Source organism: Balearica regulorum, chromosome 4, assembly GCF_011004875.1.
Source record: "Balearica regulorum gibbericeps isolate bBalReg1 chromosome 4, bBalReg1.pri, whole genome shotgun sequence".
NCBI lineage: Eukaryota > Metazoa > Chordata > Aves > Gruiformes > Gruidae > Balearica > Balearica regulorum.
In genome coordinates, this window is record NC_046187.1 from 79,548,555 (window position 1) to 79,692,733 (window position 144,179).

Below are 144,179 nucleotides of genomic sequence, written 5' to 3' on the forward strand. Positions count from 1 at the left end.
AAGCATAAATCAAGGGGTTGATGAGGGAGTTGGTGTATCCCAGCCAGAGCAGAGTCCTCTCCAGCCGTAGGGGCATGCAGCTGCAGCGGATGCCACAGATGAAAGGCCGAGCCGTTGACATCAGGAAGAATGGAAGCCAGCAAAATGTGAATGCTCCCACGATAATGCCGAGGGTCCTGGCTGCTTTCTGCTCCCGTTTGAAGATGGAAATATTCTTTCGGTCTTGCCGGAGCAGTTTGGAGAGCGTGGCGCATTCCTCCACTGCTTTGGTACGCTTGGAGCTGTGGTGGCTCCGGCTGGAGGCCTCCAGGCAGTAGACGCCCTCCTCTTCATAGTGCTTGGGGAAGTTCATGAAGCGGTGCTTCTCGGCGCTGACCTTGGCGGCTTTGTAGATCCGGCTGTACATGACGAGCATGACCGCCATGGGGATGTAGAAGGCAACCCCCGTAGAGTAGACTGTGTACCCAAAGTCCTGGCTGATGAGACAGACTCTTTCCACAGTGACGTTCTTGGCCCAGCCAAAAAGAGGAGGAAGGGTGATGGAGGCAGACAGGAGCCAAACGATGAAGACCATCTTGGCCATCAGCTTCCCATTTTGTCTCACGGGGTATGTCAGTGGCCGAGTGATCCCCAGATACCTGGAAAAAAGAAGAGTCGCAAAGGGTTAGGAGGGCTGCAAGGTGTGAAAGCTGTTGGGTGGTTTTCATTCCTAATCAGCTGTTAATGCTCTGTCATGCGAGGGTTTTGGCCCTGGAGGGGGACACAAGAAATGAATTCCCCAAATGGAAAATGCAGCTGCACTATCCTCTGTGAAATGCATTTCACACCCCTTCAGCCCTCTTGCCTAAACACCCTGTTTCGACTATTCCCCACTGCTTTCTTGCAACCGCCCCATGCATGACACGAGATGTCATTTAACAGCTGAGCTCAGTCTGAGCTCCACACGGTTTCCTTGGGAATAAAAATGCTTAAAAAAGCTCAGTTTTCCTCCAGAACTAGTTTGTACAGAGAACGTGCAACAACTCCCAGCCATGGCATGTAACTCATTCCAGACTGTTGTCCTCCCAGGGAAACACCCAGGAGCGGGATGGGTGAGCCACAGAGATACTTGCACCAGGATACATCAGGACTGACTGCAGACGAAATGAATACTCATACCAATGTTTAATGGGATGTGCGAAGGACAACACCCTTCTCTTATTTGTCCAGGCAGCTCGGGAACTCGGGGAAGAAATTCAACCTGTCCCTGAGGCAGCATGTGAGCAAGGGGAAATCTTGCCGTTGGGAAGACTTAAGGATCATAGGATCATAGAATCTTTAAGGTTGGAAAAGACCTCTAAGATCATCAAGTCCAACTGCCAAACCGTTTGTGTCTGGATGGTCACAGAAAGCAAAAGCTAGTGATCAGGCGATGGGCTGTGGTGCAAGATTGAGCTGTTGACTCACACCTTCCTTCAGCTGATGGACTGTGTGTTTCCATCTTGCAGCACTGGCACTCATGGAAGACACCACTGTCAGCAGCACACCCTATCACTCCCCTCTCCATCCAGCCTGCATTATTAGGTCGAAGCTACAGGTTCCTGCAACATCTACTGGAGATGACCTCTAGAAACTGACAGGAGCGAGTGCCACTTGCAAACAGCTGGAGCAGTCTGCTCCCTTGCATGGCCCATAGCCATTAAAGCGATGGTGTCCATCCCTCCCCGGGGAGAAAAACGAGAGGAGTGCCGAGTCGGAGATCCCAAAGCATGGGGTGACCCACAGATTCACAAATCTTGACGCCTGGAGTTAGGAGTTACCTTGCTAGCTTGACCGAAAGGAGCTGGAGACTGCATCACCCATCAGCTCCTGGTTAGACTATGGGGGGGTAATTTTGAACCACCCTGAGCCTTAATTGAGGGGGTTCATGTGACTAAGAAGTTGTGTCAACTGTCAGTTGGTAAATTATAGCTGTAAACTAATAAATCAGTAGGGGGGAGCTGGTCACTGTCAGCCAATATTCCCACTGAAAAACTTCTGCCTCCTGTTCAGTCTCCATCAGCCCAGCAAAAGCCTCCAGCTGTCATATGGATTTCTTTCATGTTACAGCCTTTTTGATTCACACCTGCCTGTTGTCCGGAATTTCTAGGCATTTTTAGACAGGATCACATCACCTCTTAATTGTTTTGGATAAACTGTGTTAGTCCAGAGGGGCAGTGAGAACAGTAGCTGTATGGATACTTTTTGCTGAAAGCTTTTCCAGGGAAGAATGGGCTTTTCCGCCAAGAGAAAAAATTCTGCAGAGAATTTTACCTCTGTTGTATCATTTTTTTTTTTTCCAACAATCAGTCTCATTGTAGGCGTAAAGAGATTTTTTTTTTCTTCCCTGATTATTTCCCTTTTCCAGATCCTCCTCCAAGATTGGAAGAAGATGGAAATAAAATTAAAAAAAAAAAAAAATCCAATTCCTCCTCCCCTCCTGACTGCTAAACAAATTCGAAGCCCGAAGAATTCTCCTCTGACTCCCCGATAAAATGAATTTGATTTATCCTTTTCCTATTTTCCTCTGCATTTTCTTCAGCTGGCCTTACAAAAACCAAGCCGCACTCTTGATGACCACCTATGCTGCTTGAACACCCGGCAGTGGTACAGGCTGAAGGACGACACTCACAGACGCGAAGGCAACACAACCTCTCAGGAAAAGGGTTTTAACCCCATCACCCCATGGGGCCCTGTCTACGAAGGAGGAGACCTGATGAGATGGACAACAGAGCTGGTTTTGGTGCTGTCCTTCCAAAACATACCATTGACTCCTTCCTACCTGGGCTGAGCACAGCGAGAAGTGATGAACCTGACTGGAAGATCGGGACTCAGAGCGACGGGTGGGAGCAGGTTGGAGGGATGCTGCCGAATATCCCTCCGGCTGAGGGAGGAGCTTTGGAGGGAAAGCAGACTTGGTGTCCCCTAGGCTGGCAGAAAACCATGCCCTGCTGTTGCATCTCCAAATTCAGAACCCAAAAATCCCTTCTCTGTATAGCCAAGCCAAGAACTTTGCAAACTAATATATGCTGTGTTGTGTGATATCCTTTATTATGTTATTACTGGTGTTTCTTTAGAAGACGATCCACTCGGGATTTGCTGAAACTTCAAGGAATTTACACGCTAGCCAAGCAAAATGCACAGTGACAAGATTTAAAAAGCAAGCAAAGCTGACACATTTCATCTGCGGGTGCCTTGTGCAATCGCTGCTGGAGGAAATGGGGCCGTTTTGAGGTCTTTGCTTATAATCTTGATGAGAGCGGGAAAACCTCAAAATAGGCCAGTGTTTGCAGCAGTGCGGGAGGCGACATTGCACAGACACGCAATGAAATTCAAATCAAATTCTCTGGCAACATTGCACAGACATGCAATGAAATTCAAATCAAATTCTCTGGCTTTGATATTTATTTATTTTTTTTCTTTGTGTGTGTGTGTGTCTTGTTATTAATCAAGTTTCGTGGTAATCAGATAACAAAAGCCACTTCCCGGAGCAGCGATTTACCGGTGGTTTTTGCAGCTTTGGAGGACCCCCACCGTGCATTGCTGATTGTGTAGCTACTCGTTCCTTCTGCAATAAACTCTTCCCACGTCCTGATTCCTACGGATGCCTGGGCAGACCGAGCCCTGGCCGTGGGGTAGGAGACCTGCCCCAGGCTGGGCTCCACCATCAACCCCATGGATAAGCCGATTCAGTTCATTCATTCTACGCTCAATGGTAATCATTGAATCCTTATGCCGGGGATTAAGTAATAAAGAAAAGCAAAACCTCTCCAAGGTGCCCCTATCTCCATTCTGCAGCTGGCAAACTCGGAAAGGATGAAACTCTGCTCACGTAGGTTGGCTGAGCCCAAATAAGCCCAGAACTGGGGTTTCCCGGACCCCACTTTTTTACCGCAATCCCATACCTCCTCTGGGCCAAATTTAAGCTCCGTGCCAGGTTTCCAAGCTGCTGCCATGCCTGCCTCATCCTGCTGAAGGAGAGGGAACCTTCAGGTGGAGGATGCAAAGGGCAGCTGGAGGCTGCAGCTACCTGTGGCTTCATCTGCCCAAGCCTTGAGCCAGGGCTGGTGGGAGCACCCCAGGGACGCATTCCAGCTCGCCGGAGATTCAGCACAGGGACCTCCCTGGCCTGGGACTTGTTGGGATGAAGGACGTATGAAAGGCAATCCAGCAAAATGCCGTGCAGGTTTTATCCCACCGACTCTTTCTAGAGGCATGATTTTTACTGAGGATGATGTAGATTTGGAACATATCATCTGATTTCAGGTAAAAACCACTTATTTTTAGGGAGAACCCCAGCAGAGCTGCCTGGGAAATGGATGGAGACTTTTTTCAGGAAAAACCTGAAGTGATATGTGGGATTTGGGGAGCTTCTTTTGTCAGCTGCTTGGCAGTTTTACGGAGAGCTTCATCAAAAGCTGAACAGCCAAAAGGGTTTTTTTTGTTGTTTTGTTTTTGGTTTGTGGCAATAAAGAATCTATAACATTGGCAGGCTTTTATTTAAGAAAAATGTAAGAGAAAGACGGATGTTTCTAGCATTTTTCTTTTCTGATTTAAAAGAAAATCAATCAAACCCCGCTCACGAAAAATTAGTTCTACCAGCTCCAATCAAGAGGCTTTTAGAAAGCGCTCTGCATTAATAATCAATAATAGCAGCCTACATTTTAATAGTACTCAGCATCTCAGGCAAACCAAGCATCTTTTATATCTAAGCTAACCTAAATATGAGGACACTTTAGCCATCAATAAAAATGCAACCTCGTCTTTGGCAGAGACAGGCAGCTGTCTAACAGTGCTGACCAAGTTGGCATTCAGGACAGAGCTAGAGAAAGGGTTTACGTTTCCAAGAAGCACCAGTGCTGTTCCTCTTCTTGCTTGCAGGACAGGAGGAACAGCTTGCCACCATCGCTGGTGGAAATTTCAGTTAACGCCTCACTGAGATGAACAACCATTTCATCTTTTTTGGAGCAGCTGTTTCAGGCTCTCTGCAAACTCAGTGATCCTTTTGCTTTAGCTTCATGGACGGTTTTGCTTTGCGTCAGCACAGAAGCTGAAAAGTGTGCTTTTGGAGATGCTTCCATCAGGAGCTAAACAAAAAAAATCTACCCATCCCAAGGCTGGGGGGATGTGGTGATTCAGGCATGGTCCTGGATCCGTGCTCTCCCTCAACCCACCTCCATCAACTGCCTTGTTGGAACAGCGAGAATGATGGGTTGATGTGGAGCAATGATGACTTACAGGATGCTCACGGTACTGCCCCAGGGCAATCCACAGAGCCCAGGGCCTGTTCCTGGGGACCCTCAGGGCAGAAAGCAGCAGCACAGTGTCCCAGTCGCCTTCGTGCATCAGAGGACGTCCCAATTATTCCTGCCCCCCCCCTCCAAGCCCTGGTATGGACTGAGCCTGCCAGCCCCCCGGCACTCGCTGCATGCCTTTCGTCCCACCCAGAGCCGAGGTGGGCACAGCCAGGAGGACTGTCCACCCCTTTCCTTCTGCTCTGCCCGTCTTCCTTCCACTCAAATCACAACCTTTGCTCTTTTTCTCTTTTCCCTGCCTTGAAATGCATCTCAGGCAATTGCCCTCTCACCACGCAGGCTCTGTGGCAGCCTCTTGTATCCCAAGTTTTTCCTCCATCACCCTGCTGAGCGGTCTGAAGCATAGAAAGGTCAAGCTGTTGTATAAAGCACCCGGCAACCTGCTCCCTCTGTCATTTATTTTGCTGCAGCTCCTCTTTCCTCTCCAACATCCAAGAAGGATGGTGGGGTTTGCTCGGCAGGCACCTGGAGATGTTGCAGCAGAACTAAGTAGGTGCTTGAGAGCTGCGTGAGACAGGACACGGGAGCGTGTCCCTCTGGTTTGGGATGGCTTTCCCACTCTGCAGCTCAGCGTTGGCAGCATAAGTTTTGCAATAAGGGCCTAAAGTTCTGGGTGACCTGGGCAGAGATGCTCCCCAGAGAAGTGGGGGGTTACTGGAGGCAGAAGAAGCGTACCCACAAGTGCCTCCAGCATCGCCCAGTTAAGATCCTCCTTGGCTGTGTGACCAGTGGGCGCAACTTAGAGCAGCCTGGGGGGTTCCCAGTTCAGCCAGGGGTTTCACTTACACAGATGCAACTCCTGTCCGTCCTACATTGAGAGTTTCCTCCCCACTGCCTTCCCTGAGGCACTCAGCCTCAGGGATTCGGCCTCGGCATGTGTGCACCCCCTCGGTGCTGGTGTCCACACATCTCCAGAAACCTCCAGAAACCAGCAGGGAAAGACAGCCCAACGTCAACCCGAGGCACCTGCCTGCACGGTGTCCTTGGATTTTGGTCTGCTCATGGGAGCAGTGACATGGGGCGAGAGAGACGTGATGAACAAGTGGAATAAATTGCCATGATTTTTGTGAAAGGTCTGTCCTATTTGTGTGCATGGCTGGAAGAGCGATTCTCCAAGGGAAAGGAAAATAAAGGAAAGGGTAAGGGAAAGGGCAAAGGAAAAAGGAAATTTTTTAAAGCAAAGCCAATGTGATTAGTGTGTAGCTGCTTCCCTGCTCCTCATTGAGAGGAAGCATTGACATATTTCATTACTGCATTTAATCTCTTCCCTCTAACAGAGGCAGACTTCTGTCAGCTCTGAATACACCTGCTTTTTTTTTTACAAACAGGCTTTTTATTAAAACCGAGCAAGTTCAGAGCAGAGCTGGACCTTGCCGTGTGGCCTGGAAGTGATTTCACTTCCAACCTGCAGCGCCGAGCTGATCGGGGCCGTGGAGCAAAGGGCAGCTCCTCGGGGAGCGGGGTGCGAGGGCTTCGGAGCAGGAGTTGCTGTTTGCTTGCTGGGGGGATAAATCAATCATCAGCAGCAGGTTTTTCTCTGTGCTTTCTGCTTTGTCACCAGGTTTCACATCTGGGGTGGGTGACCAGGGAGGTGGTATAGCTGAAGGCACGCATCTCCTCGGCTGTCTCCCTTCCCTGAGCTGCTTATCACCAACTAGCCCGGCTCAGCAGTGCCGGCATAAACCCAAACCAACCCCTCGAGAAAGCCAGCGTGCGAGCGTCAGATCTGGATCCGGCCCACCGGCTCATCAGCGCAATGTCCCTAATGACGCCGGCTGCTATAATTAGACCCACGGGAATGCTGACTTGCCCAAGTCTTGCCAGTTTGCCAGATAGGCTTAGCCTTTCCCTTCTGACCCCAGGTGTGGGAGCTGCAACCAGCAAATCCTCACAAATGCATGCGCTGGGCTAAACCAGGGGGTTCAGGGATTTGGGATGGGGTGGGGGGAGATGCCGACATCCTTAGCCAAGGCACAGGTCCAGGGAGCAGCTGAGCGTCCCATAGAACTGGGCTCCAGGAACTCCATAACACATATTTTTGAAGTGCATGTAGCGGGGTTTTTGTTTTCTTGCATAATTCTATGGTCCAGCCTCCTCCCATGGAGAAGGTCAGGTCACAGGTCTATCCTCTAGGCTCTGTTCCTCAGGCCAAGGAAGAACAATGTGAAGCAGCTGCCTAGAGGGGAAGGACTAAGCAAGTAACTTCTCTAAGTTACTGGAGAAAGCACCTTAAGACCAGCTCTTCCAAAGGGCCAGAGGCACCTAATTCATGCAGAAAGCCGTCAATCACCCCGTGCACCTGGAAAACACATGCAGAAGCACTGATCCAACCAGGAACACGATTCTAGTGGTCCTCAACCTTCAGAAACACCCTTATATTTGACCCCACCTGAATACATGGAAGTGCCTTGTCCTTCCTTACCTGTCCACGCTGATGATGCACAAGGTCATGATGGAGGCGGTGCAACACATAACGTCCATGGCGATAAACACATTGCAAAAAACCTTCCCAAAGAGCCATTCTCCCCCCACCAGGTCTGTGATGGTCACGAAGGGCATGACAGCAAAGGCCACCGAGAGGTCGGCGGCTGCGAGGGACACCACCAAGTAGTTGGAGGGCTGCCGGAGCTTCTTGACGATGCACACGGAGATGATGACCAGCCCGTTGCCAGCGATGGTCATGAGGATGATGATGGAGAGCACTGCTCCGATGATGATCTTCTCGGTGTCCCCATAGAGCAGGATCTCCTCGCCGCAGTCCGTCACGTTGGTGAGGTTGGAGGATGGCAGGTCTGGCTCGGCTGGGACGGAAGGTTCCTCAGTCATGAATGGATTCGGGAGCGACTTCTGAGCCGGGTGCTGCTGCTCTGCGTTCTCCACAAAGAGAAGATGTTGCTCCAGAAACCGCCTGGGGCTGGCCCTTAGCAACATGCTCTGAGCTCACCACAGTGGGCAATGGCACGAGTTTTCTCCCAGCAATGACACCTCCAGTGACAAACCAGAACATTTTATCATAAACAGGCTAAGCAAATAAAATATTCCACCACCCCACCCCCCAACCTCATCTCTTGCCTCCCAAAGCTGCGGCTGGATCTCACGTGCTCAGCCAGAAGCTGCTTCCCAGCTCTGCTTGAAGACACACAGTTTGCAGGAGGATGCTCGGAGAAAGCTCGTCTCCACTTTTAAAGGAGCACAAGCTGCCCAGTCTGCCTGCAAAGGCTGCCTGATCCTCTGCGTGCTTTTCCAGAAGGACAGATAACGGCAGCCGATCGTAACTGCTCATGTTATTATGCGTTACTGCTGTGCTTCTGGTCTTGCACTTCTCCTGTGCATCCGGACATTTAAATCCCATGCAACCACATGCATATTGTCATACGTGGGTAGCGAAGAATATGTGACAGCACGAGTCACAGCCACAAACGTGTACACACACATCACCGGCTCTATCTCCTGCACGCGTTAACACATAAACTTCAAAGCTGTGACTGTCAATCCATGCACACGGCATGTAACGGCCACACGCCACCGTACATACCCGCAGGAGCACGGTGCAGAGCTGCGGATGGCAGTGGGAGCACATCCATCACATGCAGCACCCCCAGGGTACCACGCACAGTCAGGGCATCCCAGCCTGCGCCCGGAGCCGTGAGCATCACCACCACGCACGCAGCAGAGCTACACGGAGACCAGCTACCGCGCTCCCACCCCCGGGTGTTCGCCCCTGTAAGTATTGCCCTGCCATCAACAGGGAAACTTTAGGGCAGGGCTGGCCCCTAGGCAGGACTCCAAGCATCACGCACAACCCGCATCCTCCTCTTTTTGTTTCAAAGCCCCTTTTCTTCTTGAAGGCAGTTTTGTTCAAATCAAAACGGGATTGCAACACCCCCCCACCCCCAGGCTGGGGTGATGGGGGTCCCAGAGTTACCTGTGCCGACGGGGTGAGACATCCTCCAGGCGAGCCCCTGCGAGCTCCGGGCAGGCGAGAAAGCAAAGAGCCACCCCCGGAGCATCCTTCTCCCCTCCCCGCCTCGCCGGTCCCTCCTACCGCCCTCCCCTCGCCTCTCCCCGGGCAGGGACCCAGATGGTCCCTGGCTCCCTCTGAGCCCCAGGGAGGAGCAGAGACCTGGTGTGGGGGGGTCCAGGCCCCTGTAGCCCCCCCCCCCACACCCCCCCACACCCCTGCAACGATGGGTGAGGGGGAACGAGCGAGGACCTGAAGGGAAAGGCTGGAAGTTGAGAAGATGCCTCTGAACGCCGTGGTGCAGCGCAGCGAGGCAGGCGCTGGAGGAGCAGCCTGAAACCCAGCAAGCAGGGTACAGAACAGGGGTGCAGACAAAGGCTATTTCCAGAGCACCCTTCCCCATTATTATTTTTTTATTTCATTTTACAGGAGAGGGTTTCTTTCCCTGCTCCATGCATTTTTACACCCCCCCTGCTTGTAGGAGGTCCCGAATTCATTCCGCTCCGCACTAAAGAGCAGCAAACAGCCAGGGAGTGGCAGATCCCTAAAGATGAGCCTTTCCCTCATCCGAGTAAAATCGAAACAGACACAATAAACAAATCAGGCAAGAGCATGCAGAGATCCACATCCATTTCCCCCTCCACCCAATTTTTCAGGGGTGTTTTGGTGATGCTTGCTCCGGCAATTCAACCTGGGGCATCAGACAGCTGCCGTTCGCTCCTCCCGGGGCAAAAGCAGCTGAGCAGAGTCATCTCCTGCAGTGGTTCCTCCTAAAGGCAGCTCCCTGGGAGCTCAGCCCGTCTGCTGCCTCCCTGGGGGGGTGTGTGTGGACAGTACGGGGCTTCTCCCCTTGCACAGGTGCCATCCTGCACCCCTCGGGGTGCTGGGTGTCCAGCCAGGAGAGGTGCAGACTTCCGAACTGTTTGCAGCTTCTTGCTGCCCTGCCTCATGCTAAGCACTTTGGGAGCTAGATGGGCACCTCCACCCCTGGTGCCACCAGCTGCTTTGCCCATCCTGGGGCTGCGCAAGCACCCCGGCACCCTCCAGCCCTCCCGGGGACGACACAGAGGGATGATTATGGGGAAAAAAAAAAAACCCTTTAAATCTCTGAGATGCAGAGCACCGCATTACTTCGGGTCAGAGTCGGCACCAACCCCAAGAGATTTTTGGGGCAGATGTTCCCTGCAAAAGTACATGTGCAAGGAGAGCTCTGGTGAGCTAAAACGGGGCTGTTAAGGCTGTACTTAACACTCGGGTTTCTCCTTTGCTGCTCGAGCATCACAGCGTGCGTGGGAGGCTGGCTAAAATAGCTTTTTCGCCAGGGCTCTGGCTTTCTTGCTCTTTGCATTACGTGTGGGTTATTTTTTTTTTTTTTTCCAACCTCTTGAGAGTGGTGACACGCCAAGATGGGACGGGGCCGATACAGGAACACAACCTGCCGAGCCAAGTCCCCGCCTGCCCTGGGGAGCAAGGGCTGCTGCAGTGGCCGCTCTGAACTCACCAATATTTGGCAGAGAAATACACCCTAAATTTCCAAAGGGAAAGGAAGATCTGCAGAACTCCCTGCTGCAGGACCAAACCATTTTGCAGTCTCAAACCCCAAATTCACCCAAGAGGAAAACCATCCCCTAAGGACCAGCTGTTACACGCCAAGGCAGTCTATCGCCAGATGCCCGGAGAGTTCCAGGAAAACCATCTGTGCACGAGCTCTGAACTCCTGCTCTCCTTTCCCCCCCCCGGCACCGGGGTTTGGCAGGAAGGATACGGGGCGAGGGATGGGCACGAGGGGTTTTTCCAGCTTCCCTGGGGGTTGCCTTCGGGAGAGCAGCGCAGCAAGCGGCTCCTGTGCATCAGCAAGGAGAGACAGGGAGGGATTTTTATTTTTTTTTTTCTTCCCTCTTGATGCGCTGCTAGGAAGCAGCCAGCTTCTGCACAGCGGTCAGGTTCATGTCCTGGCAGAGGAGGGAAGGAGAGAAGGTGCTTATAAAGGTGATGAACTTCAGGGGCCCTTTGCTTTAGCTGACCCTTTACCTGCCCCAAAATCCTGCAATAACTTCAGGGAGCAGAATTAACCTCCCTCTCACATCACAGCTCCATTTCTTTAGGATACAACCTATATCTTCTCCCTTCTGGAACCACTGCAGGTCTGGGGATTCCAGAGGAGGGTTCCCCCCCACACACACACACCCACTTTCTAGGGGAAATGAGCTGCTCTGATAATTTGGGGAACACCAAAATCCCTGGAAAACGAAGGGCAGCGAGCTGCCTGCCATCTCATGGGACACACACTGAGCGGCCAGAGGGTGCGTTCTCTGCAGGGGCTGATTTTTCAGAGGGCAGAAGGGAAAATGCCAATTTTTGTGTGAAGGAAAGATTAATAATAATAATTATTATTACTCTCCCTAAAACATGTAGTGCAGCATTTTTCCAGCTGCAGTCCATGATGACCTTGTTAAGACACTTGTTCCTGGGGCACACTGGGAAGCGCTAATTGCATTTAATGGCAATTAGGGGAGGAAATGGCCAGTGTGCCTTAGCTTAGCCACTAGCTGTAGCTTTCCATCTTGGGCTGAGAAGAGAGCACAGGTTTGGAGGAGCAGGGCTGGTGCCGGAGCAAGATGGATGAACCTCAGAGAAAATTGTCCTTGCAAAATAAAGCTGAGAAGTTGAAGACCCAAAATAGTTTTCCCCCTCTATCTTCAGGCAGACAAGAGAGGAACAAAGACCTCCTGCCATGTCACGAAGGCAGTACGCAGATACCTTCTTCCATCTTCATGTACAAATGACCGTTAAAGTGGCTATTTTATTAACTATTAATTGTTAATATTACACCCTATTAACTCCAATGGCAAGGAAATAGGCACAGTTATTAATATGCAAATTCTGAGAAATCTCATTAACTCCAAGGTCCTCAACCTCCCAGCGTTTGCAGGACTAGTGCCCCAAAGCAATCTTCCCTGTACTGCAGGTGTTGATGTTTCCTCCTCTGAGCAAACAGAGCCTGCCCAGATGGGGAAAATTAATCACTCAATGCTATCAGCTTTCAGGGAGAATCGCTAAGGACTGCTCCTGCCTCCAGAGATGTTCCTGGTGAACCAGTCTGGGGTATCTAAACCCTCTCTGATTTGGAAACAGAGGGGCTTAACCCACTTTCAGAGCAGAGAGGCCACTAACCCAACCACCTGCAGGTACCACGGTGCTTCTCCAGTGGTTGTAATCAGGAATAATGATGATGAGGCTTCAAGGACCCACATTGCTCCAAGTATCACCTCCTCTCTGTGGGCATGTGTCCCACTTTCCCTCTGAGGGTTCCCTCTCCCAACAACTGCCCCATCTCCTCCTGATGAACACCTCCAGAGGTGTTCACCCAGCAAACACCATCTCAGTGTGGTGGGAATGTAGTACCCAAGAGATGGTTGGGTCTCCCAGAATGGACCTCCAGACTGGGGGTCCAGCCCAGGGCGGCCGGGCTCTGCCCCTCAGTGCCTGCTCAAACGGGGCTGGCAGAGGCCTGTGGCAAATGAACGGGAGCTTAGGGGGAAACTGAGGCACTTCAAAGGCCTAAGAAGGCAGCAAAGCTCTGCATTTAACCTTTCAAACCACACACGTCCTTTAAAAATCAACCCACAAATTTAAAAAGGAGAAAAGGTGTTCAAAGAAGAGTCCCTAAATAAGCCACGATAGCATTGAAGTGTAACAGTTTTGGCTGGACCAGGACAAGCTCTCCTCCCTGTCCCTCTTCCATGACATGAAGCCTTCAGCCCACCCGAGCGTCCCTGCATCCTCCCAGCTCCCTGGCTTCCCTCTGCGCCCCAGCAGCAATCCAGAGATCTGCCTCCTTGCAGAAACCCATCCTCCAGGACAGAGGCAAACAGCAGGAGCACTGCGAGGGGACATTTCTCAGAGTGTCCCGTGGGGACCAGGGGACCGGTCCCATAGCGGTAACATCGGTAGCCGAAAGATTTTAGCAAGGGGATCCAACCAGCAAGGGCTTTTCTGCCTGAAGGGAAAAGCCAATGCAGCACTGATACGTTAACAACATACCTGTGACTTAAATATCTCAGAGTAGAGTCTTTGTTTTTCTTACTGTATTTCCCAAAAATAGACCAAAAAAAAAAAGGAAACTTTTCATCTGTTTATAAAGGCACCCCATGCATTCTGCTGTTTGACTAGATGGGAACCTCGTGGGAAAACGCCATCCAAAGGAGACATCCAACTAGCTCATCTCAAAAAAAGGTGCGTTTGCTGAGGAGCAGCAGGCATGAACACCGTCAGACGCAGCCACACTCCCTCTGCTGGGGTCTGCACAGACAGCAAGCAGCTTTTAGTGTTTAAATCTGCCATGATTTGCAATTTTTGGTTAACTGGGAGGGCTCTCAAAGAATTATCTCTGTGCCCCATCACAGCTAAAGCAACGCACGTGCTGGCAGCACCGGTGCCTCATCCCAATGTCCCACAAAGGTGGGACAGCCCCAGGGAAGGATGAGGATGAGCTGGAGGAATATTTGCCACAGGATGGGGATGAGGGGGAGGGAGAGTAGCCCCTGACAGCAAACTTTTGGCCTGCAGACCCTCCTGTCCACCCTGAAGCTGCCTATGGTGGGTGCTAAAGGGACTTCCTGATGAAGCTGGCAGAGAAAAATCAAAAAGCCTGAAATAAAAAAGAGGAAAAGGTGAAAAATGAGTGATTTAGCTGAAGTTTCCAACATAAACCCTTCAGCTCTAGCTCACAGCCATATTCACCCATCTGCCAGATTTTTATTAGCAAGGTGGTATCATTAACACTCATTATTTATTCAAAGTGATGGACGTGCAGCATTTCCACCTACTGCACTCCCATCCACCATCTCCAAGGGTTTGGGCAGAGCCTGATTTTAAGTATATGCAGTGAGGGAGGTGCTGATTTAGGTTTTTGGGCTCAGATAAAGAGTCATGCAGCACCAAACCAGCCCCCCCCTTGATGCATGGTACTGGTGTTACACCTCCGGACCATCCAAATTTGTGAGAGAGAGAAGCAGATGATGCAGAGCAAGCACTCCTGGCCAAACCTTTCCTAAAATCCAGCAAGATAAGGCCCTCTGGAGAGCAGCAGGAAGAGGGAAGGTTGTTTCAGGACATTATGGCAAACCTAGATGGAAAGGTGAACCGTGCCTACAGAGAGATGAGCTTGCAGTGCTCTGACTTGCTTGTGGTTCCTCCATGTGCTCAGAACAAATCGAAAAAGAAAAACCTTGGTGCAGGCTTCTCCGGTCCATGGCTTTGGGCACAGGTGCTGTGTGAAAGCAGATGCTTTCCGCTCCAGATTCAGGGCTGCCTAAACTTGCATCAAGCCATGAACCCACCAGCTCCCCGTTTTGAGCCCGGCGTTCTCCACACTCACTGCTGATGTGACCAGGAAAGCGTTGCAGAGGTGGGCTAAGGCCCTTCGGAGGTCGTAGGTGGGTTGGGGTGGTGGAGCAAATATTGCAGGTTTGGAAATGAAACCCCTCCTTGTCTTCTTTTCTCTGTCCCCTAGATGGCACCTGCTCTCAGCAGATTAAATCCCTGATGAAAAACAGCAGGTTTTAGTGCCCGGGAAAGCTCAAGGCTGCAAAGTGCTTGCCAGAAAACAAAAAAAACCCACCCAAAACACAAAAACAAAGCTACAATTAATGGCTTTTTTGGCTTCTACACCCAGAACTTGAGATACCTGACCCCTTGCTGGCTGCAACATTTCTACCGCTTGCTCTTCTGGTCCATCTGGGTCCTCAATCCCCCTGAAATCTAGTGAACAGGGACTAACGGGCCCTCGCCCACCGGCTTTGCTGCAGTGGCAAGTGCACATCTGGGGGCAACGATGGAGCCTGTCAGACCCGGATCTCCCCATGAAGGTACTTCGGTCCTTTATAGGGCTGGGAAGCGCAGACAAGGGAGGAATATGCCATCTTCCTTTCCAGTTTACATCAAAGCAGGACATCAAGATATACTGACAAACTCATGTCAGTTTGAGGAAAGCCCAGGTGCAGCCACCCTAAACAATCCCCTGTACGCCCTTCGTACCAAGACATGGCGCAGCACAAAACCACAGGTCACACTGCTGGGGCCTGGCTCCTCTTTGAAGAGTTTATCCATGTAACTTAGATATTTAAACTCCTCCTGGAGAGCTCCTGGCAGTGCATTGCACATACGCCCTGGTGAGAAAGGAAAGACATGATGGAGGGAAACATGTCAAGGAGGCCTCCAGGAAAGCTGGAGAGGGACTGGTGACAAGGGCAGGGAGTGACAGGCCAAGGGGAATGGCCTGAAGCTGCAGGAGGGGAGATGGAGATGGGATGGGAGGCAGAAATCCTTCCCTGTGAGGGTGCTGAGGCCCTGGCCCAGGTTGCCCAGAGAAGCTGTGGCTGCCCCTGGCTCCCTGGCAGTGTTCAAGGCCAGGTTGGATGGGGCTTTGGGCAACCTGGGCTAGTGGAGGGTGTCCCTGCCCATGGCAGGGGGGTGGAACTGGATGGGCTGTGAGGTCCCTGCCCACCCAAACCAGTCTGGGATCCTATGATCCCACCTGATCCTTTCCTTTCCAAGCTCAGATCTACACCAAATGCAGCTGGCATTTAAACTGTTATTAGACATCTGCTTTGAAGGGGGACACTTCACACCTCACAGGGTTATGGCCTTGCCAGGCTGCCTGCAGCTGCAGGCAGATGCCCTCCAGCTAAAACTCCATGCAGTGCCATCCAGAAGGCGACAACCATGGCCTGCCCACCCCACCTCTGCTCCCCAGCACCCATCCCAAGAGGCTCGCTGCATCGCTGTGTGTAGCGCTGAGCCCTTTGTTACACCTCACTTCAGCCCAAAGGTGCTGTACAGCCTTCCCGGCTTTCCAAGGCTCCTCCTGGGGAATGATCCTCATGGAATGGAGAGAGTTGCCACAGAGAGACCATGGGCCCAGGTGACCCCATAACTCCCAGGAGACATTCTTTGATGGGCACACAACCACTTGTTACCCATTCTGTGCTTGTTCCTGGGACCTCCTGTGGCTCCAGGAGGGAGCAGTCTTGGCAAGGAACACACTCTCACTCTCCAGTCATCTTGCAAGAGGATTTCCAGGTGTTCAGGACAGTGACCCCATGCATGCAATCCTTCATCACAGACCAAGACCTGAACAGGGAGCAACATTTACCATACACCCCACTCCCACCCCAACCATCATCTTGCTGCCAAGACCTTAGTCCTTGCACCAGTTTGAGGATCTCTGACTCCTTTTGTAGGTCCCTTTATGGACCTTGCTGTGAAGGGAGATGCAAACTACATGCCCGAGGGCAACACAGAGCTGTGAGAAAGGGCTCCCCAGACCCTGCTCCTGCTTCATCCTTCCGCAGAAGAGGATGGTATGAGACTGGTGCAGCAAACAGCCTGAGCACTCCTTCCCTGCCCCAGGGACTGTCACATCTCAAAGGTCCCTGTGCCAGAGCACAGAGCAGCTCAGGTCCCAAAAATCTGAGGCTTCCCCCATGTTCAACAGCCCTCTGAAGTTAACACTGCAAGGACTGCTTCTTCCCCCTTTTCCCCATAGCCTATCCGCATGTATTTTTATATGTACATATACAATATATACAAAGAGGGTCACCAGCATTACTTCTAGGGCAGCTCACGCTGATGGAGGCCAGAACTGTGTCTCTGCTTGGAGGGTGAATCCCACAGGACACTGAGAAATGCAGTGGCTGGAGGCAAGGAGGCTCTGGCTCCTCTCAGGTGATGCTACCAGACCCACACAGCCTGTGTTAACATGCAAAAAGCCCCTGTCTTCTGCAAAGTGAGCTCCTCAAAGATCCTGATGGGCTAGAGGGAGCTGGAGGGCAGCTATCCAAGCCTGGATCCCTTGGTAGGTAACTAGTGAATTTACTCAAATTGGCTCATTCTCAGGCTCCCATACGACACAAGAGTCTCTAGACTTTGGGCTCCTCTGTGGTTTGGATGATGCCAAAGAAGTCAGAGCCACAAGGGCAATGCTAGCCAGGTCAAGATGCTCTCAAGTGCACCACATCAGATAAAAGGTGCAGTTATTTCTTAGACTTCCCCATTAAAGCATGAAGGAATCCCATTTTTGACTCCCTAGACTCCCACGGGTAAGACAACATCCTCATATTCACAGTTGAGATGCTCACATGCTACAAGTGTTGGGGGTTACAGAAGTATCTCAGCTACAGGGATCCCCACCAGTCACCAGAGAAATACGTACATCAGCACTAGGAGGGAAGTCCAAGCTACGCTGGGAGCTAAAGGTTAAATAAAGGACACTGATTAGGCACAAAGTAGAAATATATAAACAGTATATTTCTTTTTTATTTTGTTTTTAAATACACAGTTTCCTTACACAATAAAGGAATTCCCTCTCCCTCCCCCCACGCAGCTCTTATCAAAAGAAATCATTCACTGTAAAATCAACACTAGAGGCATGCGCTTTAAGAGCATATTTAGCAAGTGCAATATCTATAGGCCATATCTCCCTAAAGAGGAACATGTGCTTTCCCTCACTTAAAATAGTTCCCCAGCAATCTGTGACAGAAACCTCCTGGTCACTAAATCCAGAAATATTTAACCAGTTACGTGCCATGTTGGAAAATAAACCCACCGCTGGTCGTCTCCTGGTACGCTGCAGACTGCCCCAGCAAAGCGGCTCCGCTAATGTTCGCCTGCACGGAAACGGGATGCAGGATTTGCAATGAGCCGGCTCTGCCTCAGGAAGGTTTCTCCTCTTAAATCACCTCCTCAGAGCTTACCCTGCATTTACACTCCCTCCGAGGAAAGCGGGGCAGGAGGGAGGGGGAAGTGAGGGAGTATTTAAGATACAGCCCCTTTCTCAGGTCAGAACAAGGGGAAGGGGGTTTGGTTTACACTAAGGGTCAGGAGCACATCCTTTGGAGAAGTAAGAGTTTTTTTCTTTAGTAAGACAATTCCCATTTTATGGGGTAACATCTGTGTGGGATCGAGGTACATCTTCACATCAACAAAAAGGACACGGAGAACAGAGGGGCTATGCACTTCCAAAAAAAAAAAAACAAACCAAAAAAACAGAGCACTGAGCCACCTTACTTATTAAATCAGAGCAGCTCCACCAAACACAAAAGGCTAAAATCCTCAAAGGGTCAACAGTGCAAAAAGCTTCTCGCTTTGCACCAGCTGCCATGCTTTGCAGCTGAATCATGCCTTCTCCCACAGGAATAGACCCACCTGGACCTGCTGGGCACTTCAGACCACAGCCCTGCACCTGCCAGGGGTGGACACATCCAACACACATCCCAGCAGCCGCAGCTTCCAGACATGGGCACTTAACACCAGGGTCCTAATTATACCTTGGCATCAGAAGTCTCGGAGATGGGAGGTAGCTGCTAACACCCGGGCAGGAGAAGGAAGCTGCACAATGAAGATGTGAATCACTTAAAAGCCTGTTTATGCAGGCTGGGACTCTGCTGGGGATGCAGAGTGGCACTGGTCCCAAATTTGAGAAGTTCAGAAATACGTGATGCTTTAAATAATAGAAAGGTGGCTGACACAGCTCCCAAGGTAAGCAGTTCATGGAGAGAAGGGTACACCGCATAAGCTCAGTTGTGTCAGATGTCCATCAACCACCTCCCAAAAAGAGATTGCCTGCAAAACTGGAGGTGCCATTGCTCACAGCACCAAGGGCTTCGCTCTCTGCTCCAGACACATCTGGCAGTGACCGGCATGGCCACAGTACCCTGCCATCGCTCATATGGACACTTGCAGAAACCATCTAAGTCATCTAATCATGTGAAACTTACCGAAACTCAACAAAAAGCACACCAAGACACCCATTGTTGCTGACAGGCAGAGAGACAACTGATCTCAGCCCTTCAACGAGCCTCTCAAGCACTGAAACTGATACTCCAGCTGTTGAATTTGATACACTGATTTTCTGCAAAACCCTGATCACATAACAAATACTTTACTCCTAGAGAGTTTTGGGGTGGGTTTTTTTGCATGTTAAGAGCAAAAAGCCAGCATAGCTCAAGTAAAGAGGGAGAGAATTTAATTGCAACTTTTTGCCATTTTATTCATCTTTTGGACTCCCACCTGCAGCTAAGTAAGGGATACTGATAGCTTTTGCAGCAGCAAGAATTTGTCACACAGATGACCAACCAAGATACCATGTGCATCCCCTCTTCTGCTCCAAAAGCAGACTTCAGCTCTCTGCTCTTTGCAGCAGAGATGCAGATGGGGAGCACAGAAGGCAGCATTCCCCCAGGACAGGCTCTTCATATTTAATGTGACATCAGAACAACGCCAAGTGATCCAAGCTCATGCAGAGTTTTCTACAAGGGAGACACAGCCAAGGATTGTCTTCATTTGAAAGGAAAACACACAAAAGCTGAAGAGAAAAGTGCTAATTTGTATTTCTAAAGCATGTACTCCAGCAACTACCTCATCTGTCTGCTCTTTACACAATATTGATGGTTTGCTCTTTGCAACCAGTTCTGCAGCCAGTAGTGTAATGGACAGGGTTTGGTACTTAAATGCCTTAATTAGATATGAAAACAATTAGAGAAAACTATTCTCTTCTAACATTCACAGGCCTCAGCACAGACAGAAAATTGGGCAAACCCATCCCATTATGTCTATTTAAGTCATTCTGGAAGCTTGACAGATGAAAGGAGGACAGCACAACTGGAACACTGTGCCATAAAGCAATCATCTAAAGAGATGCAGAAGACAGTGCAACTGTAGGACAATTATGAAGGATTCTTAATTGCTTATTATGGCAAAGCAAGCCCCAAGGGAGCAGCTGCTGCCATGCTGCTGCTCAGACACAGGCTCAAGGTCTCTGGAGAAAAATTCCCACTCTGGCACTTCAGCACCATTTCCACAGTGGGGATGCCAGAGCCAAGTTCCAGAGAAGGGCTGGGGAAGATGGGAGCTGGGTCAGGAGATGACAGAAAATGGTTTGCACTGGAGTTTTGGGAGGACAGATACAAGAGATAAGCTTGAGCCAGCCCCAGTTCTGCCTGTTAACCTTTCTAGGCAGGTAAAAATACTACAAAGGGCAGGTACAGAGTACAACAAACAAGAAAAGCTTGATCAAGAGTAACACAAACATGTGTCAGAGTGTAGATACATGCTTAGCAGGACACAGACTAGAAAATGGTAGGTGCTTTTGGAGACATGGCATGTCTCAGGTTCCTTTTTCATTGCTGAGAACTCCACAAAAATACCCCCTCCCCCCCACCCCCAAGCATTCTCCAGCTATATCCAACTTTGACCAACTTCATGTTTCTTCAACAAATGTGTCCACAGAACACAGTTCAGCAGCAGTTTCCAAAGCAGCCAAATACAATATGCAAAAGTTTACAAACAGTTTCAGTCTTTTGGTACAGCTGGGGACATGGACCTTTTGGGGAGAATTGTTTGACCTACAGTACGTGGAAACATGACCATCTACCACATTTGTTTTCAGAGCATCCCAGTTCACACAGGTCATCAGGAAGTGCATATTGCGTCCCACAGTCATTGGGCTCATCTTGAAACGTTTCACCAGATGGCAGCTCTGAAGCAAACCAGTTGAATTCATTTACTCCATCCCCATTCCTTTCGCAGCAATGCACTGATGCATACCCAAGTAGAGCTTGACATTTATTAATAGCTTCAAGTGTTGACGCTAGAGAATTTGGGGATTGTTGCTAGTGAAGTTGTCAGATGTGCTTCCTAAGCAATCTAGAAAGCGCTACACTGCCTGTTCAGCAGTCCACGTTTTCACCAACTTTCCTTAATTTACATGGAGAAACACATCTATCTCCATACATAGCATGTCAACAGTATTTTTGAAGGCAACAAAATAAGTCTCAGACCAACAAAACTATTCAGGTATAACTCCAATTTTAATTGTCAAGCTAACTTCTAACTCCTACATTCAATGCAAGGATCAAAAACTACAAGGTTGAGAGTAGAAGTTTATTCTATCTCCAGTTTCTGATCACTTTGGCAGCTGTCAAAAGGTAACTTCCAAAATCCACTCATTTTCAGAAGCTTTTACTACCTTGCAGTTCCAGGTGAACATCACGGACTCTTAATAGCTATCAACACCTTTCAAACTCAGTTCTTTGGCAACAGTTATACATAGCATTGTGCGTATATAAAAAGCTTATAATAAAACTTTTACATTCTAATTGTCTTAACCTTCACAGAAGTATTAAAGTGCTCAATCAACTCTGAACAAACTCTCCTTCCCTAGTTAGCCTACTTCCTGGAAACGTCTGCACTTAAGTCAGCTAAACCAGAAGCAAACAAGAAGAGAAAAGGTACTTGTATGAAAAAAATCCTCTGTGGGATCATTACAACCCCTTAGGAGCCAAGAGGCCTTGAGTCTCACATCTCCCTTGTACTCATATGTTGAGACATGGGTCCAAACGTTCAGTCTAAGCCAGCACAGTTTCTTTTCCTGATTTGTGCTGATTTCCCATCAGTTGATTCTTTGGCCCCGACTTTGTCAAAAGAAAAACCTGCGGAATAGAATCCTATTGATACTACAAAGAAAATACGAACCCTGAAGTCATACTGGTAAAGCAACAGCAATAAAAGATAAACAAGAGTTGTGGTGGATATTTAACTCCTCCCCCCTCCCCAAGCTACCTGGATTTTAAGTGATCTCAGTTAGCAACGTTTGACACTATCTGAAATCAACACTTTCAAAGAGGCTTTAAATGGGGACATTTTTGGTCCTAAGTGAGAGGATGGAGGGTACATCTCAAAACTATTTCCTCTGGCAAGACCTGCGTGCCAGTTCACCCCACCATGCTCTGTGCTGGAGGAAATTTCACCCAGGGCCTCTGCTCTTCCTCAAAGACGACCAGAGCCACGTTCCCTTCTGCACATCCTCTCCCTTCCTCCAGCCACAGCATTCACAATATGATTTAAACCAGCCCACAGGGTAGCTTCTTCCTGCCAAGAGCTGAGACACCAGAAACGCAACCCCAGGACACGTGCATTTAATAGCTTACTCAACCACATGATGATGCTTTTCATTCTACCTTTGGTCAAATCTTTTGACGTTTGTGGGAAAAGCATGTTAATTAAGCATCATCAGGCCTCTGTACTCCCTGTCTTATAACAGGTACTGAACTGTTTGCTGTCACCTGCTCTTTTTTTGTTGACTGAAGATCATACTTTTACCACCTCCACCTTTGCACTGCCCCAAAATCCTGTTTGCTGACTGTTTGCCCCCATTTCTACTTGTAGACCTTAGTAACAGCTATTAGCCATCTCACCACAGAAATGACTCAAAAGCCAGGAAATATTGACGAAGGTGGTCAGAAACCACGCATGGATTTATACCTGCTGTCACATGACTTATCAGACTTGGCATGAGTTACCTGTGCTGCCTCCAAGACTGACTGAAAGCTAAATGCTTGGCATTAACCTGCTTGGATGTACCACGGTGGTCATCCTGACCCTGAGACTTCTCAGCAGTCCCACAAGAGTTGGTTGATGCAACATGAAGGTCGTACTTTCAAGATCACATGATGTTGTTTTGCTTGCTAAGCTGAGGGCTTTCTCCCCTGTGATTGCTCGGGATATATAAACCACGGCCACCTTCTTGGGAATACTCTTACTGCTCTCCTCCATCAAATATCAATGCAAAGACGAAGGGTTCCATAAGAAAAAGTAAAATTTTGGTTTTTCATACATGTTTTAAAGCCATTGGCAGCTACATTAAGATGAAATACCACCTGATATTTAGTGCAAATACACCAAATCATCAGTGGCTTGAGTGGTTTCAGCAATAAGAACTTTTCTACCCAATGCCTTCCTCCCTCATTAGACTTGGTCTTCCTCATCATTCAGAGGAACACCCAACCAGTAGGGCATGTGCTGATAAAAACTCTGCATCGTTTACTAGGCAAGCAATTGGTAAGAAACACTTCTCTGTACTAATAATACATTTGCATTTCATTTTATATTACTCTTCTTCCCTCATTTCTACTGTTTTGAAACTTCATTATCTTCATAGGTCCACATTTTTCTTAACACTTTACCTGTGATCTGTAGTGTGCAGCAAAGGGCAAGCACTGAACTAAAGGGCAGCTTGTTTCACAGTACTCCAAATAAGAAAACTGACCACAGTACAAGCAAAATTAAATAAACTGAAATATAAAAGACAGCAGAAGTTAAATTCATCCAGAAATATAATATAATGTCTGGGAGTGGGGAAAACTGGAGATTAGCTACAAAACAGAAACAATGAAGTGACCAACAAATATTGATTAGGCGAAAGAGGAGAACTTTCATTGCATGCTGTACATTAAAATTAAATGCAAAATTCACATGTTGGAGCATCAAGACAGAATGATGAAGGTCTCAAGCCATGGGAAGAAGAAAGCAAAGGAACACCTTGAATAAAGCAACACATGAACAAAACCAATAACTGAGCAGCTTCAAAAGGAAAAAAAGTGACCATATCTCAAATGAGAAAAAGCAGCACTGAAGCAGAGAACAAGTATATGGCCAAGACATCACGGGTAACACTGACTGCACAAAACACTTCGATATTTTGAAAGAATCAGGCCTATTTGTATATCTATGCAAAATATATATACACAAATCCATATGTATATATGTACACCTAGGCACTACTGTACATATGTATATGCAATCGTTAACACAACTGCCCTTTGACAAGTTTTAGCATCTGACTCTGGGTGCAAGCAAGAATGTTGCAGTCGTGCAAAACTACGCTTCTGTGTTTGATTACCAAGAAGTAATAGCAGAAGGATCCAAAACAATTCCCAAATAGCTCAGACCCAGATGTGGTTTCATCAACATCGCCATGCGAGCCCAACCTCTGAACATTTCCAGCTCATTTGTAGGAATTAAATATTCATCCAAAGCTGTGGATTGTATCAGTACAAATTATATCTGTTTCTAACTCTGCTAATCTGAAGAGATGGCCAGACATCTCTCCTGACATCAGTGGTTTAGCATGAGGCCAATCCACCCAGAATACCAATTTGTGAATACTGGATGCACAGGAAATTGAATTCAAAGGCCAGATCAGGACTGTCATTCTCTAAAAGAAGGTCAGTTGCCGTCCTTATAGTGTTTTGGAAGAAAGGGACATGGTGCATAAAAAAAGCGACTCCCCCCACCCATCAAATGAGGGAACACATGACAACTCTGAGAACACATGCTCCAACTGTACAGACATGCTGATCTTTGGGGTTTCCAGTTGTAGGATGTGGAAAGTAGCATTTCCATAAAGCTTGCTTGCCTCACAGCTCCAAAGAGCATCGGCCTCCCAAGTCCAAGGCTGTTTTGGTCTGACACTTCAACGCTCAATTGGTCTTTGATATGTGTGCATTACCGATGCCATATTAGAGCAGAAAGACAGTGGTGAAAGAAAGAACTGCAGATAGATTGTTCTATGCCTCGGCAAAGCCGCCTTCCAACTCCAAAAGAGCTGTCCTCACTGCTGTGTGTGTGGAGGACCCCATTTAATGCTCTGCATCCATAGCATCCAAGTACTTGGCTTCGATGATCCTCGGGAGCAGGTTATACCTAAGATTGAACCAGAGAGATAGCATTAGTGCCTGCTTATCATCGTGCAACATTTCATTTGTCTGTCCTGAGACCATCAGTTGAGTTTCTCCATGGCTACGCATATAATAGATTCACCTGGCTAAAGGGGAGATTGGGGGAAGAGTAAAAACAAACGATCCTGCAAGCAAATATAGCATTTATAGGAATAACAGTGCAGAGGTCCTCCTGGAAGAAGTCTCCTTGTTTAAGTTGAAGAGGAAAGATCATCCTCATCCTCAAGGAGAAAAAAAAAAAAATCCCTTTCCTAGAGCACTCTGTCACCACAAAGTCTTAAAGGTGACCAAAATGTACCATCTCACCTGGCCCAACGCTATGCTCCTGAGTTTTGTGCTGGGGAGATAGGCAATAGCTTCCTGCTGCGTCCGCTTTGCTAGTGGATGAGTTACTTTGCCAAGAATCACCATTTACTTGTAGTTTCTACTTTCTTCACAACTTCCCCCATAGTTTCCCAACACATAAACCCCACCTGATATAGCCTTACACTCATTACACCACCATCAACATCAGGCACTGAGACCTCACAGGAGAGGCCCTCCTCTAAATTTACAGGGCTGGCTCAAAGAGCTGCATATGAGGGTTATTTGTCTTGCACTTCCTCAGTTCAAGTAGCCCAGCTCACTCGTTTCAGCTCTCCCGCAAAGAAGCTTTAATAGACAACCTAGAAGCTTTGGCCTTTAGAGAAGCACTAAGTCTATTAGCAAGACTAGAGACCATGGCAAGAGGCTAAGAAGGGCTGTGACATTCATTTCTCCAGCTGCTGGTAAGACTCCATCCCCACCTGGTGTCTGGATTCCACTGATTCCCCTACTTTTGGGGTTTAGGGTTTTTTATTTGTTTGCAAGAACATCCTCATGAATTAACATATTTGGGTGAGAAAGGCAAGGCGTTGTAACAATATGCTATGAAGTCGCTCTCGTTAAGTTCTACTGCATATTTAGTTTGATACTTTCCTTGCTTAACAAGGAAGCTATTCTTCAGCTGTTAAAAAAGGGCACAAAACACTAGAAAGCCAGTTTAAGACTTGGAATTGCCTTTTCAATAGCTATGCAAGAGACCCCAAACAGCACTTACTACTGAGAAGTACCAGGATCTGCTTAAAATAGATCTGTCACAAAATAAAATACTCAAGAGCCATGGGAGCACAGATAAGCATCACAGAGAACTTGGAAAGAAGATTCTTCCTCTCTGAGCAACCTTAACCTCAGTACTCCTCAGAGCAGGGATTAGAGTGTAACCAAAACCTAGTCATCCCAAAGTTTTGAATCCAAGCCAGGAACTGGGGATACCCAAAGAGATCACATTTTCTCCCAACAGGCTGTTCTCCACTGCAATAACGAGAAGCCATTGAAATCCATTATCTTTCACATTAACACTACACCAGGGGAAAAAGACAGTCCCTCGCCACTGACAATGCAAATCATGTGTCTAATGCTGTCGGACAGATGGAAATGTAGCTTTGAGACAGACAAATAACATGGTTGGTTTTCCGGATGGGACACTGAGCCTGACTCATTCATCTGGGTTTGATTCTTGACTTTGACCCCTGGCTACTCTCCCATCTCCTCTTCCTTCTGTCACTTAAAAAATAGAGAAAAGTTATTTCATCTCTTCTACTCTGTCTCATCTATTTAGAGTGCCAAACCTTTGTGAAAAAGTCATTGTTAACTACAGAGCTCATGCATCATAGTGCTGCCTTCTCAGCTGGAGCCCACAGAAACGACATGAAGGCAAAAGATATCAGAGAAAGGAAAGTCAAGGGCAAATATCTACACATTGTGCCTGATAGCACCACTTTCCCCTCAGCAGCAGGGCTGATTATCCAGCTACTAGAAAAAGCTACACTGGAAAGAGAAACAAGTTAGCAACAGAGCTAGTATAAGATGACAGTATCTTATTACTCAAAAGAAGATATATTTGCACCACTAAATTATCTAGCTCTTATTACAAAATCAAGTTCTTTGACACAGCGCTCTCCATGCTAATTTAACTTATTGTACTACGTCCGATACTCGGATGTTTAGCAGCGTCTCCCATGTTTTCTTTTCTGTACTGAGCTGCTCTGCGCTGAGATTTGCAATTCCCACAAGAGTCAATCATCCAGCACTGCACACAGTTGAAGTATTTACCAGCCACTTAACCAGTCATGCAAAGTGATGCCTATGTGAAGGGTAGGTGAGAGACTCTTACCACAAGAACAATAATTTCAGTGTTTTCCAAGATTTTGTTTATCTTAAAGTCCAGCCCAAATAGCTCTAACCTGATCCTGTTGAAAGCCATGGTAGCTTTGACATTTGCTTTTGTTTTAGAAAGAACTGGACCCATCTTTATCATCCAAGGAAAAGACCGCAATAGCTGCTTTGTCAGAGTATCACCTTGGTAGCCCTGAACTTTGAGATCAGACAGAAAATCTCCAAGACTGCAAGCTCAAAGACAACCAGATATCACTGGATGCCATGCTGGCCTAAAAATAATCAAATGGACTGGAAACAGATCTGTTCCTTCCAAGATCTTATTATGGCTTCTCATTATATCTAAAGGATGGAGAGTATGAATGATTTAACTGGAGAATGATGGGACAGTCACTGTTAATGAACATCAAGGAAGAAATTAGTTAAATTTCTCATTGATTCTCTCAGGACTGCAAGATGTTGTAGGGTCCTCCCAGTTTTAAAAATACATTTTAAGACTAAATGTGCCCAGTTAGGTCAAACTGATCATTGGCAATGGCATTCAGCAGTGCAGGAGGTCTGTAAGGTCACCACTGCACTGGATAAGAGATAAGGATTCCTCTTAGGAAAAGTTTCTAGCTCTGCTCTGAGCACACGCCTTAGGAAATCAAATTGCAAAGCAATAAGGAACATTATCAAATGACTAGAAGGAAGGCTCAGACTACAGCTTCTCAGGAAGATCAGGCATCTCACAAACTGCAAAAGGAGACTTATTTGCCTCTGCTAGCTGTAAGAAAAGTACCTGCCAGCCCAGAATCCTCTACACAACCCCTAGCATCAGGGAAGTCACAGGCTCTCTGCACTATTCCCCCTCAAGCTGAGCAGCTGGTGAAGAACTCACTATCACCCAGGAAAACTCAGGAAAGTACTGGCTGCCCTCCTAGACTGCTCAGACTTCCTGCAGTCCAAGCCTGAAGACAAGAAGCATGGGAGACAGGAAAAAAGGTAGCCAAAGCTTTGTACCTGATTGGGATCATCCCTATCATGATGAGCGGGAAGATCATCTTCATGTAGGGCAACGGTGACATGCCAAAACCACAGAGGATGAGGAGCTGCAGGACCTGCAAGCCTGTGAAATAGTGGATCTTCCTCTGGGGCACTCTGCGGATGTAATGTGTTGGAGGATAAGCGGTCTGGGAAGAAAAGAATTATGTGTTAGACATGCACCAACCCGGACTTGTGACTGCAGAATGTGGCACGTGCTTTTGAACACAAGGGTTTTAAGGAGGTTAGTTTACACAGAGTGCATCAACATTAGAGTCCTTAACAGGTTCAACAGCTGAACGCAGGATTTGTAGGGTTAAAGCAAGTGCCTTAAACCACAGCATTGGCAGCAACACACAGAAGATGACTGGGCACTAGAACCCTGGAGAAGAAAAGACACATCACACAGCTAAGATTGCCTTTAGGAGCATCTGGAGTGCAATAAAATATCTTGATAAGTACAGTAATGAGATTCCCCTGAGTAGGATTATCAGGGCTTTGCAGCAACATGTGAAGTGCCTGTGAGGGTGTGGAGGGGGGGTGATGGTAAACAGATACATTTGGGTGTTGTTACTGCTGGATGGTTTCTCCACCTGAAACCCAGCTACTCATTATTTCATAGCCCTCTGCTCATCAGACTCCACACTTGCCCCTGGTGGTCCCATTTCTTGGCTGAACCCTGGGAGGGGAAGACCAGGAGATAAGACTGGGAAGGTGCAGGAATACACTGTACTCAGACTGCAGTGATTTTTCTCAACTCATGTAAGCTATTCATTTTTAAGAAATAAGGGAAAAAGTGACATTAATAGGCTAAATATTGCTCGTGGGGTTTTTTTGACAGTTACTTGCTCATGTCTGAGCACAGCTTTGACTCACTGTCTATACATCAATGAAGGGTATGAGCGACTGTCTGCTGGCACCGATACAAACTCAATGCATTTCAAGTTGTGCCATGACTCATTAAAAGGTTTCCAGAAAAGGGAGATCTCCATATTTGAAATTACTTTTTAATTTTCCCAAACCAAAGCTTGGAAAATTCCACACATGATTTGTACTAAAACCAGAAGTAATATTCCACCTACATCAGTAACTATTCAATCTTCATTCAAAAACTGACATGACAAATGTAATCTTTACTCAGATTTCTCAGTTTTAACCTCTGGGATGTAATATTAGAGATCAAGATAGATTAACAGAGATACAGAGCCAAATGTTGGGCTTATTAAGCCCTTGACCCTTTGTTACATAAGAAAAGGTGAGCTGGAGACTTGCTATTGCTCCCAGGTACTGCCTACACTGCAAGCTAACACCTCTTGGCACCTGTAATAGAGACGGCTTGAAAACAGATCTTCCAGATTTGTTTTCATTCAACATCAGAAGGGTTTCAATAATGCAAGTAATTCCATTTTGAGCTTAAAAATCCTATCACGTGGTATTTCACACAACTCAAAATGAAAGTGTAAAATTTAGCAAAAAAACTACCTGTTCTGAAGCTTTGTTGGGGAAATCAAAGATCACCATTTATTGACATTATGCATGTGCTTTTTAATTTTTTTCAATTTTTTTAAAAATACATGCACCCTGCAGCTGACACAACATCACAGTGGGTTTTTCAAACTTACAAGCCCCCTACCTACAGTGAGCAACAGCTTGTACAATTTTATTTTTTTTTAAAGGCATTGTTTGAATGTCTTTTTGGTTTGCACTTGATACAGTTTAGGGGTGTCTTCACTGGTAGCAGCTATCCTGCCTCCATCCATGCACTCATCTTTGTGCCTCTAGAGACCAGTTCTCCAGAGCAATTTTTAGCAGACTGAAAAGAGAAGGATTATATTTGAGACATTGCTCTGAACGAGAAAGCTAAAACACTTTTGTGACAGGGAAATGCAGAAAGCAATTTATGCAGAATTTGAAAGACAGATGAGATGCAATGCAATTCTATGAACAATTCAGCTACCACTTTTTTTAACCCAACAATAACCATGTCACTTGTTGTTCGACACTGCATTATTCTCCAACTCATTTGTCCACTTTAATGGAAAAGACTTCTCTTACTCATGTCTCAGTGGCAGCCAGGCTAAACTAGAGATGTCAAGTTTCACTCCCTCTCACAGAGAAAGGCGAAAGGGATATGCAAAGTACAGGTTGGAGCTGGAAATCAACCTCCTGAGAACATGAGTTTTGGAGGTAACCTCATTCCCAACACCAGCAGCTCCTGGTTATTCTGTGTTAGCTCCTGGCGCAGTTTGGTACCAAGGTTGTAAATACAATTTCCTTCTGTGCTCCACCAGGCTGGTGCCCAGTCTGTGTACCTGTTCTTTGAGCAGGAGAGCCACCCTTTCAAAGAGCTGGTTCCCATCAATGGAGGTCAATGCAATGTAGAGGAAGAGGCCATAGAGGACCGGCTTTGGGATCCACTGGAGAGGGAAAGGGAGGAGCAGGAGCGAAAGGCCAACCAAGAAGTTTGCCACTAGGCTTGTCAGCCGGGTCTCCTTCACACTCACAATCCTGGAAGCAAGAAAACAAGGATTAGGGGAGTAGGATAATATCCCAGTGCCCACGTAAGCTTATCACTGGGACTCACTACTCTGCATAGGTACAGGACACGTGCCGCTCGGTAAACTCATCTCCACTGCACCGAGATCAGCACTTCTGGCCCCGTGCTGACACTGAGAAGGCAGAGCCCTGCTGGATCCAGGCCAGGCACTTAATCCATAGCTCACACAGAGCAGCTGGAAGAATGCCAAATTCCCCTTCTGCAGAGCTCCACAGATCCCATCCTGAACTAAATTGCCCTCGAAAATAATTCTGTTTAGCACACTGGAAAAAAAAAGCCAAGAATCCTCTTTCTGGGCAGTAATCCTTTCCTCGATTTACCCAGTGAATATACAATTGGCTTTTATCCAAAAGAAAACTCATTGACTTCTATGGGAACTAATGAACCTCTTGTAAAAAAAAAAAGCCTGCACTCTTGACTGCGAGTCAGCATTTTTGATGTATGTGAGGATCTCCTTGTTTACACGGAAGGGAATGCTGAGAGCACTACCACAGGGAGCTAGAAATTTAATTCTGCTGTGGATAATAGCAGCTGCACTACAAATTACCTATTACCATGCAAAACATGTAATGAATTAATGCAAATTTTCCAGAGCTGACAGATCACAGATTGATTTATTTTTTTTTTTTATGGAGGAAAAAAGACTGACAGGAAAGCATGCAGCAACTTTCAGAACCTATTTGGGGGGTGAGGGGAGGTTGCATTGTTTTCTTTTCAACTAAACCTGTGAGCATCTCCTAGCTTGAAAACAAAAGTTACCAGAAACAATAGGAAGAAAGAAAACCCTCATCTTTCAAGACTACTTATAAATAGAGAAGAGGGGGATTCTTAACCTTTTTTTTTTTTTGAGAAGATAAATCCACCAATTCAGTGGATAAGATAGTGAGTAAATCCCCCTATTATCAGGAGAAATTCTTGACCATAGGCTGTTTTGGTGTCATCTAGTGGCCTCATTCCCTGGATGCAAGATCTCGTATTCTGAATTTACAATGTACACAAAATACTCTGAGGATTGACACAAGCACCAGCCATAAGATCTATCAAAACACATTTCCCTCTTTTACATATGCACTGCTGGAGCTTTATAATCCCTTCTGTCCTAAAGAAGATTGCTTCCCAGTGAATTCTTTCACTATTTAAAGTTTTTGTGAATCTTGCTTATAAGTAAGGTCAGGTTGAACTTCAAATCTGTTCATACATTTAAGAGCATAATGAAGCTGTGGGGATGAAGGAGCCTTTAACCTCTGTATTTGGAGAGAGAGGGAAAGAGTAACAGCTTAAGGCTTGCTCTCAGGATTTGGGTATTGTGGCAGAATTAACACAAACAGTCACAAGACCTAAGGAACCACAGATATCACAAACAGTACACAAAGTCCTGAGGACAACACTTGAATTCCTTGGTGAGTAATGGGGCACATCATACATATTATCTAGGATTACCAAGAGAGAATGCACAGAAGAGCCACAGAAGGTGTTAACCTCTAAGTGACCTCCCTCCTCCCTGGCTAGACTTAAACAGAAACCACAGCTTTCCTCTTCCCAGATTTTGTTCAGAATCTCTTGCAACTCTGTGTCAAAAGGTCCCTGCCACTGCCTAAAATTGCCACAGCAGAGTAAAGCACTTCACCTTGTTATCTACAGACTGCTCTTGCCAGCTCTGGAAGAACTGGGGCATCACCTAGGTGGATATAGTTTGGCACCCTTTTCACTGCCTCTAGGTAGGGATCGCTGCAGAAGTCTCAGAGATGACAGAGCCACGTAGCTTTAAGTGCAACTGCAAATGCTAATTCAGAGCGGTTTGATAGTCCAATAAGGAGCGGTCAGATCACTTAGAGCTACCAGAACCACTACGAGCCTCTCAAGTGGCGCAGTAAAGCAGGAATGAAAGGATGCACTAACTGATTTAGCCCCATCCAGGTACAGCAAGAGCTACCCTGGTTTCCTCATTGGGCAAGGTACAGAAAAAGCATTTCTGTTATTTCAGGCAAAAACCGCACTGCTGGGGATGCTCGTGACCTTCAAGCACCAGTCCAAACACGCACAAGTCCACTAGGTTCCTTGTAAGTGAAGTCATGTAAACCAAAGAGCTCAGGATCAAAATTAGATATGAAGCCACCACATTTCAATCAGAGGCAAGTCCGTAAGTACAAGAACAGCTCAGAGTAGTAGCACTTTGGTAATGGATTTTTGAAGTTCATGAAATTTTCTGGCTGTCATCTCTTGGGAATACAGCAATCGTGGCACTGGAGAGTGTTTGATCACATACAAGATGTGCTGAAACTACTGCTGCCAGCTCCTTCTAATGCCACTTAAAGTGGTTTGGAATTTCTTATCAGAACTTAGTTAAAATTGCTCATAATTGACCAAACTTCACCTCTTTAAAGCTAAAGTTGCCAGCCTTAGCTTGCCACAAGACCAGCCCTGGTCTTCTGCCAATTCTAGCACCTTTCTTATTTCCAAGGCAAGGATATCAAGAACAGTTACATTAAGTCAATAGAAGAAACCCTGTAATTCGCTTGTGTTCAAAAACTAGTTTGGCCCTTGAGGAAACAGATCCAGAAAGCCTGTGCTGCAATGAAGTAATTAATGGAGATTAAAGAGCATAATCCAGGCTCATTTCCCTAGAATCCTTTAAAGACAGCTAGTATGGGATTAGCCATTCCCAAGCTCCTCCATATGAGTAATGAGAGCTTATTTGCAGATTGCCATATGAAACTCAAGTGGTTACTCTACAGGGGAGAAGAAAATTTTCCTTTCATTGTGACAGATCTTTATTCTTGTTTATATCATCATCCTCACTGAGAGCTTTGATTTGAGTGCAGGAGAGGAGCCTGCCAAGGGAGCCAGCACTGAAAGAACTCCTGATTTTCTAATTGAGCTTCAGTATGTTTCTTTTTCAGCAGAGCTGGCTAAGAGAAAGAAAAAAACCAAGATGACAACATTGCTCAGAGCCTCCTGTTTATACCTCAAGGCTTTTCAGAGAGCTTTGGTCTCAAAGGGAGTTCAAATAACCAAGAAAATCCTCTTTCCCTTCTTCACTCCCAATATCTAGTTCACAGCACTCATTTACACACCAATTTGCCCCCAGCAGAGGAAGAGCTGTGTCGTGAGACGACATGCTTAGGGAGACCAGGGCACCCTCAGTCCTTTTTAGGGTACTCACTGGAGCCACGTCTAGGTTAGCATGGCCACAGAGGGCTCTCCAGTGCTCTTTTAGGGCAGCTGGGTAAAGGAGCAGAGGATGCAGGCAGAAGGTAGTCCCTTAATTCAGGCAGGGAACTGGACTTTGTCAGGGAGAAGCCAGAGCACAGACTAAACACAGTAGGTGACAAAACAGGAAAAAAGCCACCAGGTATTAAAATTGACAACAGAAGACCCAATAGGGAGACTTGGCAGATGCCTTTCAAAGTGTAAATTCTGCATCTCACAAAGAAACGGAGAGTAGAGGTATACCAGAGCATATCATGGGCACCAGGAGCAATAGCGTTGGTTAAAACCCTACAGAACTCAAATTGCAAAGTTGCTTTTTTCGAAAAGGGTTTAGCATTTATTCAAGACAGATATAGTAGTGGGAACAATGAATACTACCACATACTAATGGGAATATGAGCCCAAAGGACTGATTTCCCAGGAAGGGGCTGTAAAAGCATTGCAGGGAGCAGCAGAACTCGGCAATTTCCAGATGTGGCAGGTGAAATCTGTCCATCACCAACCCAAAAAGCAGCTGTGCCAAGTTGGGATGGGCCAGCTGGCTCCAAGAATGGTGTGAAGGTGAGACTGAAATTAAAAGAAAAACCTGCTCCATCCCCCAAAGTAAATGACCACTTAGCCTCACTTTTGATAAGTGGCAACTCTGAAATGGAAACCAAGACAGAATAATTAAAACTAATGGCATGCAAGTAGAAATTACCACTTCTGAGGTAAAAGCACTCAACTGTAACATACTGAGATCAAACAGACCAGATAATCTCTATTCTGGAGCAGGTTTCATGAGAAATTAGGTTTTCCATTTTTTTTTAAATAGCTATCTAGATAAGAGTGTGCTGGACAACTCAGATCAGCAAAAAAGCTGCTCTTAAATAGAAAGCTGTGACCCAGGCATGGCTTCACAGTTGCTTTTGCTTAAAAACAAAAGTATTTAGTAAGCTTCTTGCCTTCCCGTGGTAGAAGATGCTATGGGAGCTGAAATAATGCTGCATTTTTCCTACCCTTTGTAATAACCACCAGCCAGGTTTCAGGCAATGAATCAGACTGGATTTTTTCTGGTGAAGACATCTGGAAAGATCTGGCCAAAGCATCTGCTCGGATTTCCACAAGGATAAATCTGAGAGGCCTTGGCCGACTCTGGAAGAGGACGGTTTGCACCAGAGTGGGTGGAATCCCTGCAGACTGCCACCAGCCACTGACAAGAGCATAAATTTGTGTCTGTCATAAAACAAGTGCTTTGGTGAAGGGGGATGAAGCAGGGCGTCATAGGCCATGCTGGCTGAGGTAGCTTCATTTGGTGCATCCCCCCCTCCACCTTCATATTCTGCAGATCTTTGAGAAGACAGCTAACTGCCCAAGCATATCGCCTACTGTACCCAAAGGATTAGGAAACCACAAATAAGACAGAAGAGATCCAAAACAGCTCTGCAGTTCCTACTTACGTCTCGTAGATGTGTCCATTTTCAACCCTCTCCTCCACGTAGGCCAGGGCACGGACATGCATTGGGGAGTGAGGGAAGGCAGCGTGGATCCACGGGAGGCCAAAGACTGACAGCCCCGTGTTAATCAGTGCCACAAGAAGGAGGTCCCAGTGATAGGCTGTTCCCTTCACCAACCTGAAATGAATTTTACATTGACAGTTACACCATGTGCAAACTAACAGGCTGCTCTTGCTGAACCTGAGCTCAAATGCTAAACACTAAAGTGCACTTCCGTGCACAGAGCGATTTCACACTCCTGCTTTACAGCCTGTGTTAGAGGAATGTGAAAGGTAATGAAATTTGATAGTTCACTCCCAAAGCAGTCATCTCCTGGAAAGAACAACTCTGAGCAGAAAGGCAACTCACTAAAAAAACAGCCCATGAAAATTTCATCTATGTTTTGCCATTACATTTATAAATAAATGTATACCTGCTAGCAGAGTCCACGTGGGGAGTGGTTAGAAACCTGGGCATGGGTTACCACACTACCAGCACTAAAGTTTCCCACCTGTCTCGTTTTTAACCCTGATCTCCCTCCTTCCCCACAGCAGAACACGTGCTCAGTGTGCTGCAGTAATCCCCTAATTATGTAATTGCTACTGCATGATAAAAAAATAGGACATGAATTCATTAAGCTTCAGCTCCTCCTTCATAGTCAACCAAGGAGATACACTCCTAACTTGGGCAAATGCAGGGTAGCCTCCCCATTTTGTTAGGGGAGAGGGGAAACTGGCAGCCTTTGCCAAGGAAGCTGACCACTTCACATTCCCACTGCTCTGACTGAACTGGCATCTAGCTTAACCATACTATTTTTTGCAAGGTCTGCCCCTTTCCTGAATACACCCATCTGGTACCAACTGCTCAGATGCCATGAGTAAAGTTTAGAAAAAGGCTGGGGAAGGATTCAGCGCTCAGACTTTGGTCCCTAACTTGAAGGTCTATAGCCATGTTTCTGTCTGGGCATCAGAGCAGATGGCAGCGTTCACCCTGACACAACGCAAGGGATCAGCTGAATTGCTTGCCGGGCACCATCAACTTGAAACACCATTACCTGTTTTAAAGCCACCCAAGTAAGCTCTGTTCCATACTTAAGCAGACACTTGGAGCCATCCAAAGTGCTCTAGGACATGAGGCACATGGAGCTAGTAGACATGACCCAGCACATGAAGATCTATGCCTGTGTATCTCAAAAAGCAGCAGATGCCATTGTCTGGGCAGCAATCTTGGGTGGGGTTCAGTGTTTGGAACAAAAAGACTCGTCAACTGGAAGTGCTCACTTCCATTGACTGAGCAGGCCACAGGGTGACTAGGTCAGGTAGATGTCTGCATTGCAATGCCTCTGAAGCTGGAAGGTGCTGGCAGGAAGGGAGGTATTGTAAACACACTTCCTGTGTTGGCTCACACTTTGAAAGCACGACCCCTGCTCACATGCCGCTTTCAGAGCAAAGGCATCTCCAGCATCCCCAGGGTTATTATTTGATTGTCTTGTCTGCCCTTTTCAGAGGGTTTTCTATGTACAAAGGCCACACATCTAACAGTGGCATCATTTTAATCCCCTTGGGACACTGGCAGTCTTGCAGCACTGGTATACACCTGCTTTGAGCAATGGATAGGCTCTAATGAGCTTGTCTAGCTCAACACAAAGATCTAGATACCTTATCCTGAGTTATCTTCACACTGCCCCATATGCATGCTTTGATTATTCTTTACTAAAGCACACCAGTGCACTTTCAGGCAAGCATCCTCTTTTCCCTGTTTTTTTCTACACAAGGAAATCACTACATTTGTTAAGACACCAAACAGAACATTCTCCGCTTGCCTGATACAGATGACAGTATTTTTATTCTGTGATGGTGCCACAAACAGAAGGTGTCAAGTCCTAGTTTCTCTGTCTCTAAAAACCCATGCTCTGATACCTGATCTGCATAAGCTCAGCCCTAGTAACACTCTGAAGAACTCCAAAGACTATTTTGCATTCCTTAACGACATCCTAGTGGAAAACACCAAAATTATAGAATAAACTCATATTAGGAAAGAGATGACCCACTTTAAGTAAAGTGTTTGCATAAATCTGTAAAGGGATACAATAAGAGGAAAAATCAAGTGGTTAAAGAAAACTAAATTAGTGTAACTGAATTGGAACTCGTCTCCTCTCTCCTAATTCAGCATCACTCCAGCTACAACACGGAGAATGCTAATGTATGTTATGCAAAGAGAGAACCCTCCCACGCGTTACATTAGCAAAAAATCCCCTGAAACATGGTGGTTTCCCTGGAAAAGAGTCATACACATTCATTCTTAATATCATATCTGATTGCAGTTGGCACAAAAACATCAGAGAGAATATTTTAATAGTGCAACATCTCAAGTTTGCACATAAATCAGACCTATCAGACATTAGACATTCTGTTTTACTTCACTTCCAACTTTTCAGTTGGAGACTAACAGCTCCAAAAACTTCTTTTCTGATGCTCAAGTGCAGCATATCATGCTGGGACATTTGTGTAGGTCACTGAATTTACATTTTGAAAAAGTTCTCTGTACTAAAAAGCAGTGCAAGTGTCTACATGAGTCAGACACTCCCTAAATATCTGGAGGTATATCCAGACCTGAAACCATACAAAATATATACGTAACATTCACACATGGGCAAACAAGAAACAGGCTGAGGTGATGCGCTCGTTGCTGCTTTGCATTTTTGACTCACTGGCACAACATTGGGTTTTGGGAGATGATGAGGAGTTAAGCAGTAGAGTTTCTTTCATCTGTGACAACATAAGTTCTGAAGAACATGTCCAGAATATCTTTTCTGATATTCTGACAAGCTTTGAAGAAGCAGTGATGGGAAGAGACTTGAGAACATCCCTCCACAGAGGAAAAGGAGTACCAAAAGCATTACCTGTTCTCCGGGGCATTTGTGAGCGATGCCACGATGTTCTGCTCTATGAAGAAGAGCATTGACAGGAGGAACCCCAGCCCCATGGCACTCATCACTGACCCGATGGAGAGAGACTGGACTGGGGCCAGCACAAACAAGCTCTCAGATGGGTTGTAGTTAAATTTAGACACTGAAAAGAGGAGGGGAACAGTGTTAGGAGGCACCTTCTTGTCCAGCCATCCACATGGACTCAAGTAATGTTTTACCCACATCATGAACTACATGAATCAGCACAACAAACCAGGCATGATGCCCTGGTATGTGGGAGCCAGAAGGCCATAGAGGATGCCTTGTTTAGTTTATTTTTTCCTCCATCCTCTTAGAATTTGGCTGCCATCCTGATTTGACAGATTACTACTAGTTCTGGTAAGGCATTACACATAATTGAGTCAAACCAAAGATAGAAACTTGTTTTCTATAGATGAGGGCATTTTTAGATTGCAAGAAAATCTTATTTCTAACTAGCAGTACATTCCTCCTGTTCAGCTAATCAGCTGACTGAGGCTGTTTAAAACTTCCTCATATCCAACAAGCCATACAAGGCATTTTAGTACAAAATGCTCCTGCTTTCCTGCCATTGGAAGAAATCCATGACTAGAGATAAATCACACATGGCTACGCATCATTTTACAGTCCAACTGGATGGAACGGCCATCACAGAAAAAAGCCATTTCTTATTTGTTTCCATACATTTCCTCACATCACCCACTCACGTCATCACAGGACAATGCAATTCCTGTCCCCATTATCGCTTCCTGATATGGAAAAGCTGATCTATTTGGCCAATGAATGGTGTCTCATTTTTAGATTTCCTTGTGTAACTTAGAACTACCCCGATGCTCCGCACCGTTTCACCTAAATTAGGAAAACGTGGAGACAAAAAGGACCATCAACTCTACGTCTGTATGACTGGCAACAACCCTTCCTGCCTGCTAATTACTCTGCCCTTTGTTCTTTGCCAGAAATTGTTGATTCTCTTTATTGTAAGAGATAAATAAAGTTACACTGAAATCAAAAGACACACTGGAATAATTTATCTAGAGAAAAACACTTCACTCAACCTCATTCGATTAGGGCTTTGAATGGATTAAATCTAACATTGAGAAAAAATCTGAGCTCTTGGGGTGGTAGGACATACATTGCAGTATTTGTGAAATTATGAGAGAACTTTGCTATTTTTTTTAGCAAAACAGTCACAGGATTTCATTTCTTTTTCCTACACCCTAAAATAGCTTCCTCCAGTATTCCAGAGGAAAAAAAAACAAAACAAAAACCAACTTACTTTCGATTTCCTTGAAGATATAGGAACCCACAACAGAGAAAGTCAGAACTGAAATTGGTAAGGCACAGTCGGACAGAATTTCACGTACTCTCGCATGTAAATAGGGGCTGCAATTTAGACAAAAAATTGCCATCAACACCACATTGACTGTAGGGAGAATCGCTCAGTCCAGATAGCATTAATGCTTTAACAAGTGACAATTCAGTCCAATCTTCCAATTCTAAAGAGATATTTGGAGTGAAGAACTAGTCTTTAATTCAACCCTAAATCCTCTGGAATTTATAGCCTTTGAAGGTTGATGAATGCATAAGCAAAACCCATACAGAAACAAGAAACTAAGATGCAAGCTAGAAAAAAGTCCTCCAAGCACCAGTTTGTCTCATTTCCACTTTAGTTGAATTGCTTACTCAAGCATTTCAAATGAAGAGTTTTAAGGACAATGTGAGCAAAACAAGTTAGAGATGGACATTTGATTCCCAAGAGCACACTGAAGGTACATTCCCAGTAGACTTTCAGGGACTAGACCATCAGTGGGTTTTGTTGTGTATGTCCCTCCAAATGGTTCAATACCTATCTGGGGGGAGTTACATGAGTTCTTTATGAACTACGTGGTTCACCCAAAGCTTTCTAAAAAGTCACCTGCCATGCCAAACCAAATACGGAAGGGCATCATCCAGTGACTGAACATTTTGTTCTGCTGCTAACATTTTCCAGGTGGCCAGCCAAGTTCATCTCTGGCTTTGGCTTCCACTGCCACTAATGGAAGAGTTCCACCTGATTTTTCTGGGTTACAAAATTAAGATGTAAACCATTAGCGATTCCTCACAGGTAATATGAGATAATCAGTAGTCTGAGCTCCAAGACTAAAGTAACTCACCTTTTCTTAAACTGATAGAGCGTATGACCAAGCCAAAGGGTACCCAACATCAACATGAGACTAAGGACGGCAGTTTCACGTCCATAATGCACATCATGCATGCCTGTTTGATTCTCTAGGGACATGGATCTGCTCACTGATGAATTCATCAAGAAGGTGGTATTGATGCCGAGGCTTGGAATAGCATCAGTTCGTGCTTTTTCCAAGTAACTGTCTCCTGTGCGCCCATGGTAGTAATATTTCTTAAAAACTGTACAAACAACCAACAGGCAAGCATTAGGATAGGTTTGTGACAATCAAAGCAAGTAAAATAAATTGGTTCTTTTCTGCTTGACCATGCAGTATTAACATTACTCTTCACCAGGTTTATAGCTCTACCCCTCAAACAAGTGAAAAGAAATCAGGAGAGCTGCTTCTGTTACGAAGCCAGTGCTTTACAAATTTATTTTTCACTTATTTCAACAGGCAAAAGTTAAAATTGATCTGAAGAAGCACATTTGAACTGTAAGGACTTCCAGTGCTAATTATTTACGTGGGTTTTCTTCCTAGCCCTGGAATCGCTGCTCCTAAGTGTTTGTAAATAAATATATTAAAAAGAGACAAGACACCCACTTTCAGCAGCCTAGTAAACAAATTCCATCAGGATCTCTGAAAAAGTTAAGAGCAGCCAGGCTGCACAGATCCTTAAGTGGACTACATAATGTACAATAATTACTTTTCCTCCAAGGCTGATCCAAGACTTTAAAGATAAGTATTGATGATATGCAAAACCTGGCAAAACATTTAAATTTACACTGCAAATTGAAATACAGTTACAAAGCACCTGAAGTAAACCTGTACAAGTGAAACACCCAGTAATGCCTCTGGAACTGTCCATAAACATATATAAATGCCTCTGAGCTAATCTAATAAGTAATTAGCAGTTGTAAATACATTCTTGCTCTTGAGCATTTAGACAGCTGTGTTCTGTTTCTATGGCATTAGCTGGCTCCAAGCATATAATCATGTTGGGATGATTTCACATCTTTTGGGAAAAAGAGCCTGAGGTGCCCAAGGAGAAATAAAACCAGAAGATGGTTGGGCTTTGCAGCCTTGATACTCCCACGTTATGTGACTGGATGGCAGCAGTGCAGCACCCGCTCTCCCCCCATACCAATGGGGAGATACAGGAGGATGGAAACCTTCCTGTCACAGCTTCGCAGTCTCTCTACCTTTCTTTGCTTTAGTCAAAATATCCCTTCAAAGTTTGCATAGGGTAACTCAAAAGTTTAGGGCAAGACCATCCTCTGTAGGCAAAAATAGGACAATCTGAGGCTTAGACTACAATGCTTCTCAGAACGTTTTCTCCCACCCCCAAGTAATAATCAAGTTTCTGAAAACCCCAAGCACCTCAGCTTTTCCATCTGCAGCAGCTACAGGAAAAGCAGGCAAAACAAACTGTAATTCTAAATATTTGAAAACAAGCAAGACAAACTTTAAACATTCCTGTAAAGCACAATTGGTATTTGTAACCACCTTGAATTTGGCTGAAGCATAGTTTGTATTACTGCTGGTTTGGAGCTCACCCCACATTTAGCCATGCTGCTGTTTTAACAGCAGTAATCATCTTTATTGTACCACATTTATGTTTTAAAAGGAGTCTGGACATTTGACAAGTGGATGGGGTCAATAGGGCATGTAGGTCACAAGAGAAAAGATTGGTTACTTCACATTCAATACTTCTGTATATATATTTAAGATCATAGAAGGTTTACAGTTCAAGATTTAACCTTTCAATTTGCTCTCAGCAGCAGCCAGAAACAAGGAGATCGCTGCACATTTAAAGCACAAGAAACATTCCCCCAGTAAGGAGCAATCTCATTACGACCTCTATTAACACACGATGCAGAAATACACAGTGCTACGGAAGAGGCTCTGCTATTATTTCCTCCCTCCATCCTCACAGCTGTGTCCAGCCCAGGCAGGACACCCACACCTGCTTTACAAACAGGTAAACTGAGGCACAGAGCACTGCCATGACCCACACATCAGCACAGAACAGGTTGTTGGAGGATTTGCAGTTTCCGGCTCTGAACATTAAAGGACACTTTTGTCATAACAACAATGATTATTGCAGTATTTCCTGGGGACTAGCAGCTGGCCAGGGCTAAAAGCCTGTTCACCATCTCAGCTGACCCTACACATTACTAAGTCCTAGAGACACACACAATTACTGAGCATATGATAAACTGACAGCACACGCAACCTGGCAACTACGCAGAATGTATTTGCATGCCTCTGTATTTAGATTTGGACTGGAACAAGTAAGAAACAAGTTACTTTGGTGGATTTTCTCAATTTCCCATGCTTGGCTATATTGCAATAATACATTTAGAGCTGAGCACATCTTTGGTGCCATGCGTTCAGCCTGACTACGTCTACGTACACGACCTCTCAGGCTGCAATTCAGTTTGCACCCGCTTCAAAACTAGGTAGGATTACCTCACTCAATCCTGGATATAGGGGAAGAAACTTTGACTTTGGTATTTCAGTTAAAGCAATGAGAACATGCCAAGATAGCTAGTGCAGGACTTCATCCCACACCATGGATTTGCTATAAAATATTTAATTCCTGCAGATTTAGGGTTAGTTTGTTTTTATAACAGAGCTAAGGGAATCTTGCTGCCCATGTTGAGAGAGAGCAGCAAAGCAGGTGGTGCCCTCGCTGAAACAGAGCTCTTCAAGCCTAGTGTGCACTCAAGTTCCCTCCAACAACATTAACTCACTTTGTTTGCTTCAGCTGGTTCACCAGTGTTTCCTGCAGAGTGCAGATGTCAAGATCAAACACACACAGCTACAGTGGCTGGGCCACATGGCAAAAACAAAGTGTCACCAGGAAAACACAAATTCACATGGCTTGATTCCTCTGTACAGTATCACATCCCTCCCCCCTTCTTTCCTGCACAACTACGAGTACCTTGCAAAAAAAATCAAGGCTGTGAACAGACTGAGGAAAACACATCCAAGCAAGAGCAGCATGTCCCCTGACACTCAGGAAGCCTAAAGTCACTGTCAGCTGGCTACCCATTACCAGGACACATTTACCAGCACAGAGAAGGTACCAGCTTTCTCTCCCTGCTTAATTGCTCAAGCAGAGTTTTGAGTGGGAGGGGAGGATGGCAGCAGCAACCATCACCACCTGCTACAAAACAGGAGCAGAGGACAACAGATGAGCATGCAGCTGTGAGCTGCACTGGTGTCATGTGTTTAAATATGAACACTGAGAGGGTTAAGGATAAGTCTGTGCCTGCCAGCATTGGTGCCCTTCTGCATCTGGGAACATGGCTGGACCTGGGGTCCCATCTGTTGATGCACTGAACACTTTGATGCAGCTCAAGCCAACAGGAGCTGGCAAGTGAGCAGTGTGTTGGTTTGGTTTTATTACCATTGTTCCTATAAACTCAGCCCTTCCCAAGTACAAGGGAGAATGACACTAATTCACCAATCACACTAACTTCCAGGATCCTCTCCCATCTACACTACAATACTGTGAGGTATTACTTGCATATTCCTGGAAGTCTGGCAGCCAAGATGAATGGATGCTTTTTGTACCTTTAACCTGCACATCAGTCCCCTGCTATGGGAAATCAGCTCTCTACTACAGAAGCTCTGTGAACATTTGCATTTGCTAATTTTTAACAGAGCAGGTGACTAACCTGTTGAGGAACACCTTAGTGCCACAGGGAGACTGTCTTATGTCTCCAGAGCAAGGCACTAACAGCACACACACATAGCGAGCAAGGAGAAACCAAGGTATCCCACAACAGCTTCTCCTTCACCAAGCTTTGTCTAAACAGGGTATCTGAAAGATGCAGGTGTTCTGCAGAGAAAAAACCCTCTGATTGCACAATCAAAGCCTATGCCCAAGGAGCCAAATTAAGGATTCCCAATGAAGCAGGGAAGTATCTCACTTGAAATTGCTTTGCAGTGTCAAACCTGCTCTTTAAAGGTGTTCTCCTTGCATGCAAGATACCATAATGAGCCATGACTGAGAACCTTGAAAACAAAGGGATGTGCTCAGGGTGCTTAGGTATGTCCTGAAGGATTTCAAAGGATAGCCCGAACTTGGGGATGTTGCACAGCAGGTCATAAAAACCAAAGAATGCAGACTTAGTCAACTCCTCACTGGGATAAGCAGAAAAGGTTGCCATTCTTGTGGCATTTCTGCTGACATATTTCACCTTCACATATACCTCATGCCAATCCTGATCAGGAGGAAGAGAGCTGCCAGAGAAATTTGTTAAATCCCAAAGCTGCTCACAGATACTCACCCAGAGCTTAACCCAGAAATGGGGACCATGTGGCTGGAAAGGGCAGAATAACTGTAGGAGCACGCTGGAAGGCACTGCAGTCCTTATGTTGCCATTAAAGAAGGGTCTCGGAGCTCACGTAAGAACAGGCAATCTCAACCCATCTTTCAAATCCCCTGCGTGTAGTTTTAATAATGTTGCAAGGAAAGAGGTCTAGATTCATTGCACTTAAATTGGATTCCCCCCCCGCCAGGACCAAAGAGACTGGTATCAGGGGAAGACTTTCACAGCGACATTAATATGGTTTCTCCATTTCTTAAGAGACTAATTCTACCTCAGCTAACTGAAATCTGAGCTGACAGAAATTTTGCATATCCAGGTGAACTGCTGACACAGGGCTGCTTCAATCTCACACTTTTTTTTTTTGTGAAGACTCTGAAGGAATATGGAACAAGCAAACATCATGCATGTTTGCAGCCTTGTATTTCCCTTTGACAAGGAAGCAGAGATCCGCACTGAAAAATATTGTTGCAAGACTTACCTTTAATAATGCCTTTGAAGGCATCAAGCACAAACGTGATGGATATAAAAAGTGCAATTATTTCTTCTGTTGATCTGTGGAAAAATCCCAGGAATTAATATAGCCATTAGCAGAGTCTGCATGCAACTCCATTCAAAGTAAAGTAAGCATATACGTGCATTTACATGAAAATATACCAATTTTAGTTAGACTCCAAGCAGGAAACAAAACCCAGTGAATCTTTAAAAGCTTTTTTCAAGCTGGAACAATAAGCTGAAATGATACTAGCCTCATCTCACAAAATACATTTTGCAGCAAGTTTGTAATTAAGGAACTTGTGGAATGTATAATTTTTCCATTTGCTGAATAATCCAATCAAAATATGACTTCTTCAAAATAGCTACCTTTTAAAGAGCTTCATCAAAAGACTGAAATTAAAGAGGGAGTACATCACAAGGAAAAAGCTGTTCCACAGTCCAATCCAGGCATAGAAAGCACTGAAATCCAAGTTGTAGTCATCACAGATTCCTCGGATGACTGCAAAAATGAAGCATTCACGTGTCAGATTAAACTTTTGTCATTACCACCCTGTGATTCCCACCTGCTTGATGGCAAAGACAACCAATTTCAAGACCTTCCTGCAACCACTTATGGCAGATACCATTAAACCCCTGTTCTTACTCATGGATGAACACTGGATCAACCTAAACTGTTCTCCCCTTCTCTGTCCCCTTCCTTCACTAGAAACAGAGGCTCTTATCTAGTTGGTTTAATGCAGCCACATGAGAAAACCATCAGATGAAAAACATTTCCTCCTTGAAGCAGAAAAAAACCACTTATTCTCACAAAATGTTTTTTCCTGTGCAAGATGATTCCTTCAGAAATCAACTTTAACTAAACCTGAATCAAATTCTTCCCCCTCTCCCTCGGCACCAGAAGCGGCCCTTCAATATTGATTTATTAAACAAATGCAACTACAGCTCTAACAGGATCGCGAGGTTCTCATACAAATCCCATTACACCGGTCGCAATCACATCAGCCCCAACGTACAAGTTTAATAGACTTACCATTAATGTAGAGTGCTAAAGGAGCCGTAGTTAGGAGTACAACTAGAGGTTGCCCCGAAAAGAGCGCGTAAAGCAGCCCTCCAATACACTGGCCGACAATTGTCTTCTGCACATCTACGAGTAATCAGGAAGGATGGAAACAGGGTTTTTAATCAACACCTCCCTGACCAAGGAGCATTCACAGGCCATAACGAGTAAGAACAATGCTTAAAGGGTATAACAGTGAGACATTGTGAAAGCAAGTGACCCTTTACCAGCAAAGGTGTGCCATTAATTTTGGATGCCATCAGGTTTCCAAATGTTGAACTATGAAAGTTGGGTGGAGGTTTTTTGTTTGGTTTGGGGTATTTTTGGTTGTTTTGTTTTTTAAATTTTAAGCAGCTATAAAAACATAACCAGTATTTGTGGAGCCCTTCAGGACAAGATTTCAGCTGAGACTCCTATGAACTGTAGCAGCAATATCAACTGCTTCAGGGACACAACTTGCATAGACCAAAGCATCATCCGCTATACCAGTGATTTGGCAATCAAATTCAGATCAAAAGCACAGGAGCTTGTACCAGGAAAAACGTGCAGATACCTACATAGTTATAAAGTGAGCATCATAAAAATACAGTAGCATACATCTGTATCAGTCCAAGTCAGATGATACTATTCAAAGTAGTGTTCAGTTTTTCTAGTCTTCTGAGAAAGTCATGAACATAATTAGAAAACCCTTCAGTGGCATTCTATTCATTAAATAAAAGCTATCACAATATTCTGTGACCAGAGCTACTCAGCTTGAATAGATGGGATCCTATAACAGATGCACAAAACTGATAAACTTACCAATAGCTCCTCGAGTATTTTCATCATTGAGTGACCCAAATGCAATGGAAGGAAGGAGGCACGCAAAATACAGAAAGATCATAGTTGTGATGTATTTTCCTATAGCTTTGTTGTTTCCAATAACACCTAGTGTAAATCATAACATACATCACATTAGTACCGCCCACTTTAAAGCATTGAAACCCTACTTGGATCAGTCATATGTATCATTAGTTATTTTAATGCTGAAAGGCAGAAGTAGAAATTCAGTCCACACTTTAAATGTATAGGTAGGTCTTTAATATTTGTTTTTGCACAGCCATGCTCTTTCATTCATCTGAGACCAGAAGTAGAAGCACCAACGTGCCACCAGACTGCTTGAACAGACATTTCTGGCATCATCAAAACAGGAAATACTGGAAGCCTTTTGTTCAGTTTTGCCAGCCCCAAAAGCTTGGAAGAAGATCAAAGCAGAAACCATAAGTTTAAGGTTTATAAAACCCCCATCCCCTGGCCTTTTTAATACCAACTTTATAGGTATTCTGGGCTATGCCCCTAATGAGCTTCACTCATCTTCGCAACTCATGATGCTTTGGGCAGGAAAACATGAAGCACTTTTTTCCCTAGGCAGAAGTCTGAGGTTATAGGCTTGAATCAATAATATGCTATGCCGAGCCAATTAGTGTTAGCAGACTTACAAAAACAAATAGCACAAGAGGTCAGGAATGCGTACATTAAGAGTCTTACTTTAAAAAAAGCCCTTGTGAAAGAATGGCTTCTTTCTTTTCATCCACTTACCCCCTCATCTCCACTGGAAAAATCACACCAGGCCAAAACAAAAACAGCCAGAAAGAGAATTAAAGTGTCATAATAAGAATTTAAGGGCCTCTGAAGTAGCTTCCCTTCCCTTTCCTGTTTTCAGGCTGATGTCCATCCCCAGTGAGCTCATATCACACAAGAAAGGATGAGAGATGACATCTGATATTGCTCAAGGAGAACATAAGTTTTTCCACAGAACAGCCTCTTCAGAGAGAGCACACCAGCGAGGGTCTTTTCAAAGAAAACCTTGAAACAGCCTTCAACCTGCATATGCCACCGTCCTTGATGGTGCTCCTGCTGCAAGACACTTGGACAAGCTTGGAGTTGCCCAATTTCCCTTTCTGGAAGCCTCCTGAACAGTGAACTCCTACACAGACATCTGCCCCTAAGCTCCCAAATGCCCATGTAAGCTGTTGCTAGCATCAGTCCCTTGCTGAAGGAAGCTACAAGTCAATGAGTTGAATCAGGGAAGAGAGGGCTTTGCATTAGAGGCTGTTGGTGCAACACTGAGAAAAATCTGGACATTACCACAACAGACTAACTGTACCTCTGGGACAAATAAAAAAAAAAAATCACTCATTGACTTTGGGATCTTATCTAACATCTGTTTTCTCCACCATTTGCAGTGCAGAGATAAGGACAGAAGGATGCAAAAACCAAAAGTCAAAGATGATGCGTAATGATCAGGCAGGCACATGAATAAAGGACACCTTGTGATGGTTCCTGCTTGCAGACACAACAGCAGACAAATAGGACTTTTGATGCTCAGCATCCTCAAAAAAAGGCAGGGACTGAAACTTGACAAGAGACATCTCAAGCACGCAAATATGAGCCTGACCTTCCAGGAGGCATCGGACCAGCTGTTTCAAGGCAGATTCCTTTCAATTTATTGTGAAGATTCAGAAACCACAGACCACATTCCTGACCACTCTTGGCAACCAAAAGGCCTGAAACTTACTTGTTGCAGATGATGCTTTCTCATGTGATCTTGAGTTCAACAGCTGCAGGCTCGTACCTCACACTCCCAAGTGCCCAAGACTTTTAGAGAAAAGGAAAGACTTGGCAGGGCAAACTGCGGACCAAGTGGTAGTTTTGCAAGCAGAGATGGTCACATCCTCATTCAGATGACTTTGCACCACTCCAGAATACCCATTTTTGAACAAAGTCTTTCCAACATGAAAGGTCAGGAGCAACAATGCCCAAGAGCTTTGAAATCATTCATAAAAAGACAGGCAACCAGGACCAGAGAAGAAACCAATATTAAAAAAAGGTTTATTTGCTGAGCAGAGAAAGCTACGTAAGTGATGAGGTACTTAATCTCACTGAAAGTTTGTCAGATTGTAGTATAAGAGGGCAGAAGGAAGGAAGAAGCCTTGAAGAGCATTGCAAAAGCTCATGCATGGCTTTTAGTTTCAGCTTCAATCCCTGCCAAGTAAAAAGGAGTCCTTGCTGATCATGGAGGTCCTTATGCCACATCATGGCTAGGTCCAAGACTTCCAGTACAAAGCAGTACTTTCTTTAGTCCGTAATCAGCCAGATGAGATCCAAGGAGCAAAGAAACCCTCCCGGAGGGCAGCAAAATTCACTTCATAATGGAGACAATAACTACATCAGATTGAACATAGCCTTTCACAAACATGATCAATCACTCCTTAATCACAGTTAAAATCATGAGCAAATACTGCCTCCTTGTACAGATTCACCCGAGACACGCTAAAATCCAGTGTTAACCACAGTTTACCTTTTGCCTTTTTAAAGTCAACATCTAGTTAAATATTTTCAGGGTCTATTTGCAACCCAGGGACTGACATTACTTCATTTAAATGAAGGTGAGCTGCATTATGATGGCATTTCATCTGTAGCAGGCTCATAAAGCCATTGAAAAATGTGTCATTCCAACTGCACAATATAAATTTGTAGCAGAAAAATCAACTCTCAGTCCAGCTGTGACATTTGAGTAGCTGACTATTACAGAAGCAATCCCTTGACGTTAAGGTACATCTACACATTGAAACGGGAAGCAATTATGTTCATCAACATGACAGTTCTATTTTACTTGCTTGAATTTCTGAAATGTCATAGTTTTTTTTAAAGACAAGGTTAGAGTTTCAGAGAAAACTGCAGCATTGCTAGCTTCACTTTGTTTGGTATTCTGCATTAGTAAGTTAATGACCAAGAGACCCAAAGACTGGGACTAGAGCTCCTTAAGTCTAATTGTACATTTACTGAATTAAAGTAGAGACAGATGGACATTCTATGAAATGTCTGACTATTAATGTTCTTTCCCAATTCTCTGAAATGTCCAACACAAAACAAGTTTAATTATACTGATCTGCAACACAGCAGCAAGGATGTATCTATTAAAACCCTAATTTAAAAAAAAAAATCACCTTTCAATAGTAAGAGCACACAGTAAGGATAACTGTTCATAGGTTTTGAGCCATAAAAACTCAAAAGCATTACATGCTTCTGCTAATGCCCTCAAGCTGGGCTTTCACTTATGTTAGTAGCTGCTGGACTCTGCCCAATTTTCTGAAGATGAACAGAAAATGAATCTTCCCTGAAGTCCTGTGAAGAGTAAATCATAGTACAAATGAGGCTAAGAACTTAGCTGGAAAAGGAAATCCACACTTAACTGATTTTGGAGCAGAGAAGCCAAGCATATGCTCAGACTAGAGAAGTATGAAGAAACAAATCAAGGGCTCAGTTTCCCTTCTTCTCTTGTTTCTTTCAGCCCATTTCCCATTAAGTGCTAGTCTCTTGGAAGGAAGCATCCACAGACAAAACAAGATGCTTTTATGTATCTTTAATGCATTCCCATCCACCGCTGACACAGAGTGACTTCCAGAGCATCATAGCTGCAAACCCAGGTCACGATGCCCCAAAGCATCCAACAAGTCAGTTATCAAGTGGCTGCTGAACTTTTACACCAAGGTGATATTTAGGAATGAAGGGCTGCAAAGCGATGCAGGAGCTACCCCATCATCTAACCTAGAGCAGCAGAGGCACTGAAGAAAAAGGAAAAAGCCTATCTGCAATCCCTTTATCTTTCCTCCTCCCTCAGGAATGCAATCCTGCCAAACAAGGTGGTCAGTGCAACCAGGTGAGAGAGTCAATCAAGATTTGGCACATGCCACAGCCAATCCACAGTCAACATTTTAGCAGGTTTATGCTCTGTGCTATCAGACAACCAGCAAGACAAACCTTCCCTTTCAAATCCTATTCTTCTGCTGCCTTCAAGCCTTCCTTCTAAGCATGCCTGCATTACAGATAGCTTTGGAGATCCTCCCTCCTGTAAAACATCAACACCAAATCCCAAGGGTGATGCCAGCAGATGTGCTTGCCTTACTCTCAGGAGCTGGTTAGGGACCCTCTGCAGTACCAAGGACAGGGAGGAATCCACATCACCAAGCTGAACTACCCACCCACCATGGCACATGCAGAGGACAGGTCCAGGAAAAAAGGGGGAAACAGGTTAAATCTCAGTTCTCCTCTCTGCCATCCACCCTCCCTACCCACAAGAGGTGAAGGAATACAGCCGAACACAACATCAAAGCTCACCATAAAACTCTTCAGGCACCTCAAATTCCCCCCCCAGCACTCCAGGCACTACATTCATAAGTGTTTATTCCTCCATGTGGTACCAGAAAATACACACTGAAGAATAAGGGTAGCAACTTTAAGGCGTTTCAGGAAACTTGTAGCTGAGTCCAGGCAGAATTCCCTCCTGCATTAAAACTAGCCTCAATATAAAAAAAAATTCAGGAAGTTCCTACAGTTCTACCAAGTTTTAAAGAGTAATAATATTGATACACACATGTTTTGAGCCTATACGACAATATCAGGATGAAGTTCTGTACAAACTTTAAGAAAGCAGAATCCCATAAACAAAGGTTGTAGTCATTAAGAGGAGACTACATGCCAAATTGTGTTAATCCTAACTTCAAAGGAAAATTACAGGTGTTCTTAAGCTGAGCATAATCCAGTTGTTCATCTTCACATGCTCCTGCTGGGAGACACCTATTACCTATCACTGAAGTCCTGGACCAAAAGTTTAGAAAACTCTTCCTTGATCCTTTCAGGTTCAGTAAAATGCACAAGACTTCTACAATCCAAGGCAGACCTAAAACTGACAAATTCCTAATCTGGAGGAAAAAAAGACAAAAAAGAGAAAGATGTTTCCCTTATTTCCTCTCCCAAATCGTGATGGTTAAGGATAATGTAATGGCCAGCTTTGTGCAGTGTGTGAAGACCAATCCTGCAAAAGTCCAACTGACAAAACATTTGCTGGCCCTACACAAAAGCCTTATTATTTATCACCCTGCCCTTAATCAGTTTATCTGTCTAAACCAAAACCCCGGGATGCTTCTCAGATTGAGGATTTAGAGACTCCAACCATTCAAAAAGGCATCTTTGTAATTCAGAGCTCTTTGATGATGCACGTGTGGCTGTCTGGAGTGCAGATACTTGGATAGCTCAAATCCCCAATGTTCTGGTACACTGCTGCTTTGAGATGGTCCAGGAATTTCACATTCCTGATCACCTTCGGTCTTGGTGGTTTATGGCAGATGCTTTATGCTCCATCTGGTTTTCATTCCATACAGATCCTTAAAGAATTCACCCTAATTTGTGGTTTCTGGGAAGAAATAGCACATACTAATATATATAGGTTCTTAAAAATCCTTCCCCCCAATCATATTTGAAAGAGCACAACTGCTCCTAAGGCGAGTACTTCACATTTGAGCTGCAGTAGTTCTTGAGTTTCACTTGGCTCGTTTCTGCATCTTTCACTCTCCAGTAGTCGTACAACAATGCATTTACACTTCTTAACATATACTTGCATTTTATACCAAATCCTTTTTTTCTGGAATATTTGTAATGCTCACTATGACATCATTTCATCACTCAGGGCAGATGCAACCAAGGGAACAGTTATTTCAGGCTAGTCAATCCCAGCCCCTTGTTTAGGTCAAGCTTGATCTGCTATGTACATTGGTTCATGGAAAGCTTTCAGACTTTGACTATAGCTGACAGCCCTGGGGCTAAAAGGCAGCATGCACAGGCTACTTTGGATGCATGCAGAGCCAGAACACAGACCTCAAAATGGATTTCCAGATGTGCTGACAGTCAATGTCATCTGCAGGACCATCACACAATGCATTTGTGCCCATAAACCTGCTGCACTCAGGACATTGACAACTATAGGTGGAGCAAGCCGACGCTGCTCTGTCTTGACACACACACACGAGTCTCCCACAGGATGCTTCTCCCCGAACAGCAGTCCTGCAGCACTTCCCTTCTGAAGTGCTTCAGTGTCCCTTTATAATGACAGGTAGACTTTGACAGCCCTACAAAGCAACAGCCATAAAGATGAAGTGTCCTGAACCCACTCCAGAGGTGTCCAGATTAGGATCTTAAGTCCCCTATCAGACCTAGTGCCAATGATGTACATGCCAAGAAATATTCTTCTGTTTTATCAGACTCCTTGCTGCTACCCTGAAAATTAATTTCTTGTTCCCCTTCCTCCTCAACGTACCCTCAAATCCCCTGAAAACATAGCATTAGCTTGATTTCAAACAGAGCATGCCCTCCTGTCACCCCAAGCCCCCTGAAAACAGTTTCATCCCAGCAGTTACAAAGCACCTGGAGAAGGCAGCCAGCACTCAACCACTGTGCCAAGCCAACTTCTCATCTCATTTTATTCTTCCCAGCTGAATGGATAACACCAACTACAAAATGCATCGTGGTGGATGAAGCAGTCCTAGTCGACAAAGCCGGATCTTTGTGGGAAGCAACTATTTGGCAACTCCCCCAGACACACGGCATCTCCTTCAGTTGAACAGCCAACAGCTGATTGCTATGTTCCTCTGCTGGTAGTGACCATCCTTGTTGAAATGCAGTGGAGGACACACATCCATACCCTGCCCATGCTTGCTTTCAAGCTTAAGCATCTGTGGAAGGCAGCTTTGCACTAGAACGCTTGTCTGAAAAAACGAGGCTCAGGTATGCATCTTATTTTCTTATGCCAACTCCAAGGGAGATAGCCCGCAGCAGAGGTGCAGCAGGGAAGGCTGGGACACTGTGGCTTGAGCTAGGGGAAGATTTAACAGCAGGAAGGTGTCTGACACAGCCCCGACATTCTCCCTGTCAACACTCTACATCTTTATTTTACACAAGCTTTCCGGGTTTGATACTTGAATATATTAACCAACTCCCCAATAAGCTGTAAGAAAGTGAATGTGTTTTGACATCGGGCTGAGGCTCTGTAATCATGGTTTGCCCTGAAGACTTCACAGCCTTTAAGACTCTCTGAAAGTGAAAGTTTGCAAGTGAAAAGGGAGAAAGTGACTCTTAAAACCAACAAGGCCATTTTAGGAGCTATATAAAGACCGAAACCTGAGGCTCAATATAAACACTGTATTGCTGCTCCTGTGATCTGGCTACAGTAGACAAGCTATATCCTGTTTTTAAAAGCACCAAGCTGATGTTACTGCAGCTCAGATTTTGTTTAAGCATTCTCAACTCCCACAGCATCACCGTAATTGCTATTGATGCTGGCTTGCAAAGCCAGCAGAAAGGGTCTATTAGGCCAGCGCTGACTAATTAGGTTGAAATGAGAGTTGATCTGTCTATGCACAACAATAATCAATCCATTTAATCACCTCATTGCTTAATAAAAATTAAAATCCTTATCTACATACAGCTAGCATCTTCATTAAAGGAACACTGCAAGATTCTCATCTATAGTGTGCCATGCTGCCTATTCACAGGCTTTTGTCAAAATATTATTTTAAATAAGAGAGCTATTACACATATCAAAGAACACATTGAATGCACACTGTAAACAGGACATCGCATCACAAAAATTCAAAATCAGGCCAATGCTTTCATAAACATTGGCCAACATACCGTCAGTGAAGTCCAAAGCGTACACTGGAAATCTTCGTGCAATGTCATCAGAAATCCCCTTGCCAACACTGAGAAACTCATGCAACTAAAGAAAGGAAGGAAGTGCTGTGTCAGTTTAAAGGCTCATGTATTGTTAAAGAGATTAACCTCCTTATTCAATACTGATAGGAGCAAAACTAGTCATTTTGAATAGGGTATTCAAATCAGATTTTGTAATGATAATAAAAATAAACTCTTCGCACTTCAGTTTATATCCTCAAAGAGCATTGTAAAAGAGAAAATTCCCCCAAATCACTGTTTTCCTCCCTTCCTTTCCTTTCCCCTCTCCTATTCATATCTACATCCCTGCTTTGCAGGTAAGGGAGCTGATGCACAGTGTGGAAATTACCCGCTGAAAACCTGGCCAACAGCAGGATGCTGCGTAATGCCTGGGTACCCGTGTGATAAACATCAGGTCAGAGATGCCTCTCCTACCCTGCTAGCCAACATCTTTTTCTTTAGACACCACTGGAAAAAACTCTTCCCCCAAATCCACATGAAGACTCTGAAAGAGGATCCCCAGCAAGTGCTCCCTTCCTCCGCATTGCCACAGAAAGGGAGACTTCAAATCGACTTAAGGGAACTAAGACTCTACACCTCAAACTCCACCAAAAAGGGAACAAGCTTGAGTAACTTCACTAACCAAACCGTAACTCCTGCCCATTAAAAGACAGTAAGATTATTGTGAAAGGGTTCCAAAACTCCAACATGTTTCCTTTTATTTCTGGTTTAGGGGCCTGCAAGGTACAGTATGATTTTTTTTTTTAATATATGATCTGATACTCACCACAGGCAATAAGGAGCTTTTCAGAAATATGTGACAGCTGCTATTGACTTACAGCCTCCCAATTCTCACAACTACATCCTTACAGAAAGCACATGGAAAGCATCAGAGTAGGCAACACTTGCAAATGAGGCACCTGTCAGATTTTTTTTTCCTATTATCCTCAACTCAAGAGTACACATACTACTCTGAAAATCAAATGCACCTTTATACAGTGCTAATTACCCCAGCTGCCTCATCTAAACCATTTCATATGGTTTATTGCAGAACAGAAGACTTATAACCTCTGCTAGGGAGTGTGTGGGGGGGAAAATCACAGATTCAAAATTTACACCAACAAATCATCTCAAACCAGCATGGACATCTTCCTTTAGCTGGTTTACGTAGAAACTGATAAAAACTATTGCTTTAGAAAGGACTTGACAGTACAATGCTTAACAGATTACACAAAACTTTGCCTTTTCTCATGGGACTCACCTGCTTTGCAGTGCCTGGAAGATCAGAGCCATAAATAAAGCACAAGAAGGAAACCTTTCCCTTCGGAGGAATACAACGGGCACAGCAAACACTAGGGTTTGGGGTGCAAAAGATACCTCAGAGGACCAGCTCCTTTATCAGTGACTGAAACCTCGTATTTCATAGAATCATAGAATGGTTTGGGTTGGAAAGGACCTCAAAGATCATCTGGTTCCAACCCCCCTGCCATGGGCAGGGACACCCTCCACTAGCCCAGGTTGCCCAAAGCCCCATCCAACCTGGCCTTGAACACTGCCAGGGATGGGGCCTCCACAACCTCTCTGGGCAACCTGTTCCAGTGCCTCACCACTCTAACAGTCAAGAATTTCTTTCTAACATCTCATCTAAATCCACCCTCCTTCAGCTTAAACCCATTACCCTTGTCCTGTCACTACACTCCCTGATAAACAGTCCCTCACCATCTTTCCTGTAGGCCCCTTTAGATACTGGTAAGCTGCAATTAGATCTCCCCAGAGCCTTCTTTTCTCCAGGCTGAACAACCCCAACTCTCTCAGCCTGTCCTCATAGCAGAGGTGCTCCAGCCCTCTGATCAGCTTCATGGCCTCCTCTGGACTCGCTCCAACAGCTCCTTGTCTCTCCTGTACTGGGGCCCCCAGAGCTGGATGCAGTACTCCAGGTGGGGTCTTACAAGAGCCGAGTAGAGGGGCAGGATCACCTCCCTTGACCTGCTGGTCACACCTCTTTTGATGCAGCCCAGGACACGGTTGGCTTTCTGGGCTGCAAGCGCACACTGCCGGCTCATGTTGAGCTTCTCATCAGTCAGTCCCCCCAAGTCCTTCTCCTCAGGGCTGCTCCTACTTATGTCAAGTCTGTTGCACTTCGCATTTTGCCAATACACCTGTTTTACTTCAGGACAGTTCCAACTCTGACCTGAACCGCCAGGATGAAAAGACAGCAGACACCAGCATAACATCTGCATTTCAAGTATTTCCAAACAAACTATGAGCTTAAACCATATTTGAAGGCAAATTTGGACATCAAAGCCATATGCACTTGAAAAGCAATTTAATTTCCCCCCCGCCCCCCAGAAAGACATTCCTGAAGGCACAAGTCAGCCAGAGAATCACAATAGCTTTAATGACTAATACATTTACTTGTCTTGCTACAGTGTGTACGGGGAAAACGATGCTTAGGGTATCTCATCTTCTAGGAAAGAAGTCACATGCTGCTGGCCCAGGGCTGAGAGAGAAGTGGGGAGGTAGGAGGCATTCATGCACATTGTCTGTTCGTAGGCAGCAGTGAGTGTGCAGAAAAAGCTGCCTAACTTGTCCCACAAGGAACATTGATGCAAATTTGAGGGGAGGTAATGGGTTATGTCTGAGACCCCCAATTCCTTCGTGCATTTATTTCTTGCATGTGTGAAAGTTTAGCTGAGGGTGGGGTATGGGGATGTCAAGCTAAACCTTATCAGTGGCTAAGTATGAGGAAAGCTGTTTCTTCTGCACGGCTAATTCTCCTCTTCACTTTCCTCTCTGCTCTACTAACCTCATACTCAACTTGGGTTGCACTGAGGAGATAAAAGACCAAGTTTACTGACCTCTGAAGTTACTGCCCTTCTTAGTTTTACTTTTATCCCCGAACCTATCCACCACATATCTTCACTGTCTAACTATTCCAGATGTCTTTCAGTCTGACTTTTGCCTCCTTCCGTCTTCTGAGCTTGCACTTTGTGAGGTTTCCAAAGATCTTGGGAAGGACAGTGCTGACCTGTCATTCTTGCCCCTTTTTGATCTGCTTCCTCATACACCCCAGTGCTAGGAATTTCTCAGACTGCCACTCCCTGCTTTTCTCATTTAGTGGGTCAAGTTTGGCTGACCTATTGTCTTTCCACTCCCATTTGTGGTGGCACCTCTCTCACGGCCCTGCTGTCTTTGATTTAACATGCTGATACTAGGTGACCTTATCTAGGAGGCCAGAGCTGCATCCCCCACCAAGCTCAAGGCTTACTAGCCTTTAGGAACTGCAGCTCAGGTACCCAGCACCAAATCGTCCTTCAGTCTCCTATTGTCCTCTTCTGCAAGTCCTTCCAGTGCTTTGCCCATGTTGCTCCTAATGCACAAGGGAGGAAAGAGCAGCAAAAAGGAATACGCAAAAAAATCAGAGATGAAGTTTATGAATTTTCTACTTTCCATTTTACAAATCCCTTTAAGTCTCTTGCCATAAACAAACATCCATTGAGTTAGAGGGTAAATCAGCACTATAAGTTACACAGCCAAAGAGAAGATATCTGCTCCAACAAGACAGGCTCTTTCTCAGTCCTCCCCTGAAGTACTATACTAGGGGGCTGCATGACTATTTTACACAGACCAGGGACACATGCTATCCTCCCTCCTGCCGATGCTGAGCCAACATAGCCCAGCCCTCTCACTAAATCCACACAGGTATCAGACACAAAAAATCACAGCCAGAAAGAATCACAACTGTTAGGGGCTCCTCTAGGAACAAAAATCACAATTAGATGCCTCAGTAAACAAGAGGATTTCAGGTTGACTTAATTATGACTAAGTACATAGCCTTGCCTAAATAATCCTCTGAGATGAGCCAAAGCAAACTGACTGTGCAGTAGGCACAGCATGGCATGCAACTGTCATGTCCCCTTCAGTACTTTAGCAGAGGCAAAAACGAGTCCTTGCAAAAATCCCACTTGTGCACAGAGCATTTCTGCCCCATCACTGCAGGATGAAGGGAATAAGGGAGGCAGGAGGCAGATTTTTTTTGCTATTCAGAGACTTTACTCTCTTGGCCCCTCCTGAGGACTCATTTGTAATAATACAGTCGCTCCGGATTGGGGTATTTATTTCACTGGGGGCAGTTCACAGGTTGAATTTACACCCTGGTCTCATATGAGTTTGTGCTCGTATTAAATACTTCCTTTCTAGAAGGCTATCACACAAGGCAGGCAGAGGGGGAGATGTTCCTGGAGATGGCTGTCATAGGAACTGAGGAATGCAAGCTATAATCTCAAATCAACTTCACTTCTCCAGGCAAATCTTTTCTTGCCAGGAAAAGAAATCTCCATCCCAGTTCTTAAGGTCTATGCTGGCAAGATAGAGTCAGGGACAGCTTCTTCCAGGAGCCATGAGAAAGCAGAGTTACTACTACACAGGCTGCATCTCATGAGAACTGAAGGATAAAACATTTTTAAAACAATGATTTACCAAATCCAGACCAAGAATGGTCAATGCCAAGAACATGCACCAAAAGAAACAAGCATCACTATCCACAGCACTGGCCCAGAGCTGTCACAAGGCTGCTGGCCCAGCAAGGCAGGTAGGAACCACCACTTCTCAGGGCCAACACCTACAAGATCAGTGTTGCATCCAGCCCTCCTGCTCAAATCACAGAGCAGAAAATCCTCTAAAGACATTTTTAAAAGGGCTAATTTTAGCAGACGAGCCAGACACTTTCACTGCTCTAACAAAAAACTCCTTGGAAACACCAAGTGCAAAGGGTTAAACCTACTTTACCTAAATTACATTACTGTAACTACTCTGAATGACCTAGGTTTAAAGAGGGTTTCAGGACTTGTTCTGCAAACTTAAGAGCAGGTACAGGGTCTAGGAAAGTTCAAAGCGCTACCTATAAGGAAGAGGATTCTGCAGGAAAAAACATGAGCTTTGCTCATTTCCAGATGTGCAGATCAAAACCCCTTAAGTCTATTCCAGGAAAAAAAGTGATAAGTTGACCAGCTTCTGCACTGTAGGCAACCCAAAGCTTTAAGGTTACATGTAATTCAGGGACAGGAGCAGCAAGCTACAGATGGCACAGCTTATTTTTCAGGTATGTTGTCTGGTTAAAGAATGAATGTCTGAACGGAAAAGCAAAGCAATGACCAATACACAGGAAATTCCAGAAAAGAAAGCCGAGTTACAGCATTTCCCTCTGACTTTAAAATACAAAGCAAGTAACATTTTACAGAGCTACAGATCAAACAGCGAGAAGTCAGGCCAAATACTGACAGGCAACTTTTAAGTGAAATTACTGTGCAGGAATGGCCAAGAAGTCTTCTGGCTGCAGGAAAGACAAGCAGCAGCTTCCTTCAGAGACTTCTGATCATAAGGATTAAGTACCTTGGACCGACAATGCACAGTGATCCATTAATCCCACCCTTGACTAAGCATCTGGAATCAAAGTCCTGTAACCATTTCAACCCCCTACTGCTCTGCATCCCTTCAGCACCTGCCTCTTTGAAGTGCTTTTTTTCACATTTACAGCAGGAGCTGAGGAAGGTAGACACACAGCAGCCTTTTGTAGAAACCTCAGTGCTGAGAGCTTACTAGGAGAGCCCAATGGACACAAGCAGCACAAGTGCTTCATCTCCTTACCCAAAACCCCTTGTGTTTAAGCATTTGGACGCCTCTGAAGCAGGGGTGTGGCCGATGTTGGCCAGCCTTACCTTGAGTGGCTTAGGACCATGCAACTTGTGCCCATCACTCATCGCCGAGGGTCTCTGATTCACCACCGTCAACAAGTGGCGTTGGTGGACTAGGGCTTCCTTGAACTCCTCTTCAGTTTTGGTTTCTAGGAGTTTCTGTCGAAAGGTTATGTCCGAAAACATTGTGGCAAAGGTCCTGCCCACTTCTGTGGCTGTTTTGGTACTTTTCTGAGCAGAAGAGACAGAAAAAGCCTTGTAAGTCTATTTTCTTTCACTTCTGAAAGGTAAACCCACTCATTTAACCCATTGGGCACCATCTGAAGAGCAAGATGCCTGGCTTCCAGAACCCGAGAGACACACCAACCACAGCAGGATCCTGTGAAGGAATCAATATATAGACCCTGACCAGAAGCACTGGTCAGTCTTACTTGATCAACTTCCCAAGACTCGATCCAAAGCTGAATCATGCTGAGCATGCATTTTATCCCTGGTCTCCATTGAAGGTTACTAAAACTAAACAAATTAAGGGTCATTTCTATCCTACGGCATCTCAGCATTACTTCTACGGGGGTGGAAAGACACTGTAAGTCAAGGTTCCTGCAGGTAAAAGTATCCTGATATCTTTTCTGGAAGTCTGAGATTATTGTGCACATCTGCTTCATCAGCTTCCTTCTGAGCATTAAAACTCAATTCAGTTGGCCTCTCTGGGACAATTTTAGCAGCACAAGTGGAGATTTAGAGCTCTCAGCTAAAGTAACTACTGGCACAGAGGAAAGCACAGGAAACAAGCAGCTGAGCATACACACAAGCAGCAGTGTATCTTCACCAAATAGCCTGGAAGGGACAGGAGACCTAAACGTGAAAAAGGAATGAGTGCTATTTGCAGGCATTAACATTTCTGTGAGCCACAGGCCTGATCTTTGAAGGTCCAGCTTTAACAGTACACAAGCCCACTTTCCTATTGCTCCAAGCAACTGGAAACTAGATACAAAGAGCACAGTAAAGGAGACTGAGCTCCCCAGCCCTGCACAAACCCACCAATTCCAAGCTCTGCAAATCCTGATCTACTCAACTGCTTGTACCACTTTGGTCAGGACGGATAAGATACCTGTCAAGGCAAAGTTATGCAGAATCACAGCTCATTAAGAGCTCCTTTTGATGCAAAGTTTTAACCCCCTCACCTTAGCTACACTCAACACTCATCATGCAGCAACTGCTAGAGACACCCAAACAACCACCCTCCTTTGGACAGTCTCCAAGCTCCTTGCACTACTGTGAAAAGTAGTAGTAAGCATATATGATTGATCTGAATTAGTTTTTGCGATTCATAAAGCAGATGAACAATTTCTTCATCAACACAACCAAATAATTCAGCACTGCTTGATAGAGGCATGGACATGTGGTAGTGATAGGACAAGAGGTAATGGGTTTAAGCTGAAGGAGGGTCGATTTAGATTAGATGTTAGAAAGAAATTAAATTACTGTTCGAGTAGTGAGGCACTGGCACAGGTTGCCCAGAGAGGTTGTGGAGGCCCCATCCCTGGCAGTGTTTAAGGCCAGGTTGGATGGGGCTTTGGGCAACGTGGTCTAGTGGAAGGTGTCCCTGCCCGCAGCAGGGGAGTGGTACTAGATGATCTTTGAGGTCCCTTCCAACCCAAACCATTCTATGATTCTATGATGTGTTCAATTTAAATCCAAACCCTTCCCTAGAAACTTATGTGAAGATAATCTGCTCTGGGAATTGATTTTACAATTTGTAAGCTTAGTCCTTGCAGACTGAGCCATTCTGGATTTGCCATCACAGGGGAGGCTTCTCCTTTCACCTCTAAATAGGAGCAGTCCTTGGCCTGGATGCTGCAAGGGATTACTTCAAGTTGCCCAATGCCACTCCCTTTCTTTGCTTTCTCAGAGAGATAAATGGTTTAGAGGAAGAACACAGACATTTGCAAAAGAACTCAAGTTTTTTCCATCCTCCATATTAGAGGAGGCCAAGGAACTGGATTCCTCAGCACAACAGATGCCCGTTTTCTGGGCTTATCCCAAGCAAGGCTCATTTAGTCTGTTACTGTCAGCAGGTTAATTATTTTAACTGCTGTACCAGAAATGCGTACTTAGAGCTGGCTAGATAAACTCATTTAAAATAAAAAGCATATTGGCAACTGCAGCTCTTCTTGGCCTCCACTCCCTTTCCTTAATTTGATGCTGTCCATTGGAATTGCAAACTTTCAGGATACAAGCGGATGCAGAGCTGTTCGCTGAGTGCTTTGCACATAGCTGGCTGGAGATAAGCAAATTGCCATACAATGAAAGAGAGATCAATGCAACTGCACGTGGGTTCAGTTGTTTGCCTGCTGCTTTTCATAAAGAACATCAATATGTTTTCAGCCTGTTGGGTTTGAGATCTATGCCAAAAGCATTGAACTGCTCAGCTAGGAAAGATCTGCCAGAAATCCTGGGAAATAAGGAAACACCAGTATTTCCATTTAAACAAGGGTGGTAGTGGAGGGGAGGAGGAGACAGACAGACCAGACTAGAAGGTCTCAAGGTTACACAGATAGCATTGAAGAGCAGGAAATTGAATCAGGATATGTCCTGTTCCAGACAAGGTCCCCAACCTCGCCAACACCTCCCAGAAGCACAGTCCTAGTAGCCCCAAGGTGTATACAGCCAGCTTAAGTATGAAAAGGTCTTGAGCTTTGAACCATTCAGCCATTAGCTAGAAGAACACACCATCTTGATCAAGCCAGTGCTTTCTAGGAAGACAGGATAGTGATCCTCAATTGACCTTGATGCCCCCCATGATATTGCAGTAAATGTGTATTACTATGCTATTTGTTGGCCTTGTCCACACCAGAGAACCAGTAAGTACACTTAAGTAAACTTTAACCTTGCTGTTTTGAGTGCCAAAAGCTGTGAAAATACATCCTAAAGGACCTCAGCAGAGTCTGACCTTACAAGCACCCCAGCTCCCAAGTAGTCTCACCCATACTGCAACAGAGCTCACAAAACTACATCTTCCTCCTGGTTAGATCAGTCCACCTACAACTGCTGCGACCATATCTGCAGTGTAACTGAGAGTCCCATCAAGAGCATTTACTGGGAAGCAACCCAGACCTTTGCAGCGGGGCATCAGCTGTGGATTCACAAGAGCCCTTCACAAGCACGGCTTTAACCAGGAGCAGCATTCCTAACTGTAAAAATAGTAGCTAAACTGGTAAAGCTGGAAGGGGGGGATCTGTGGAGCATGACGTGCATCACAGGGGTAGCTCTAGCAGAAAGCATATAGGGACTCCAGACACTTTATCTGCAGTGTTCTCCTCCCAGTCAGGCTGGAAGCCATTCTCCAATATGAGATGAGGATACAACTGACTAATCTACCCCTCACAGACACTTATAATAAACCATCTTGACAACTGTTGAGAAGATCTCGACCCTTTTCACATCCCCTTGTGTTTCAAAAATAATATGCTGTCATTAACCCTAGAAGGAGACCAAGGAAAAGCAATCTTGGGAGAACCCTCTGAAGCATCAGAGCAAATGAGAGCAATACTCACCATTTTAGGAGGAGCCAGGACTAATATCACAAATCTCACTTCGCAGGAGTTTTCACCCCAATTCTGAGGCCTCTCCAGGCGGCTGATGCAAACGTGACGTCGCTGAAGGGACTTTATAGTGCAACTGTCAAAGAAGATGGCATCGTTATACTTGGCGCTATGACACACAGCATGCTCTCTGCTGGTGCGCAAGGCTTACAAACACACATTTCAGCTTTGAGAAATACAAAGTGGTGTTGGTTGTGAAAGGCTCACTTGTGAAGTCTTAAACAGTGACTAAGTTACTGTTAGCCCAATTCCACTAGCTTTTTTGTAGACTTTGAACATCCATGTTCTTATGGGAAATAACTTTCAAGATTAAGGTATATTCTTCCTCTTCCCCCACCTGCTTTTTAACAGCCAAGAATTCTAAAGACAGAGAATGCAACATACCTAGTACTTGCAGTGCTACAGAAGCTTCTACAAAGAAAACTCTTAGAAAAAACCTAACACCTACATTACCAGAGAGCAGTTTACACTTCATTTCACCTAATCTCCTAAAGCATTTTTGGAAACATGAAGGTAAGATGCCAAACCAACATATTCCCACTTTTGCCTTGGGCAGATCTCTGATTGACTAGCTTTCCCTGTTTGCTCTCAGCTGTTATTTTTCCCCTTTCTGGTACAGGTGTGTTACAGAAACCAAGCTGACATCCCTGCTCAAGATCTAGAGAGGCTGTAGCAGGCAGGATTACTGCTCAGAGGGAAATCCTTGGCTGCAATCCAGCCAGCCCTGCTGGGCACATGATGGCTGTTTCACTCCCATAACAAAGACTAGCAACAAGGTCTTTGAAATAAACAGAGATCACCTGTGGAAGCCATGAAGGACCAGGTCTGTCTCCACCCCAGGATATTTAAACAGAGCTGTGATCTGAGTAGCCAATAATTACTTCCTGCTGGAAAATTCTGACAAAGTGGCTTGGTGCAGTTGCACCAGTTAACACCAGCCTGGACCGCACATCTCCTGTTCCCATTAAAGCCACCTATTACTCTCAACTCTTCTGAAAAGCACTGATTAGATACATACATAGGTTTTGCCTATTGGCACTGAAAGAAGTATGGAAGTTTGTTTTCCTGCCTCAGAGAGATGACTTTTTTTTTTTCTGGTTCAAAGTAACTTAAGAGTGCTTACTCCCTTTTATTCATCTAGCAAGTGTCTATCACAGTCCTCAAATCATCTCCCCTTTAACTTCTCTTCCACAATCCTAGCCCATTTCTTTCCTTTTAACACGTATTCTCACACCCATGCACCCTGAAGCTTGTTCCAGTAATGCTCCTGAAAATCTTTGGCTGAAGATGTACTAGTCAGGAGCACATTATATTTTCTATTAAGTTCTTAATAACTTGCATACAAGTCACACCACTAAGTATTTTCTAACCAAGTTTGACTTCCTGATCACAGAATGGAAGCAGCCTACTTACACAAATTAATCTAATAAAGGCACTTGTCCGAGAGCAACCAAACAGCTTAATTAGAACAATATAGGTCATGAGTAAGATTACAGTATTTCATTTATTTCCTAACACCCCTCCATCACAGTCCTTTGTCCTTTTTCTGCTCCAATCAGCCTTGGAAGGGAGAAAGATCAAGGTAGGACCTAAGGTTAGGAATAAATCTCTTCTAAAGTAATTGAAAATAGAGTGCAAGCTATCTTCTCACCTAAACCCATAGTTTAGATCTGCAACAATCTTTGTCCTAGAACAGGGGGGAATGGCCTGAAGCTGCAGGAGGGGAGATGGAGATGGGATGGGAGGCAGAAATCCTTCCCTGTGAGGGTGCTGAGGCCCTGGCCCAGGTTGCCCAGAGAAGCTGTGGCTGCCCCTGGCAGTGTTCAAGGCCAGGTTGGATGGGGCTTTGGGCAACCTGGGCTAGGGGAGGGTGTCCCTGCCCATGGCAGGGGGGTGGCACTGGATGGGCTGTGAGGTCCCTGCCCACCCAAACCATTCTATGACTCTTCCCTCCCAAGGGATCAAATGAGCACAGACAACACTGGTTTTCACAAACAAATCAAAGCCCTTGGTAGCAATCCTGCTGTAGCTGGACAGCATACAAGTCTCCTTGTGTCACAATTCAGGAAGCCAATGGGGAAGACACATGAATTCCAGGCTTTATACTAACTGGAGAACCTTCAAATAGTCCAACACCTTCAGTTGTTGACCAGTTCAGGTAGACAGGGAGACAACAGTGAATTATCAAAAGTGACCCTTTATTTCATGTTCTATTATCAGTATTTTCATACCTCAGATGTTGAGCTCACCGATTGTTTTGAAAAGAAAGGCTTTCTGGGGATTTTGAACATCATTTCTACTTCAGAGATGACCAGAAGCAGGTATCAGACACCTATTGCTCACAGAGCTGTGCTAATGCTTTCCACACATCATCTCTTTCCTACTATGTCTATCGGGCAGTACCTGACCTAGCAAGAACTACTGAAATACAAAGCATGACCAGAAAAGACTTATTACAGGGCAAGGGCTGATCACACCAGCACACACCCTGGTGCCTGAAGTTGGGGAGGATACCAAGGCATGCACATGAACATAAGTTTATACATGTTGTGGAGGTATGAGTTACCAGCCACCTCTCAGCAATGCTGCTCAGCAGTACCTGCTTGCCTGCTCCCACCCTATTTGAGTAAATCCAAGAACTGAAACCTCACAAAACCATCAGAATTTCAGCTTGCTCCTACCCCAGGCAGTAAAGTCAAGGTGCTGGAGTCCTGTTCCCCTAGCTACAATATGTGAAGTCATGTAGCAACATAGCAAGTTATTTGGAAAAACCTATTATATAGTGCAATAATTAAACAAGTCACATGTTGCTCTGTAGCTAGCTTTCTCCCTGAAATGACAGGGTTATGTTTCAGCTCCAGTGCCAGTTCACAGGGCCACAACATCACTTGAGATCAAGAGCTTCTTGGGCATGGAAGGGAAAACTTGACTCTAAAAGGCTGCTCTTTATTGGATCACTTTCACATAAAAGCTAATTTTCCTGGCAGCCATGCCAAAACCTTGTGTTTCTCTAAATCAGAAGTCCACTGTTTCCTTACCTCGAGGGACTGGGAAAGTGTGCAACAAAAGGATCTCACAGCACTTTGGCAGTACTGGAAGATTTAGCAACCTGAGCACACTCACAAGACACCAAGAAATGCACTGTCATCATTACCCATTGTTATCTGAAATAGTATTATCCACAGTGCTGAGTTCAGGACTTCTCACTTATGACAGAGTTTCTTCTGATTCTTCTGTAAAGAGCTCTATTGACACCAGCACATGCATCTGAATCCCAGTATCACCTACACCAGTAAAACTGAGCATGGACCACTGAAGAATTTCCAACTTAATTTAAATCAATGTACGGATACAATTTAAGTCAACAGAATCATTTAGGTTGGAAAAGACCCTTAAGATCACCAAGTCCAATTGTTACCCTAGCACTGCCAAGCTCACCACTAAACCATATCCCTAAGCACCAGATCTACACCTCTTTTAAATCCCCCCAGGGATGCGGACTCCACCACTTCCCTGGGCAGCCTGTTCCAGGGACTGACAACCCTTTCAGTCAAGAAGTTTCTCCTAATATCCAATCTAAACCTCCCCTGGCACAACTGGAGGCTGTTTCCTCTTGTCCTATCAACTTGTTACTTGGGAGAAGAGACCAACCCCCACCTGGCTACACCCTCCTTTCAGGGAGTTGTAGAGAGCCATCAGGTCTCCCCCTCAGCCTCCTGTTCCCCAGGCTAAACAACCCCAGGTCCCTCAGCCGCTCCTCGTCAGACTTGTGCTCCAGACCCTGCACCACTTGGTTGCCCTTCTCTGGACACGTTCCAGCACCTCAATGTCCTTCTTGTAGCGAGGGGCCCAAAACTGAACACAGCACTCAAGGTGTGGCCTCACCAGTGCCGAGTACAGGGGGACAATCACCACCCTGGTCCTGCTGGCTGCACTGTTTCTGATACAAGCCAGGAATGCTGTTGGCCTTCTTGGCCACCTGGGCTGTTGACCAACATCCCCAGGTCCTTTTCTGATGGGCAGCTTTTCAGCCACTCTTCCCCAAGCCTGTAGCATTGCCTGGGGTTGTTGTGACCCAAAGTGCAGGACCTGGTACTGAGCCTTGTTGAACCTCATATAACTGTCCTTGGCCCATAGATCCAGCCTGTCCAGATCCCCCTCTCGAGCCTTCCTACTCTCAAGCAGATTGACACTCCTGCCCAGCTAGGTGTCATCTGCAAACTTACTGAGGGTGCACTCGATCCCCACATCCAGATCATTAATAAAGATACTAAAGAGAACTGGCCCCAATACTGAGCCCTGGGGAACATCGCTTGTGACTGGCCGCCAAGTGGCTTTAACTCCATTCACCACAACTCTTTGGGTCCGGCCATCCAGCCAGTTCTTTACCCAGCGAAGCATATGCCCATCCAAGCAATGAGCAGCCAGTTTCTCCAGGGGAATGTTGTGGGAAACTGTGTCAAGGGCTTTAGTAAAGTCCAGGTACACAACATCCACAGCCTTTCCCTCATCCACCTTGTGGGTTACCTTGTCATAGCAGGAGATCAGGTTGGTCAAGCAGGACCTGCCTTTCATGAACCCATGCTGACTTGGCCTGATCACCTCATCTTGTACCTGCCAAATAATACCTCAACAAATCGGGCTGAGTTGGTTTAGTGAGGGTAAACTAGATTTAAGCAGGTGCCACAGAGCAGGTCTGATACACCAGAGCACTCCTGCATGGAAGGGAAAAACAGTGCCTTTGTGCAGAATGCAGCCTCATCTGCACTGAGCCTAGCCTCACACTGTTATATCTGTTTATTTGGGGAAAAAACACTGGTGTCTCACTACTTATAGTGCAAGGCCAATCACTTCTGCCCATGCATCATTCAGCATTTTTCTCTTCAAATTTAAGCCATTATTTAGCTGACTCCAATCCTATTCCCTGGTATAGCACAGCTCCCACTTCTGTTTTGATTCCAGAATCTAGATACAAATAAAATACAAAACTGCAGCCCCTACTAGACTTGTGCAAATATTTGTAAAGGGCAAAAAACATTATTTGGTTCACATGGAGAAATCCCAAGTTATGCAAGACTGCAGGTAAAACTCAACTAGTTCAGGCCAAGAGGAGAGCCACTTCCAAAATGAAGCAACTTTTTTTCCAAGTAGCACTTAAATTCCCACTGAGGAAAAAAAGTTCTGAAGGCTAAATAGCCAAACCCCCCAAAAATCTGAGAACTAGTAAGACATTTTCAGCTGATTCTAAATCAAGTCTGGTTTGGCCAAAGCCTCCAAGTTCCCTTTTGGTTTGAGTTGAGCTAAATTTGATTCTCCTTTGGTTTGGCCAACAAGCTGAAAAAAAGAAATAAACCTATTTTCACCCAGTATTAGTTACATAGGGAAACACTGGGCTATGATTTAATGAGATGCCAGGTTGTGTTCTCAGCAATTTTATCTTGATCCTCCAATAACTGAGCTCATAAAAAGGGCATTTAAATTACAGCACACATCCCTGCTTTGCTGTCCTCTCTTTCCAGGCTGCATATCTAGCGGCATTGAGCATGGCACTCAGATGGTGAGAACTGGCAACGTTCCACCAGAATCACTGATACACCGAGTCACACACGCCACAGGTCTGCCCCACGCCCAAGATGTTATCAGAGTAATAACACATTTCTCAAACAAATCATAAAAAGGGTCAAACTATGGAGACCCAAGAGAAACAGAAACCCTCTTTAAACAGGGCAAGAAAGGAAGTTAATTCAGAAACAAATTATCCCCTGCAGTAAGAAAAAGTGCCCAGAAGAGGTAATCAGCTAGCCAGCCTTTTCCTGTCCCAATGCAGAACAATGACACTTGTTCTCATCCACTGCAAATAAATCTTCCTCTGCAGAGCAGCACTAGGCACAAGCTTTCAGAAACCAGAATTTGCAAGTGAGAAATTAAACTGTGACCAGCAAGCCAGCTCACCTGCAGCTTGGCACAGGGTTGTTTTGGCAACAAAGTCACTCCAAGTTGGCTATCGTTTTGGACTGGTAAATGCACTTTGCTGGGCTCCAGAAAGACCCATCCTCTCTAGCAGTTAATCTCTCTAGTAGAAAGTTTTTCCTACAGGTCAATGCATAAGGAGAGCCCTCCTCCTCCCTGTACACATGCTGCAGGCACCACAAGTCATCCTTCTCTCCAACAGATCTCCTTTGGGACCCAAATTCCTAAGCATATAGCCTAGGGGAATTCCATTCATTCAGCTCAGGGAGCATTTGTTCAATAACCCACACAGCTGGTGTTTCTCTTAGGAGGATATCAAGGAGAGAGATCCACCAGCAGTCAATTAACAGTTACTTTAACATCCTTGGCATTAGGTATCCTTCACTTTAAGGGAAAAAAGAAAATTAAAGTAGCTATTTGCATCTCCAGCCTTCCCTGGGCTTTTTGAGCCACAAAGCTGTGCAACACCAGAACCAATAGCTCTCACAGGGGCTCCTTCCCCACCTTTCCTGATCCAGACTTGCAAAACATCCAGTTTACCCTCTCCAGACTCTGGATCATGGTGGGTCTAGCTAGTTCCTGGGGAACTCCTAGCACCCTCCAGACAGTACATCTACCTGCTGCAGTCATTGCATGCTGGAGGGCTACCAAAGTACCTCCACTAAGCTCCTACTAACAGCAGAGCTTCCTCATGCTGAATAATTAAGTCTGAGGATAAGAGTTCAACACTCCCTGTTCTGGGACAGGTCTGGCTATCCCTCATCCTAAGTTCTCTAATGAAACAACCAACCAGCAGCTTCACAGTGCAGCAGCAAGAGATCTCCATGCCAGTTTGTGTCTTGCTGTGCTGGCAAATGCTATAAATGTGAGAGAGTTGTGTCCATGGTTTCTAAGGTATGAGATCACGTCCTGGAGTGATGACGCAAATCTGTAACTCTGAAGATTTGCTTTCTAGTTAGAAAACAATCATGTACACAAATACTTAGCAACCTTCATTCTTCTAGAGCCAAAGATTGCTGGTTAGTGGGGCATGCAGTATTGCGCCACACTTCGCTACACAGAATGTTGATTAATGAGTCTCAAGGTTTCCATAGGCTTATGTACCCTCATATGGCTTCAGCAAGATCAGGTTTTGCACATTTTTGACCAAAAAGCCGTAAAGCCTATTGTTAATTAGAAGCCAGTTGTTTTCCTGAACTTCAGTGGAACATTCAAACCTTGAGATCTTCAATTCCCCAGTGGTTTGTTCTGGCATGTGGCTATAGCCCAGATCCATATGGTACATCTGACCTTTGCTGGAGGTTCAATAGACCTGAAACTGTCAGAAAAGCACCAATTCCAACAGAAGCTGAATAGCTGTTTCACCCTAGGTTTTCTGCACTGCAGTTATCTTAAAGGTTCTTCCCACTCATACAGAAAATTTTTTCATCAATAAATTCCTTTTACTTCAGAGTGTTGGAAGTTGTTTTGCAGTCTGACTTCAAGAAAAACGTAAGATCTAAAAATATGGTTCACAATCTGTTGCACAATAGCTACAGCAGAAATACAGTGCAATAATTAGATAATTATAGTTAATAACTCATCACTGCTTTCCCACCACTTTCTTCTTCTCCCTCTTCAGCGTAACAAAAGGAAGAAACAAGGAAAGTTTTGCACAAGACACCTTCAGGCTGTAAGCTTATTTTTCACATCATGTCTTGTCATGGAAGCTGCTATTACTTGCATGGATGCATTTAAAGCTTTGGCACACTTTCTACAGAAAGGCTTAACGTACCCTTTTCAGCTTCATGTATATAATCACAGCATTTGTATCATGACCTCTAGAAATGCTTTGTTATTAAGTCAACGGCCTCCAAAGCCCTCCACAGAACCATGTCACATGCCATGGTAGCAACTTCTACTCTCCCCAGAGTAGGATGTACATATCCTTATTGCCGTTATCCTACCTATGGCATCCAAAAGGGAGAAAACTGCTCAAAAGCCTTCTTGGTTGTTCAGTACAGAGAGACCACTTTACAGTATGAACTCATTTTCTTCTTTGTGCAAGCTGCTCTGTATAAGCCTGATATGAGTAGAACTTAAAGTAACACATGCAGCACAGACATTATCCAGTTCACCTATTTCACAGAACAGAGCTCTGATATGCAGTAGTTTCCTTTCTACAGAGACACCACATGTTTATCTTTCATAAGAGATTAGAAAGAAGGAGGAGGGGTTGTTTGTTGTTGGGTTTTATAAGGTTTTTTAGTTTGTTTCTTTTAAATCATCTATTTCCAAGGCAGAATACTCTACATTTTTTCCAGCCATAAGCAGAGGGGAAGAAGAACTGCTAGTAGGAGAGCTATTGTCCTAGCAAACTGGCTGTGAAGGCTAAAATACATGCTTCCACTCCCCAAGCCTTTAGGCACCTATCCAACATATCCTAGTAATTTCTCTGGGAATTAACATATTTCTTGACAACTTGACTTAGAGACTGCATATACGTAAAGCAGCAGACAGAAGTCAAATCGAATTGCTTTGGTTGGCTCAGTGACTCTGGTTCTGGCATTCCTCTGTGAAGGGACAGTTTGGCTCGCACAAATTGCTTGAACTTTGAGACTGTAATTGCAAAACTCAGTTTTGGTCAAATGGAAACTGGGGTGAAGCCACCATGTCTCATAAATCCCAGGTGACAAATTCCTTACTGTCTTAACAGTCTGTTCCAATGTTCGACAGTGTTGACAATTAATCAGTGTCTGAATTAATTGTCGAAGTAATCAGTGTCTAAACAGTGTCGGAATTTCTGACTTCAATTTTCAGTTACAAAGTTTAGATGTTTTCATCAAGGGACTCAAGAAATCTTTTGGTACAAGATCCCAGACTTTGACAGGCAAAGTAGTCCATGAACCAGTTTGCTGGTCCCTTTCAGAAGTTCCTCTCATTAACATTTCTCAGTAATTAGCATTTTCTGGCTCAGATAGTTTTTTGGCATTTTTAGCTTGTTAACACCAGATTTCGATAACATCTAAGAGCTTAATGTCCTGTAGAGACCGTGGTCATCTCTGCCCAGGCTGCTGCTTGTCCATTTGCAAAGCAGAGCAGCCCAGTGCTGAGACTGAGATCCCACAAGCCATCTTGACCTACAAGGGCACATTCTAAACCACTATTCTTCCCAGTAGCAGGAAAAGTTACAAGTTTTGAGCAGCCAGTGGATTTTGCCAATCTAACCCAGGTACTTACATGATACAGAGCCAGGACTGCTGATACTGCACCCCTGTGACTGTCGCTGTGACCCCTTGAATTGTATCGGATAAGAGGTGAACTAGGAAAAGAAGAGGAGGGAAATGTTACACACTGCCTGTGTTTGGTTTGCAACTGCAAATAACATTTCCTTTCAAATGGAAGCCGAGTACTAATACCAAGCATACTTATTTATCTGCACAGTGGATTGATGCAAGGGTGGGGGGTGACAGAGAAAGATGGAAACATTTGTCCCAATGCTTTTGAATTCTGTCCTTAAACTATTCACAGCTTGGAAAAGCAGCTGATTTCTCCTCCCAACATCAACCTACTGCAGTATTAGATTATTAGATTAGCATTATTCAATACACACACACAGACAGGACTGGAAGAGGCATCATATTCTGACTTCCCTGCCCTCTCTCCCCCTCTTCCTAACTACTGCTCTCAGATTATTTTTATGGCATGGCTTAATTTTTCTTTATTGGCAGAAAGCCTAAATTAAAGAGATTATAAATGCGAAGCTCTAAGACAGGTAGCAAGAAGTAACCAAAGCATGAACATGCTTACTACATGCTCAGGACTTGACATATCTGTTAAACAAATTCACTGAGGCTGTGACAGTTACATTTGAGGTGCGATGTACATGTTTGTATATTCATTCCTGTTGACTCTGAAACATCATGGGTGCCTACAGAGAAACAATGCTTAGTTAAGCTTCTTTACATCTTGGGCTAAAAGATAGCGTAGTCTAAACCACTATGACATTTGCTGATAGCTTAACGTGACACATGAGCCAACAACATTGGCCAGGGCTGCCCTAATTGAGTTTCCTCAAGGAAAACAAAGCACTTCTCATCCCTTCCAGTGGGCTGGGAACAAAGCAAAGGCTCAGCCCTCCCCAACCAATTACTTGTCCAAAGTAGTCAAACTTTCCCAACCTGTGTGAATTTAGATGGAGAATCACAAGGCAAAGGAGCCATTTCTCAAGGGACACCACCAAGTGTCTTTCTGCTGAAGAGCAGACACTTGTCTGAGGATAACCACACCTAATGGGTCCAAACAGAAAAGACACTCCAGTGCTGTAGGCTTCTCACTCCAGAGAACACTGCTACGTGTCACCGTAACGAAACAGGGGCAAGACTCCACCAAAACATAAAACCTCAAGAGACATGAGATCCTTCAGCCTGGGTGACATAGAAAAATAAACCCCAGTGTCACATACAACATGCAAGTCTGGGTACCACGCAATAGTGAGCGTTGAACACACCACCAATGGATAGGATGACAACTTAACAGTAACCCACAGGCAAAAGCAAATCAAGTGTTGATTACCGTTCCCTTCTCGTGGGGTCCCTGAATCCGTGAATAAAGTGCTCATGATTTTTTCAAAGTTGCAGCTTGGCTCCATGTTCTCAGGATCCTCGGCAAAATGTTTCAGCATCTCTCGAAGAACATCATCCAAGGAGGTGGCCGTTTCATCAAGGATGATGCTGGCTCTGGCCAAGAACCCATCCAGGTCTCGGTGGGCTCTGACTTCCTCCTCAAAATTCTTTAACTTCAGGTACTGTGTTAAGAGGTCAGAGCATTAGACAGCTGTACACAATATTTAACAGCAAAGGACTAGGATCCATGTAGTTCACAAGTAGACCGTTTTGGTGAGGTTTCTGCCACCAAACCAATGATTCTGGAATCACTTTGACCATTCAGATCACATTACAGGAGAAAAGGAGCTTTGTGTTATATTATTAATGCATTGAAGACTTGCATTTTCAAGGCTTATCCTAACGGAGCCACCATAGGTGAATGCTTAGGAACCATTTACACCCTGAAACAGAAAGCAGAATTTAAAAATAGTTTTGTTGCCTAGGATAAAGCACAGAAGTTAGCCTAAGAGCAAAAATGCTTAAGGTAGCATTTCAAATCCTCTCTAGGTTTAAATAATTCAAGAAGTCTGCAGAAACATAGAAAAAGTTATCTGGAAGAAATGGACTCTAAGCTCAGCAGCATGAAAAAGTTATCAGTATGCACCTCAGTACAACCTAACCAAGTTCTTCTCAAACCATCTGCCCCCAGTGCTCCCAGTTAGGGAGTGTGAAGTGGGAGATAGGGAATGCCATCCAGCCCTTCACCTTTTTTGATACTTCCTAAATTTCTATTGTTCCCACTCCCAAGGAAGTTGTCTTCCTTTGTGCATAACATTTAGCTTTGAATCAATTAAAAAAAAGACAGCAGACAGAGGCTGAAACTGTCTCAACTCTCTGCTGGTTCCCTCCGCTGTCCCAGACTTGATGGAAGAAACAGCTATGCTGTATGACAGAACCTCAACTCCTTTCCGTATCTGTCAGCTGTGAAGTTCATTGAGTGATCGAACTACAAATGCATCGTTCCCATTTCACAGTCCTTGGCAATCCACCCACTGTTAGCGCTCACAGTATTGGTCAAGAAGGACTGACAGTCCTCTCATCTCCTCCAACAGCTTAAGATCGAGTGAGGAAGTGGGAACTGTACTTTGTTATATGGATCTTCCTTCTGACAGGAAACCAGCCAGGCTTGAATTCATGATGTTGACGAACAGATTGTCAAGATACATTTAAACCCTCAGTCTCCCTTAATCTCAGTAAGAATCAAGCTCTGAATTGCTTTTGCAAGTCTGACACCAAGCTGCCTCCACAACCAGGACCTTGGCACATTCCCCCCAAGTTATGGGACCTCCCCAGAGCCTGAGTCATGGATACCCTTCTCTCACACATACCCTCTCTACCTTTTCCATTTATAGCCTAGACACAGTGGAAAAATGCTAATATCTCACTAATTACTGTAATTATCAGAGCAACTATCAAGTTGTCAGTACACATCCATTGCAATTAGTACTGTTTTACTCTGCATCAATCACTTCTTACACAGCATCCTTGAGAAGGAGGATTCTCTGAAGGATTTCAGCTCCCACCTCCAAGGCTTTATTAGCATCTGCTCTTAAGAGAGGAGACAGTGACACAGCTACATTACAACTCCACCTAAAAGAGACCATATACGTGCAAGTGGCCAAGTCAGTCTCAAATTGTCACTGCCTGATAGCACATTAAAACACCTATTGCCATCTGTAACACTGCTGTTCATGGGGTCACCATATGACCAGCAACCACATCCCAAAGGTAATTCATTTCAGCTCGTCTGGCATGCTGAGTCCAACCTAGGATATACGTTCAAATAGCAAAGACCTAGACAGGATTTAACAAGGTGGATGGCAGAGGAGGTACCCATGGAGGTATGAGGAAGGTTAAGAACATCATGAGTCCCACAGTGCCAAGCAACTTTCAAAAAAGCAAGAGCGGCTTCGTGTCATCAACTTCTCACACGCATGACAGAAGCCACCAGAAGCGGACAGTGGCAGGAGACAGTTGAAGGATAGCTGAGGGACAGCAGAAATGAATCAAAGGCATTCAGAAGAGGGCTATTATCTGCCTACATCATCTCAATCAACACTGATCCTCTAGCGAGCTGTGCATGACAGCATCGTTTGCTTGCTACAGCAGGACAGCACTGTCAGCAGCTTACTACGAGTCATAAGGATTCAGCTCCAGCTCTGAAGAAGCTTCAGGCAATTCCTTGGGTAAATAATTTTCCATGCTGTGGTCCTGTTTTATTCTACTGCTCCTGGTCCTTTATAAGAAATAAGGGCAATACCCATCCCTATCATCACTCCCATAACATTGGGGAAGATACACACATTAAACATTGCAAGGCAACTAGCCACCGTGAAAGACTAACTACATCACTCCCCGAGACAAACCAAAATCAAATTAGTGGAAGCACTGGTACAGCAGCACCTCAGAGAGAGCTCAAACAGAACTGCTCCAGTCAGAATAGCTGCTGGTTTCAGAAGAGATTAATGATTGCTCCTTCACAAATATTTTTAGCTAGATAGTCAAGTCACACCAGGATACTTGATGCTAGAAACTGCTTAGCAAGAAACCCAAGACAGCTCAGCCCCCTCCGACTTCAGGTAGGTCTCCTGGTCAGTCACCCACTCTACCTGTGCAAAAAAGAGCTTTCAACACTCAATGTGGCCCAAAATGCAACTTCTCTGCTGGATGGCTGCTCTGGAGGCTAACTCCACTTACAGACACTGCAAGAATCTTATATGAAGGGGTGTCCAAAAAGCATGTTGTCCCAAGCAGAGCTCTACCTGTGCTGTTGCTATGGTCACTCGGGCCAATTCCCACAGAAACACACTGCAATGGTGATTAAATATTTCAAACCATGTCAAGGAGCTTCTCCTTATTTATGCCTACCAAGTGCTGTGCTAGATAGCAACTTGCCCAAGACACAGATTGCCCTTCCAGCACTCCTGATAGGGCACAAGAACTACGGGCTACCACCAGAGACAGGGACAACCCAGCAGAGAAACACCTCCAGACAAAGCTTCCGACCTGACCACTTTTCTGCTAGCAATTTCCCCTTCCCAGACATTTGGGGCCATCTCCTCTGTGACTCAGGTCCAAATTTCCTTTGCATTTGAAGCACAAAATTTCAACTCATCCTCCCTGGAGGCAAAAAACTGGCTATAGTATCTTTTCTCAAGCCCTGCTAAAGCATGCTAGCTCTCTGGTATTTGTTGCTCAACAGCACACTAAAGTGCTCAAGCATGAACTACAGTCCAGAAAAGCAGGAATACTACAGCTCTAAAAAGGAAAAATAAAATAGAAGAGACTTATGTGTTAGCAGTTTCCAACTACTTATCAGAGGCAGATCCTGCATTTGGGCTTAGAATTTGCACTTTAAGTGATTAAGTTCTTAGGTTACTTTCAGTCAAGCGTATACAACTCAAGAGAACCTTGGCACTAGTATTAGACAAGAAAAATTATTGACAAAGATATTTCCATTCCTGAGCACAGAATAGCTTGTTTTCATTTCTATGACTTAATATCAAACAGTGTTTAATTCTTTTGGTGGTGGTTGTGTGTTTGGTTTTGGGTTTTGTTTGTTTGTTTTTAAACTTGGGGGGAAGGTTTCTTCTACTAAAGTTATTATTTTCCTCCCCCTACTAATTCAGCCTGCTGAAATACCTTTTCAAGATTTGATCTTAGAGGCCTAAAGGAAGGCAGAGTTAGAGAGCTCTTCGGGATTCCCTAAAAATCCCTGAAGGCTTTGGTACAAAGATTTAAGAACCCAAGTTACAACCTTCAATGAAGCCTGCAATATATGATTTACCAGGATCAGCAACGCTACAGCTTCATGCAGCCAGCCCACCCCTCCAACCGGCAGACAAGAGTCAAGACAACTTGAAATACCATGAGCCATACCTCACAGCCCCAAAGACCAAGACTTCATGTGGTATTAAATATCAACCTATTTCCCCCCTCTGCATACTTTCTGTATATTTTCATAGTGGGAAGTCTGTAGTAATACAGCCTATGATTTTATTTTTTTTTTGCATTTTCACCTTCTCATTACCAAGTTGCAGTCTCAAGAGCAACTGTAAACTAAGTGTTGTTTCCTAATCATCCCCTTAGACTGTGCGTTTCCAGGGAATTCACTCCTGCTGAACCTTGTGAAGGCAGATCTGATCAGCTGGAATAAACACGAAACAAAATCACAGCAGTTGTCTATTGGGTATTTCTGCTTTCAGCTCGAGAGGAGCTCAGCAGCCTGAATCTCTATGGTGTATGCTTGGATCCCTTTGCAGGCAGCTGCAGAGGAGAAAGTGATGAATTAACATGTCAAGGAATTGTCTGGGACAAAAAGCAGCAGAACAATCAGAATTACAGAGGAATTGTTTGGAGAACAAGCAGCACATGGCTTTTTAGATCTAAAGACAGACAGAGGAATTCAAAGAAAGAGGCATTAATATGCCTTCTGTTTAGGCCAGTAAAAAACATCTCCCCACCCCCACAGAATGTTTCAAGATCCTTTCCTCTACTTCTAGAGGATAAAAAAAATAAATAGATCACACAGCATCCCTCCTTACCTTCCTTGATGTGTGCAGTAACACGCAGCCAGCACTTTCATTTTCAGCTGGAAAGATGGGAAAAAAAAATAGTCAGAAGAGTGATACTATTGCAGGTACCTGACAGGCAGCAGAACAAGATGAAGTATCACTCTTGGCAGAGGATGATCTCTACAGAAAAGCAGAGACTCCATTTTTACAACATTTCCCATTTTGGAAGTGTAAACCAAGTGTAGAAGTAGCTTTTGGCATTATTTGATCAGTTGGGGTTTGTGGCATTTGTTGTTTCTTCCCCCCAGATTCCCTATGTATTTTTATTCTTCACTTCTCCCATCTCTCCCCCCCTCCACCAAAAAAAAGTTCTAACTCCTAATCCTTTAGGTAATCATTTAATCCAATGCATCATTGTTTGATAGATTGAGGCTAAGATTGCATGAGTCACACTTGTTTGGAAACCATTCTTGTCCTCATTAAAGAGTCAACAATAACACCCAGGCACTTCCAAGGAAACAGGCTGAGAGAGATCACATGCAGTGACTCGAAGATGAGCACATTAATGTCCTGTCAACTCACCACGCTGCCTCCATAAATCTAAGCGTAAAGCAACAGAGCTCTTGGGAAAGAAAAATCACTGTTTAGAGACTATTAAATGTCACTTAATATGCAGCTGAGATCCTGGGTACCCCTGTCCCTTTAAGTTCCCAGTTCAAATTTCCAAGCACTAACATTAATATTTTTTTAGGGTATGTGAAGCAATTTTTGGGGTATAAACTAAAAACAAGTAAACCCCAGTTTTTGCCACAAGCCCACTCAACACTGCTTGCATCCAAGGCAGCTTCTCTGTAGCATCACTATTACCATAGGTACTGTCTGTGCATCCTTCTCCTTAAGTCCTCATCTTCACACTCCCCAAAAACCCCACAAGACTGAGCTGCTACCAAAATTATACATCAAACATGAAGAGATTTTCATTCAAATGAGTGTAGTGACAGCATGGAAAAAACCCACCGAAGACCAAAAACTTTTCCAGAGGCCAATCTGTGGAAAACTACAGAGATGTAACACAGAGTTACAGCTGTTCAGATCAGGTTTTCGCTTCTTCTCCAGATCTGGACTTCCAAATCCTTACCCATTTCACAGGCTGACCACACACAGAGGCATTGTCAAGTCCAGCCCTGCTACTCCCCTAAAAAAATAGGTTGACTGAGGATGCAATTCACAGAAAACACCAGAACTCAAAATAAAAAAAACCCCAACAATTATTTTTTGCATGCAGAAAACTGCTTTAACCAAAACTATCCCTGATCAAACAGGAATTCAAGTCATGTCTGCGGTGGGGTTAAAAGGCTTCAACTCAAACTGGGAGCAGAGCTGACTGCAGTAGAGAAAAGGAAAAGGATTGCCTTCATCTCTCACTAAAAAGAAGATGGTTCAGAAGCTTTGGTTATGTCACCCAACTTCTTCCAAAGTTCACTTAGATGCTGTACACATGATTAAAAGCATCACTTAACTAGACAAGCCTGCTGGTGCAACGGTCCCAATTATTATGGCTTTTGACACATCTTTTGGAAAATGCAAGCTGTTTCATCTAAAAAATGCTATTTATTATTAAAAAGCAAGCACCCAAATAAACTAGAAACATCAAGCGTTTTCCCCAGGCTCTTACATTTGTAGTTCTCTAACGCTCACTTACTCAACTTACAGCCTAATTACACATGCAAAAGTATGCTGGAAGATTTAGAAGCAATAAATATTCATTGAGGAGACAACATGTTTTGTTTTTTCTGCTCTTGCAATAAGTAGTTCTAGAGAGACAAAAAAATACCCACAACCCTGAACAATAGCAAGCACACACTAAAGAGATATCTGCATATCTGCAGTCCGTCCTTACGGATGCGTGCAGACACAACAGAAAATCATGTTGTCCTTTTATCATGCAGCAACTCTTGCTTCCTCTTATCAGTTTCAAGCACATATCAATCTTCGTCGCTGACAGCTCCCTCAGGTACTCATCTTGGATGAGCACTGAGTGCTGCTTTATCAACGCAAGCAAAAACATCTAATTACATCTGTTGGACCAGGATCTTTCAAACTTCTCAAAAAAACTGTTTTGGGTACAGAGGTGATGCTTTGGAAGGCCCAGGGCCTCATTCATCATTTCATTCAAGCAACACGCCACTCAGACTTGATCCATAGGAAGGAGACAGCTGGATATGGCTATCCCAGTTCTGGGCTGTTATCTTAAAGGCCCACTGGAGTGCTATAACATTACACGGGGATAGTAGCAAATCCACTGGAACATGAAAAACAGAGAGGAAAATACACAGAGATCTTCCCAAGTGCTCTTCTGCCTGGCTTATGAACCACCCATTTACTTGCTGCAGGAGAACCCACTAGGTAGGCAGTGTGGGATAAAACCCTTCACAAGGTTGCCCATGATACATCCATCGGGAGATAGCTTGGCTAAAGCCTGCCACCCATCTTTTTCTCCTTCATGGCACTGTTAGTTATTCCCTCCAATTACGGAGGAGCTGAAGAGGTACAACACCCTTGACCATTGCACCTCCACGGAGGAGCCCTTCATGTACACAAAACAGACAAAACCAAAGATTCACCCTCTACTGACAAGGAAGAAACTATCCATCAATCAATCAATCATCAGTTATGTCTCACTACCACAAGTGATAACTAGATTTCACATGGGAATGTCAGGATTAAGCACACTTAAACAGAAAGAGGTCAGGGCCATTTAAAATTTTTCATTTTAATTTATGTGGTCCTCCTTGCTGGACAAAGCACGCTGCAAAAGTCTATTTTAGGTAAGCTAGCTAGCTACGGGCATTGTCATCTCTGTCTTCACAGTTAAAAGGAGAGCTGCCAGGGGTGGCCGACCTTATCTGTTAGGCTGTGCTCCAGGTTCTGCCCAGGGGAAAACCAAAAAGACAGCGACGCATCTCCGACATCCCCTGGCAGCCACATCAAGGCGACATGCATATCCCGAATTTCTAGGAAGCACGCACACAAGCACACAGCATTACTGAATATGCTACAAGCAACTTGCTGGGAGTTCACTTCAGTTTTAACAACGCTGACAAATTGCCAACATTAGACTTACACTGGTAGCCTCATGTTGGCACGCTCAGAGCCCTGCCTGGGCACTGTGGCATGCCTTCATTTTTTATTTCCCATCATGTGCAGAAGAACAGGATCCATCCAGGTTCTCAACATGAACAAGGAGATTTAATACTTGAAAGTGAGAAATGCAGCAGGAAACTTATTTGATACACTCCAAAGCCATTTCATCCCAGCTGCCCTTTACATAACATCCCTGATAGCAACCCAGAGACATTAAATCCCCTAACCTGCTTACCCCCCAACTCCCTGTTTAGATAATGACATCTTCGAAACAAAGACAACCCTGAAAACAAACCCATGAGAGTCATACGCCAAAGTTTAAGGCTTTTCACCTTTTGCCTTAAGGGATCTCCTTTCACTTAAGATCCCCTTTCCATCCCTTCCCCTGTATAGGTCCCCAGTGCTGCTCTTAACACCTGAGAAGACCCAAAAGTCTCTGGAGCAAAGCCACCACTGGATGCCTGCAGCATGTTTTTCTTTGGGATAAAGGAGTGGAAATTGGAAAACATGAACTTTTTGGCTGTGCAGGTGTCAGTGCACATGACTTTAGATCTACACACACTCCCCAGTGCATCTGCATAGTAAATCAGCTAATAGAGCAGAATACTACATTAGCACTTCCATGGTTTTCTCAGAAAAATATCAAGGATCAGGTATAAGTGGAAGTATTTAAAGTTGGGTTTTTTTAATTAATTAAAAAGCTATTTTATCTGGGCTTTCTTCAGGGGTCTGAGCAAATCTAAGCCTCAACCACTTGTATTGAACCACAGGGCAAGCAGCAAAACCTGTTCTGCTTTTAGAATCTGTTGCCTTAAAAAATATAAATAAAAATGCATCAGCACATGGTATGACAGGAGCTTGTTAGGAGCTGTGGAGATACCTCTAACTCATCACTGGCAGTGAGGGATTGCACAAGCAGGATATCAAGGGGATCCTTTGCTTTGCTGCCCTGCCATGGCTGTGCCTAGTCTGGACTCATCCCCAGACTTGAGTAATTTTGGTGAAATACTGTTAAATAAATAATTGTGCCCCAGCTACCCCACATTCCCACAGTAGAGTAGTGGGCTGAGCTGCAGCAGAAAACCTAAAATCAGCTGGGTTCATCCCTCTTAAACCAACACCCAGATTAAAAGGCAGGTGGAAATAAGCAACTAGCTGCCAATTTCTGGAGCAGGCAGAAGGAAAACTTCACCTGAATAATGGCACAGACATTGCAGTGGCTAGGCAGGTGAAGGACTATCACCTCACACTCCTCCTTGGCCATCGCAGAGGAATTGGAAAGAGAGGTGGACAGCACAAGATAAGAATGCTGAGCACTGCGTCACTTGTCACACCCCCCAACTCCTCAGACATACACACACTGCACAAGCAAAGTCTTTTTTTTTTTTTTTTTTTAAAAAAAGTTGCAATAGGCTTTGGCATTAAATTTTGGCCAGGGGAAAAAGGTGCAATTTTCCATGTGAACTGGAGGGACAGGGAGCTCAAAATCCTGGGGGAAGCTGACCCCAAGGTGAAACACCTAAAAGGGAGAACACTATCTTCGTGTGGAACCACCTGCACTACACCTAAACCCCCCCCAGCACCTCCCTTGCCTTCATAAGCACCACTTTGAAAACATACTCATCAGGAAATTCAGGAGGGAGGCCATCTCCCCCCCACCCCGCACGACACAATCGGTGTATCCACTTTCCATTAGAGTATAGGAAGCTTTGGGAGCCCAACATCCCACGCTGACATCAAACTGCTAAAACAGGAGTTATCAGATGGAACGCGTGGGTCAGCATTGTGCCTTGAGACATAAAAAGGACCTTGGTATTAATGTGAGGAAATGTGACTATTGTGTGCAGAATGATACCCATTCAGGCCCAGACCACTTGTCTCTGGACACTACTCTCTCTGGAATATCCTTGGCGCCAGCATCTAGCATTTCTCCTTGTCCCCTTAAAGAAAAAAGTCATCTCAGCAGGGGCTGGGCCATGAGTTAGAGCACCGTGTTTTGCTCGGAGCAGCAACGGCGGGCGTGCACGTGCGTGCCTCTGGAGTAGATTACAGGAAACTGTTGATTCTCCGTATCTAGGAATGATCAATTGTCCAGAGGGTGGAACAGGCTTTAATTTCTCATGAAGCACAAATCGTGTTCCGTTATTTCCCCCCCCACCCCCTAACAAAGCCACATCCTGCTTTCCAATTGGCTTTTTACTACCATCAGGATTCTGCCTTCTTCCCTCCAAAAACTGCTTCAGGCACCTCTCTGCAGCTAAAACCACCAGCATGAGAACCAGCTGTAAGTAGCAATGCATACTAAAAGTTGAGCAGCTATAGCTCCATGAATCCCTGATAAATTGTGCCCGAGTTCAGGAAAAAAACCTGTGCAAACCCCACTATTGCAATCTGGGGAAAGGATGAGAAGGTGAATTGTTTTAAAACCCCAAACTTCAAAAACAAGGTCCAAATTATGACAATGTTTGCCTGACTGATTTAAGGGAGCTGCCAAGCAGATAAGAACACCGTGACTGATGGCAAGGCAGTAGCCCCTCACATTTTGCAGACCCACTGCAACAAGTGAGGCTTGCATTAGCCAGTCCACCAACTTTAAGGCTCAACCTAAACCAAAATCCTGTGTTTATTTGCAGGGATTTGTTTCCAAGCATGCTGCAGATAAAGCAGCAAGCAGTTGAATCCTGTAGCTCGATGTTTCTGCAACAGGCTGAAGGGATACAGGTACGTACACCTGCAGCCCAGGCTCCAGATAGATTTATGGAAAAGTCCACATATAAAATACAAAAAAAGAGACAGTAAAATTCACATCTAGGTAGCACTAAGACAGAACAGTTAATACACCTCTAGCTAGGTGAGAGAATAGGAAAGCAGTTGTAAAGCCGTGTAAGAGCCTGCAAGCCACTACTTAACCTGGTAGCTAAGAAATAAGCAGGGCTTGTAGTACACCAGTCTGGGAAAGAGGCGCACACGCACACCCCCCCCACTGCACAAACTCACTGATGCTCCTCATCCTCTCTGGTACAAGTTCCCAGGGAACAGAGCATCAAGCTAGGTTTTCCACCTGCAGCATAGGAAAGGTAACATCCCTGCCCCTGTGATGGGGACCCCCTCTTCAACCTCAGGCAGAGGTGTCAGGAAAAAGGGATTTCATTGGGGGCTAGAATGCAGTACTGACTTCTGCAAAAATAAATGCAGCAGGGCACAGACCTAACATTTCACTTATACACGTTTATTGTGACTTAAGTACAAGTCCCAGTCTCTCTAAAATCCATCCTGATCTTCCCCCCAAAAAAGGCAGATCCCAGGTGCAAAAGCATCTAGCTTCAGATTCAGACCCACCTTCATGTTAGAGCTACTAACATTTGCTGAAAACAGAAATCTTGACACCAAAACCTAAGCTGGAAGAATGAGAGGCAGAAGAGAATTAAAGCTTTTCATCACCTACCACAAGGAAGCAATAAAATAGGCAGGAAAAAGGACCCAAGTGTCAAGACTAAGAAGCATTTTAGTGCTTGGGCATCTGCACTGATTTGGACTCAGTATTACATGCAAAAGCAGCTGGTTTTAATTAAAAATGAGAGGTCATATCTTAAACCCTAAATTTCTTCAAGCTATCCTGTTTTATACACATCTGTGCACAGAGCCCAGCATTTTATGGCAATGGTTAATTGTTGGAGTTTTATGGGCCATGCTATGTTTTGTTGGCTCAACATTTAATCCTACACAGCGATCTCTTTAAAAGAGAATTACAGGAAAGTGCATCCAATTATGCTCATAGCAAGCTGTACATCCATCATATGGAGATTAACAACTCGACAGGATGATGGCAGAGCCATCACTGCATCTGTAATTCCACTTACATTGCCTGCCAGCACCCAGCCCCTGAGGTACCAACTCATCCCCTCCCCAGAGATATTTTTGGATCTTTTAGCCCTTCACTACAGTGGGCAGCAACCTCACAATAGCTCATCAGAAACAGTCTCCAGCTTGAGAGAATTTGGACACCACGTTCAGCCAAACGACTCAACTGTGACAACCAGAACGTGCTCACAGAGACTCAGATATCAGAGCAGCTATTTATCTGTTTTCAAGTCACCTTAGAGGTTTTTCCTGCTGGACATTGAGCAAGTATTTTACATAGCAAGCGCATCTGACACTAGGGAGCAAATCAACATAAGCATCACTGCAGACCCCCCTCTGCAGAAGACAGTCCGTGCTTAGTCCCTTTCTGGCCAGGCAGCAGCTGCCCAGGCCTCACCAAGCATTGCAAAGGGCTGCATGACACAAGGGTAATAGCAAGCCCTCCTGGCACAAGGAGGCCTTTCAGGCTCAAAGGTTTCACCCAGCTTAGAGAAAGCAAGAAAGCGAGGTAGGGATGGAAAGATACCATTCCCACACTTGCTTTTCCAATGTGATAAAGAGGATCAGAAGACCATGTAGGATCCTGGAGCACTAGCTCCCTTGGGGGTTAGAAATGAGGCATTTGAAAGGGGGGGATCTTGTAATGCCTAGACAAAACCTGCTTCCCCCCCTCCCCCATTCCTGCCTTTCTTTTCATCTTGTCTTGCTGGAGACAAACCCTGCAAATGCTCAGCTCCACAGTTTTGTTCCAGGAACACAAAGTCTGAATATAAAACAAAACACCCAGAGAACAGCAGCAATGCAAGGACATTTCTGAAAAGCATTCTCTTGTGGAATTGAACAAGAAGCAGTACTCCCAGATACACCTCAGCAAGGAAAGAGTTAAACCTCATTTCTGGGGAAAAGAGCTTTGAAAGCTCCTGAAGAGGGGTTTCTTCTTCCAGCAGCTCAGGCTACTTTCATCAGCAGAAGAGCTTAAAGGGCTCATCTCAGCCACCTGAGAAGTCAGCTCTCCAGGAGGATCAGCTATGCCCTCTGCAGCCAGAGACTGACTTAGTATGTAGAAAATCAACTCTGGAAGATGCTTCAGCAAAACCACCTCTGAGAAAGAGCTGACAGCCTAGATGACTCAAAACCTGGAATCTGAGGAATCCTATGCCTGATACTCACAGAGAACCACCTGGATTTTGGCTACCTGGACCACTTTGATGCTGTCATGGGAAAAAAGAAAAAAATTAATTTGACTTCCCACATGCCCTTATGAAAAGTCTGGGCTTTAGTTCTGCCTGAAGCCTGTTTTTAAAACCTCCATCCTTGCATTTGAAAGGAGACTCCAGCACATCAGAAATCCATTTTTCCTTAAAAATCTTAAACATCTCAGCTGAAGAAAAAGGATACAACTAATACCACTGTCAAACATCAGTGCTTGAGGGAACTAAGGAAGCCTTTTTTTGTCCTGTTTTGAATGGAAGGGAAAACACTTATAAAAAGCTCAGGAGAACACACAAGGAAAGTCAGCTTCTTCAGACACAGAAGAATCCACAGCACTTTTGCATTCCTCATTCCCGAACAATGCACCCCACGGCATTAAGCCCAGACTTGTCATAGCAGAGTACAGTTCCCCTTAATCTTTCAATTAAAATGGCATTTCTAAAATTGCAGGCTTGAAAATTGCTAGATACTATTCTTAAGTTAAAGTCACTGCTCCGATACAAAAAGTAGACTTCAAGACAGTCAGAATAGGCATGGCCCAGACTTCTGCATCACTGTTTCCAATAATTGTTCACTATAGATCAATTGGGATTTGTTTGTAATCTGAAAATACCTTTGAGCAAATTTAAAGGACTCTCTGATACTGTGACACCAAGTTTAATCCAGAGCCCTCACATTTAATCTCCAAAATAGTCAGTGCCCACACAGGCAAGCTCCAGGCTGCCTCCAGCTGCCAAGATGAAACCCAGGCGGCTGCTGCTGTGTCCCAGAGACTATGTTTTCTGCTAAAGCCAGGTTTTGCTAGCCCTCCTCCTTCACCATTTAGCATATGCCTTACAGAGGGCGTCAAAATGGTGTGCTAGAGGCAAAAGCAACCTCTAGAGCAATCTAGGGATTTCATACCTCGACAGCAAGTATCTTAGGTATCTTCACATTTTGTGTTAACTAGGCTGCATGGAAGTCCTCTCCACCTTGTTCCCCACATCAGAAAGTTTCTTAAAGGATGCTGGCGTGCCAAGGAGTACACAAAGAACACAGTTTTGGGCAGACAAGCATGATACACAACAGCATTTCCCTGTCTTGTAGGCATAGCTGTGTGTTGTGGGGGGGCCTTACATCCATCGGAGATGTTTTACAGGCTGGTTTTCTCCTCATTTTTGCTATCTGCCTCAACACAGCAGGTGCAGGGATTGCTTGTCAGCCTCATCCTCTAGTCAGGATGATTAAACCCAAAAGGCACACGTCCAGCCCCAGAAGTCCCTCTACGCTCTTTCTTCCCTTGCTGGTTGCTGTGGAGAACAGTGACTGACCCAAGGTGATTCACAGCTCTGACTCTCCTCCAGCATTTCAATTCAAACATGATCAAGAGAACCTCCAAAAACCTTGGGAAGTCCCAGAGCCACATTTGAGTTATCTACAGGGACCACACACACCAAAAATCCTGTTTCTTTACTAGAAACAGCTCTCATCCAGTGACCAGGCCACAGCAGTGAGAGCTACAGCAAGGCTGCAGCCCCCAAACTCAAGGCCTTGCTTTAAAAAAAAGGAAGGAAAAAGGAGTTGGGACACTGAAGACCTGCTCAGCAGCAGCCTTTTATTAGGATTAAAAAAAAAACTGAATAAAAGTTGCTCCAAAATTTCACAGTAAGGAATGACCCCATTTTGGGGGGCAGCACTCACCAGTGGCGTTCGGCGGCACCTCCAGGTTGACGTTGACAAAGAAGCGGATGCTGTCCCCCGAGACAATGGAGGAGTTCACCGCATCGAAGAGCTCCTCGCCCCCCGTCTCCTCCTTGGCCTCGCAGCCATCGTCCGTGTCACACTTGAGGTACCCTGCCAACGACACAGAGAGAGCGGTCAGTGGGGCTGCGGGCTGGGGCCCAGAGCCGCCATTAGTGCAGGCATACCCACCGATCATGGCTGCTGAGGACTGCAGCCAGGCCTCAAGGCTTCAAACCTTGGCAGTGCCTGGGGCCTTGCGAGGGGCTTCTCTTATGCCCTCACCTGGTGAGGGCTGAAAATTATAAGCAATCAGCTCCAGCACATTTTGGGTTGGCCTCAAATGTGCATCCAAAAGGGCTACACTGGAGCCTGGCCAAGCCAGCCTGCTGAGTCAATGGCTCAAGTGGCAAACCCAAGGGGGTACGCCTTGCTCCTCTCAGATCAAAACAAAACAGGATGAAAACTCTGGAAGCCATAAAAACAAACAAGCAGCAACCCAAAACCTAGAGCTGTGCCACAGCCCCAGCATACCCTAAACCTAACACATTCATCAGCTCGAGTCACTGGCAGCATGGCAGTTTCACTTACAGTTCAGCAATTTGAAACTGAGGAAGGAAAAAAGAAAAAAAGATGTTTCCAAGGAGACACCTGATACAGACGGACAGACTTGCAGCTCCCCACGGGGCAGAGGAGCAGGTCACAGGAGGCAGCAGCACCAAGAAAGCGAGACAAGTTTCTTAATTACAGCGGACAACTCCTTAGCCTTTTGCAACGCTTCTAATTAGAGTTTAACCTAGCCTCATTCAACAGCAAGCTGGTTCACTGCAACGTTTTATTACAAAGCAGCTGGAGGACTCTTGTGGCATGCTCATGTATCATGTTTAATTAGGAGAATTAGGGACATTATAGAATGTCAATTTTTACATTACTAGGATTATTCAGCAGCTTCTACCCATCTTCTGACAAGTCTTTTATGCCTAATTTGAAGCAGGAGGGATATATTTCATTAGCTTGCTTTAGGCACTACAGCAAAATGAAATGGGTGAGCTTCAAGGCCGAGGCTTGAATGGAAACTACAATATTGATGGCTTTTTTTAAAGCCTCATATAAGCAAACGTAGAGGCTGCAGCAGCTGAAAGCAGCACACGCAGTCTGAGGGATCTCGAGCTGACAGCTTGCCACCGCAAAAAAACAAGCCTCAAGCAGGGAGGCCACAAACAGGAACTTGGCGACACAGGACAGGGGCTGCAGCGCTTCCTGCCGCAGGCGACACGCTGACAGGCACTCAATCCCGAGCGCCCAGCATCTCCCCAGGAGAGCTGCAGGGGCTCCAAGCCTTCAGGTGACTCTTGAGCTGCTTGTCTAAGCCATAGGAAACCAGACAAAAAACTGATTAATCCCCCTCCTGATCTCTGCCTACCTGCTTGACAAGAATAAATGTGAATTGGTCCTATCAGAAGTGGTCTGAAGGCTTCAAAAAAGCATACAGGTTGCTGCTGTCCCCATCCATCCAATCAGCAAAATGCACTAAGGGTGCTGTCCTCTGCTGCTGGTGGAGCTTAGGCAGCCATTTCCATCCCCGCATGATGGAAACTTGTCCAAAGAGAGACAGAAAGAAGTGAGGTGAGGAAAGTGTGGGAAACACCTGAACACAATACCTGAAGCATCATGGCACTGTAGGCACCACCAGCTATGGAACATCCGCGCAAGGGCTGGCAAATGTAACAGGACTGCGGGGCAGCCTGGGTCCTGGAGGGAGGACAACAGCCAGACAGGGTGCTGCTGACATCAGAAGTACTACAGAGCCCCACACAAGCATCTCAATCCTAAATGAAGTGCCAAACCTGGGGTTTGGTTCCTCCGAAATGCATGACAGGCACCATAACCTCTCCTCAGCTCAGTAGAGCACCCACCCACCAGCACTGACAGCCCCCTTGGTGCCAGGAGAGCTTCAGCAGCCTTGCAAAGCAAAAGTCAGCCTAGGATAGGCTCAAATCCATGACCTGGCTTTTCCATCTCAGCCGTATCCAGGATTGCAGCCCCAGGGAAGTTGTCGCAACAGGTTTGCTCTTCTCCATCCTTCCCACTCGGTGGGTGGCACACTGGGGCAAGATGGTTTGAGCACACAGCTCAGAACATGGTTGAGTTTTTCCCCACTGGCCTAAGGCAATTAAAACACAGATGGGTAAATGGGTAAGAGCCAAGCAGGGAAGACTATTTATTCCCAAAGTCCACTGAAATTTCCTTGATAAGAGCACAGCAGCAGTGGGCCCTGAAAGCAGGGAGGGCTGGAGACAAGAGAGAAGCAGGACAGGAGCTGGAAGAAGGGCAAGGGTGGAGTAAGACCAGAGGGTTGGGCAGAGGTCAGCAAGGACTCTGGCAAGGGAAGCATCCTCTGTTCCTCTCTCTTTAGGGGAGGAAAGAGCAGAACAAAAGGCAGCCGAGCCTTGTGTCCCTTGGGCAAGGGACGGACAAAACACTCAAGCTTGCAAATAATCCCAAACCTGGGCTGTACAGGAACTGCACTCCCAGGCAGGTGTCTGCTTTGTCACTAAACCACCTCAAGGCTTCAAGTCACTCCTGTTTTGAATCTTTCAGTCTATTAGTCTGCCAAGCATTTTAAAGCACAAGCAACTTAATGCCTGTCAAATGCGGGGTCACCTCGAGGTGAGAAGATGAGCTGTGTGCATGGCAGATGCACCTTCCCTTCCCTCTGAGCATGGCTCAATAGCTGCCTCCAGCCCTAGCAGCTGTTTTTCCCCCATCGCCTGATGATCACCAAGTGCCACTCCTGCTGCTTGAAGGGCAGCAGATGCCACAAGCGACAGCAGAAGCTGTTCAGCTCCTCCAAAAGTTTGATTGGTGTTTTACAGAAGTTCAGAGTAGGATCCAATGTGGTCATTGCACAATTTGTGTAAATATCAATCAGGTTTCCATATGGAAGCACAGTCTCAGTAACACTTTATAGCCTGTGCTATCAGCAGTTGCTTCAGGGAGGTGCGTGGGCGGGGGGGCAGTTAGACACCTTTGCCTAGAGCTTCAAATTGGCTGGGGAAGAGCTCAAGAGACCTCCAAAATGGTGGTCCCCATCTCTCTCTCTGCAGATTGCCACCTTCACATGAAGGCAGCATTTGCTGAAGCACCAAGAGCTACGCGACAGGGTGAGTCAGACCTCTGAGCACAGGAAGTACCACTTCAGCCTGAAATATGGTCTGAAAGCACTAGAGACAAGAGATTTTGTTGAGTAGGAGGCCAGAGTCAGGAACTGAGTTAAGGTTAGCCGAGATCCGTGTAGCCCTCCTGTACCTTGAAGAACACCTTTTGTTGTCAGGGTGACCCCCACTCAGTCTACCCTGCAGGACTCATAACAAAAAGAAACAGAAAAGGATGAAAAACACATGAGGCCAAGGACAGCAGGTGCCATCCTTCAGCACTGCAGGAACAAAATCAATTCCTCACCCTATGCAGCCATAAGTAGCAGATGCCCTGACCCTAAGTCTTCCTGCACCTCAGCTTGTCCTTCACAATGTGAAAATAAGCCGTTCCCCCATTTTATGCAGGTGCTGGGAAGAAAAAACCCACAATTTCTCTAATCATTCCCCTGTAAAGCATCACCCCTTCCTCTGTAATTCATGCCTGGCCCAGGCCTGCCTTGCTCTAACATCTTAATATCCATCCCCAACCTTCTCTCCTTACTCTCATCACCTTTTCAGATCCACTTCATCTTCCCAGTCCTGCTGCTATCAACCCTCTCACAACTCTGACTAGGTGCTTGCCCTGCAGCTATTTTGCTTTTGAGCTGAGTTTTAAGAGCCCAGGGTTCTGTCGGGAAGAGCAGCAAATTGAGCTGCAGCAATCGGAGGTGGCATTACCTCTCCCTCCACTGCCTTAGCAGCACCTGGCAGCTGTATTCAGGGTAATAAAATCAGAGTAGTAGTTAGCAGGAAGCACAACTTCAGCCACAACATACACATTCCCTAGAAAAGCTCAATTGCTCTGTGGGAGCAGCACTCATAGCCCAGGGGCTATGAGTCTTGCAGACTTCTCCAAGAAAGCTGAAATCTTAATCATGGTACTCAATTTCCTGGGAGAAAAGCAGTTATATTACTAATGACATCATCTCACATCCCAGGTTATGAGACTTATGCCAGACAGTCCCCAGCATAACCTCTTGGCTGACAAAGTCAATCATAGTATTTTGATCAATATCTGCAAGCACGCACACTAACCAGGAGGTTAGGAGTGCAAATGCATCTGTCCGGGCTTTGCTTCGGACTCAGTTTAGCACAGCACATCAGACAGAACATTCAAGAAAGAGGTTTGTGGGGGAGATAAGGCATTTTTCCTTTTGGCATTACCCAGATGTTGCACGGTTTTGCGTAGCATGCACGTGCCCAGATTTTTTGTTCAGGCAGATATATTGCTGCTACTGTTTTAGCAAAAGTTACACAGATAAGGTACATATCCACGTAGCTAGATTCGCAGGGCAAAACAGGAAAGCTAAGATCAAAACTTGTCAAAAAAGTTACCGACCTCTGCCAAGTCTCTGCAGAAATTGCTGGCTTTATTTCTGAAGGACCACATATGCTATGTTAACACTCCGAGTACTCAAAGCAGTTTTCTGGAAAAGCACTGATTTTACCCTCAACTTCCAAGGTAGTCTACACTACAAGTCTGGAAAAAGTGTTCTCATTGATAGCACCTGTTTGCACAGCAATATCTATTCCCTCAGCCAAATCCAGGCTTCCAGAATCATGGGGTGGCATCTGCTCTTCTGAAGAGGTGGTAGTTGCCCCCTCCCACAAAATCTCTTCAAAAAGCCAGAAAACTAAAGTTACATTAAGAGAGTTCTTTTGAGCTCAGTGTTGGATTGCCAATCATATAACAGCTAACCATGCTAAAAGCTACCTCAGATTTCTCCAATGACTTTTTAGGCACAGAAGGCAGCAAATTGCAGAATAGTCCCTTTTACTGGTTTTCCAAAATAGCACTTGGTCACCTCACCAGAACACCAGAGCAACGGTACACACTGGGCTCCTGCCAGATTCAGCAGCCTCAGACATTTCACCCTGGGAAAAGCAAAGGCTTTTCTCCCAACATCACTGCTTTAGATATTTTTGTCACTCATCCTGATCCTTTCAAAGCTCAAATCCAGCAGCTGGCCCCACTCTGTTTCAAGTCATAAACTTCACACAGCCAAACAGCCAGGTCTGCCGCAGTCACAGACAAGTGCAGGACTTAGCTCTTTGGCTCTTCCAAAACAAAAACTTGCTATTTGCATCCACTTTCTCTAAAGAACTACAGGTCAAGTACAGAAGGACAACAGAAGCAATAATAATACATATTCAATAGCTTTTAAAGTTAAGTGGGCATTAACTGGGACACGGGCATAATCCTAAAATCAGGTCTGGTTCTTTGAGCATCTTAGTGCTCAGATGTAATATAGTGTTAAGGAACTTGAGAGAATTAAACTCTGTATCTACTTAAAAATATAGTCATGATACTGGCATTAAGTTAAAAGAAAGTAAGTTTCATCTAATTTTTCCACTCATGGATTTTCAACTTGCTCTAACCAACAATAGACACTAATTTTTAAGAAAGGCATGAAGTTTTAATTAACCTGAGCTGAAGTGATCAACATGAGCTTTAAGCTATCCGAGAGCTTGCTTTGATCCCCAAGTACTGCAGGCTTGCAGATTCACTGCGTCACTCAGAAAATACCCAAATCCGCAACACTGGGTGCGAAAGGAAACTCAATTAATAATGGAGCCTCCACCTCCATTTTGACCTTTAACACTCTGCACAAAAACACAGACTCAAGTTGCCTCCAAAGGTTAGATAACCTTACAGTTAGTTAACATTGGCAGGGATAAAGCAATTGAAGGATTCAGGAGAGACTAGGAAGGACTTTGTGCAAGTGTTATTAGTTCTCCAATCTGCACAGTATTTTTCTAGAAAAAAAAGGGTTTAAACAGCATCCTATTCTTACACATTAACCAAGGCAAGCTTCTGGTCACATCTCATGCTAATTTCAGCAAAATTCAACCTACTTACCAAACAGCTCTCCTTTTTCAGACAAAGATAGCAACTGTGTTGATAGAACAACATCTTCTAAGTCAGTATTTGCCTAAATTTTACATGTTCTTCCTGAGGTTAAACTTCAAAATTGGGGATTACATATTGTTTTGAATCAGAAGAGTCTGAAAAGCAGTCATGAAAGATTCCTACTCCATTTCACAGACAAGAACAATTGCAGTGCTGTAGCTGCAGAGCAATACCTTCCAAAAGGCTGCTATCAAGTCACATTTTGCAAAGCTGTCTCCCACAAAATTAAAAATTTAAGCCACACTGATTAAATAAAGCAGTTCTGCATACAGCTGGATACTTGCTAGAATTTTAAGCTTTTCCTTTAGTTCACAGTCAAGAGATTCCATGGCAAGGCTCGTTATTTTTGTTCTAAGCAGATTTACCCATCGCGCAGCAGGCAGCCACGTGGACATGGTTTATGCCAGCCCAGGAGAAGACCACTAGGACAGGTAGGGGTTGTCCATAGACTACGTTGTTGGACTGCTAACAATTAATTGGCAAGAGGAGTCCAGAGCTTACCTCCCGTGCTTTTGGTTAGACAACCTCCTTTATTAAGCCAAATATTATGGGTTGGCACAGGTAGACTAATGACTTCTGTGTCATCTAGATCAGCTTTAGAGAAGTACCCTCCAATCCCAGCCCCTCCATGGGTACCTTAAGAGGCAGAAGAGCTGGGAAAGTGTTGAGTGATGCTTTTTGGCTCTTGAGCAGTCACTGCGAGCCCATCAGGTACAGGCTTACAAGCCTTCTGGAGTAATAGCCACCTGCTACAGAGATGTCAGTCCATTTCCTGAGCTTTCAGCGTGCTCTGAGACAGACTAAACCACAACCTCCTCTTGTTAAAAAAGAAAGTGTGGAAAGCGTCTAGCAGGTGAGTCACCAAGACCAGACCTGCATCCTTTAAGTAACAGATCCCTTCACTACTGGCTGGCCACAACTTCAGTCACACATTTCCAACCCTACTTTGAGTCAGTCTTGTCATGACTAGCCAGATGGAAACATAAAGTTTCCCCTGCCACTTCAGTAATAATTCATAACAGAACTGAGAGAACTGATCTGCTACAAAAACACACCCAGGCACTTTTGAATTAATTCCAGTATTGTATTTTGCAGCCAGATTTCTAGGAAATGTTGTGAATAATCCAAGTAATTCAGTGGGGCTTTGTTTTTATTTTTCATTTAGTTTTTACAAAACACAGCAGCATGTGTAATTTCAGTTCTCTACCAGAACTCACAGAAATCGGGAGTGTTCATTTTATTATAGGCCTCCTGATAGACAATTCTCAGAAATAAAAATCTGAGAGGGACCTGCAAGCCACCCTCTCCAGCTCTCCATAGGTAGCAGTAGTGCATCTCCTGCTGGTAAACTGGGCATCTCATCAGGGGGAAACCCATTGCAAAAGCATTTGTTTCACAAAAACATTTAGATTAATCTCCTAGTTAGGCAAACAATTCCAAGACAGATAAAGACAAATTAAAAAAACCAAACCCCACAGCACACATACCAAACTGAACTGCAAAATGAAAAACAAAAACAAGCAGATAAAATATATCCAAACATCCCAAGCCAGACTGGGGCCTTGGGGCCCTTCAACACAACTGCAATTTATTGTGCCAGCAAAACCAATTAATAAGTCAGAGGAGACCAAGCAGTGAGGGATTTGCTCTGGAAGACAAAAATTTATGCTGCAATATCTGTTGAGGCAGCTTTAAAACAATGCAACAGTTCAGATATCCCCAGCACTATATTGGGACTCCTTCCCCTGGATTTTGCAAGAAGAACTAGAAAGCCTCTGGTTTTATGTCTTATCAGGGAAAGTTTTGGGGTCAATTAACAAGCTTATCATACATTGACATTAGCTGTGAGTGATTAAATTCTGCCAATGCCTTCAGAGCTAATCCACTTGCAGCAGGCACTGGATACTCCCCCCACAAGACCAAGGTGGGGTGCAGGAGGCTGACAGCCAAGAAACACTGTGGGGCCTGAGTAGTTACTCTGAACATTGATTGCTGAGCTGCATTTCACCAGCACTCCAAATATCTTCAGGTTTGGATTGGGTCTACACAATCATCTCATTAGTCACATTTGCCAGGTAGAAAGCTCATTTGACAAAACAACCTTGGTGAAAATTCAAGTTATTTAAACAGCCTGCTCACAGGGCAGGGTAGGGGGAACACCAAATATTACTGGGCCATGCCAGATTTTGTTCATTTGCTTGTCCCAGATTCAAAGTAAAAGCATGGATTTTCATCAGCAAGATATGTAAGAGGGCAACTATTAAAACTGACAATATACATGGGCAAAGAACAGAATATGGCCAACAGCTGCCATCATACCTGCTGCCACCCAAGTCTCCATCAGAAACTTTTAACTGGGCAGGCACAAACTTATTTCCTTATGTTTCCTTATTTTTCCTCTTAATTTTGCCTCTACAGAGCAAGCTACTAAACCAGTTGGGGTTTGGGGTTTTTTTGTTGGTTCACACCCCCCATCATATTGCATTGCATTTACCTTCTGCAATACACTAAAGGCTATAAAAGTGGCTTTCAGGCAAGTTCTTCCAGCAATAGGGGAAAACCAGAATTTGTAGCTAAAGACATAGGCTTCTTTGATTGACTTTCCAGATTTTTAGCCAGTTATCAAATAGATTGGTACATGGCTGGGACCATAAAAACCCTCTGAGCTTCCAGATCAGTCATATATTAGCATCCATTCACTAGAAAATCATTCCTGGGCTTTCCTCAGCTCCTCAGTAATTAACAGAGCTACAAATTATTAAAGACTTCAGTAAGTTTTGATGAACAGTAAATATCCAGGAGATTCTTACAAAGCACTGCTCTGGTGCTGCAGCCAAGATTACCCTCACTACAATAATTTAAACTAAAACTGAAGTATCAACTTTTAAGTTTTAACATTGCTGCAGCTGCTATCGAGAACACAAGGGTAAGAAAAAAGTTAGCTGGCAAAGACAGTCTCTAAACAGATCCTCAGATACAGTCAAAAACAAAAACATCCTAATTACTAAGGACACAGAAAACCATATGTATATACAAGATCTCAGGAGGAGATAAGGAAAAAGCTTGACTGTGCAAAGAGCAATAGTATCAAAAGATGTTTCTCTACTGAGAAAGGGGAAAAATAAGTGCTAAAGCAAAGAGGTTTGTTGTGTTGTTTTTTCCTTTTTCTTCTTTGCTCCCCCTCACCCTCCAAACACACAGCTTAGTGGTTTGGCTTTCTTATTTTAAAGGTGGGGCAAGAGCATCTCTTGGTCTCCATAATGAACTGGCAGATCTGAACGAGTGGCCAAGAAACAGCTTAATGATTACATAGCTCTATTTCAAAACAAGTAGTTTTGAAACTATGTGAAAAGGTAACTTCTTTCGCTGCAGTTTCCTCTAGTCTTGATTAAGTTTTTGGGTAAATTTTCAAGAATCTGAGTGCACAAAACGTCTGTACGGAGAGCGCCAAAGCACTGCCTTGCAAAGGGATGTGAACCCCCAAGATGTGCTATCCATATATTCTGTGCAGAAACACACAAGCCCTCAGTTAAATCAGGCAGTAGAAGGTGACTCATCACTCAACAGCAACTGAACTTTTAAAAAAGGTCAGTTTGTAATGAGGAACAAGAATGACAGCAGATTTGAGCATGAAATAACCAAGAAATTCACTGTATTTTCAAATCACAATTAATATGGCATCCAATACTGCATACAGGCTGAAGAGGAACTTGCAAGCAACCTTCCCTCCTTCCCCCAAACCACGTAGAAGCATAACAGGAAAGAAGCACACACAGTTTCATCAAGTCCTTAAAGGTGCTGTCTCCTTAAGACACAGGAGGAAGCTGAATAACAACACAAATAGGGCAGAAATAAATGCTCACTGCCATAGCACCAAGTTGCATATCTCACAGGAGGACTTTGCACAGGGAATGCCACAACTACAAACATGCTCTAAAACATCCAGAGATATGTTTTTTGGGTTTTGGGGTTTTTTTGTCTTCCTCAAACTGTCCAAACAAACAAGACATTGAGTCCTGAAAGGGGGCACATAGAGGCTTTCCACATAAGATATTAGGACAGTAGCTGCACTTGTGTTCCCTGTGGCAGGCAGGCTTAGAATGAAGTAGGTGGCTCCAGAAGACAGACACCTTTGTCCTTCCTGCAAATCATACAGCAGCATTTCTCACCAAGCCCTTCCACAGCTCGCTGGAGGTTTAGTCATCTCTCCAAGTCCCAACCTGGACCATCCTCTTACATTCCCAGTCCTCAGGACAGCACCAACCACATCCCAAGGGGCCACCAGCAAGCCAGGTCAGGTAGGACCAGTGCTGCCCAGACCTCATGCCCCACACGAGGTTGGAAAATCTGCAAATACCAAAGAAGTAAAACCTTCCTGAAGTCAGGCATAATGTTTCTGCCCTTCTGCAACTCAATCCAGTTTTCAGAAAAGAGCTCTTCACTAGAGATGAGAGTACTTGCTTCCAGTTTCATCCTTTTACTCCTAGAAATTGGCTTCATATAAAACTTTCAGAGACAGCAAGTCAGCCAGTGCTAAAGGAAACGTTGTCAATAGCGATGCTGGATCTACTGCAACTGACAGACATTCAGCTTCCCCTTCCCAGATGTTAACCTAAGACATAGTCCCCTGGAACAAGATAGATGAGCCTTGTGACAGCTACAAGCATCTACAGGCCTAAATAACTGGAGCATTTTAGTCTTCTGCTCTCACTATTTGGGAGTCCTGAATACTCCAAGCACTGCACCTTCTCAAGGGCAAGAAGCCCCAAGGCCCTTAAAGACTACATCCCAAAGAGGCTGGTCTTGAGTTGAAATCTCAAGATGATCTCTCGCTAACAACCCACACACATGGGTGGTTTTTTTTTTTCCTCCTCCAAAACCAGTAGAGAAGTTAGGACTTCACCGCACTTCAAGTTTGGTTGTACGATACTTTGGCCCTTTGTCAGTACAGTATCTCCGAGAGCTCAGCCACCTTTGTCGAGGCAGACTATACATTTTCCAAAAGGCACAATTTAAATCTTGTTTGAAAAAGAAAAATCTTAGAGCCCTTTGCGCCGAGAGATGCATTTACCAGAGCCATCCAACATTTGCCTGATGCTCTTGGCAGGATGTCTCCAAAAGGGATCCGACACCTACACGTGATCTCCACTCCAGAAAAAGACAAGCAAATACACCTGCCAGCCTGTATTATAGGAAAAGATCATGAAAGAACTTGAAAAACAAGGAGCCACCCAGAATAGTCACTGATGACAACATGAAGATGATTATTTACTGCTTTGAATATCTAGAACATCTACAGGATTTAAAAATGCGGAGTCTGCTTCCAATACAAGATTATACAACCACCACGCAAGACTGTCTTTGCATGCTGCTTAAGCTAAGTAAATTTGGGATCACCTGTTTCAAGTTCTCAGCTAACCCTGTAGCACAGCTCTCCCTTCAATAAGGCAAAACTACACACAAAAGAAGTCAAATAATACTTGCCACTCTCTTCAAAGAAGTATCCATTTCTTGACATTGCTGCTGGTGGAGACTCTAGAAAATAGAAAAAAGAAAACATAAGAATCATCAAGATGCTGAATGTCTTTCACCTTATTGCTAAACTGGCTGTAAACCTGGATTACAGCAGAAAGCCAGCCCAAAAATACTGCAGGCATCAGATTTGCCTGAACATGGCAACTTCAACCTTTTGTTTATTGACTTCAGCATTTACCAGAATATCCTGTAGTGTCACTACTTGAAAAAAAAGTTAAGCTGTCTCAGACATCCTAGGCCAGGATCAAAAAATGAGACTAAAGATCAGGACAAGCCTGATCATCTCAGTGACCTATCAAACCTGAACAAGTGTATTCAAAAATCATACAAGCTAAGCATCTGCGAGACACAAAAAAAAACGCAACCTGGACTTCATTATGGCTTGTATCTTACGCTCATATAAAAAGAACCAGTTTATTTTAGAAGAAAACAATTCAATTTACATAAGAAGGGGATTTCACATTCTATTCTGCTGCTCCTAATCATTAGGATATCCCAAAACAGCACTTGGCATTGAAGATAAGCACCAGAACACTGCAGCCTTCCTTGGCCTGCTTCCTGAGCAGTGGTCCTGCAGCAAACACCATCTGCACCAATGGGGTCTCATGAGGAAGCCACAAATGGGAAATGATGCTGACCAAGAGCAAACCCACAAACACAGCAGCACCAGGACCAAAACCCCATGATTCATTATGGAACATACTTTATTTGTTAGTGAGTCAGTTCTGCAATTAACTGCTGGCAAATTGAGTATTTACCATGCAAAGATATGTTCAAACAGCATAGGAACACCTGCTTCCAGGTGCTATCAAAGCCCGGTACCCAAGCCCAGCCTGGCTGTTTTTATTACTAACAGTATTTAGCAGTTCAGACTGCGTGGGCTAGAAGCACCAGCTTTTCTGTACAGGTGCATGCTCCATTTTACAGTGAGCTAACAGAGCTCTTTATTTTAAGCCTTGAGCAAGAGTCACCCAAGCAGTCCCTCGGAAAGCTGCTACTAGATGTTGCTTCTTTATATGCTTCTTCCCAGCCAAAATGCAATCAAAAAGAGGAATAGATTTGCTCTGTCTTTCCCCACTTCATTAGGCTAATCAAACATTACCTACGCAAGCCTGGGATGAATTTGGGCCAACAAGGAAAGAGGTTTTGCCTGCTTTATTGTTCTACAGATTAGGCTTCCTGCTTTTCGTTTGAAGGTATGAGACTGTTTCCCAAAGACCCTTTTCTCTACCCCATAACTTTTGGCTTACAGGTTAAGTGCTTCCCCCACCCCTCCTTTTACAGTGTGCCATGTTTTCAAGCATAATAATTCATCCTGGTCCACTGGGAGCCTTTGTGCACCAGACGGATACAAGTCACACCACTGACAGCAGCACCTTCACTTGTCACAGCCCAGCATGGCTCAGACCTTTCAATGCAGACAGTATTTGGCTGCACAGGTTCCTGGAGGGACACCCTGATGACCATTTAAAAAAAAGCCACACAAACACAAGGGCAATTCAAGTGTCTGGTCCAAGAGAGAAACACAATGTTCCAAGTTCATCCCAGAACAATGGGTTGGAAGAACAAACGCACCGTGGCCAAGGGGCACCCATTACACGAGTCAATTGTTTCCCTCCACCTGGAAGGGAAGGAGAAGATCCATCCAGACTGATTAGCATGCTGATGATCAAAGGAAAGTTTTTTTAATGAGGCTCTTATTGTGTAATGATTGCATTTACGTATTTCAGAGAAACAAACAAAATACGCCTAGGCAGACAGATTACCCAAGGAACTGACATTCCCACCAGGATGGTATATCAATTTCTCATTTCTATTACAGCTTCTCAGGGAGCCTGAACCAACACGCTCATCCGTCACTAGGCAAAATGAGACGCTGTTTGCTTTTTCTTTAACTGAACATTTCTATGAGTTGATAATGCCCAAGGAATTCAGAATTGGTTTGCTTCGTTAGAAGTACCTTCTAACTGCAGCGTTGCCTGGGTTGACATCGCACCTTTACGAGAGACTCTGGTTTGGTCGCTGCTCGGACCAGGCATGAAAAGGGCAAGGCTGGGGTATTACAACAGGCAGTGCCATTTCATTAGGTGGCACTCGTTCCTCTGAGTCACTAATGAGGAGTAGTCCCCTAGGCAACATGCTCAGGCAATTATGTTGGAGGTGCTGTTTTTTCAGATGAGTCATAAAACAGAGGTCTTAACCTTGTAATTAAAGATGCAATGGCACGTTTGGGAAAAAAAAGTCAGGCGTTCACCCTATTATGTCCTGGCTAAAGTCCAGACCTGGTAATTTGTCTTGTCCCTACGTAATGCTGTCCCATAGCACCAACAGGATTCAGACTTCAAAACAGTCTTGCTGGAGCCTTTTGAAAAGTCACTACAACCCCCACGGAAGGGGCTACGCACATGAACATCAGGAACGGTGTACAACATGCCCAGGAGGTAAGAGGTGATGGTGTTTACACAAGTCCAGACACACGCACAGAGCTATGGGACTAGCTTAAAGGTCAACATATTAGCAGAAGTGGAGGTAGAAAAGGTAAATTAGGGGGCTATATCACCTGAATTCACCCAAGAATCTAGAGAAAGTGGCATCCGTCAAACCTTTTAACTGAGCAGAACAAAGGAGACAGATTTGGGAGAGGGGACAAACAACACCTTTCCTCCTTACACATCAGCCCCCTTTCTCCCCATATTTCCTCAATCAATTTAAACGTAAACTATGCTTGCTTGTGCTATGGGATGCTAGCTAAGGACAAGGCCAGCTAGACGGTGCTGAAGTGCACGCTCAGCAGTCAGCAGGGCAAACACAGTAGCAGGTTCCACGTGCCTCTCCCTTTCACAAGGCTTAGAGGATTTTACTATCCAAGCTCTCAGCTCCTTAGTCATGTTTTGCTGAAGATGGGAGCAATGGGTTTGCGTTGTACAGAACTGACAGCAGGGCAGAGAGTCTCTTCTCTAGTGATAAGGTACATACCCACAGCCTGACGCACACACACCCCAACATGCATTTCTTCTCCCCATCTCACCTCCGCTCTTGAAATTAAAGAGCTCAATCAAGGGGCAGTTATAAAACACTGCAGTAATCAATGCAATTGTTTAGCTTAGAGAAGCCTGGGCAGGAACACAGGTATCCAAATACATTAGAGATCAACATTACAACGCTCTGGGGTTTGCCTGAAGTTGCAGAAATGTTTCCATGAAGTCAGACCCTGCACTAGCCTTTGCAGGCTGGAGGAAGAGACCTACAGCCCAGGGAGCACTTTATTACCACAGGGTGGGAGTTCCCCCTCTCCACACCAGCACTCCACTTCCCTCAGATCCAAACTCATGTTTCTAGTTCCTTTCCCTCAGGTTTTCTTTGAGAAACTTCAGTAATTAAAAAAAATCCAAGCAAAGCAATTTCAGCAACACGTAAAGTCAGGCTTCTAGAGACAAAGCAGGAATACATTACCCTGAGGAGCTAAGATACACCACACAGTAAACTCACTCTCATGCCTCTAGTATCTCTCTGAAAGGCCCATGTCCTCATTCTCCAGAGTCTGCTTTCTCATCCAACACCTCTGAGGACAGCAGGACTCTTCAATTGCTCTCCTAGTCCAAAGGCAGAACAAGATGTCATCTATTATCTGCCAAAAAGCATGTGGTTATAGCTCTTTTGACAATTTAAGCAGTGATCTTCATTTTTAAGAGTTAATTTACTCCAGCAAATAAGTTCCTACTGCCACCCCACCTTGTTCTCTACAGGGATGTCTATTAGATAAGACCAAATTGGACATGCATTACAAGTATCACCACTTAGTTGCTTTTTCAAAGAAAAGCTTCTGACTCGTTTCTCATCCTTTTATGAGCATTGAATTCACAGGTAAAAGTGAAGAGTTGGGGCACTTCAGTGCTCCAAACTAGAAGACAAAGCCTTTTTCTCTAGACTCAGGGGTACAACTTAAGATTTCATAAGTAAGCCACTACCCTTTGACTTGAAGCTATTGCAGTGACTCTGGGAGCCACCATGGGGAGGTACATGAAGTTTACTTCTTAAGTAGTAGGACAGTCAAGTCGCTGTACTTTAAGGTGCTTGGTCTTAGAACTAGGATGAATCAGATGATCCACAGTGGGAAATATCAGACAAGAAGCAGGTATACTTCCTGATTTCTTACATTCTTACCATTTTTACATTTGCATTTAACAAAAACAGAACAAACCCTACCATGCCATCCTCCATTATTAAATTCCTGGGGGAAACGTGTCTCCGATCTAATAACCCATTTTAACTCTCTTGTTTTAAGGTTAGTAATAAGTTCTCTTGAGCTTTGCAATATTAGTGGATTACAAATAAAAACACATTCTCTGGATACTTCAGTAACTCAATTACAATGTTCTGCTGCTGGCATCTTCCAAGTAAACAGCCCTCTGCAGTACAAGCCTTATATTGAAGCAAAACACAGTGCTCTCACAAGCTTTATACAAGTGGTACTACAGACTTGGGCTTTTATAACTTACCTCCCAGCAAGTGTCTGAGTTTTAGTGTCTTGATATTTAATTGGAGTTTACTTTGAGACAACACCATTTTGAAAGAGTTATTGGAAAGGTACTTTTTCATTTACAGGCCCTTTAACATTGGCTGCTCTTGGGTTGTGTCTGAACACGGGCAGCCTGTACATCTGGAACATTTAGTTACTCCATAATTATTGATGGGAAAATGTTAGGTCCCTTCATCTTTTACTCAGGGTGTGCTCCAATATCCCAATTTCCACCACCTTCAACACTGCTTTGCTAAAGCTCTGAGGACACTTCTGAAACTCATCAGCAAATGCAACGTCTTGCCTTAAAGTTGATAAAGCAAAACACTTGAGCCTCTGCAAGATGTTACAACAAAAATCAACTGATCAACTGAAAAAAGCCTTTAGACTTTCCCAGTTTCCTCCCAGGAGGAATTCCCAATTCTCAGCATGACAGACTCAACCTCCCAGTTATTTGGAAAAAAATTTACTTTTCAGAAGACATGTAGAGCTTTAGCTTTGAAGCAAGGTTTTGGCCAATTCAGGATGACTTCCAAGAGTTTGCAGTCAATGCTAAAAGCATCCATCACTACCATTAAATAACCAGGCACCAGCTCCCCCCACATGATGGGAAACATTGCAGTTGGTTGTACTACCTCAGACAGATCTGGAGCCAAGTCCAGCCTGACAAGTGTATTGTCTCATCTAAGGCTTAGATCTGGGGGAAGATAATAAAGCTACCCCTTATGCAAGGGTCTATCAGATCAGATATTTAATATTAAACTCTGAGCTAGCTTCTTATTTACTGTTCTCTCCACCTCACCATGAGGTAACATCACAGGACAACAGAGTCTGCAGCTATATAGGTGACCAGGGAGCTGCACGCAGGTTAATGAAGTTTGGGGCAGGAGGAGAACCCCAATTTATGTGCTTCACATACTTAATAACCAAATGATGCTGCTCCCCTCCTCCACCCAAATTCAGCAGAAAACCAGACTTAAGAGGGAAGCCACACACAGAAGGAATAATATCCCAAGGGAAACCTGCAGGAGAAGGTTTTTTGGTTTGTTTTGTGGTTTTTTTTTAATTATGTGGAGCATTGACTAAAAGAAGCCTGCAATTGAGAGTTTAAAAGTCTCTGTATGTAGCAAGTGCTTCATAACACAAATCTGCATCACCGCAGAAGAGGAGGAAAAGAGATCGACAGGCAGCAAATCTGATCACACTAACTGATCAGGTCCAAAGATATCAATATTTGAGGATTCTCCCACATAGTATTGCTTATGCTCATAAAACATGAGATTTTGGCAGATTTCAGGGAAGAACCAAGCAGTAAGGTCTCCTGGTGGAGACATTTGCTGCAAATGATTTAAAATCATTTAAGTCAGCAAGAATGAATGGACAGCAGCATGGGAAAAGCTATTTTGCCTGAAGTTACTACTTCTCATTTCTATTGAGACCATAAGCAGCTGATCCCTTCCCACAGCCCTCCATACTTCAGCTGGAAAACACTGGTGAAAGCACAGCTCGTACTGGGACGGAGATGAGAAGCGTGCCCCTATGCTGCTGTTCCGGGCAATAACAACTGACATACAGGACAAGGGCTTGAGATTTTACCTGTTTTTCTGTACGCCTAGAGAGGTGCGACAAAGATGAAAAAACCCAAACAAGTCAGGGTTTCAAAACCAATCACCGTAATTCACGGAAGTGTAAGATGAGTAAGGCATGCTTGTTAATACTTGGGTAGGACAGTGCCCTGTAAATACAGTGCATGAGCCTGTGGCAAGTCCAAACATAGACCTTTCACCAGAAAGCACTTGTTTGCATCAATAAAGGCAGAGGAAAACATAATACTCAAGGGAGGTATAAAAAAGACCTTGTATTAGTCACTAAATGGGAAATATCAGTACTGCTACATCCTTTCAAGACAAAACTCCCTGGAATAAGAGTCAAGATCAACTAAGGGACTCTTCTTCACTGCAGCTTTACAGCCTTGCTCCCCCTGGGAGTGCCACATGTGCCCTTTCTGCGTAGACACACATCCATCCACATCTCATCCCAAGCAGAGACTGAGAGGGATAAACCTTTCTGAGACACACCAGAGCCCTACCCCTCCTCAACTTGTTCTTCATTCATCTCAGTGGTATAGCTGGGGGAAGGGCTAGGCAGAGCCCCACAGCAAGCTACCCAGGACCAGCTGTGTTCCTCCTGCCCTGATTATATCCACACACCCATCACACATCTAAATATCTTCTTAATACTGCTTTACTACAGCACTATCTGAAGAGCAAAGAGTTAGCAGCATACTGGTCATCACAGGGAAAGCCTATGGGCTTCACACTCCAGCCAGTACTCACAACAGACACCCCTCTGTCTACATTCCCCTTCTGCACTGCTGCCCCTCCACTTTCCTTCTCAGCTTCTCCTCCTCACGAAGCTGTCAAGCCTTTGAAAAGCACAGCTAGACACTGAAGGATGGATGTGGTTTTACCTAAGTGGGTTAACACATAGTCTGCATGAAAACACCTACAAGAAATCAACTTTTGAGGTCCTGAAAACAGTCTAGAAGACAGTCATGACCCAGGAAGATTTAAATCTACTCCAAACCCCTTCACCTTGGCAAGCTTTTAGAAGATGAAAGTGTTGGTTAGAGCAGACACAGAAGAGGAAGGTGCTTTTAAGTAGCCCAATCCAACAGCAAATTGCTGCTTTAACCAACAGACTTGGACCTGCAGGGACACAAGCTTTGCCCTCCTTATATGCAGACATGGTCAAGTCCTCCAGAAATCCTCACAGGAGATGTTTGTTAGTAAAAAGCACTTTTAAGAAGTTACATGCTTAACATGCTGCTCTTGCCACAGAGTTGCACGGATGTGTCACTTGTCTCCCCTGACCCCTACTAGAAGAAGTATCCCTAAAGGATTTTTACCACCTCTTTGCTTCCCACAAGGGTTTCATATCCCCAGAATTCCCATTTTTGGGACTAAGAGGTCTGGATTACCCAAACTAGACATCTCTAATGCTCCATTCCTCTGATTTTTGCAGGACACGACATCAACCCTCTGGCATTTCCTAGGCTATCCCATGGTGCACCAGTCACTTGGACATAAAGCTTTGCTCCATATGTCTATCTAAACAGTATCCTCCACCACAGTGTGACCAGCCTGGGATGCCAGTCCCAATCCAGGTGGAAAACAACTTCATAGCTCAGCAGGCATTGAAGTATCAAATCAAGGATTATATGCAAGGAGCAGGATATTCTTCTGATGAAGGGAAATTGTGTGAGGAGGTCTTAATCATGCTATGGTCACTTTGGTAAACGAAACCCAGAACTCATTTTTACAGTCACTGGCTGTGAAAATAGAAAACATCATATTGAAAGGATAAAGCAGGAAGCATCTTTCTGCGGGCTCACTCCCAGGCAAACACACACCCACACACAAGCTCAGGGCTCAGACACGTCTGCTCTCAAAGCATTTTCTTCACTGCATTGAACAATTTTCCCTCTTCATCCCCTCCCCAGCTTCCTCTAGAGCACCCATCACAATAAAACCATCTAAATAAAAGATCACTGGCTGCAGCAGCGACAGCTACCTGAGACCTTCCCCCCAAAAAAACCCCATGCACACTAGAGGCTGGTGTCAGCAGTGCTTGGATCTACCGGCAGCACCAGGCTGTACAGGTTGACTCATCTCAATTTAGCCCACCCGAGCAATTAATATCCGAGGGTGCCTCCCAGAGGTGAGCCGCAAGAGGAAGCGACCTTGTAAATTGAGAGCCATGCAGCTGCTTTGCTAACAGGATATCTTTTCCTCCTCTGATGGGTTTCTTGGCCAGCATTTCATAGGTGAGCAGGACAAGCTGAGAAGCAGGGGAACAACGACACTTTGGGATTTGGCTGGCAGACAGTTTGTGCTATTTGCCTTTTTTCCCCCCCAGGTTGAAGGGGGGAGGTTTCATTTTGTTGGGCCCTCTAAAAGAGTGATTTAAGACTTGCAAGGATTTCTCGCATAAGTGCTACATGGAGAAGAGCGAAAGCAAATACCTCCAGAGATCCCACAAGCTGGCAAAGGGCCAAGAACAGACCAGTTGAGGCTTTTCAGTAGACTTTTCCTGAAACATTTAAATAATTTAGAAAGCATTAACTCTTACTGACAGCTTTTCAGACAGCTCTTTCACTTGCAGGGCCCTATCAAAAAACCTTCATAACTCTTAATAAAAAAAAAGATACTGCAATAGCCCCAAATCTTGGTCAGGGTTGAACGTGGCTTCAAAGACGTGCTTTAGACATTTTTCCTTGCTGAAACGCTTTCCTTGTACAGACAGGTCTTCCAGAGGCCACCACCTGCCACTTATCTGCAGTGGTACCGCGTAAAACCTGCAAAAGTGTGAAGAGACAGTCTATCAACATTTCACTTGCTTGGGGCTATTCGGAGGAAGGGAGCTGTTCCCCCTGCAGTGGTTCAGTCCCATGAAATGCTCTAAAAATTAAGCAGCTGCAAGGGGTAAGCTAGTAGCTCCAGACCTCTTGTTTGGGGTTAAGTGGAAGAGATGCTCCAGCACCACCTGTTTCACACTCCCAGCATCCCCCCAGCATACCAGGATCACATTTTTGGAACACAGAGTGCATTACTATAAAGTTTTTATCCCCTATTTTATTGCTACCAGAAATGAAGACAGCTGCTAAGGAAGCAGCAGTGGCTGGGCCAAGCTTTGCAGCAAAGTTAGTCCTGCACCCCTTCCCCCCCCCCCAAAAAAAAAAGGCATCTGGATCAAAGAGGAGCCCAGCTCCAATTCACCCCAACACAGAAGTTAGGTCAAAAACAAGGTCTATACTGGAAGCATGGAGAGACACAGAAGTAGAGCAGTGAACTCGACCACCTGATCACCAAACACATTTTTAGTTCTGGGACCAGGTTTTTTTTCTAAGAAAAAGCCTCCCCATTTCATTAAAAGTGAAAACAGTCCAACAGATACCCAAATGGGAACCCAGCTGCCCTCTGCAGCCTCAACCCTCCCCTCAGAAACAGGTATTTCAAATCACAACAGGCTTGGCAGGATAACACAAATCACCCCGTACAGTTTCTATGTCTAGGAGCCACAAAACAGCAGTAACAACACAACCCCCACGGGTGGGGGGAGAGCCAGCAGCATCAGATCTGATTTTGCTGTCCATCATCAACCCAAAATAAAAATGCCCTGGTCAGGTGGTGAAATAATTGCAGACTGACAATACATGATAGAGTGTTATTCATTAGGACATTGTTTATGGTTCATCTACACAGCTTCCATGGCTACAGCAACAGGGACAATGTTTGCTAGCATTTTAGACAGATTACATATATGCATTTTGTTTTCACTCAGCACTGCACTCTCCCCACATGAAATATCAGTATGTAAAGCCTCACAGACAGGTTGTTAGAATGTTTTAGCATTAATTAGACAAAAATTCAGAACAGGTAAGATCTCTTGTGCTCATGTCCCCATGCATATCTTGAAACTAAATTCAGACCCTGAAAGACAGCACTCTGGTTAACATAAATTGAATTCAAAAGGTATTCTCCATCCTTAAACACAACAGCACAGAAACATCCAGCACAGGCAATAGATATCATCACCAAGCAGCAAAGCCCATTGAAAATACATCAAGGACTGCCTTACTTTAGTGAATTAAATAATTAAAGAGCTGGTTTTCTAGCTTTCCTGTCCAAATGCATTACCCAGCAACAGTAGTGCTTCAGTTTTGCAGTTTTTGGGGGGTTTGGGGGTTTTTTTAAGACCACAACTTACCTGCACTACTTCTTTAATAGAGATGCTGTTCAAACAGCCTCCACTCCCCTTCCTTGCTGCTCCCCCCTGAGCCACCACACTTGTTCCCAAATGCCACTTTGCTCAGGTGGCTGAGGCAGCAACGGCTCGTGCTTTTTCAGCGGCTCCAATATTAATCCATCCAAGAGCATCTTTTTCCCCTCACTTCCAATTGGCAAACAGCAAATGGGTGGAGTGAGAGGGTGACCCATTAGCTCCCAGTTGGGCACCTCCAACCCAGCAGCGATGCCGGCGAGCCGCTAAGTTCATGCCTGCGAAGCACCGCTCTTCATGCCACCGCAGCCCCGACCAAGGCTGGGCGTTGGGTTTTCTCCTCCAGCCACCCAGACCCGGCTGCTTCTCAGAGCTATTTGCCTCTGGTAACAAGCAGGAGAAATAGAATAATTAAAGTGACTCCACGCTTCGGAGCCGGTGGGTTTTGCTGGATACTGTATGGAAAAAGCTCGAGTGCCTCCTTAAAAAAAAAAAAGCTTTGTGGCAGCCAAGCTCAACTAAAGTGAGAAGATACCGTACCTTACAGACAGAAGTACAGGGAAAACAAGGGGATGTAAAGATGCAGGAAGAAGAGGTGGGTGGGGGGGAAATTGCTGCTGAGAGGTAGATATAGCAAATTTCTTAAAGATATAGCTGCTGTACTTTGTGAGCACAGTGCCTTCCCAGTTGCAGGGCTGGGCAATGATATTTTTTCCACACTACCCAGCATGACAGTTCAGCTGCATGAGCAGCAGCAGCGCAAGGGTTAATGCATGCTTTCAATGAGGAGCCTGCATAAGGGAAAGAGAAACAGGGCAATAAAAGTCTGTGTTCTAACAGCAAGTTGCAGAAAATAGAGCTGGAGAGACCTCACCTCATCCAAGGAGACTTACATCCAAGCCTGTCTGCCCAGCGCTCAACTGCGCGGTGCCTAAAAAGCTTTGGAGGGAAGATGCCACATCCTCTCCCCCCCCCCCCCCAGCCTACTCTACTGCTTCATTTTCCTTACAATTCAAGATTTTCATAACAATAAACCAAGTCTCCCCCAGCTAGATATTTAAAGCCTGGAGGAATGGTCTATGCTGGCAAAAAAAAAAAGGGGGGTATGTGTGTGAAAAAACCTAACTCCCCAAAGCAACATCAAGTCAGCCTTAGAAAAAGCAGAACCCTAAAGAAATAAGACAGAAATAAACAGCAAGTTATCCAAAAGCTGGTACTACTGGGTCACTCCCCTACAGCAACTCGGACAATTACTGTGACTTAAGTAAAAATTTCCCAGTGATCATATTTACCAGGAGGCAGCAAATATTCCCCAGCACAAAGCACAGCAAGGCAGGGCACGGTTCGGGGAGAGGCATCGCTTTTAGCGGAGGGATTCGGTCAGAGCCACATACCCCCGTTTTCAGTCCCTGCTACAGACTTGTTTCCGCTGCATGAAACCACAGGCAATGCATGTTTTTAAACACCTCCTACGCATTTTCTCTGCTGAGACTGCTCATCCAGTTGTTGGGGGTTTTTTTTTTTTTTGCATGCCACCTGACGAGCTTTTCCAGGTAAAGCACATCATATTCAGACTATTAATAAAGATACAAAGGAAGTATATTCATGGTTCATAAAGTATTTGAGGGTGGAAGAGACCCTTGAAGGTATCTAGCCCTGACTCCTTGCTCCAGGCAGGATCACCTTCAAAGCTACACCATGCTGCTCAGGACCTCAAAAATCTTCCCCAAAAGAGTTTTACAGTCAAGACTCCTGTCCTTGGGAAGCACCACTTACATCAGGGCTCAGCTCCTAGAATAGCAGGATTTACCAAGTTTTCCTATACAGATGCTTTGCAGTAAAGCAGTGCGTAAAATTTTGAATCAAGCTGATACTTTTAAGGAATTTCTTTGTAGTGAGACAAATCTGCAATAGAGGAACTTAGCACCTTCCCCTATACCCACACTTGATACCTTTAAGAACAGTTTAAAGGACAGAGTTGACAGCATCACAACCCTAAAGGTGAAACAAGCCTGCCTAGCCTCCAGCAGGTATTTCAGGTTTCAAACACTGCCGGATTCATTTCAGCAAGTGAACAAGCTTATGAAACAAAAGCCTGGCTAAGATCAGTTTCTATTTTTATTTTTTTTTCCTGATGTTGTTTATCAGCTCTCTCTGACACAAGGGTGTAGCAGGGACCAGAGCTGCTCCTCAGTGGACATGACAACAGCCAAGCCAGCACCACCAGAAGAGGTCCGAGAGAAGACTACATCAACACAGCCACGCCAGTGCATCCACCAAGTCCTACCTGCATTGCTTCCCCCCTCACCCACCATCTCTGAATCCCCCCCACCAAATCTTGGGGGGCTTCTCTGCTACCCCATGCCACCCCTCTCCAACTGCCAACCCTTTCATCCCCGGTCACGCACCGTCCACCGGCCCGGTCCATCTCTGTGTCACCAAACGTTGCGGCCACGGGGCCAAATCCTGCGAAGAGCCAGCGCTCGCCCCAAACTGGCCATAGGGTGAGCGGAGAAAGGTGAGCCGGGGATAGCAAAAAGAAGCTGGCTCCATTAGGACGGAGAAGAGAGGAGAGCCAGGTACGAAGCAAACCGCGTCTCCCTTCACCTCCTTCAGTGGGTACTGTTGGGACATGCAGTCTCAGAGCCTTCTCCCCGAGAAGTTCCTTTCTGGAGAGGAATTAGTGCAAAAAAAAGAAAAAGCGCCGCTCAAGCAGCCCCGCTGCTGCTGTCACAGCCCAGCAGAGCACACTGGAAAGGCTGCGTCTCCAGCCTGTATTTAAACACCCCTCTCAGAAAGCAGAGATGCAGCACAGGAAGAGACAAATTCCAGCTCTGCGTCGGGCTGATAAGCCAGGTTTATAATATTCAAGAAGTATTGGCATTACTACAGTTCCTCCCCCCCCCCCCCACCGAATATCTTGTGCAGTAGCTTGTTGTGCACAATAAGCAAAAAAAAGCCCAATCCCTACAAAAAAAATCAGCCTGTTCCGGTGGGAACAGCCAACACGTTGAATAAAACAAACACACGCGTGTTAAACCCTGGGGATGCAATTAGGCTCGGAGCAGGGGGAAGAGGCATTTAACTCAGAAAGAGATGGCAGCAGGCAAGAGGAAAAAGAGAATAAAGCCAATGCCCGACACTGTGCCCTGTGGGGGGGCTTTTTCCCCTGGGGGCGAGCCCCAGTGGCAGCTCCCACCACTGCAGGGTGCCAGCACCTGCCCCAACACCAAAAGGGGAGGAAGGCCACCTCATTCTCAGCCCCCAGATTGCCCCATCCTCCTAATTTTCCACTCCTTATCTGCCCCCACGAGTGGCTAGCACCCAGCAATAACTCACTCCACCTTCACAGTTCAAAATCCACCCGCAGCATCTTGAGACAAAGGTTGCCCAGCTCCAAGCACCAACCAGCTGAGATCTTCTCTCCACCAGCTTTAAATCCGAGTTTCCCCCCTGCCAGAACCTGCATTATCACTGATCCATCCCACCACCTATAGCTGCAGGGATGCCCCCAGGGCAACCACAGCCCCACAAGCCCTTCTCCTGTCATTTGCATCAGGTCCTTCAAACCTGGGGAACAAAAAAAGCATGCGTGGGAAAGAATTCCTGCCCAACACAAGTATAAAGTCAGTGTTACCCACTCCAGTGGCTTATATCAGGTTTTCATGCTTTCCACTCCCCCCATCTTGTTCAGCAGAGCATCTATGAGGATTGAAACTGGACTCTATTCCCTCCATGCCCTACCCAAATCACAGCTCCCACTGGTCCATCAGAGCTTGTGGACTTTTCTTCAATAACACAGTTAGACTGAAGCCTTAGTACTGCCTTTTTTCCTTTTAAATTACAAGTTAGAGCCAGGAATAAATTTAGAAAGGGAGAATAGAAAAACCCATGGAGTTATAAGTGACAGTTAAGCTCTTTGATATCAAAGCCAGCACTGACAGATGCAGAAGCCTGCAGTGCTCTGCTCCGGGCCAGCATGTCACCGTGCTCTGCAGAAAGGATTTATGGGAAGCTTATACTAGATCATATTTAGAAAGTTATATTGCATTAAAAAAAGTTTTTCAGTTTCATCAGGTCCCAGCACAAACTTCTGAAGGAGCCGCTTTGCAGACTTTGTGATCGCAAAACACTGCTCGGATCCAAGTTTGGATGAACTTTAAGGAATTACCTCGGCATTCCCAGTTTTAACCTTTCTGCACTGCATCCTTCACAGCAGGCTCCCTATCCTGCTTTGGCAGCAATAGCACCACGCCATGCCTCAGCTGCTGCTAGCAGCAAAGGTAGTTTGGATTTAACACATGCTGGAGATCAGCTGGTGTGCTTGGTGGTAATTTGCCTATTTAGAGAGTAGATGACAGTTTCATGATGAGTCATTAAAGCATCCCAGAGAGTTGTTTACTCCCAGAGAAATCCTACATAAGGAAACAGGACTTCTCTAGAAGTGGTTTTGCATTAGGAAGATGCAACTTAGTGGTTTTGCATGACGAAGAGGTAACTCAAGTGCCACCCAAGCTGGAGCAATAGAAAGCTTTTGGATAGCAATCACTGTGGCTTTCCAGAGACACCTAAATCACAGCCCAGTATTAGAATTACTCACTGAAAGAGAGCAGCTTTTCCCCTAGGTAATATGATTTAGCACCTGTCTTCAGGCATAAAGTACATGTGCAGAGCATCGCTGCAGTTCTGCAAGGACAGTTTTTGAGGTTTTAGTCTTATACAGGCAAATAAACCAGCACCAGGCTAAGTCCAATAACTGTGGACTAAAATCCAACTTCGCAGCCAACCTCAAGCTGCCTTCTGCAGGAAATATAAAATTTTTCGCTGACACTTTAAGACCATATAGAAAGCTTCCACTTCAGATCCCTTTGTTTTTAAAAGCAAAGACATCTTTGTTTTCACATTGACCCAACATAAAAATAAAGCTTGCTTTAACAACTGTTTACAGCCTTAAAATAATTTATTACAGCTTAACTTGTAGTTAAAGCACTACAAGTTTACATAGAGAGATCTTATGACACTGGGGGATTCAAGCAAGTGCTCCATTTAAAAGCCCAACTTATATTTCTAGCTGCATTCGTTTAAGCGAGTTGAAACGTTCGAATTGTCAAGGAACAACACAGGAGCAGAAGAGGAACTTCCTTGCAGTACATAATTCTTACAGAGCGGCAACTGTATAAAAGCCACAGATATTTCAAAACCAGAGGGCTCCGAGATGATTAGCCAACGCATCTCAGTTATAGCAGGGAAACAGTGATGCGCGGCTCACAGGGGTGACAGCACTGACTGAGGTCGCAGTGTAGACGGGACTAGAGTGTTGCGTCACCGTTTCCTTCCAGCCTCCAGAAAAACCAGCCACAAAACCAACTCCAACAGCAACTCAGGTGAGAAGGCTGGATTTATCCAGCCCTGGGTCAAGCAGTTTATCCCCTGCTTCAGCTACAGCATTTGAGGGACCATAGCCATGAAAGGGAGGGACAAGGCTAGGTTCCCACCTGCAGAAAACCCACACGAGGAGTCCCGCAGACATTGCGTGTTGGGGGAAAAGAGTGATGTTCCAAACAGAGATTGTTCACACGCACATTGCTGATGGACAGCCAGTCCACACCATCAGGTCGCAACAGGAAGAATGACAGTCCTGGACATGAAAAACAGCACCACAGAAGAAAGCTTTGAGGAAGAACATCACATCCAAAGCAAACTTTCTCATTAAACTAAGAGGGGGAAAACACAAGAGCACAATCCTCCCGGAGAAGAGATCCTCAAGAGAAGTCTGAGGACCAGCCTCCCGCTCGCTGCTTTGCAGGCAAAGCTGTTGTGCCACCTACAGTTGCTTTTACTCCAGAACAAAGTTTCCTACACGAACTCAAGTCCCTGTCATTTAATTTAGTGTCAAACCAGCGCTAACACAGCCATGCTGATTAAGGAAGCACTTCCTCTAGTAAGGCGGGGGGGGAGGCACTTCAGAACATAACTTTTAAAGTTTAGCATAAATCACAAAGTGCGTTTAAAATCCACCCTCTCCCCGCCTTTAAAAATAAAACCAACCAAAAACCAAACAACCCACATCACCGGGGTTTTTGCCAACGCACACGACTGCCCAAGCCCTTTACACTAGTTCAGCTTGAGCCATATAGTTTCACTTTTTTTTTTTTCCTTTTTATTGCGACTTTTACACCATTGCTAACATGAAGTCAGGCAACCGCATCCGCAAGCGAAGCGCCGGAGCTGAGCAAAACACCACACCGTATCTTCCTCCCCCCGTTAGGTACAAACAAGTACCAGAAAGGGGAGGGGAGGGCGGGGAAGGAAGAAGACACCCCCAAAACAAGCAGCCACCAAGTTTCCATCACTCCTTTATCCCCCCCCCGGTACTTCTTTCACAGCTGGAACATCCCGCTGCTACCCAAGGCACCGAGATTTGGGGGGTGTCACCACCTCCCCACAGACAACAACCAGCTCCTGAACAAAAGCCTTGAGCAACGATGCAAACCCAAGATTTCCCACGTTTCTGGTCCCCCCCCCCCAGCTCAGCCCCCTCCCAAGAAGGAAAAGCAGGATCCATCCCCATCGCATCCCAGCCCCGACCCCTCCCCGCTGCTGCAAAAGGCAAAAGCTGGGGTGAAAGAACGGGGGGGGGACACACGACAGACACACAGGACACCCCGGCAAGCTGCCTGCAAACTTCATCGCACTTGTGCCCCCCCCCCCGGGGGGGCTGCTGCCAGCTTTGCCTCTCACCGCATGGCTGGAGGTGAAACACCCGTCTCGCTGCCATGGCTGCCTCGGGTTTGCCTCTCATCCCATCTTCACCATTCTCGACACTTTTCGGGCTTTCTTGTGGTTTCAGAAGGGGTTTTCTATTTATTTGTTTTCCCGCCAAAAAAAAAAAAACCCACAACCCAAAAAAAACCCCCACAAAACACCACGAAACAGCTCAGCCAAAAAAAAAAAAAATATAAAGAAACTCGCCGTGCGGGCTGGAAGGGGAAGGGACGGAGCGGTGTCACACCCCTGCCTGGGTCCTAGCGCCCGCCCCGCAGCCCATCGCGCCGGCCCCGCATCCCCGGGCGGCTGGGCTGCGACCCCGCCGGAGCCTCGGCACAGCCCCGGGTGCACGCCAAAGGGAAGATTTAAAGTCTGTTTCCCGCTACCACCACCTCCTATACTGAGGCTCACCACTCTGATTATGAAAAAAAAAAAAAACAAACCAAAACCAACCCAGTTTTGACTTTTCTAAGGATGCAAGAAGTGTTAGTAGGTGAGATGCTGCCAGTAACTTCAGAGCTGGGAAAACACAACATCGAGCTCACAAATCTTGCTTTCTCCCATAAAGCATGCTGATGTACACCACGGGGTCCCATCATCCAACAGGTTTTCCCTGTCCCTTCAAAACTTCACGTGAATAACCTGGCAGAAGCACATTTGAGTCAAGAGCAGCCAGCTGGGGTTCAAAAGGAATCCCTGGGACACAACACAGTGACATACCTCGAGTTTCTTTACAAAACCAGGCAGCAACAACAATAACGTTTTTAAAAGCAGGTGCAGAGTAATGATCTCCGACCTGCAGCCTTTTCTCTAAGAAAAAAAAAAAAAACCAGGCACATTTCTTAAGTTCTTACAGGCTTTGCTGTTTGGGGTGGTGTTTTCTGTGAGTTTTCCCCAGCTACTGCCACCTTGTTTGCTCACAAGCTGAGCAAGCCTTAGTGGTTTTGATGTTTTGTTTTGTCGGGGTTTTTTGCCTCCCTGCTCAAATAACTCTCCCCAGGAAGTAGGTGCCAACACCAGGAGCACTGAACACAAAGCAGTTGGAGAAGCAGCAATTGAAGCTTAACACTCCTCTGCTGAAATAAAAGGTAGCAATTGGAGACTAGCAAGAGGACTTTTGTATCGCCTCCACGTGTACACTATATTGTAGAAGGATAAATAGCTATACTACCATAAAGGCTGGGCTCTGACTGCTTTGTTTCTCCATTTCCTCATCTTTCCTTCCTCCAAAAGGGTCTCTGAGCTGATCCAGCTGCAGCAAGCAATTTGGGAAATTTGGAAGTTAGGGGTGAAAGGGGTTTAAAAGAAATCTTAAAGACATCTTGGCTTTTGATTGCTACAGATCTTGGTCTCAAGGCAGCATATCCAGAGCTAAAACTTCTCCATCCTCTAAAGCAACAAATCACATCCAGGAAAAAAAAACACCTAGAAAACCATTTGTCACCATTTCAGCTGGAGATGGGAAACCCCCGATGAGATTCGAAGGCTTAAGCTACTGTATAGATGCAGCAAATACCAGAGAAAAGAGCATTCATGCTTATTTAGCACCTAGATTAATTTCAAGGAATCAACTCATTTTCCAGTTTCAAGTGCTAAGTGCCACCTCCTTCAGCTCACAGGAGAAACCCATTCACACCCAAAAATCATCATGGGAAGACGAGTGAGGAGATCTGGGTTTAATCCCATTACATTGGTTTGGAAGATGGATGTAAAGTACCAAATTGTGGTTTTGCTGAAGTTCTGTCTACATTGCAGAAGTTAATAGTTGTTTTAATGGTTTAAACCATAAACATTGTATGAAATTTGTAACTCCTTACACTAAATACATGGAGACCAGTTACATCAGGTGATTGGGAGCCCAGTTTCTCAAGGGGTTTCCTTGCCAGCTCCTCCCAGAAGGAGATGACCAGGAGGGAGAAGACTACATGCAAGAGCATGGACAGCTTTGCAGGGCTGCATTTCATGCAAGTCTCCTGCAGGGTTTGTAGGGTTCCTCCAAGACGTACATCCTATGGGCACACAGCTAACAGTAGAAAACTGGGCCCTGTATTAGTTTCCTTTTATACATCAAAACAAACCATATTTCCCTCTGATGATGAAGAATTATTATAGCAGTGGGCTAATTTCTAGGAAGGGATACCAAACCACCAGTATAGCTCTCTGGAAGGTATCGGCTTATCTGATATGTTGCCAGGCACCAGAAAAGATATCAGATACTTTCTGTCTGGTGCTATCTGGCCTACCCCTGTGTCTCCAGATTTGCTTTTTGCAAGCAGTCTCCACTGGCCCAGCTAAGCACGGTCACCCAGAGGAAGCTGGATCCAAGGAGTAGGAGTTACACCCTGCCCCAAGCCCTTCAGCTTCTGAGGAGCTTCATCTGAGTATTCCCCCTCCAGCAGGTTACTAACTTTATACACAAAGACAACCTCCCTTCAAGGCAGATGTTCGTTATCCTCCCTTAAGTTATTTCTTATTGACTGTGTGATTGGCATTACATAGCTCTTTGTACCTGAGCTGGTTTGGGACTAGAAACCAGCAGGAAGTGGATTTTTGCTTGCTTTCACAACCAGATCATACAGGACCTGATTGCCTGGTCCAGCAGGATCAGCCATCTATCAGAGCAGAAGATAGTTGAGTTTCCTCCAAGCCAGAGAGAAATACCAGGTGTATTTACTTTTTAACAGGATGCTTTTGCCAAGACTGATTTTTCTGGTGGGCTAACATTGGAGACTGCAAGAGTTTGGAGCCCAGAAAGTAACACTAGGTGGAACCAAGCATTGCAGAGAAACTCTTATCCAATGCTCGTGCATGAAGCACTGCCGGGATTCCCATGCCTGCAACACAGCCGAGACTTTAAACAAAAGCAAAGAATTTGCTCATGGGATAAAAAAATTAATCTAAGTACCACCATACCTGCAGTCCGAGTTGATTTATTCTGTTTTAATCACGCCTTGGAACTCCTTAAATCCCCTCCCTCCTGCTTTGACTGCAACTCAAGTGAAAGTCACTTTGCTTCGCAAACCCAGCTCCTGTGGCTCAGCCTGCTTCGTGCGATGGGCTGCAGGAGGCCAGCTCTGCTAACAGGACGGTGCAATAAATGCTGCAGCACAGCAGAGGGAGCACAGTGTCCTGCTGGGAACCCCCGGGAGTGGGAACCACCAGGTAACAGCTCCTTTTTGAGTTCTTGCTGTTTACAAGGGGTTTAAAGTGTTTATCCCACCATCATTTGCATCAGCGCTCATCCCTGGAGCCGAATCCTGCAGGTCTCCACCACAAGCACTAAGGATCCCATTCGGGACCACACGTTTGAAGATGCTGCGGCACAATGGTCTGCAGAGACCCAGACTGGTTTGGGACACTGGATTCGTTAAGGAAATTCAGTATTAGAGGCCAAGGTAACTAGTGACCTCACAGTCTGAGCAGTTGCAGCCTGCAGATTGAGACACTGGGGTGAGTTTAGCAACTATCACCCTTTTCCTGTGCCTGTCCTCCAGCCCACAGCAAAGGCACAAACAAACATTAGGCAGAACTGTGTCAGTACCTCCAGATACAAGGGAGCACACCTCAAGTCACCCTTTAAGAGTTCCCTCCCAGACACTCATCCAAATAAGAGAGAAAAGACCACAGAAACAGTCACAAAAAACTCCAAGAAAAGGCACAACAGCTCCTTTCGCGCAGGGGGATCAGAGGAGTTTAAGAGGCAGCAGCACAAGGAGCTGACGCAGAGCCCGATGCTTTAAGGCAGACACCACACTCCGCTTCTCCTTGCTCATGTTCACAGCTAACAGGAGAGCCAGTCACATCAGACAAAAAAGAATTAGTTGTATTTGGTTAAGAGGTACATAAACACTCATTCCTTTGTCTCCCTCCTGTAGATTCCCCCCCGCCCCAGCTTCTCAAGCACTGCTGGCTCTCTCCTCCAACATGCTTAGAGCTATGCAGGGCCAGCAAGGACCAGAGCTGGTGTTCAAACTAAGGGCTGCTGGGAAGGTCAGGCTCCTTGAGATGCAGATTGCACCCAGATGGTGATTTCCTCCTGGCACTGGTAGGAGTTGGGGAAGGCAGCCAGTCTCTCCAGCGTGCTCTGCCAGAGCTAGAGGCAGAAACTCCCTGGCAAAAGTCACACCAGCATGCAGGTTTTATTAGGCTAGGACTGTGCAGCCAACTTGTATTACCATCAACTATAACGGGGAGATGCAAACAGGACTGAGTGCTCAAACATTGTAACCGTGTTTGCTGCGCAGTCCTTATCTTAAGCACAGCTCCCTCCCTGCACCCCAAAACATGATTCATTTTTCCTGCGACAAAGATGCTCTCGCCTCCAGGAGACATTTAAGGGTCCCTTGCAAGCACATAGGAGGAGCAACTCTCACCCAACTATTGCCACCTTGGAAAGGAGCTGAATGCTGCAGGAGTAAACTACGGTATAGAGAGGAGCTGACTGCAAAGTCCCTGCTCCAGCCCACCCTAAGGAACACGTGTTTGGGGCAGGGGACAGCAGCAGGAATAAACCTTTTCCTCTTTGGAAGAGTTTTCCAAGTATGTCTTGCCTGTACAGCAGCAAAAATAAGGACTCCCTAGCAAAGCCTGGACATCCCAGCTGGAAGGTCCTGTAAGCGGGAAGATCCCACCTGTCAGCAGAGCAGAAGCCAGCATGGCCAGACACCTCCAATACTAAGCAGCAGTTCACGTGATGGATGGACACCAGTGCTATACGAGCTTGTGTCTTCTGGCCCTGTTGGTTAGCAGGGACTGAATGAACTCTTTTCTCCTTGTCTGGGACCTCAAGGGCAAAAAAACTAACTAGGGACTACTCATCCAGCCCTGGGAACTGCCTAGACCACAGGGTGAGAAAGCTAACCCCTTCATGCGTGTCCAGGAACAGGGGACACTCGAGTCTTCCCCTCAGTAGGGACATTAGAAGAGTTGCTCCTCATTGAGCCATCTATTTTCACCAGCAATGTTTGAGATCAGGCAGTCCGAGACTGGCCAAACACACCTTAGAAAGGAGGGGTCACAACGCACTAAGACAAAACTTGATCAGATTTAGGTCCCCACTAGCTAGGCTTATCTTGGAAACAAAGGGAGCAAGAAGGACATTTGGTGGTCTGCTAAGAAGTTTAGTTAGCAGAAGATTTGTCTGGAGACCTGTCCAAGCTGCAACCAGTGAGCTTCCACTAGACAGTGCAGCAGCGTGCACTCGCCTTGGCTGACCGATTAAAGCATCCTGTACAGCACAGCACATCGCAGGGCCTCCCAAGCTCCCTGTGAGATAGGTGTGGAAAGCAGGAGAGAGATTTCCCCAGGAAAGTGCCAACACAAAGCCTAATCTAAAGCTACAGTGCACTAAACACTATCTCAAGTCTTTCCACCTCTTGTAGGAAAGCAGAGGTGCATCACGCCTAAATAGGGTAGCAGAACTGAAAAGAGCTAAGGGAGATTATGTAAAGACAGCAGCTCAAGAGAAAAGTAAGAGCAATGAAGTCCATGTGCTATTACAGCTATGGCCTGTCCTCAGGCTCCTGAGCATGCTCCACCTGAGGGTAGGATTTGAACCAGAGTTTGGAAGAATAGTGCTCACAGTTATTCCGGTATCAAGGAAAAAGTTACTTCTAAGGGAGGAGCGTGGCATTGAAATCCATCTCCCAAAAAGTAGCTTAAGCTCTAGCCTGCCACTTTAACACCCAAGTGTTGGTTTACCTTTCTGTAGCAATTAAACAGAGGACATATCCATGGAGCTCGTCAAAGCACATCTCCATTTCATGGCTCATTAACAATAGAACACAGTGTCTCCACCTGTATCATTGCTCCCTAGACCCATAGCAGCAGCCAACCAAGGACCAGAGAGCGCAGGCTCCATCTCCCTCCTGCCAGCACGTGCCTGAGAACCAACGCATCTCATTGTTGTGGGACACAGTATACACTGGTACAGCAGGATGGCTGAGACCCAGCCATGCCACTGGTTGAGATGGTTTTCCCTTGCTTTGGTTTCTACGCGGATAAGATCATGGGAAAAGCCTACCCTTAAATGATGTTACAGCTATACAGAGTCCTGCTAGCCTAATGAATAGGTCTGAGATAAACACACAATAGATTTGCACGGAGCCACAGCTGAATAGCTGACTTCAGCCTTAGTTTAGCCTCAGAGCATTAAAAGATTGTTGATTCCAGTAGAGAACACATTTGCCAGCCTTTTTTGTGCAAGAGCACAATTTAAAGGAAAAAAAAACACCCAAACCTCAGTAACTAGTCCAGCCACTGGCAACCCCAGCCTTTCTTCTGCAGTTAGACTCAAACAATGTGAATATTTTCACTGCTGCTGGAGGCAACGTGCTGGCGATAAGGAGTTTAGCATGGCATTTATTTAGTTATTTTCAGAACGCTAATGGATTTAGAAATAAATGATGGTCCTTACCCAAGACTCAGCTGAACATGTTATGAAGCTCAGAGAACAGAGTAGAGCAGCAGATCCAGATGATGTCATGTAATAGAGCAATAAAGAATTACACAACTGAGGGCAACAGATAAAAAACAGGAACACTCAGCAACATCTCAAGATGTAATAAGGAATAATGTTAAATCACTTGCAAAGCCCCTTGCCTAACGCATCCAGTTAGATCACACAACATTCACGGATGTAAATATTTACCTGAAACCTTCATGACCAAGAGGAGGAGGACACCAGGCACCAGTATAGTTTCATACCAAGCAAAAACACACAGGAAGCAGCAGAGATGAAAACAAGCCTAATAAGACCAACATTTTGCAGGCAAAGAGTAGTTTTTAACAGACTCAGTAACAGGTTCATGAGGACTTGCAGCACAGAAAAATTAGTAGTCAGGAGCAACTCTAAGAGTTTCCAGACAAACTAGACCCCCCACTTTTAACACTTCATATGCTGGGATGTGGTTGTGAAGATTCTTCACACTTCGGGCTGAAGACTTTCATCTCACTGAGCAGATACAATTGCTCGCAGCAAATACACAACAGAAAAAACACCCCTCAAGTTCCACAACAAACTTAGTTTTACAATAGTGTTTTACTCGCTGCTAAAACTGATTTTGCAGTTTGCTATGCTTGTTTAACTGAAGTTGCATGAAAAGCCATTTGCTTTTCTCTCCTTGAAGTGCCACCCTCCCCCAGCGATGGGACAGTAGGGTACAAGTAGCAGGGATGCACGAGTTTTCCAAGTTAAGTGATTACAACTCGACACCTCTAGCTTTGACACTGCACAGACTGGGATCAGGACTGGGTATTGGGTAAAAGGATACAGTAGAAGAAGCATTAAGAAACATGTCAAGTCCAAGCAGCCAACAGAGAACTTGAGTTGAGTGTGAGAATTATAGCATCCCCGTACAGATCCTTGTAAAGGAGGAGCATCGCCGTCCTCTGTGGAGGATTCATAGAGACCGCGGGTCTTCACATACCCCGGGTTATCACATCTGCTCAGCTTTAAGACTACTGCTTCAAAGGAACACCATTTTTAAGGAGACACCTGCCCTCTGAAGCCAATAAAGTGACAGTAAAAGCAAATGCAGCACCACAACCCATAAGTGGAACAAAACTTAGGAGCTCAGCTCATCTGTTCGGAAGGGAATGCCAATACCTGGTTCCTACAGGGACTGGAGAGTCTCTTGGCCAGCCAGACACAGAAATTTATGGTGAGCTGAAGGCCCCACCAGCAATAAAGCTATGTTAGAACTGAGCTTAGAAATAGATGCTCAAATTAAGCCAAGCTAATTGAGGAGTTTAGTCTCACCACTGGACAGAGCAATTCACAGCTCTACCTTCCCACCATTAGCACAAACACAACTTCCAGGCTGCAATAAGGCAGCAACGAAGGAATCTGTTTTCCACTGTAAGAGCCCATAGTAGTTCCCAATGCACCTCAGTAGCACAGATAGGACAAAACCCTTTTAACAGCGGTTTCAGTTTGGTTGGGGGCACTGAGGGACAGGTATAGAGCTGTCTAGCTTGCAGTCCTACCCCCACTACAGAATGGAGGAACACACTGTGGTCATTTATGCAACAGATCTAAGGAGATGTTGACCACCTTCCTTGGGAGAATCTCTAGCACAAGGCAGCCAGGCAGCATTTACCTCCTTAAACCTAAAATTGCTCAGGTTATAAAAGAATTCCATCCCATTCCAGCCCTAAAATATGGGATAAAAAGTCTCCCATTTACAAGTGAGCCTTTCAGAGCTAATTAAAGCATGAAATTAGTGGCCCAGTGTGCACATACTGAAGCACAAACCGTTAAGATAGCATTCCCATTAATTGGCTACTTGATGATAAGCAACAGACTGCAGGAGCCACTGCCTGAAGACACAGCCACAGTTTTGCTGTGTTTCCACACACAGGTGGGCAATGTGGTTGCAGAGGGACCATCACCTAGTGTGGTTTAGGACACTGGTACAGAGCCATCACCAGCACACCTTGCCATCACTCCAGCATAAACACTAGTAGCACCTCTCAACAGCAAATTCGAGATTTTGTAATCCACCTCCCAGGCAAGGGGAAAGAGTTACTCTCCCTACTGCCAGATTAAACATAACCAAGCTCTTTTGATGTTGAAAGCCCAGCTGACTCAAATATGAAAACTATTAAATAGCACTTGTTCTTTAAAACTAGTTTGGACCAGTAGCATTCTCACCACCTAGAGAACTGAATAAAGTTTTTGATGTCATTATGGAGCAGCTCAGTACCCGTATAATTATATTTTTGCATTAAATGCCATAGACTGTTAATGCCATCAAGGGCTTATCTACTCCCTCTGTGAATAGTGACAAAGTATAAGGCCAAGCAGGAAAGAGTTTGAAAGTATTACATCATTCAGGCACACACTTGCATTTCTCTTCTCTTGACTAATGCAAGTAGTCATGCTGTGAAGCTGTATCTTAAGTGTAGGTGGGGTTAACTCAAAGCTGAAGGCCTTCCTTCTTGACCTTGCATTTCAGTCCACCATTCACACTGTGAGCTAGCCATGGCCTGCGTTGAACCAGCCAGTTTTCACTCAACCCAGGGCTTTCCCAGATGTTAAGAAGTAGGCTTCTTTCCAGCAAGGCCAAGCTCACTTTCAGAGGAGACCTTCTGCAGGAGCTCAGAGGGTCTGCAGACAAACAGACCTGCCTAGCTGAGGCTGGGCCGTGTCCATCTGCACCTTCCCCACCACAACCACCATCTCACTGGTGGTTTTTTTTTTTTTCCCCCTCCCTCTAACATTAGCCACACACCTCCATTTTCTATGGGAGGGAAGAAAGAGTAAGTAGTCAGACAAGCCATTCTTTATATAGAATAGAATATTTTCAGTTGGAACCTATAACAATCATTTAAGTCAACTGTGAGATGGTTATGCCTGCTTTCTACAACCCTTTGCTCTGAAAGAGTTTCTCCCTATTACAATCTGGAGGATTTGAGGCTTCTTTTCAGTCTTCACAAGGCAGAAACTCTTAATCACCTGCCAGTCTGCAAAGGGTTCAAGGAGAAACTGCTCCATGAACACTTCTAGGTAGACTGTAAGGTTTCCATGTTTTACAGCTCCTGTTTTGCTGCTTAAAATTTGTCCCATTCGTATCCACGCTCAAACAGCTTAGCATCAATAGTCAGTGCTTTAATTATTCAGCTCCATCGCTTGGCATGGGGCATTGGGCCGGTAGGTTTAAAGCCTGCAGTTGGAATCACTGACTCCAATGTTGTTGGCAGAGCTAAACAGGATCTTGATAGCAAACAATAAAATGATTACAGTTTCTCAGAAAACTGACCTGCGAGGAAAGCAATTGTGGACAGGCTTTGAGACAGAGGAACTGGAAAGGAACAGAACAAAACCAAGCAAGGTAATTTTGGCTGACTAGCAGGAAAGTTTTCAACTATTAAGCCAGTTAGATTACAGGCTAGTCATCCTCTCCCAGGGGAGTATTATTCCTGCACAAACTGGAAAAACCCAAAGGTTGCTCTATAGCAAACAAGTTTTTTTGGTTTTGTTTTTTTTTTTTTAAATAGCAGCAAGTTGGAAGAAAAGTGGTTCTTATCTCTCAATTCAGTATCTTACCATCTTTCCTGTGCCAGAAGAATATAAAATTATTTCCTCATCACAGGACAGATCCCTACATGGAAAGGGATTCAAGATACTCTGTGTAGGACTCATTTCTGAAACCTGTGCACAACTATATAATTGCATTCAGATTGTGCAGACACCTCAAGACACCTGCAGCTTTTCTTACCTAGGCAAGAGTTCATAACCCATCCAAATAGTTGCAAATCACAGATGTGAATGGGCACATTCAGCCCCAGTGCACAACACTGAACCCACAATCTAATGTTTCTAGGACTCCATCACTTAATTTGTATTTTTGAGATAACCCAAGCATACTTCAGGGATTCTCTCCTTCCTTCTCCACCTGAGACTGCAGAATTATATGAAGTGTCTTTAAATACTGCTGTTAGGAGGGCTCTTACCCCAGCAATGAGCAGAAACAAGTTTTATACACCAAACTGACAGAAACCAGACCTTTTTAGCCAGTTTCAGAGCTGCAGAGTTCACCACAACCAGAGTTCACCATACTTGTGTATGCCAAGCTACAGATCCTGTTCTGCAGACAGCTGCAGTTACAACACCTACCCCCCTGTCCTTCATGTCTACATTTTTCATGTGTCTTCACTGAAGATAACAAGTAGACTTCAAAAAACCACCTACAGAAGTGCTGGCACGCTATCATCCATTCAGATGGTTTCCTCTTGCAGACAGACTGGCTCCTGGCTAGGAATCCTGAGGAAGTAGGTAGAAGAGACTGAAATTAAATGAGAGGGTAACTTGACAGCAATTTCCTTTCTCTGGGGAGCTCCCACATGCCCTGCCCTTTCACCAGCCTTCCAGTGAGCAAGAAGATCCTGAAGTCCTAGGATGTGGCAAGTGATTACACCCAGAGACCGAGCAAAGTATGTCAGGACCACGACTCCTTCATCGCAACGCTATGTCCTTTTTTTTGGGGGGGGTGGTCAAAGTCCACAAGAGTTCAACCAGTGTGAAGTATCCACAAGGATGGGTTTTGTAGAAGAACCCTCAATGCTATTATCTGATCTCTCTGCACCAGAGCAGCCAGAAGTAGGGCTTCTTTTATTGAAGGGGAACATTCTTTTGCACTGGTTTAACATCCACTACCGAACAACTGCTTGGCCTCTAAATGAAGTCAAATATTTCTGGTAGTCTAAAGGTTTTGTTCACTCCCCTGATGAAAAGAGACTTCTGAGAAAAATCATACATCTTAAATCTTCTGAAAACCTCTAATGTCTGAGAAGCTGCAACAGACTGATATGAAGAAAGGCAGCTAGATTCAGCTCAGACTGGTCTGCAATTGCTATTCCCACAAGAGAATATTTTTACACCCTAGTAAGCTAGACAGCAGTTTGATTTTGGGAACATTTTAGTTCAGAGCTAGAAACAACTCCTCTATTCACGACATTTCTTTCCCTAAGACAGTGCCAGCCTCAGATCATTGTCTCTGAACACTGAGATCTTGAACTTGAGACCTGCTGGGAAAGAGATAAGTAGCTAGAATTGGAGTTGCAGAGTTGACATTATTAAACCAACTAATGCACAACGATGCTGCTGAGCAGAGGATGTCCTTAAGTGATCAGGTTTACTGCAACTATGTACTAAGCTTTAGGGAAGGAGAGGTCCCACAATGCCTTTCCCGGAGCAACCCTCCAGCACAGCAGTAACAGATTGACCTTCTGTCCCCTTCCAGGTACCCAATAGGCAGATCCACAAAAGATACCTTGCCATAGAGCAGTAAGTCCTACAAGTATATTTGCCTTTATACACAAACATGCCAAGTACGCATGGTGTACATTAAGGAGCTGGCAATGCTCTTGCCTAAAACAATGCAGAAACATTTGAGTTGCATTGCATATATGTCATCTCCTTGGCCATGCAGCTATTCCAAGACAGTTGTCCATCTCTCCCCACCCAGGTCACAATGGACATACACTTTATTCCTTCAAATGTTTCTCTCATTTTCAGCTGTCAGCTAGCAAAAACAGGGGAGCCAATCAAAGCAGCATTTGAAGGAAGCGACTGGGGCTGACTGCTGCTCTCAGTTCTGTTTTCAGCCTGGAGATACAAAGCAGATACCCACAGTGCATTTGAATAGAGGGCTTGCATGCCATTACAAGTATTTTAGTGCCTATATACTGAGAACACCACAGCACAGTTAACTGCCAGCCATCTTCTGTCAACATGTGCTCCAGGACTCCCCTCTAGCTTAGTCAGGCTATTTTGATGATTGCTACCTGAACTATCACAGTCAAAATACTTTACTGTACTCTGAAGTAATACTACATGGATTATTAAATACTGAGAGCCAGTTGTGGTCATATTGGTCAAGTGATGTGATCTCCCCAGGCCTTTTGTCACCTCCTCAGGATGTAGGCATTCAGTGCCCAACAGATTGGAATGAAGACATCCATCTTGGTCCACACCAATAAATTAAGTGTTCTTGTTAGTTTTAACAAGAAATTGTGACTAAAGATTTGACCTGAGCTTGCTGCCCAGATTTGTGTATCTTCATCACGAGCAACTCTCCAGCAGGCAGCCTGCCTAGATATCACATGTCTGGTTTTGGTTCCCCAGCAGCAAACTGGAGAAGCAATTTGTGTCCTCACCAGAGACAGGCTGGTTCTGTTTCAATTCCAAAACCAATTCAGATTTCAAGCTCTACCCCAAGCAATGTAAACGAGACCCTTATTGCTCAAGGTACATGCTCCAGCTCAGAACAGTTTAGCACAATTTGCAGTGTATTTCTGTCTATATCAAACTTATCACTACCTAGATCTGGCATGGGTTGAGTCACCAGACTGCTTTCAACCTCACTCGTGAAAAAGGTTGAAGTCACTAACTAGCAGTGTCCCAACCCCACAAAACATACTCAAGTGCTGAGAGCACCATCCTAGCCAGAATCAAGGTTATTATCTTTCTGAAAGACTAAGAAGTTCACTTAGGACATTTCCTCTGTAAGTAGGGTTATGATCATCAACAAGCAATAGAAACTATGAGGAAAGAGTTTAGCAAGTCCTATGAAAAACACAAGGAACAGCTTAGTAAGAACTGGCGAAGAGAGAAGGATGCAGACAGCAGAAGACATAGCCCGTCTCCTTGCAACATCCACGCACAGACTGAGTGTTTCTGGCCATGCTTCCTACACAAACATCCCACTAAGGTTTTGGTCCTGCAGAGAAAGCTAAGGCCTAGTGCACTGTTGTTATCAGTACATTAGCTTTGAACATCATGGGAATTGCTGGTGATGGGTATGGTGGAAAGCAAGAGCTGAAGAACAGCTCCTTCCACTGATCAACACAATCCACTTCCAACCTGGTGTCCTGGACTGGATAACAGCTACCAGCAAATACCTAGATGAGAGCTTTAGCACCAGCCCAGCCCACAGGGAGACCTCCTAGGGCACCCACCAACAAGTCTGGAGACCAAGGACTTTCAGAGTTAGAGATGTGCTGCAAAGCTATGGAGCAGACACCCATGTCCCTTCCACAGGAGGGCTCACTTATTCTTTGAGGTCATCTGCATTTCAGCATCTCCAAAGTCCTGCAGCAGGGAGCTCCACAGCTCAGCATGCTGTCACAAGAACAGTTTCCTTTTGCTAGATTTTTAAGTAAAAAACCTGCCTAATGTACCTTCATTTCCCACTTTCATCTGTACTCTTCAATCTCTTTCCTTGTGCCCTTTTCCAGGCTGGACTTAATCTAACTTTTTGTTATTTCTTGTACAGAAGCTATTTTTGACCTTGACCCTCACTGTTGCCTTTCTGACCCTCTAGTGATGCCTAGGGCTGCTAGAGGGGGAGTGCAGGCAACCTCTGAATTTTGGAGCACTGCATTTTACAGGAAGGCAAGCCAGGTTTCAAGGAACAAGGGGAGCAAGGACATGAAGACACTTCTCCCTGCCTACCAGAGGTCACAGTGCTTTTCCTCCAGTATTGTCTGGGTAAGCCAGAAGCTTCTCACTGCACTTCCAGTAAGCAAGAGGTCTTAAATCAAAGGAAGATCAGATCATACAGTGTCATTCTGATCTTCAGCAGCACAAACAGAATTAGTGGTGGCCTGGAGGAATACAACTTTGACAGACTATTTTAGGTAGGTTAAGCAAATTTGGCTCAGTAGCACAAGTTTGTGCTCCACTTCCCTCTGAATTGTGCCCCAGTAATGACACTGGAGCACAGTTTAATGAAGATAGAGTTGATTAACAGCACAAAAGAGAGCGCCACAGAACCAAAGTCAGGAGTTAAATAATTGTCCAGTTATCTTAACAGAATATTGTTGCTAACATAAAAGATTTCCAAAAGCTCAGTGCTTGATGAAGCAGTAGCACATCTGCTCCAAAGCTAGGCAATTTGCACCATGATTCCAGCCATCTGGAAGAGGTTTTTTTGGAAGGCATAAAGCATAGCAGCCCAGAAGAATAGAATGAGGAGCTCTGGGGGGAAGCAGCTGAGAGGCTTTGAAGCAGGCATTCTGCAGGTAAAGGCTTTCCTATTAGGGGGAGATACACACAGACAGACTTTCAATCAACCCTCCTGGAGAACAGGCTGCGTAGGGGGTGGATCAGGACAGGAGAAACAACAAGTCTTCCCACACTGTACAATTACTACACTTTACAGCAGGGACTTTCATCTGCTCTGAGCAAAGAAATGCCCTTGGGGTGGTGTTCGTATTGCCAGACCATTGCGCTGATGCGAGATGGGTGCTGGAGTCCTGGGAAGTGGCTGGGGACATCATGTCTGTCTGCAACAACCAGGTAGCCCCCAATACCCAGGGGACATCAAAGCTGCCAAAAAGTTCCTCTTGACACCATTACAGTCTTGGAACACCGTTTGTTGGCACAGGAAAACACACGAAAGCAACTTTTTTCTACCTGCAGCCTTTGGAGCCAGCTCGTCAGAGCCAGAAGTTCTCCATAAATTTCAGACCAGCAATTTTGTGGTTGGTTCCAAGTACTTTTCACAAACAGCTCCTGGCCAACCCAAACTTCTGAGAGTTGGTGAGGGCTAGGAATCACAGTCATGGCCAGCTTAGGCTGCTGCCTATATACTTACACTAGGAGCATGAATGAAGTTGCAGGACCAGCAAGCACTGGAGCTATCCAGGGTATCCCCAAAGCCACTCTCCTCCTCCTCCATCCATCCTGCAGCTCCACAGGGTGGAGAGACCTCATCCCCAACCACATGCCCCACCACATAGCAACCTATCTGATCCACAGGGCACTCACCATTCAGATATACCTTGTTTTCCATTTTATCTTCATAAAATTGATAGTTTCAAAGCAACAAGAACCAACTCGCACTAGGACAAGCTCTCACCACCCACTTTAGAGCCCACTTAGGACCTCTAATCCCAAGGGAGAGGCAGAAAGTCACAAGCTGAGCAGATTTCCTAGGGCTAACCCTACCTCCAGCCTCACCATCCAAAATCAGTGCTAGTCCTCAGCCTTGCCATCACCACCTCTACCAGGGGAGGCAGACCATGGCCTCAGGCTACTCCACCACCTTGCCTCCTGCAGACCTGTTGCTTCATCCTAACCCCAAAGTGGTTTTTTTTTCCCCCCCTTCACCACAGCAGCCCAAGGCTGAATCGATGCAGCAAGAGTTACACAGGGCTGTGCCGCATGGATCCTCCAAATATAGCCGGGAAAGGGCCGGCATCCCCATGCAGGAAGGCCCCCTGCCTCCGGAAGGAGCTCTGAGGGGAAGCACTCACTCAGTGGCTTCCTGGCTCAACCGGCCGGGGAAGCTGTTTGTGCTGGCTGTCCCCGCCGGTGGACACTGCTGTGTTTTGTCTCAGCTTCTAACAGTTCCCCACATCCAGGGACAGCCCTGGGCTGTGCTCAGGCACAAAGCCACAAAAACAGATAATAGTGTCCAAAATTGGCTTGGCCTTTCAGCATCTCCTGAGGAGGTACCCCTGATCCTGCATGGGCTTCTCCCTACCCCCAAGCTTCAAAGGAAAAAGGACTGGAGGAGATGGAAGCAGAGATAAAGCCACTTGCCCAAGTTCAAGAGGGGAACAGAGCAACAGGAGCAAAACTTAGGTCTCTCTGGTCACAGCCATACATCTGGGTGATCCTTCCTCCTATTCTCAGTGCCCTGTGGCTCATTCCTTGTTTAGATAAGCCCAGCACCCCCCATCCCTTTTCCTTTATTGCCCACAGAGGGGCTGTTTCTCGGACAGAGGCTATCCCTACTGGGAGCAGCAGGGAAGAGAGCTAGAACTGAGAACACCACGTTCACTTTAAGCTTCGTGACTGAGGGGGATGGAAGAAAAAAATAAGTGAAAAATTAGAAAAGTTAAGAATTGTGTGCAAAAAATGCTGTGTTTGATTACTGAACAAGTTTGTCTATAAGGCAGATCCCAATTAAGGGTGTAACTTCTGAGTGTCACAATATTCCCAGCACACACTCTGCTCACAGCATTCAATTCTTAGAAATATTAAAGTAGCAGACACAGGAGCAGGCAGCAGGCCTTCAAAGCCTGCTCTCTAGGTTTTCAGCCATTCAGAGGAAGCTAGAGGCACACAAAGCAAATAGATATACATACTTAAAAGCAGCAGATACAACAGACTTTAAGGTGCCAAAAAAAGCACAGTCTGGGCAATCTCCTAATGTTTGCTAGACCCAAAGAGGTCTAACCAGGTGTAGACAGAAGCAAATGCTCTGGTGAAAGTTAATGTACAGCTAGTTCACCTTCATTTAAAGTTGCTCCCCAGATTTCCCCCTATTTCTGTAGCCTTTAACTCAGCATCACAACACTAGCGGACCTTGGAGAAGTTGTGTGGGCTTCTCATCCCCTCCAGAGGAAGGGACACCAAGCCAGCCAACATCTTTCTTGACTCCTGGTTATAGCCTTGCCTCTGGATGGGTCTGGTTCTTTTCCTCTTGGTAAGGCCTCCAAGGGAAACCATGAAGCTCTAGACAACCTGAGAGTGTTTTTGCTAGAGGTGGGAACCAACACGCAGTCTGTTTTGTTCCCTCACTTTGTTAGTGACAAGTGTTTCGCATCCAGCTCCCCCTGCCCCCTCCATCCTGCACACACCCCCTTTTCTCCTGAGGTGACCAAAGCCATTTCAATAGGTAGCTGCACTTTAATGCAGTCTGTAGCAAGGTCACACAATATAAACATCTTTAATTTGTCAAAATGGTCTTTGCTACATCTAAAAGACCCCCACAGTACCATAAGAGTTTCTTTCTAGAGAGGCACTCTGTAAAACCACCAAAAAAGCCACCATTTAGCAAATGGATTTCTACGATGCACTCAATGCAGCCATTCTGCCGTGCCAGATTGTTTTTGTGCTGCAAAGTTAACTCTTCCAGACAAAAGGGGGAACACTGGAGTGGGTTATGACTTCCTTCTGTTAAGTCATTTAATAAGAAAGGAAACCCCAGCAGAATACACAGCACAGCATGTCCTGCTTTGTCCTGCACCATAGGATTCCTGTTCTGCACATCTTGAGTTTGACTGAATTTAATTGCAGAGTTCTGCTTTTTTTCCTAAAAGAACATTTTAGAGAGCTGACATCTCCCAGCATGAGTCCCTTTGAGTGTCAGAGGCTTTTCTGGGGATGTCATGTTTGTACAGCCAGAAGAGCCAAGGACAGCGTGAGGAGGAACCCTGACCACCATGCAACAGCCATGTTTTTGTAAGCCAACAAAATGAAGTCTGCAATAGGTACGTATGGTCTGCTCCGCTCAGTCCTGGCTAGCGTTCCTCTTGGCCTTGCTATGACATCTGTTGTTTCATAGCAAAGTCTCCTATGAGATTACACATATGATTTAGCCTTTGCCAACCTTGCCAACCTCACACATCATTATCACAGCCACTTCTCATGCCGTCTCCACAACACCACCTTAGCCTGCAGGCTTGCAGTATGGTTTGGCCACCAAACCCATAAGCAGGATTGTTCTGCAAAAAACCTTCTGAAGTGGGACTGAACTCCTGCCCTTTTGGATTATGGATGGATAAGTTCTGAATTTGTTTTCACACACTCCAAGTTAAAAGTTTGTCAGATGTGAAACTGGACTTTTAGCCAAAAAAAAGCTGCTGGAGCCCAAGTTCAAAAGACTCTCAGATCTGCTATAAATTGCCAAGCTGTATCTCAAGGGAGAGAGTCTGTAGGGATTAAACAGTCAGTGCCTCAGAAAAAGATAAATTCATTCTCCAGTTGTAACATAAGGTGTTTATCCCAGGGGTTAGTTTTAGATTTTTAATAGGCAGAAATTACTCACATAGGAGACTTCTTAGTGGGTTTTGCAGACACGGACCTATCTTGCAATCCAGCATGACTTTTGTGGCACTTCAAGCTTAAGAATCTTTAATTTCAAAGAGTTGTTTTGCATTTCATCTCAAAGTTCATTAGAATTGAGAGAAACACCACCACCAGAGAAGGCAGAAGGAATGCTTTAGGCTAACACATCCAAGTGCGTTAGTTAACTGAAGGCTCACGCAAGATGTGCAACCGCAGACAGCTCATCCCTCATACACTGCAAAGGGGATGCCCCATTACGGAAGTCATCCTTAATGCAGTCATCCTCCCTTATTTCTCAGGCAAGGAGCGTTCACATGCAGAACAGAGCATCCCAAAGCCACATCAGCACCGCTAGAGGAGAAGTGCAAATGGAGAGAAGAGGGAACATCTCTGCTCCACATTACAGCACCTATGGCGCACAAGCCACACCACCAATCCCTTCTCCCCCAGCTTCCCCAAAAGATGAGGAACCAGAAGACCATGCATATTATTTGAAAAGGAGAGCCCCAAATGGATGATGACATTGAGGGAAGAACTGATTTAAGCAGGTCAGGCTGGTTTTGATTAGCAGATTCCTGCTGCAGCAACCCATGGGATAAGCGAAAGGCTCAGCTGCTCACAGGGAATTTCGGATAGCTAAAAGAGGTTATTTTGATTACTATGTAATATATGTATGGCCTTACCCTGGGGGGACCCTAAGTAAAATTTAATTTTAGGTGCTCAGATGATACCAGTATTTCTATATTAAGATAATGCCTAGTAATATAGACAGATATTAGAATGTTGTTTTAAATGCCAACTGCCTCATACTCTTCTACTAGCAAACACATTCATTAAAGTCATGACTAGTGGTCATTTAATACAAAATTTACTGTTATCACAGTACCCCAATAGGTCATGTCATGAGCAGACTTATTTCCTAATTTTGGAAGCATTGTTACCTCAGATACGAATGACTAGAGTAACTAGAATGGTTTGAGTGGTTTTACCTTCAGACTTCTAAACCCACCTTTGTGGGGGGGACCTACAGGCAGTGACAGAGTTGGTTTGGGGCAGACAGACATTGACTTTTTCACATTGAGGGCTTCCATAGACCTGCAGCTGAGGGCCCTGGATTGTCCATAGTCTGTGCACAAGTCAAGATAGAGGTATTAAGAGTGGAGAGGAAGAAAACCCATCTTTATCTACAGTGAAAGTAGACTTGGGAATAGTTCAGTCTATCATGCAGCACTATTTATTTTGTAAGAGTTTTTCAGACAAAATAGGGTGGGTGTTGACTGTTTATCTCTCTTGCTCTGCTTTTGCTCGCACTTGGATAGAGAAGAATGATTGTATTTATTCGTAGTAAGACAGCATACAAAAAATCCTACCATAGATTCATTTTTAATCTGTCAGTGCCACATTGGCTCTTAGTTGGACTCTAGATGCAGCTAAACTCACATGTATACAGATATGTTTTATCTGAAGCTGTACTACAAATATATTTCATGCCACCTTTCCACGTTCAGCCACGTGTCAGGTATACCAGACCCTGTCATCCCATCTCAGAAGTATTTCTGCACAAAGAGCTGCTGGATGGCTTGTCATCCTGTGGACAAGATTGGTCCTTCTCACCCCATGGAGGTAAAAGCAATACTCTCTGCTTTTATACACTCAAGCAACAGCTAAGGCTTCCAAAGCCTTGAAAGCTGGTCAGAAGGGAAAAGGAAGTCCAAACTTGCAGTGCTGCTCTCCAAGATTTCCTAGGGCACTGTTTTCAAGGTTCCCCCCCAATTCTTTCACACAAGCACACTCTGTATAACTAAAGTTGCAATCAAGTAAGAATCCCACAGCCAAAAGCCTTGTAAGGGTTACAGAGGATGTGCACGCATAGCTGTGTTTCTATACCCAACCTTTAAAAGAGAGCTCGTAAACAGGCATCAGAGACAGCATGCCCCACCCCACATCTGCCTGCCATCACTGGAACCATTCTATTAGTTGCTCTCCAAATTCATATTTCACACCACAAGTGATGGTTGAGCAATCATCCAAGCAAGCAAACAAATTTGCATTCTTCTCCAAGACACACAACTACCTGCCTCCCTGGATGCATATTTAAATATCAAAGCAGTCTATCCTTTAAGACTCCTCCAAAAACATGTCATTCTCACATTCTCTCATCTGCAAAGCTAGAGAGATCAAGCAACCGTGGTGCATTCATGACATTTGAACACTCTCTTGTTAATTTTTATCTGCATGTGAACTTTGAATCAGGGTCCAACTTATATGTACAGACCTCTTCTCCCCCAAGAGTCCTTGTGCTGCTGCACACAGGACCTACATCACCCCTTTCATCAGTTTTGGCAGAAGGCAACAATCCAGGATCAACACAGCAGGATCCGCCTAAGTGTTCATATGGCATAGGATGACAGCTATATTCTACGAAAGTCCCTGCAGCTTGCCAGTGGGCAGAACTCAGCTGGAATTTGACCAGGGATGAAGTCACCCATTTCCCAGACTAAGCCTTAGGATCTCTAGTAGAAGTTTTGGAAATACATTTTGTTAAAGGATACCACTTCCTCTGTCTCATGGAGAAACACTCACATTGCAGACCCCAATCCTCTAAAGAACTTCTGTTGAACTTTAACTACACAACACCAGTGGCATGGGTGGTTCCAAGTGTGTAGAGTCAAGAGCAGCTAGTCAAGGCATTGCAGGATTGAGACATTTTGTTTCTTGACATTCTATGCACAAACTCCGATTAATTTGCAACAGAGCTGTCACCTATCACCTTTTGAAGGTGAAAGCAAAGCTACTCTTATTTCTAAGCAATTAGGCTTTCTTAAGAGACTGAGCTTCCAACTGCTTTGTTTTCAGAGTCAAGTATCATTCCTGATGAACACTAATCCAGCTCGTAAAGCAACTGGCTTACATCAGGGACATCATAATTAACCAATCTCCCAGGTGAGGTACGTGCATAGCAAGAGAGAAACACCATGACCAAATGCCTGAATATAAAAACCCATACCTAGATCAGTAAACAATCCTCCTTCTAGGAGGTGGAAATCAAAGTGGACAAAGTCTATATCTCAGAGACTGTGAACAAGATATGGGAGACCCAAAGCACACAGGAAACCCTGGAAGAAATGAACAGGAGGGTTTGGGCATTTGGTGATGAAGAAGGTGCCACAGGTGAAGATTAAGCTACACCAAGCTCAGGTTGATAGTTAACTTCACACATCAGAAGCAGATTTTTAGTTCTGCAGGGAAGTGACAACTTACTGATGTATCTGTCAGCCTGGAAAGAGATTAATTCCTACTTTCAACTAACAGCAGCTAGAGGAAAAGCAGAAAGGGACTTAGGGTGCTATAGTACTCCACAGAAATCAGCAACAAGAACAAGGTGCACTTGAGATGTGCAAGTATCAGCACAAAAATACAGTAAAAATTAATGATGACTATTTATCAGCTTGCTAGAGGAGATGAAAAATGCAGTGTTTTCAAAAAGGATAAAAGATAAACCAAGCTAACAAGACATCAGTATCAGCTGACAAAGAGAGGTTAAAGTCACAGGGTAAAGAAAAAACAAAGATGTGTAATCACTACCCATATTATCCTGTGGGAGAAAGGAGCTGTCACCCACAAATACACAGTACTGATGAACTGATGAGGATGCCACTTAAGCCAAACCCCTTGATATTTAAAGAAATCTATTCTTCCCCTCTGCCAAAGGAGGTTTGCTTAAGAAAACAGGTTTTGCTTATTTGAAAGCAACTTGAGCAACACAGATAACATCCTCACTCTGCTAGTCTCTCTTTGTATTTCAGCAGTTGTGGTTATAAACCCTTATCTGCTGGGGAAAGAATCCACACCACAGTGTGGTTATGTCCCTCCCCTGTAGTACATTTCTCAGTCTCTGGTACACCACGTACCATTTTAATATATCCACATAGAAGAGTCTGAGACAAGAGCTACAGCTGAAAATTACTCAAGAAATAGTCAGTTTAATAGAAACCTGCCTCAGAGAATTAGTGCTCATCATTTCAAGCTTCCTGTGCCTGTCTGCTTCAGTCTCTTTACTAGATATCTGTGTCACACTTGGGCTACATAACTGTCTGCTAGACCCCCATCTTCTCCTATTTTAGGTAGTAAATGACTCAAATACAGAAACGTCACATTCATTTTCTGCCAATAGCCAGAAGTTTTATTTCCTAATAGTTACAAGTAGAATTTAGCGCACACTCAGTACTTCTGAGATATAAAGTGTTATTTAAGTGCCATCATGAAGTACTCAAAGAAGCAAGCCATTTTTAAAAAAAAGCAAAGATAGTTCAGCAGGGAAAATCATTTAAGTTTCTCAAAGAAAGTGTCTGTCTTCCAAGTGCCTTCCCAGCAGAGGTACCTTATCTGTACAGTTTTCATCCCCTAATCATCAAGATGGGACTCATGCATACATTTAAACAAAATGCAGTGGGAACAGTACTATGGCTTGTCATAGCTCTTCAGCCAACCTAGGAGATCTTCATTACCAGAAGCAAAGAAAATCTTGTAAGAAACAAGTATTTAATGCTTTATCAGCAGAGTTTTCACCATTCAGGTTAACTGTTTCTCTACTCCGTGTGAACAAAATCATCAAATTCAAAAATCAGCAATTGAACTCTGTTGTTGCTGATAGAAATTCAATGTGTAAAATTATTCCCTTGGCTCTCTGCAGAGAACATTTAAATAACTCTTTCCTTGACCCCTCCTCCTCCCTATACTACCACACAACATGAAAATGTGGCCAGATGTCCCACACTGACTCCTCACGTGTCAGGCCCACCAAGGCAATGAATGATTTTCAACAGTTTCCCTTGCCACCAGCATCCAAACACTTGTGTCTGGGGCATGCTCTCAAATTTGAGCTAGAGCATTGCTCAGTACTGTATAGTTACAGGAATTGCCTCTTTCAGAGGAGCTCAGATTCCCAAGTTTAACACCTGACAATGAAGGAAACTGATGCCCAAACCCCTCAAGCTGATCCTACACTGCTTACCCTGAACCCAGGCTCCAATTTCAGTCCCTGAACTCCTTGGTTGCTGTGCCTTGTGGCCCTACTTGTTTTTCTATTAGCTTATTTTCATACAATTCCAAAACACAATAGGTAAGAGATGATCATGATAGCTCCTTTCATTTGGAGGAGTTAAAATGAAGCAACACAACATTTCAAATGTACAGCTAGCATAAAGCCTTTGAAGTCTGCGACCTAGAGGCAGCTCTTGCACTGCCTGGTCAGCTGAAATCATGGCCAGTCTCCAGGCACTGAACAGCATTTTCAGTAGACAAGAACTGGTCTCCTCCAACCTGGAGGTGTTCACCTTCAGATAAAAGTCTGTCTACATGCAAAGAAAATCCTGAACTTTTTCAGCACAGATGTTGAAGTCTTTCTAGGTAGGAAACCCAATGACACTATGAAACACAAACTTGGGCTATAGAGAAACCTGTTAGCTTCAGAGTAAAAGATATACCATTAGTAGCATTTGAAAGTTAGATTAAAAAACTCACACCAGCTATTTCCACTCTCTAATGAGAAATGAAAATATTATAGTTTGAGAAAATACAATTTCCTTATCCTTTGTCCTGCTTGCTCTTCATCCCACACTAATAGCAAGCCCTTTAAAATGGTCATGCTGAAATCCAAATCAGCAAAGGGCACATTTTTCTAGCTACTCAGGTGCCAAAGGTGTCAGCAATACCTGGAGTGGACATGAAATGGGTGGCTATCACTGTGCTCACCGCCTACTCTTTCTTAGACTCTTTCTGATCTTCGTCTGATTCCAGGAGCCATGCAGAGCAGACCTCATCCCAGCCTGAAGCATATTACAAGAACAAGACTTGGTTTGTAGGTCCACAAAGAGATGGTAGTGGCTACTTCAGTTTGAACATGAGTCACACCTGATCTAGGCATGTGCTTCTCCAGCTGCAAGGCTATTTTATAAGAGCTAGCAAGCAGGAGAACTGGCTATTTTTCTTGTTAATCTCATTGCTTGTTACCATGGAGCTCTGCTATGAGTTCAGCACTGATCGCCCACGCCAAGCACTGAGGAACATTATTACAAGCAAGACCCTTCAGGGGCTTATCAGGGAGATACACAGCCCACCCAAGGTGCCAAGAGTAATTTAAGTTGACATCAACAAGTATAGCTTGAATTTGAAGTGACCAGCAGTTAGTGGGGTAGAGGAGGGCAAGCTAGTGGTCAACTTCGTTCATCTCAAAGTTTGGCACCCATGTTCATCCCAGGTTGCATATTAAACACTCAACTGCTTTTAAGGTTCAGAGCATGAGAAGCTTGGAAAGTATTGTGGAAAGCAAAAAACACACCGATGCACTTCAGAGGAGAGGTAGGGCTTTGGGTTTAAAGGCAGTAGTTGTACAGAACAATAGCATGACTACCATACCCAAGCAGGCAAAGCTTCAGGGAGCGTTGAAGGACAGTTCTTCCAATGATCATGAAAGCAGTTGAACTGACAGAAAACAAGACCATTTTAAACAGACATAGATGACCCACTGCAGTTAGTCTTCTCTGTTTCAAAACCCAATGCCCTGTCTGCACTATGCCTTACTTTCCAGCATCAGCCAGCATAATTCAGGCCTGGGAAAAGGAGTCTAGAAGTGTTGTACAGAAAGAATTACTCACACATTGGCACGTCCTAGTAAGGAAACAGAAGGGCAACAAGTCCAAGCATAGAAGAGGATCTCAGTAGAGGTCCCTCATGCTCCAGTACTATAGATGTGGCATTAGAGAAGCAGCAAGAGTAGAACAATCCTTCCAGTCCCTGAAGGGGCTACAGGAAAGCTGGAGAGGGACTGGTGACAAGGGCAGGGAGTGACAAGCCAAGGGGAATGGCCTGAAGCTGCAGGAGGGGAGATGGAGATGAGATGGGAGGCAGAAATCCTTCCCTGTGAGGGTGCTGAGGCCCTGGCCCAGGGTGCCCAGAGAAGCTGTGGCTGCCCCTGGCTCCCTGGCAGTGGTCAAGGCCAGGTTGGATGGGGCTTTGGGCAACCTGGGCTAGTGGAGGGTGTCCCTGCCCATGGCACGGGATTGGATGAGGTGATCTATGAGGTCCCTTCCAACCCAAACCAGTCTGGGATTCTAAGAGGAACTCCTAGTGTGGGGGACACCATTTGAGCATCACAACTACGTTTGCGTCTTCATTCTTCCCCCTTTCCCACCCAGGCTGAGGGATAGCAAGGATCCTCCAGTGCCTGTGGAGAGTTTGGACTGGAGAAGTTACCATCATGATACAGTCCAAGCCAAGGGGGGGGGGGAAGGAAAAAAGTCCTCAAAAGCGTTCTCTCAAAGCCCACTGTGAAGCACCAAGTAACACACCATACCTCCCCTGCCTGGACTGCCAGGCAGCAAAATCCTCAGAGCACCCTGCCTCTCTCCTCCTCAGCCCCTAAATTTGGGGGGATACAGCCCCCTTGCAACAGAGCTCACACGCGCGCATTCCTGCTGGCTATCGCAGGGCTCACACATCGATGTGAGACTAGACAAATGCCACTAACCTCTCACAGGAAACATCTCCATTGCAAGGCACTCGCTTGAATAGGTCAGACGGACACAGAGCGAGACTGCCGGTAATGGAGAGGCCAAGGAGCAAGTCCCAAGAATCCAGACACTGGTATAACATTGATAAAAAAACATTCAAAACAGTGAAGTCAGCCAACTCCAGCCTTCCATTTAAAGACTCACTAGATCAACACCACGCTTATTCCTTAAGATACAGACAGTAGGAGATGAAGTTTTAAAAAAGTTGTTGAATCACACCCATTCTTAAAAATAAATCAACTATTAAAAGACACACTGCTTTAGAGATATGTATTCCTCATTGTCCTAATTACAAAGTTGGCTAAATGCAGCTCTTTGAAAAATGAAACACGGCTGTTGTCATGC

At 45.0% G+C, this 144,179-nt stretch overlaps 2 protein-coding genes across 5 annotated transcripts in view; both read right to left on the reverse strand.

Annotated features, from left to right (window-relative positions):
- Positions 1-9,338, reverse strand: part of LOC104643108 (5-hydroxytryptamine receptor 7) — a 10,414-nt gene extending 1,076 nt beyond the window's left edge. The window contains exons 1-3 of the mRNA XM_075750763.1: positions 9,259-9,338; positions 7,756-8,318; positions 1-638 (exon numbers count right to left, since the gene is read on the reverse strand). The exon at positions 1-638 is cut by the window's left edge and continues 1,076 nt beyond it. Coding sequence (XP_075606878.1) covers positions 1-638; positions 7,756-8,264 — 1,147 coding nt within the window. The 5' untranslated portion in view covers positions 8,265-8,318; positions 9,259-9,338. The remainder of the gene's footprint in view (positions 639-7,755; positions 8,319-9,258) is intronic.
- A 13,921-nt stretch (positions 9,339-23,259) lies between these two features.
- On the reverse strand, positions 23,260-118,086 carry SLC4A11 (solute carrier family 4 member 11). 4 transcript variants are annotated; one of them, XM_075752824.1, is made up of 21 exons: positions 113,600-114,149; positions 100,841-100,891; positions 89,210-89,362; positions 79,343-79,389; positions 74,707-74,938; positions 74,000-74,062; positions 73,372-73,453; positions 64,135-64,258; positions 60,602-60,808; positions 54,846-54,930; positions 47,139-47,264; positions 46,311-46,424; positions 45,647-45,779; positions 45,264-45,337; positions 40,434-40,683; positions 39,557-39,663; positions 38,236-38,404; positions 35,298-35,471; positions 30,404-30,599; positions 28,071-28,240; positions 23,260-24,837 (listed from the first exon to the last, which is right to left on the reverse strand). In XM_075752824.1, exons 1-21 carry the CDS (start codon positions 113,823-113,825, stop codon positions 24,774-24,776), a joined length of 2,847 nt encoding a protein of 948 aa, XP_075608939.1. In that variant the 5' UTR covers positions 113,826-114,149; the 3' UTR covers positions 23,260-24,773. The 4 variants fall into 4 exon arrangements, with proteins under 4 accessions (XP_075608939.1, XP_075608940.1, XP_075608942.1 ...); XM_075752827.1 differs by lacking the exon at positions 113,600-114,149 and adding an exon at positions 117,933-118,086 and having other exon boundaries at positions 23,543-24,837; XM_075752828.1 differs by lacking the exon at positions 113,600-114,149 and adding an exon at positions 111,180-111,199 and having other exon boundaries at positions 23,543-24,837.
- Positions 118,087-144,179: the final 26,093 nt, after the last annotated feature.

Bases quoted from the DNA above. Each gene is read 5' to 3' on its own strand.
- SLC4A11 (XM_075752824.1), bottom strand. From the start codon at position 113,825: ATGTCCCAACAGTACCCACTGAAGGAGGTGAAGGGAGACGCGGTTTGC. The intron at 45,780-46,310 runs GTAAGTCTATTA...TCATTTTTGCAG, and splicing joins TTTAGCACTCTACATTAATG to TCATCCGAGGAATCTGTGAT. The intron at 28,241-30,403 runs GTACACAGACTG...TTTTCTTCCCAG, and splicing joins CTCTCCTGCTCAAAGAACAG to ACCGCTTATCCTCCAACACA.